This window comes from Drosophila innubila, assembly GCF_004354385.1.
Source record: "Drosophila innubila isolate TH190305 chromosome 3R unlocalized genomic scaffold, UK_Dinn_1.0 2_E_3R, whole genome shotgun sequence".
Taxonomy (NCBI): domain Eukaryota; kingdom Metazoa; phylum Arthropoda; class Insecta; order Diptera; family Drosophilidae; genus Drosophila; species Drosophila innubila.
Window position 1 is genome coordinate 29,047,418 of NW_022995380.1, and position 125,893 is coordinate 29,173,310.

The 125,893-nt window shown below is 34.0% G+C and overlaps 4 protein-coding genes across 4 annotated transcripts in view; 3 read left to right on the forward strand and 1 right to left on the reverse strand.

Annotated features, from left to right (window-relative positions):
• Positions 1-7,808, forward strand: part of LOC117791733 (calexcitin-2) — a 12,805-nt gene extending 4,997 nt beyond the window's left edge. Inside the window, exons 2-5 of the mRNA XM_034631601.1 lie at positions 125-259; positions 1,296-1,348; positions 2,676-2,795; positions 7,016-7,808. Of these exons, the coding sequence (XP_034487492.1) occupies positions 202-259; positions 1,296-1,348; positions 2,676-2,795; positions 7,016-7,339 (555 nt within the window). The 5' untranslated portion in view covers positions 125-201 and the 3' untranslated portion in view covers positions 7,340-7,808. The remainder of the gene's footprint in view (positions 1-124; positions 260-1,295; positions 1,349-2,675; positions 2,796-7,015) is intronic.
• Positions 7,809-9,425: 1,617 nt separating this feature from the next.
• Positions 9,426-115,074, reverse strand: LOC117790185 (collagen alpha chain CG42342). Its single transcript, XM_034629511.1, has 20 exons — positions 114,803-115,074; positions 100,008-100,833; positions 98,468-99,127; positions 44,874-44,953; positions 44,694-44,801; positions 43,765-43,833; positions 42,477-42,530; positions 42,122-42,292; positions 40,971-41,076; positions 34,375-34,472; positions 17,887-18,249; positions 17,758-17,826; positions 17,596-17,691; positions 16,360-16,404; positions 16,230-16,292; positions 12,214-12,240; positions 11,591-11,644; positions 11,040-11,237; positions 9,994-10,165; positions 9,426-9,481 (listed from the first exon to the last, which is right to left on the reverse strand). Exons 2-19 carry the CDS (start codon positions 100,168-100,170, stop codon positions 9,998-10,000), a joined length of 2,592 nt encoding a protein of 863 aa, XP_034485402.1. The 5' UTR covers positions 100,171-100,833; positions 114,803-115,074; the 3' UTR covers positions 9,426-9,481; positions 9,994-9,997.
• A 2,703-nt stretch (positions 115,075-117,777) lies between these two features.
• Positions 117,778-120,101, forward strand: LOC117791455 (caspase-3). Its single transcript, XM_034631216.1, has 4 exons — positions 117,778-118,168; positions 118,235-118,317; positions 118,765-119,011; positions 119,496-120,101. Exons 1-4 carry the CDS (start codon positions 117,838-117,840, stop codon positions 119,756-119,758), a joined length of 924 nt encoding a protein of 307 aa, XP_034487107.1. The 5' UTR covers positions 117,778-117,837; the 3' UTR covers positions 119,759-120,101.
• Positions 120,102-122,220: 2,119 nt separating this feature from the next.
• Positions 122,221-123,767, forward strand: LOC117789520 (putative gustatory receptor 89a). Its single transcript, XM_034628552.1, has 2 exons — positions 122,221-123,021; positions 123,603-123,767. Exons 1-2 carry the CDS (start codon positions 122,221-122,223, stop codon positions 123,765-123,767), a joined length of 966 nt encoding a protein of 321 aa, XP_034484443.1.
• The last annotated feature ends 2,126 nt before the right edge of the window (positions 123,768-125,893 follow it).

A 125,893-nucleotide genomic window follows, 5' to 3' on the forward strand; every position in this document is an offset into this window, starting at 1 on the left:
AAATTCGAAAGAATTTGCACATTCTATGCATTTCTTGGCCATTTTTATTTATTATTCCTCTGTCTTTCTCTTGTGTGTTTTATCTTATGCGAGTATCCAATTTTCTATTTTCCATATTCCGCAGCTGTCAACGAGAAAGCCAGCGAAATAAAAGTAAAACTAAAATAATACTAATAAAAATAAAGCCAACAATAATACAAAATGTCCATCTCCGATTTTCGCAAGAAGAAGCTGTTGTTTCTGTTCAATGTGTTCTTTGGTAAGTACAACTTGAGTTACCGTATATATATTAATATTTTTGAATCTCACCTGGAGAAGAACTGCTGATAGAGAAGCGGAAAGCATTGAGGAAATGAAAAAGAGAAAATATATTATTATATTTTGCATATAGAAGAAAATTTTCTTTCAGTATATAAAAAAAATTAATAATTTCCAATATATAAAATAGTAGAATGTATATTTAAAATGCAGTTAGCTATGCAATTGTACAATTATTTAATTCGTGAAGAGAACAACGAGATAATATTTTAAGTGCAACCTCAAAATGCAATTCAATTTGCCAACCTTCTTTGCATACGTTGCGTATACTTGATGTGTGCTGAGTTGCAAATATTTCCATATGCTCAGTTCAGTTCAGTTCAGTTTCGGCTTCCATTAGGAAAATGCTGTGTACTTTAAAACCATTTAGTTGTAAACTTTATGCCAATTGTGGCAAGTTAAACAAAACAGCAAATGCTGCAGTTGCCGCTGAAAAGTAGGCAACACTTTTTGCAACTCACTTCAGCAACGAAAGGTTAAGTGTAATACGATTATGACTAATTGAGGAGCACCATGGTAAACAGTAAATAAGCGCTAAGGTGACTTGGCTTCTGACTGTTGGCTATTGGCTGTTGGCCATTTGCCACACTTGGCAACAGCTGCTGCCGCTGTTGGGACCATAAAACGCAAGTGCCAAATACTTGACACTGAAATTTAAAGTGGTCATTTGCACACCGTTGTCGTTGTGTTTGTAGTCGTTAACACGCCCACTTTTAAATGGCCAGATGCCAAAGAATAGACGACAAATTCGAGTAGGCATCAAAATCAGCTGAATATGCAAAAAGGAAGTGGAATTTAGTGCCATCTGCACCATGAGTTCCGTTTTATCTTTCACTTCTATTAATGTGCATCCATCTATTATATTTTTTGTTCTCTTTCGGGCTTTTGTTGACAAATAACCAACTGACCAACAACTGGACACAACATGCAAACAACGCAATTCACGCTAAATGCGCATTGTCGAATTTGGCCAACAGATGTGAACCAAAGCGGCGAAATTGACGTTAAGGACTTCGAGCTGGCCATCGAGGTAAGTGCGAATAGCGCAAAAATATAAAACCCAAAAGCTGAAACAGAGCTGCAATAAAGTTGGTCAAGTAATTGCATTGACAAAATTAATATAGAAATCACATTTATTACTTTGCACAAAATAAAAAATATTTGATTGTTTTGTATTTCAACTTATAAATAATATTACCAATAATGAATAGTTTTAAAAATACATTTAAAATTTGGACATAACCAAAAAATACTGGAAAACTTAAACTTAGTTAAAATACAGTTAGCCAAATAACTGTTTTGACAACGAATACACATACTTTATTTTGAAAAAAAAAAAAAAATAGAATATGAAAAAATTTATTTCGTGCTTTGAATTTATGTTTTAAAATATAATTTCAAGTTTTTAAAATTATTAAAAATTAATAAGGTCAAAACACAAAAATACTGGAAATCTTAAACTTAGTTAAGATACATTTAGCAAAATAATTGTTTAAACAAAAAAATATAAAAACCACATTCTTTTAAAAAAAAAAAACATTAAAAAAAATTTATTTCTTTTTTTGAATTTATATTTTAAAATATATATCCAAGTCTTTAAAGTTATTACAAATTAATAAGGACGAACCAAATTATGCGGGAAGCTCCAAAAATAGTTAAAAAACAGCTAGTTAAGTATTTGTTTTAACAAAATAAATAGTTTACTTATTTTATTATTATTATTATTTGTTTAAAATATACATTAAATAAGAGTACATATATTACTATATCTCGGCTCCTTTAATAAACTTTAAGTTTCTAAACATTTTTTAACATACATAAAAACTTAAGCCTAGCTGTAGACATCAAAAACAATTTATATCGATTTATAGTTAAAATATCTAATTTCATATATTGAAACTTGTCTTTGTCTGGTATAGCCTGTCTATATCTGCACGTTGATTAAATTTATCATTTCTTACACATATGTGCATTTTTTCTACCTTGTCAAAACAATTACTTGCCTAACTGTATATGCCAAAACAATAGTGCAAAATTGTTGTTGCAATGAAATTCAGTAAATGCTGCCTGATAAATATGGAAAGCAACCAACAGCTGAGACAACAACAGCAACAACAACAGTAATAACAAAAACAGCCACAACAATAACAACAACGATTTGCAACATTTTGAATGGTGCAAAGTTGCAATGGCATTTTTTTTTGGCAGTCTGTTGATTTTGTATGGAATTCTCTCTGTTTATTGTCTGTTGTTTTCTGCATGACTGTTGCCAATTCGCATTTTGTTTATTCAACTCGTAACTGATAACTCAATTTATGTGACCATTTCGTGTTGTTGTTGCATCTGTGTTGTTGCAGCGCGTCTGCAAACTGCGCGGTTGGGAAAAGGACACGCCAAAGAACAAGGAGACTTACGATGTCATGATGGAAATTTGGACTGGACTGCGATCGAAGGCGGACAAGGATAACGATGGCCAGGTGAGCTGACATGCTATACCACGATTTATATGAGTGTGTTGTGTGTGTGTGTGTGTGTGTGTGTGTGTGTGTGTGTGTGTGTGTGTGTGTGTGTGTATGATACACAGTGTGTGTATGTGTGCCATATAAAACAAGTATGAGCGCTACAGTTGATCTGCTCGACTGTTAAATGCCCAGTATCTAAACAAATAGACTCCTATAAAATAATAAAAAAAATATCAGAAATTAACCTTTGATTTGTCAAAAGTCATCTATATTTTATGGCATTAATCATAATTAAAAAAAAAATTATGCTAAGCTAAAATGGGTTAATTTGTCCAATATATTTGGAATATGTTAGATAGAAAAATCAACGTATTTTTTTTTTTTTTTTTTTTAATAAATTGGATTTCTTTATATTTCAAAAATGTTATTTTAAATGCTTCGTAAATGTTAAAAACACTTTAAAGGGTAATTTTATTTTAAATTAATAATTATTTCCGATAATTAGACATTTTACTAACTAATATAGCGATTTAAAAAATGACGCGGATTTCTAAAACGAGGTTAATATTTTATTTTGAGTGCAATAAAGAAGTATTGATATTCAATGTGGTAACTCCAACTCATATAGTGTCCAAGATCTGTCACAAACACTTTTTAGGGTAATTTTTTTTTAAATTAATAATTATTTCAAATAAATAGACATTTAGCTAACTAATATAGCGATTTAAAAAAGGACGCGGATTTCTAAGACGAGGTTAATATTTTATTTTGAGTGCAATAAAGGGGTATTGATATTCAATTTGCTAACTCCAACTCTTGTAGTGACCAAGATCTGTCACAAACTTAACAGCCTGTGTAGCCTTTGGTTACTGGGCTAAAAAGGACAACTGCTTATCAAGTGCTTCGTTTTTGGGATTTTGCAGCTCTCAGTTTGAATGGCTTCATTGTCAGTGGCAACAGTGCTGAAATCTATGGACTGCACTCGATGCCATTGTGACAGCAGTTGACAAGTGTGTCTCACTAACACATGCACACAAAAGACACACACATAGAACAAATATATATATATATCTATACACAATGTGCATGTGTATGTGTTGTAACGACAAACATTACAAAGTCGGTCGCATACTGCACAAAAAATGCTCATAAATTTGCTTTTTTATTCGAGTGGAGTGTGTGTAGTTGTAGAGCAGGAGAAAGAGGCAGAGAAGAGTGAGAAGAGGAGGACAGGGAAGAGTAAGCAAATTCTACGGCACGACAACAATGGACGGAAATTGAATTGTGAATTATTTGAGCAATGCAGTTTCAGTTCCGGGCCACGACTTGAGTTAGTTTTCTAGGCCGTTGCTCATTACAAAAAAGACAAAGTTGATTCGGTTTTGCGTTTGTGCAACCGCTGGGATTATCTGTGGCATAATCAGTCTACACTCAGAGAAAAACCGATCCACATTTCACACTGTAAATCAGAAATGCAGCTTTGATTTGTCTCCAAGTAGAAAATAAATTCATAGAAAATGTGAATATTATTTTTCAAATGTAAATCATATTTCAAAAGATCGACACTTATTTTCTAAAAGCAAAATTGTAGGATACATATTTCTTAAGCCTAAAATTTTATTAAACAATTTTTAACAATAATAATATTCTAATATAAGAAGAGAACATGCAAATTTTTATTAAGAATAAGAAAATCATTTCAAATTTTTAAAGTTTCTTATTCAGCTGTTTTTCAGAAATGTAAACCAAACACTTCAAAATAAAAAATGTTCTTTTTAGAAGCTTAAATCAATTTTATGGTACTTGGCAAATCTATATATATATAAAGATTTTTGTCCTGACTCACTCACTGACTGATCATTCCACAGCCCAAACCATAAGACCTACTAGGTTGAAATTTTCACACAGTATAGCTGAGACAATAATTTACAAAATTTCAAAATTTTTATACACATAACTTAAAAGTTTCAAAATTAGCATAAGCAATTATAAATTTAATCTTTAAATATATTGCTTTTTTATGAAAAGGATATTTTGTTTCATACTTGAGTACAGTGTTATTTTTTTGAGTGTATATCAGCACAAATGAAATAATCTAGTTAAGAGCCAGTTGAGATGCTCACAAATTCACTGCGTAACATTCAGGTGTCTGTTCCTTCAATGTGGCACTTTCACTGTTGCATGTTGCAAGTTGCAAGTTGCAGTTTTCAGTAGTGGCCGCACTTTGATTGTGACACAGATAGCCGCAAAGTTTTTGGCTTTTAGCCAGCTACTTGACGAAGTTAGCTGCAAATAAGCTAAAGTCAACTGTTTGTGGCCTTTGTGCAGTTTTTGGCTTTGTGCTTGCCCGACTTGGATTTATTGTTGTTGCCTTTACTCACTTTATGGCACAATGCGGACAGCAACAATGCAACCCCAACCACAATTATAACAACAAACAAACATAAACAGGGCCAACAAAGACACGACACGGTCAAGGATATGCGGCCTATTTGGCATTTCAATTTGGCAACGCGTAGCATTTAGATGCAATAAATATAAAAAATATGCAGTTAGTTCGCATCGAGGGTGTTGCTGCTTATGTTTGTGCTTGTGTTGTGGTTGTGGTGGTGGTGTTGTTGTTGCCTCTCTAGTCATTGCGGTGCTTTCGATTGCCAATGCAATTGATGGCACTGGCCGCACATTGTTTAGTGCTTTTGCTTATTTATGGCCACATTCAAACGGAGCCAACTACCCCGCCACAAAGACATCTGGCTCACAGTCTTTGGCCCAAAATTAACGTGGAGTCAACTGCGAGGTTAAGTGAAGCGGCTGCTGGTCAGCGTTGCCAATTTAGCTAATTTATAGCCATCGCATTAAATTGAGAAGTAAAATATAACAATATTGCAAATAAAAAAATGAACATTCTAAAATTTCATAATATGATAGCACTTTTAATTAATGGAATATTGTACATATACCAAAACACTTCAATATTCATACTGCTTAAAGTTATTATGACAATTGCTGCAAAAAAAAATTGTCTTAAGTACGAGAGATTTTCTTCAGATTTACAAAAAAAAACAGGTGCAATAAATTTAATTCAGATTTCATGCAAATAAAACTTTTCTGCCTTAGAGTTCGGCTGCAAAATAATCAGTGAATAAATAAATCAGTCAGTCAGTCAGGACAACGAGTTTAACATATATATATTTGATAGATTATTAGCCTCATATAATCTCGTATTCAACTAGAAAAAGAATTTATTGTTTAATTCAAAACAGTTTAGAATTTTTTAAATTTCTCAGAAAATACTTTGACATTTAAAAGCAACCAAATTTGGATTAAGCATCAGCTAAAATTTGAATTGCGTTGCTTTTGGGAGATTTATTTTTAGAGATTTTTTGAATTTGCTTAAAAAAATTTATATATTTTCTTATTCAACTAGAAAAAGAATTTATTGTTTAATTCAAAACAATTTAGAATTTTTAAAATTTCTCAGCAAATATTTTGATATTTAAAAGCAACCAAATTTGGATTTAGCAACAGCTAAAATTTGCATTGCGTTGCTTTTGGGAGATTTATTTTTAGAGAATTTTGAATATGCCTAAAAAAATGAGCTTAAATAATATTTTATAGCCAGCATTTAGTATAATTCAATATAAGTCTAAATTTTATATAAGTCTAAATTTTATATCAGTCTAAATTTAAATATAAACAAAACAATATTGAAAAACAATTGAGTACAGTTTTAGAAACAGATTTGTAGCCGTTTTAAATTTTATTAGTTTATTAGCTATTTCTGGCTTTTTTTTTTAAGCTATTTTAGTCGCTGAAGAGTTGGCAACACTGCAGTTGGGTCAAGTGGCTTTGGCTTGTTCAATTTGGTCAAGGCGTCGATTGCTGATGTTGCGGTAATTGCCGTTGTTTTGGCCTGGCCAAAAGGAAAAAAAAATGCGCATAATGTGTTGGTCGCATAAATTACAACCAGCATTCACCTACTATCTTTTACCACCTCACACCAGTCTACACCACCTCACACCACCTCACACCAGCTCACACCACCTCATACCACCTACACTGCCATTATGATGTTTTATGAGCCATCTACGAATACTTTGCGGCTAGACGCTTTATGTGATTTCCAACGCATTTTGGGCGTAACGCATTAATCAGATGCTTTTTACCCGCTTTCTTCTGCTTTCTGCTTTTCCCTGTCTCTCTTAACTTTTCTTTGACTCAATTCGTATCTGCAGGTCAGCGTGGATGAGTGGTGCAACATGTGGGACGCCTATGCCAAGGATCCCAGCAGTGTGATGGATTGGCAGAATGCGTACATGAATTTCATGTTCGATTTGGAGGATGCTTCCCATGATGGCGGCATCGATGTGACGGAATTTACGCTCGTCTGCTCCAGCTATGGCGTTGACAAGAAGGAGTGCGAGGAGGCATTCACCAAAATGGCCCAAGGACAGAGCGATGTGACACGGGAACAGTTTGCCGCCTTGTGGAAGGAATACTTTGCTGCCGAGGATGCGAATGCGCCTGGCAACTTCATTTTTGGCAAGACCGCATTCTAACTGCTGTATCGAAATGATAATGATAATGATGATAATGATAATGCCTGACTTGGTTTGGTGGTTTAACTCTAGTATTTAAAATGTACATTCTAATTTACTCGCTAAATTCCAGACCAGTTAAAATATAAAGAAAGAGAGTCTTCAACTTTGTTGTTAATTAAATGTTGTCAATTGTAATTCAACCTTTTGCCCAATTCAATGTTCTAATTTCGTAGCCTAATTTGTTAAATGAATAATGAAAAATGAAAATGTCTCTATTTATCTTTTATATACTAAACACAAGTATAAGCTCTATTTAGATTTGTGTAATCGAATGCATATTGTTGATGCGTAAATAATTCAATTAAACCAATTAAAATGTCAAATTGTTTTGTGTGTGTAGTTCTAGTTTTATCGTCGCATCTCTGGCGTTCAAAAATATAAATGTAAAGTGTTCCAACAAATAAATGCTCAACATCTACAACAACAATCTGCTTTATTTGCATATTGTGGGGAAAGTCGTCTTTACTTGTTGCTGTTACAGAAGGGAGAGGGGGCGGGGCGTATCTAGTTATTTAAATCCTTGTGGCAACCGCAGTTTATGCAGCCCGATAAAATCAGCAATTGGCTGGCAATTTATGAAAATTATAATTCTGCTTGGGGCTACAAATAACCTTCGGTTCTACTACAGCTACTATATTGTCGAGCTTGGCTACACTTCGAACCAATAGGGCGGATACGTAATTTATGCAACTGCATATGGATGGAAGAATAGAACTCTCATGTTGCACGCTCATAAAATTGTGGCACTCGTTTAAAAAGCTTGCGGCTGTAAATACTACATATTTTCGATTACCTATGCGATACAAATATTACGCTTTCAATTGTAACGTATTTTCAAAAGCTCAAAAAGCTCTTTTGCCGTTTTATAGCAGCGAGCTTTAGTCTTGGTTTCTTTCCGTTGAGCTTGCCACATTTGAAGTAAACTTTTAGGGCCAAGTGGTAACACTGCATAGAGAGAGAGAGAGCGAGAGAGAGAGAGGGAGAGAGAGAGACAATAAAGAGAAAAAGAGAACTAGATAGAGAGAGAGAGAAATCAGTTCCTCTGGAAATTATGTTCGTCTCTCTGCGTGTCATATGCATTTTATTTACGCGCGCTTATTTAAATTTCAATTTTTCGAAAGCTTTCGTACATTTCAAAATTTAAAAGAAAAATAAAACTTCACAAAATCAAATTAATACTAATTATGAAATCAGGAATTTTTATATATTCTAATAATTTTGAGTTTAAAAATAGTTAAATATATAAACTCATTTAGTGAGAAAACCAAGATTCAAATTAAATTCCGTTAAAAAACTCTGTTCATTTTTAAAAAAATATAAAATAATTAAGAAGTAAAGGATATTTTTAAAATATGTAATAATATATCTATTTTTGCAGTCAAGACTGAGATAAAAAATTTCTTTATATTCCAAAAACCATTAATTCGATTCTAAACTGCTCTTTGCAATTTATGACATACACTTTCAATCCATAATAAAACACTTGATGTAATTTTATAAACTTTTTATTTTTATTAAAATATTTTAATTTCTTTAGATAGTTTGTTGGCTTAGAGTAAAAAGAGAAAACGTATAGGAAGTAGCAGTAGAGTAGATACAATTTTTATAATATAAATATTACAAATATATTTGTTGTTGTGTGTTCGGTATGTATGTATGTAAATTAAGACTACAAATATATGTAACTTTTTTGTAAATGCCTAGAATGGAGTGAGTTATTGAACTGAGTGAAACAATGGAGAAATTGTGGCAGTTCTCAAAGGTTTTGGCACATTTGTTTGTTTGTATAAGTTACGAGTACGAGTATGTGTGTGTGTGTGTGTGTGTGTGTGTGTGTGTGTGTGTGTGTTTATGGTAGATAGCATAGCTTTGATCGATTCGATATCTATATTAACAATAACAAATAGCTAAATGTAATAACCAAAGCACTAAGCTTCATCTGAATATTGCAGAGGCACGTCCACATTATGGTCCATAATTTTTGAGGGGGATTCTTAAATGGATGCAGGTTGAACGCATTTGCAGCTGAGGCAATTAGTTTTTTGTTTTCGTATGCTGCAGCGCGTTCAGCTCGTCCTTGAGCCACGTCTGCCAGTTCTCCTGCGTGGGTAGAAACATAATTCTATATAGCAAGAAAAAGGCAAAAGTTGATGGCAAAAAAAAACAAAAAACAAAGCGATTCCAACACCAAGCCAAATAACTACGAGTGTTTAAGTGTGAGTGTGTGTGAGTGTGTGTGAGTGTATGCTAATAGAATATACAGTAGTTAGACAGTTTTGGGTGCCACTTTGCATTGGTTAGCGCTAATTGCATGTGTCAACAGACAGGGACAGAAATGGAGACAGAAATCGAGACAGAGACAGAACCAGAGCCAAGTTCGCAACCGGAAACCGGAAATGCTTAACTACGAATTCCAACCATGTGCGTGTTTATCAATCTGTCTGCTCTGCGTGTATATATATGTTCGAGTGTGTGTGTGTATTTCTATATGTGTGTATGTAGGATATCTATTTGCTTTGGCTGTGTTTTTAGTGTCTGAGTTTCTTTGCTGTTTGCGTTTGCTTTGGTCGTTTTCGGTTTCATTTTCGGTTTCAGGTTTTTCAGCTCCATACGTTTTTAGTCGTTGTTATGCAAATTCTCGTGATATTCATCATATTCGTTTTCATTATCTTCCGGCTGCTCCTCCTCCTCGTCATCCTCCTGCTCATAATCGCTGGCATTGCTCTCCGGCTGTGTGACATCTGGTAAATAATCCTTGTGCATGGGCGTTGAGATAATGGTCTCCTTTATATCCATGTGTGTCATTTGCGTGTGTGTGTGTGTTTTATTTTTGTGTTAGTGTGCAAAAGCATAAGTTAGTTAGTTTATGACTACATAAACAACAATTATAAGAAATACGAGTACACAGAAATCTTTATAAGAATTAACAAAAATAATGCTAAAAATACCAAAATCGGGCGACAGAAAAATTTGAAATTTTGAAATTAGGTAAAAAAAAATTAGAATAGCAAAATAATAAAAGTTGGAACTCAAAAATAAATAAGAAAATCCGAAATGGAAAGTCAAAAAAAAAAACGACTCGGAATAAAATATTTGTTATTAAAAATAACACATGTTAGCAGTTTGATATACTAGTAATTAGGAAATTTAAATGAGTAAAACAAAATTAATTATTCACAAATTAATTAGGATATACAGAACTGAAATTGCAAAATTGTAGAAAATCGGAATTAAATAAATTGAATACAAATTTAGTGAGTTTAAATAAAATATTTTCGGTTTTTAATTTACCACTTATTATTTGCTATTACTTTTTAATATTTTGAGTAAGGAACTAACAAAAATATCATCTTGTCGAATATTCGTTTATTTAATTTATTTTTTCGAAAGATCTAACAGCTTGTTTATTTTTATTATAATTTTTCAATTCTGCATATTATTCTTAAAAAAATTTTCAAGCGTATGCTTCATATAATTTCAGTTCCTATTTTGGTATCTTTAAATTATATTCATCACTTTTTTTTTGGTCTTAGTAGTTGCAAATTCTTACAAAAATATTCCGTACTGTGTAAAGAGTTTAATTTGTGGCACATGCAAATTTCCACGTTTTGACCAAATTGAAAGTGAATTACGAGTACGAATATTTTCGCATGCTAACCTTTGGCGGCCGCCAACCGCAGCCCGGCAATGGCAGCCCGTCAACGCCCAGCGGACAGGGTGCGTCCAGACCGGGCACACCCTGTTCGCCCTTGTCGCCGCGATCTCCTTTCCGGCCTCGCTTACCCGGCGGACCAGCATCCCCTCGTGATCCCTGTTCGCCACGTGGACCTTCCTGGCCGGGAATGCCGTCGGTGCCCTTTTTTTTTGTTAAGTGTATGTGTATTTGTATGTACGTGTGTGTGTGTGTGTGTGTGTGTGTGTGTGAGTGTGGGTCAACAAAGTTGAGATACATGTAGGGTTTTTGCATAGTTGAAAATAACAGTGTACGACGCCAAAAGAGACAGAGGTGCATGCATATAAGAAGAGAAAAAAATAAACAATAAAAAGAAGAAACACAAATTATTCAAATTAGCAACCACATAAGGTAAATAACAACACATGGATGTGTGTGTGTGTGTGTGCTTGTGTAAGTGCGTATACATATACGAGTAAAGTTACTTGAATGTAAATATATCTAAAGTTAACCCAATTTATGCAAACTTTGCTTACCGGCAGTCCTGGATCACCGCGTTCCCCCTTGTGTCCCGTCTCGCCCTGAGCACCCTGTAACAAAAATAAATATTTGATAATTTAAATAAAGTGCTTAAGCAAACAATGTACAGTTGGTCAAGTAATTGTTTTGACATGTAATGCTATTAACGAGATCTATTGAGCTTAACTATATACAGAAATTAAAAGCAGATATGTGTTTTATTAAAAAAGATTTATTGAAATCTATTGAGTTAAATTTTAAAAACATTTAATAAACAAGTTTGTGATTTTAAAATTAAATAAAAAATTAGATAAAATGGATTTAACTATTTATAAAAAGTACAAAATCAATCATTTAATTAAGAAATATGTTTATCAATAGGAACATATGTATTTGTATATTTAAAAAAAAAAACACTAAATATGTTAATATTTGATACATTTAAAAAAATGAAAAAAATGTTATAAGATCTAATGCGTTTGTTTTTTATTAAATTCAAACAAGAGTATTTTAAAAAAACCTATAATGTGATCAGAGGGCTTAACTACTTTTAAAAATAAAAAAAAATTGAGTACTCTAATATTTTAGTCAAAACAATTACTTGACTCAGTGTAAATATTTCGTAAGCCTTTTAAAATACCTTCATGCCATCCAAACCTGGTGGACCCTGTAGCAATGGAGAATGAAAAGCATAAGCATCAGATTAGAGAGCGGCTAAAAAAAAGTGTGTCCTTATTTTGTCGCATAGTGTTGTGTGTTTTTGTTGTTAATTTTTTATAGGACATACACACAAGTTTGTTTTTTTGTTTGTTTTAGTAAAAAACCATCACTTTATTGGAAATGCATAATTAATATGAAAATGATATTGATTTCGTTAGCCGCTTATAATTTTATAATTTGCTTTCCTGTCAAGGCGTTGTCCTTGGATAAGCGTATTTCCCATACACATTCTGTTATCATTGTGGCAAATTGGCAAACATACACGTACATACACAATCTCTACATGTATAGACATAAATACACATAAATACATACATAAGTATAATTATATTATTTAATTGCAAAAACTTTGTTTAGTACGTAATTAACAAATGTACACTTACGATTAACGTTAGCTGCTTATAATGTCAATTCTCTTTTTGTTTTTTACTTTCATTATTTTTGTGTAGTTTATGTTTTAATTTAAGGTTAAGGTTAAAGTTAAGTGGAATGCGCATTTGCTGATCGAACAATTCATTATTCTAGCCTATGGAACTCGAATACAATGAATTTAGTTAGGCAAAAGTTGGAGAGATTTAGATAGATTGATAGAGTATGAAAAAATTGGAATTAGTTGGACGTTATTACACTGTCCATCATTGCAAAAGCTGAGTAGGTTTTATATCTTATTGTTAGTTGACATTTTATATACATCTCGAGTTTGGCTAATCCATTCGTAAAGAGTTGATTAAATGAAAATTGACATGCTAAAGTGTTATGAGATTAGAAGGTAGGTTTTTCATTTTGGGACTGACGTATCTAATTGAAAACAAATTGACATATTCTTTTTGATTGAGCGAAACATTCTGCGTAATCCTTTTAGGCTTATTTCCATAAAATGCATTTGGTATTTGTTTAATGCAAACATGCTAATAATGACCCACTTTTTATCATTTTATATATTCGTATATACTCGTTTAATTGAATTCGTTTGCATTTGCCATTCATTGTGTTTCATTTGACATTTTTTTCTTTTTAGCGCATATCATATTCTCGTTTTTAAATATAAATTAATATTTTATTACAATATGTCAATCGTTTTGTGAATTTGCGATTAGTTAGTTTGAAAGTTGCAAATTTGCACTATACTATAGTTAATTTATTTGAGATGTTCAATGAAACCAATAGGATACATGCTACATTTATGTTATTCGTGTATTATCAAGAACTCTTTAAGCTGTATAGAGCAGGGATCGTAATAATTATAGTTTTTTTTTAATATAAATTATAATATAAAAACTATTTGTGGATTTAGACAAAATTTAAAAATGTCTTTTAATTTCTGATCTTTATAAAAAAATTATACAATTATAAAAGGTTTTGCAATATATATATTTTATTTTAAGATTTATTTTAAAAAATAGTAATTTCATCATTTTTTATTTGAAAATAAACGTCAATTGTATTATGACTTTTAATTGAATATTAAAATATAAAGTTTACTCTAACATTTTTTTGTTAAGATAAAAAAATAATTGAAATAATTAATATAAACTTTATCCTGTTACCAGGAATTTTTTCTGTACTTATTTTTCCAACTCATATTTTTTATAAGCAATCCCTGGTATGACGGATGGCTGAAAAATCTTTAATATTTGTGGATAAGGGTATTCTGAGGCCGTTATATATTATTTTTGTTGTTGCTGTTGTTCACCGGCCCGCCGATGTCACATGTATTTGCAAATATTTTTTTGTGCTGTCATACAATACTAGACGGTATTTTATTTGATATACACAAATGTATATGTATAAATAGATTTATTTCAACTTTAGCCTAACTAATTTATGTGACTGCGCGCTTCGTAGTGAAGTTAAACATACATAACATTGAAAAATATGCACAATTGGAAGATAGCTCTTTGTTGTTATCGCATGGCATTACATTTATTTACGAGTATGCTGAGATTCGTTATCATTTATCATTTATTTGTATTTGTGTTTTGTATTTGTATTTGTATTTTCTTTGCTGTAGACATAAAAACACATCGAACTGGATAATTTAGTAATGCTAGTTTACAGTTTAAAGTGAATTACTGTGCCTCTGGCTAAATGTTTTGTTTCACTTACATGTATTTAAGTTAGATTTAGTTGAGGATTTATTTTTTTATTAAATCTATCTTTCTTTTCTTTTCATTTTTCGTTAGTCAAGCACTGAAGCACTTTGGCAATATCGTTTTGTATCCTACAAATTGATTACTCGACAAAGCCTCTGGACGGCACCTAAGACAATGCAACAACATAACAATGCAGCTATTGAATGGAGCAACAGGAGAAACTTGAAATTTATAATGATTGAGAGGCAATCAATAAAAGATACTGTTTTTTTTTTTAAATAACGCCCACATACTGATTTAAGTTTCACTTTTTCATGTGCCACGGTGCGTATGATTTATGCAACTGCTGCTCGGATATGCTCGGAAATTTCGCACAGAGTGAAGAGCGGCAAATGAAATGCAATTAAAATATTTGCATTGTATATTTGTTGTATGCATGTTTGTTTGTTTATTTGTTTGTTTGTTTGTTTGGCTCTTTGTGCTTATTTGTGTACTTAACTCATTCGCATTCTGTATATATATATGTATATGTTAAGGTATATGTATGTATTTGTATATGTATATGTATTGTGTATATGTATTTGACTGTCAAATGAACTGAATTTTGTGGCTTGACTCAATTGATAGATGTAAATATGTTCGATCTTTGTATAGAAATAATTACACTCACTTATTTCTGTTTCTGTTTCTGATTCTGTTTGTCTGTCTGTTTGTATATATAATATAAATACTCATTAAACTCTCTGCTCACCACACAATTCTCTTGGCTCTGTTTTATTTCAGTTGATATGAATTTATAATTTATATTTATTAAGAGTTCTTCGGTTAGTCGCATGCACTTTTATTTTAACTCATTTGGGTTCAGGGGTCTCCTTAATTAAATATATACAGTTAGTCAAGTAATTGTTTTGACTAAGAAGAATATGCACATATTTAAAGAAATATACTTTTTTTTGGTTTCTTGTTTGTTTTTACATTTTTTTCAGAGTTGCTTATGTTTCTTAAAATAGTTTGAATAAGTTTAAAATAAGTTGTATTGGTTTTTATTGTTTTTAAAAGTAAAAGAAATGTGTGTGCATATTTTTCTTTGACAAAACAATTACTAGCCTAACTGTGCGTGTACTTAGATACACATACATATATATTTATTTATATATCTTTATATCTATGGGGAGATTCATAGCTGACATGCTTGCTTGCTTTGAGTTTGGTATGTATGTATGTACATTGGGCGATTGTATGTACAACTTGATATACATACATATACACATAGATCTGTTTACGCTATATACGTTACAATATGCGACTATATAAATAGATATAGACGATAAAACTGAACGACGTTAATAATTCCTATGCATGTTTTTTTATGCATTTTTTTTTTATATTTTGTTTTTTTTTTCGTATTTCCTCGTTTGCTCGATTGCCTCGTCTGTATATGTGTGTGATGAGTGTCTGTGTGTGTGTGTGTGTGTGTGTAGAAATGAGTGTGAATTGCGTGTGTGTTTATGTTTGTTTATGTAGCTTTATGTCGCATTTCATTTCACTTTTAGCGCAATGTGCTTGTTATTAATTATTAAAGTTGTATTAGTAGTCGCCCCACACCTGTTCCAGGTACAAAGAGAGAGAGAGAGAGAGAGAGAGAGAGAGAGACACGAACACATATAAGCGGTTAGACAATGTTTAGTCACATTAAACAAATAATTAGAACAACTCAACAAATTACCAAAAAGCATAATGATCAACAACAATTTTGTAGCAACATAAAAAAGCCAAATAATTCATTTTTGATTAAGTCAATAAATTGCAAATGAAAATTAAATGCTAATCATTAGCGACTTACCGGAATTCCGGCTTTGCCCGCGGGACCAGAGGGACCAGATTCACCGCGCATTCCCATTGGACCCTGAAAGCAAAAGACAAGAATTAAAGCAACACAGTTTGGCAGAAATCAAAAATATATTTCAACTTACGGGCAAGCCCATGGGTCCTTGATCTCCCTTGTGTCCTTTTTCGCCCTGTGAGGAAAATAGAGTAATTACTTTTAGTCGCGGAACGAAATTAGGAGTTATGAAACCAAATCATTAGTAAATTAACTAATTGTTTTGAAATATATTCAGACTTTAAAATCAAGTACGTTGGTTCAGGATCCGAATCGTTTTTACCGGTACGGTTTCGGTAAATTTTTGCAAATAAATTGCTATTTTTAGTATGTTTATCAATTTTCCTTGTATTAAAAAATAGCCAAAAATATTGACTTATGAAGTTGCTGGGACAAACTTTAAGCTTCCACAACTTTCCAAAAAACTGAACCTCTTTTCAAAATGAATATCATTTTAATCATATTATGGCCTCTTAATTAAAATTCAGCATTTAAATTTAATTAATTTTGAGGAAAAGAACATTTACCCCTTTAGATTCTGGCTGCGATTTTATTGCTAAGGGTCCCCCCTTTGGAATTTTAAAAATTAAAAATTTTAAATCTCAAGCTTTTACTTCTAATCGACTGCTGATATCGTAATTCGTATAAAACAACACTTTAAATTTGTTTCTGAGACGTTTCATTTTTTTGTAAAAAATCATACTAAATTTAACAAAAATTTTAACTTGTAAAGTTGCTATGTCCAAGATTTGACTAACTTCACAGGTTCATAACTTTGTCAAAACTGAACAGATTTTCAAACGGAATGCCATTTTGATCTTGGTTTGGCCCTAAATTCATTCTGCATTCAAACTTTATCATATATAAAAAAATTTTATTTTCGGTCAAGATCTTGGTTTTGATTTTAAAGCATAGGGTCCCCCCTTTGGATTTTTGAAATTTGAAAATTTTAAATCTTAAGTGTTCACGTTTAATCAACTCCTTATATCGTAATTAGTATAAAACAACACTTTAAAATTGATTCTGAGACATTTCATTTTTCTGTAAAAAATCATGCTAAATTTGACAAAAATTTTGACTTGTAAAGTTGATATGTCCAAGGTTTGACTAACTTCAAAGATCCATAACTTTGTCAAAACTGAACCGATTTTCAAACGGAATGTCATTTTGATCATGGCTTAGCCTTCTGATTTATTTTGGATTTAAATTTAGTCAATTTCATAAAAATAATTTTTCATCTCTAGATCTTGATTTGAATGGAGTTTAAAAAAACAACCAAAACAACTATGTTTTTAGTGTTCATAAAATATATAAAAAATGCACTTACAGGATCACCTTTGCGTCCATCCAATCCGCGCTCGCCTTGACTGCCAGTGTGTCCTGGGGGACCCATAGGACCAGGTGGACCTGGAGGACCATATAGCTGTGGGGGATAAAATCAGAAGTAAATTCAGTAAAGGAAGAGCTGAAATTGGAAGAATTGACTTACGTATTCAATTGTGGGCATATGTGGAGCATCGGACATTCCATCGTCCTGCCGACGACGCATCTTGCGGTACTAAAATGGCATTGATGACAATTAATTATCGATAAGATTTATCGATTAGCTGCTACTCACCGAATCGCCACGATCGCCCTTGTCTCCCTTGACACCCGGATAGCCTGGAGGTCCGGGCAGACCAGGAGGTCCCATCAGACCAGGTGGACCAATATCGCCGCGATCTCCCTTCTCCCCAGGTGGTCCCTGGTAGCCTGGCAGTCCCGGAGGACCTTCAATGCCCGGCTCCCCAGGCAGACCATCCAGGCCACGTGGACCCAAGGATCCCGGCTCTCCAGGCTCACCTGGCTCACCCTTGCTGCCATCGCGTCCATCTCGTCCGTCCTTGCCGGATGTGCCCGGTGGTCCGGGTGGACCGCGCAGCAGTGTGACTGGCGGCTCATCGTAGTCATCCTCCAACTTTGTGCCACCAGGTCCAAATATCTGTTCACATTTGCAAATGCGTTTCAAGTTTGTGAAGGGGGAATGGAAAAGAGATACGAAGGCAAATTTAGTGAGAAGATTAATTTATGCCACGTGGCGCCGCCTGAGGCGTTGCACGCGCTCATTCCACACACGCACACACAGTCAAACACACACACACACACACCCCACACACACACACACACACACACACTCGCTTTGATGGCGCAACAAAAGCGGCGCATAATTCGTTGGCAGTACTCGGTCCACCCATTGCACTGTGGGGCAGCTTGTCAATATTTTGACATACATTTTTTTCTTGATTTATTTTGTATTCTTACAGATTTTTAATAAAAATTATGTACCAGTTTAGTTGTGAATTTAAAATTTTTCTGTCCTATTATGTTAAACATTTAATAAATTTTTTTTTAATACATTCGGACCAATTTTACCAATTCTCTCAATTGCAATGAGTGGGGAACTAAGCAACAGTATAATGCTCCCATCAAAACTTTTCTCTATAGAACTCATATTAACTACTCATGGATATTTATTTATTTTGCAAATTTATTACTCAAGATATTATTCTTTAAAAATTCTCAGAAAAACGATAAGTACGATAATCTAAACCAGTGTTGTATTATTATTTCATTTCAGAAACATTTTGCATATAAAATCTATTTGAGTTGCCGAATTTAAGTCTGATAAAGTGCAAAAATATAATTTTGAAGTACTTAGCATAAATGCAACTTGAGAAAATACATTTTATGAAATCCTATAAAAGTGGAAGTGAAAACCTGAACAGGCCTGTATAAAATACTTTTTCTAAACTCATGTGATATTTTTTCCTACTTTTGGAAAACACTGATCTACATAGTTTTTTATATTAAATCAATGACTTGTAAAGCATTTCATAACTGTAGGTTTGAATAGCAACTTAAGATATATTTTGACTTAAATATAAAAAAAACTTTATTTTTAATGCAAAAAAACCAAAACTAAAATACCATTTAAAATTGGTGTTTTTTTGCTTTTTAATATCAAATATATCTTTGATAAAATTTAAATTAATTACGAATATAAGGGCCTGTACTATATCTATTAGAAATAAAAAAAAAGTAAGAAAAAATAGATTGAAAAGAAAAAAAGAGGAATGTTAGAAATTCGACGCAGCTTTACCATAGTGCATTGGGCGTTGGGGAGTGTAGCGATTGGTGGAGGTGGTACAGTGACTGTGGTGGGTGTTTCTAAAAAGGGGGGGGTAGAGGGGTGGAGATTTTCGGTAGCCGCTGCGCCGCAGTGAAAGTCTTTTGTGTGCCGCGAAATTGTGTTAAGTGCAAGTTGAAGCTGAGTTCATACTCGCATCACATTCACAAACTTAGACAATGCTGGCATAGAAAAACCTTTAAAATTCACAGAGCGCAGAGAGTGGGCGACTAAGAAAGTGGTGGCTAAGAGAGTGGTGGCTAAGAGAGAGTGGTGGCGAGGGAGTGCGAGTCGAAAATAAAGTCAAGCAGCGACGTGCTTCAAGTGCGGTGCGCGAGTCTCATTTTAAGCGTATGGGTGTGTGTGTGTGTTTGAGTGTGTGTGAACGTGTATGTGTGTGTGAGTGTGAGTGTGCGTATGAGTGTGTGTGTGAGAGTTTGTGTATACACTGAAAAAAAAGACCAACTTCTAATATCAAGAGGCGGCGGCTCGAATCCCACTCATAACATATTAAAATAACATTTATTAAATTACTAAAACAGAAAAAAGTTTAAATAAATCAAAATTAAAAAAAAAAAAAATTATAAATATAAAAAATAATTTATATATTTTTTATTTTTTGATTTTAATTTTAAGAACATTTATTTTGAAATTAAGAACTTGGTCTTATTTAAAATGTTCTTACAATCAAGATGTGTTCTCTTAATTTAAGAATTTTATGTTCTCAACGCATTTTTTAGACCAAAAATCTTAGTTCTGAGACCAAAATCTTGATTTTAGAACATTTTTTTTTTATCAGTGTAGAAAATTTTATGTGTGTGCAACGTTCTTTGCCATTGTTCATATGTGTGTGTGTGTGTGTGTGCTTGTGCTTGGTGCCAAAATGAAAGATAATGAATTGGTTTTTGCTGCACTCGCTTCTCAAGTATTTTCGTTGCATATTTTCCAAGACCAACAAACGCATCGATGAAACCACAACATTCCATCTATCTATATCCCTTTCTTTTACTATTTTTCCTGCTTCGCTTCTATACACACATTTAGGCCACATTTGGGATTCAGAAATTGGCAAACGCACTTGGTTCGCATTGCAGACTTGGAAAACTAAAATGTGTTTAATGAAAACAAGAGCTTTTATAGAACGTATGCTAAGGCAAAAATTACAGCACCAAGAGCTAAATAAAAAAAAAAATAAAAGCCGCTTTCTAAAAAATTTAAAAACACTAAGAACTTAGAAAATAGAGTTACAAATAAATTTGTTTAAAGATGTTTCGACCAAGCCAGCTGAAATACGATTTTGATGCTAAGGGTCCCCCCTTTGATATTTCGAAAATCCAAAATTTTAAATCTCAAGTTTTTACTTTTAATCGACTCCTTATATCGTTATTAGTATAAAACAACACTTTAAATTAGATTCGGAGGCCTTTCATTTTCTTATAAAAAATCATGTCAAAATTAAGAAATATTTTGACTTATAAAGTTGCTAGGTCAAAGGCTTGAGCAACTTCAAACTGTCATAACTTTGGCAAAACTTAAACGATTTTCAAGCGGAATGTCATTTTGATCTTGGTTTGGCCTCTTAATTAAATCTGCATTCAAATTGTTTTCATTTAGAAAATTCAATATTTTTCGACTACGCCAGCCAGAATGCGATTTTACAGCATAGGGTCACCCCTTTGATATTTTGAAAATTTGAAATTTTAAATCTCAAGTTTTCACTTTCAATCAACTCCTTATATCGTAATTAGTATAAAACAACACTCTAAGCTTGATTTTGTGACCTTTCATTTTTCTGCAAAAAATCATGTGAAATTGAACAAAAATTTGGACTTGTAAAATTGCTAAGTCAAAAATTCCCCCAACTTCAAAGTTTCATAACTTTGTCCAAACTGATTCGATTTTCAAGTGGAATGTCATTTTGATCATGATTTGAGCTTAAAATTTATTCTGCGTTTAAATTTAATAAATTTCGTAAAAAAAATTTTTTTCTGTAGATTCTGTACAGATTTTCGGGTACCATAACTCCATTTGAGTAGTTTGAGATTTGAAGAAAATGTTTGCATAAAATTGTTTATTTGCATGATAATAATCACTTTAAAATTACCACTGTTGATAAGTTTGTAACTTTATATTAAATAGAATCAAATGCCACACACAATAATTTCATTCAACAAATTGTTCAGTTGTGTCTTATTCTTTACAAAATGGTATTCTTTTTAATCTTTTATCTGTTCTTGTTGCTCAGGCAGGAGAAACAATTGGGTTTTATTGCAGTTCTGACTGCCGTTTTGTTGTCTAAGGAAGTGCCGTACTTACAGATATTAAAACACAGCAACAACAACAGCCAAACAATGCAAAACGCTTAACACACAAAAACACACACTCACACACATATGTGAGTTGGGCATATGCCTAAGTGATCCTTCGAAATGGCGACCGTTCGTTCGTTTAAATGCACAAAAACAAAAGGAAAAGGTAGAAAGAATACAACAAAAATAGCAGCAACAACAAGGAGAAGGACTTGAATCTAACTAGGGTCTTTAAGGGGCTGAAAAGGGATCTGGCAGGGGGATTGGAGCAACGACCATGACGTCATGACGGCTTACCGCAAATGCACTTGCCACTTGCCACTGCCACAAGTAACTTTTGCTCCTTTATGCATACTCATATAATGCGCAGCTCATCTGCATCGTGTGTGTGTGTGTGTGTGTGTTTGTGTGTGTGTGTACCATCACACAACTTTTACACAATGTTGGCAAGTCTCTTGGGGGAAAGTGTTAAGTGTAGAGAAAAAGAGAAGGGCATGAAAAGTGGGTAGAAGGGAATTTTGCTTTTGACTCTCTGAATTTCCGCTTCCGCTTTGCGTGCGCCATTGTTGGTGGTAGCTGGGAAGAAAGAGGGGGGAAGGGATCCCGGTGATTAGTCGCCCATTTGTAGAGCAATTAAAGCGCATGAAATTAAAGCGCACGCTTAACATTTGCTCTGCGTGTGGCACTGCCGATAATTGAGGCACATTCTCTGGGATTAACAGCCCACATTTCTTGTCAGACTCTCAGTCAGTCAGTCAGTCAGTCAGTGCGTCTGTCAGTCGATAAACAAATGCTGGCGACAAATCAACGACTGTCGAAAGGAAAAAAACATACAAGTAAGAACACTTTATTCGAGTTTCCGACTATCAAATACCCATTACTCAATATAAATATATTTAATATTTGAATATATGATTTTTTAGCTTCACCTAAAACAGGCTTAACTATCGTTATATTTAACCGATATTGTAAATTTAAAATTATTGCATACTTTGACCTCGAATTTAACGCACTTGCAGGTCGAATTTTCCAAAACGCCGTCTTAAACGTCGATGATTTTTTTATATCTGTGTTGTGTTAACATTTCAAACTTGTAGCTTAAGCTGTTTGGCCTGTACAATGCTCAATGAATGAGGACAAAGAGATTTATAACTAAAATACCCTTATACTCTGCGATTAATGGGTATAAAAAGGACCAACTCAAGGTTTAAAGGCTTTAAGGCGATGCTAGCGGCAGTTGCGATAAATAACATAAATAAAAGATACAGAGCCAAAAGTGAATTGGGCAAATGTTTGTTAGCCATTCTCGATTCTTCATTTAGCATTCTCAATTCTCTATTCTCGGTTCTACTCTCTCCTCTCTCTTCTCCCTTCTCTATTTTGGCAAGGACGTTTGTTGGCGCAGCTGCCTAACTACGATAAAAACTTCTTGTCTGCCTTTTCGACCGTCTCATTTCAGTATGGGCCACTTTCTTTCCACATGTATTTGTATATGTGAATGAGTGTATGTGTGTGTGCGGGTGTTTGTGTGTGTGTATGAGTGTATGTGCCTGTGAGAAATCCATTAGAATGTATCAATATTTGTGCGAGCGCCTCGGGTTGATTTTAATTTTCAAAGTATCCAGGCACATTCACACACAAATACACACAAACAAAAGTACACACACACACACACACACATAATCACATATCTGTGAATGTTATATATGCTGTCAGCCATCTTCTCAATTATGCGTAAATATTGGAATTATTTGCACAAACGCCTTTCAATTTAAAGTTCGCCTCGCAGAATTCATTGCATACTTTCAGGCGCCTCGGTCAAGAAAATGTTTTTCGGAAGAAATTCGCTTTAATTGTAAATTAATTGCCTGAAAGCGTCAATGTCTCCAGCTGCTGCCACTGTCCCCCTTTTCGGTCCACAGTCAAGTGCAACGAGTTGTTCGCTGAGGCTCGAAGTACCCGCAATTTCCACGGAAAATGCACAGATCGAAAAAATCAAGTATTTTGTTTTAAAATCTTCACGTTTTAACTTTACTGTTTTATAAATACTTCAGTTATGAATTTAAATTGTTTGTAAAATAATTAAATTTATAATTTTACAATACCATTCTCAAAAGTTCGTTTTAAAATCTAAAATCAACGCAGTTACGTTATAATAAAAAAAAAAGCAATTTAAATCTCATTGAATTTGTTCTATTTCTACAGTTTAAATTTACGTTCAATAAATAAATAAATATATTTAAATACTCATTTCCTTTTTCTCGTTTTTATATTAAATAAGATTTCTTAGTATATTTTTTAAAGTCTGAAAATTTAAGTATTATGGTAATTTCTAAATAAAAAAATGTAATAACAATTTATATTTATATTATTTAAATATTATGTTTACTATTTTAAACAATAACTAAGCACATTTTAAACAATTTTTTATTAAATAGGAATTTAGAATTCGCAAATTTTTGATTTAAATTTATTTTAAATTAGCCTATTTTCTCTCTGTGTAGTTTTCACGGAAAATGCGGACTCAAAGGCAGACAAATGGCCGCACGTAAACGCGTTAAATTGAAAATCATTTTGATCTCAGCGACACGGCTGACACCAGCGGGGCAGTGGAGGGGTATGGCGAAATGTGGGCGTGAGGGCGTGGCCATCACGGGTCGTGCTCAAGTGCAGCATATGTCGCTTTCCCTGCCTATCTGTGTGTATCTGTGAGCGTTTGTGTTTGTGTTTGTGTGCGTGTGCGTGCGCGCATATTTTTCTCATTTTTTATATAAATTTCCTTTTGAAATTTCATATTTTCCGAGCGTCAACAAGAATAACAACAATGAAAAGAGCAGCTGAACACCGCCCGAGGTGAAAGTTTTGTAGCTCGTTTCCGACTTCCTCTATTCCTCTTCCCCTTCCCTTCAGAAGCCATCACCCTACCCCCTGCCACCAGCTGGTCCAGCTTTTCCTGCTTGCCACAAAAGTTTACAAGAATCACACAATGGATGCGAAGTTCTTGGCAGGAACGCGGCCACATTAAATGCGTAATATGTTCCGCATCGCATCGACATCGTGGACTATGGGCAGAAAACATATTTGAAATGATCAGAGCTCAGAGTTTATACAATCTATAAAATCTAAATAAATACGACTTTTGGTACAATATGTTGCTGAGCTACTGAAACATATTTATATTTGAGTTTATTGATTAGTTATTAATATATTTTCTTAATTATTTTCTTTTATTTATTTACTCAATAAGAAAAGTTTATTTAATTTTTTTGTTTTACTCGTCCTATCTCAGAACAGTTGGTATATGTTCTTATTTAAAAAAGTAATCATTAAAAATCATTTTTTAACTTATATTAAAAGTCAGATATTCAAAGTTATTTTTAATTTTTTCTAGTTAAGAATTTGGAGCAAATATATATATTCTTGAAAAATTAATACATATTATCCTTAACTTTGGTACTAATATTTAATTTATATCATTTTTTTTCATATTTAATTATTTTTAGACAAAAAAATATTTATTGATAAATTTTTTAACATTTTCTGGTTTAGAATTCATAAGAAGCTTTGAAGCAAAATATATAATCTTGAAAAATGAACACATATCCTTAACTTTGGTAATAATATTTTTTTCTCATATTTAATTATTTTGAGCCAAAAAAAAAATATTTATTGATAATTTGTTCCATTCACTTTTTGCTACAAAATATTTGTTATAAAATTTATTTTAAATAAATATATTTATTATTTGAGTATTTTACTCAGCATTATTACTATGAAAGTCACAGATTAACTAAGTAAGAACTTTTTATTTAAATTTAATATTTTAATTCCTTGGAAATTTTTTTTTAGCACAGATTTGCAGTTTTTGCCCATTGTTTAATGCAGCCCGGAACAAGGAGAAAGTCAAGTTGCGTTGTAAAAATTTCGCGTGATTTCATTTTGCCGCTAACATTGTTGCTGATGTTGGCGATAATGTTGATGTTGTTGTTGTTGCTGTTGTTGTTGTTACTGTTGTGATATTGTAATATGCCGGAAATTCGGAAGTATTTAGGGAAATCGTTGCCAAGGATTTCGCATTTCTCCCGCACAACCACAAAATGGCGCACCAACAATGCGAACTTCCTCATCCCCCTTCCACTCCACAACCATTCCTAACGGAGGGGAGGATTTGCAAAGTTACATACGTGAAATGTAGCCACTTTTGGAGCTGCCTCACCCTTCCCGTCCTCTTTTACCCCTCCCCTGCTCAGTGCCACACGCGTGCCTATAAATTTTCAGCGAGTTTAGGGCGGGTTTTTTTTTGTTGTGTGGGCGGGGTCATTTATTTGGTGTCGCTAACTTGAGATTTTTATTTGGCTGCATGCGTAACTACGTACGTTACATAGTACGTACATAGATATCCGTGTGCTCGTAGATTCCTATCCGGTATTTCTTTATTCAATCGGTTTTTGTTGCTCCCTCAGCGATCTCATCATCGGTTGCCATCAAATAAAAGTTACGCACACCCCAGGGGCAACATTACAAGTCACCCACACACACACACACACACACACACACACACACACACACACACACCCAATGAGGCATGCTGGAATCGTGGCATGCCTCACCGATTTCATATTCAATATACTCACAGGAAAACCATATGAAGACTGACCACAAATAATTGCCGTGGGGTAAAATGGAAAATTGCACAGAAGGAAAAAAAAAAAAAAAAAGAGAATGACGGAAATTTTCCGATTTGCATGCTGCGCAGTTTTCAATGAACAATGACGTCACACACATACACACATACACACACACAGATACATACATAAGCATATGTGTGTGTGATAAACAGTTGACACTGCATTGCAGGGGGCTTATCAAATCAAGCTGCGAGGGTGGCCTGATAAGTCAGTGGAACAATGAGAAAATAAACAAAATTTTCTATGCGTATTACAGATTAAAAATATTTGAAAGATAAGGTAAATCCAAATAGTGATAAATAATAAAAATCGATAAATCGCTGATTGTGAAAGCCATATATAACTACTTCACTTCGATGTTTCCTTAGACATTGAATTCAGTAATTTAAATCGATGGAATAAATCCATCCTAAAAAATCTTCTTCTTCGAAATTAGCTAGATTATTTTTCCTACATTTTGCTGCAGTATAAATTATTGTCAAAAAAAAAAAAAAACCCAAACAAGAAGCCAAGCTTTGAAAATGTAGTAGTGTTTTAACAAAAATCGTTTTAAAAGTTGAACATGAGTAGGAAAAATTTAATATAAATAATATCTAGACTTAAAACCCAAAAATTCTACTTTTTTCAATGAATAAAAATTTTTTTGAAAAACCGGTCAAATTTTCCCAATTAGTCGACAATTTTATGCTTATATTGATCAAGGGACTTTTAAATATTTCTAACTGTCAAGAATTTGAGCTAATTTCTTTAAAAATAAAAAAAAAACGAATTTTTGGAGCAACTTGACCTATCTTATAGATTGAAGAATATAAATAGGTTTGGGAACCACAAAATAAAGTGAATTGCTCTAAAAAATATTATTATTGTTGTAAGTAGATTTGTTTCAATTCAAAAGAATTTATTATCTTGCTTAAGCCAATAACTTTACAATCCAACCTCGCTAAAAGCCAACGCAACTGAACTCAAGTCGAGCAGAAGCAATGAAAATTCCGTCTGAGATTTTCCCTAGGCTCGTGGAAAGTGTTAAGCTTATTGCGTCATTTAGGCAGCAACCAAAACGAATTGACGTCGAAAGGACGAAACCTTTGAGCGTGTGGCAGACAGGACAGACAGGACACTATGCTAAAGCAGCTACAAAAGGGAGGAAAATGGCAAATGGGATGCGAAGTGTCGTTTAGATTACACGTAAGCAACTTTAAGACTTTGATTTGCAACCAAATGCGGCACAGACGACAAAATGTTGCCACCAAGATCCAAATCGTCCGTGGTGTGCCACATGCGAGTTTGGGACTCACATTACCGAGGAGTTGCCAACTGTCAAAAAAGGGGTGGCAACTTTGTGTGACGTGTAACGAATCTGCAAGTTAAGTTTCGTTTTTTTTTCCTCCCTTTTGTCTTGAGGCAATGGCAATTTTGATGTCTCTATTTAAGTGAAAGGCAACACACACGAGCAACTTAACTTGGCCAATGCTTGTGTTAAGAAATGCGAGCTGCGAGTGAAATTTTATGCAGATTTCGAGGCCCAAAAGACAACAGACTTCAAAATGTGAAGTGACATGAGCGACGATTGTAAAATAAATTAACATAAATTTGACATAAATGCTTCAAGAACACTTTCAGGCAGAGATTGCGCTAGGAAAATGCTGCAAAAAGATTTTCAGCATAACTGTGTCACAGTATGTGAGCGTGTGTGTGTGTGTGTGAAATATTGTTTTAAGCTTTATTAAAAAATGACAACGTAAATTTAAATCTTAAAAAAAAAAAACTAAAGCTATGTCAGTTCGCATAATAAAAAGCGAATTTTTCTACATTCGCTGTGGGTAAGTCATTGGATATTCATCATACGCCCCATTGCCAGTCGCAACTCTCGCAACAACAACAACAACCTCCGCCTCATCCTCTTCTTTCTCCTCATCAGCATCAACACTCGTAGCACAGTTTGAATTTAATTTAAATTTTTAATAAGTTGCCCGATCGTAAATATTATATTGTATATTGCTGTTCATGAAACAATATGATATATATTTCTATTCAAGTATATTTGTTTCGCGTAATAAATTTAATAAAATTGCGGGTATATTTTGAATTCAATTACACAAACATAAAGTCAATGGTTAAAATACTGAATTTCATATACGTTACTGAGAGATTCGAACGGTCGGTTATAAAATATTGAGAATCACAATAAAAATGGTATCAAAGGTAACGAGTCCAAAATTTAGAATTTGTTCTTTTTAAATTTAAAAAGTACCATTCTTAAATTTATGACGGGGTTTTAAAATGTAGAAGTATTTTGATTGTTCTTTTTTTTAAACTAATTTTTAATTTGTTATATTAAAAAAATTTAAAAAAAAATTTAATGACTGTAACTTGGCTGGTGAAACATATTTGTCTGAATTTTCTTTTAAAATGGCAGGCTGGGAATCGAACACAGTTTTTTTCAAACTAAAGTTCTAGATATATCACATATCGGCTCCTATAAGCAGAGAACCATGGAACTACGATCAGTAATTCTTTTCTTTCAAAATATTTAGGGCAAATTTTCTAAAATTATGAAATGTTTTTTTCTTTAAATTTATCAATAAGTTATTTTTTTTGACGCTCTGTCATAAATCATAAATATTGTAAGTTAAATATAGAAAACAAATTTTGTAGTTTAGTTTGTATTATCTATATTTGCCTAAGCATATCGATATATCAATTGAGGGTCTTAAGTTAATTTAACTGTGTCGTGTGACACTTTTGTCTCAACGCTTAGACTTGCACATCACATCATTCCATCACATCGCAGCTCGTTCCATTAACTCCCTCCAACCCCCTTTGCACTACCCCTCACATCTTTCCCCTGGCAAACAAATTCATTTCAGATGCTAACCCATCCCATTTCTCTCCCTCACTTCCCCCTCTTCCCCTCTTTAAAAATGACGCAATATTCTCGTCTGAGCATTTTATTCTGACGAGGCGACGAAAATAACATGTCAAATTTATAATGCCTACAATTGCGTTTTTTTATGGCCACAAAAAAAAAATATAAAATAAAACGAACTGGTCGAAATTGTTGCTGTTTCGGGTTAAAGTCGTTATCTTAGGCGTGGCAATGAAGGCGTCAATGTGTTTTTCAAAACAGCACACGATCAATTCAATATTTTTACGACTTGCTAAAATAACTACAAGAAATTTCGCAATTTTTTAAAGTTTCTTCTGAATTTGCTTAACTTTTTTGTTGGCTGAAGTAAATGTGTTGATTTAAAAATGTGACGCAGAGTGTAGCCATAATTTCTTAGGCATTTACATTCACAATTTTCATTTCCATTTCCATTTTCCATTCAATGTAATGACGCTGCCTGCGCTTGGAGGTTTTCCTCGGAAAATCAAAGCGGCTGATAGTCGAAATTCGAATTGAAAAATCGACGCCCCGTTGCTGCTGCCGGGAGCTGTCACGTTTCAGTTGCCTCCTGTTCCTGCCCCTCTTGCTCCCCTTCCTGCTCATCTCTCCCCTCTGACTTAGTCGAAGATGATGGCAATTGTTGCAAATAATTTTTTATGCTCTACATTGCCTCAGTGCCTTGACTTGGCCAAGGTTTGGGTTGGGTCGCGAACTTTTGTTTGTTGCCAAAAGTTTTGTTTGTTTTGTTTTGGTTTTTATACCTGTTACTTAAAAAATAAGTAAAAGGGTATATTGTGTTCGTTGTAATGTATGTAACAGGCAGAAGTAGGCATCTCCGACCCCTTAAAGTGTATATCAGCATCAACAGCCGAGCCGATATAGCCATCCGTCTGTCCGTCTGTCTGTCTGTCCGTCCGTGTGAGCGCCTAGATCTCAGAGTCTATAAGAGATACAGATACCAAATTCGGTACACAGATTTCTATAGACCCCACGCAGGTCAAATTTGTTTTAAATTTTTGACACGCCCACAACCGCCCCCGCAAATCGCGCAAAATCACCACAACCACAGTTTTTAAGATAATACAGTTATTATGGTAAATAGCGTTATCTATTAATATTATCTACAAGCTCACTTTACCGCAGCAAGATCGGACAAGTAGAACGGGAGTAATAGCTAACCAAAGTTATTAGTAAAGTTATTATTTCAATACAATCACCTAAAAGTATGCAGTAGACTTTATTAGGCAGTAAGTTCTTTAAGGTACTTTTATATTTATTGAAATAAGTAACGGGTATATTATGGTCGGGAACTCGTCTATAGGAGTGATTTGCTTCGTGAGGAAGCTGCTGGAGATTTGCAGCCTGCCGCTTCCTATGACTTTCATTTGTTTTGACATCACGTCGCTGCAGCGGCTGAATATCAGCGGGGGCAGAATTCCATAATCGCCACATTCGAACACCGAGGCACGAGTGCGCATAGCATTGAACCAAGTGAATAAGGAAGCAGGAGGCTGGAGGCAGGAGTCATGAGGTAGAGGAAGAGTAATGGGAAGAGGATAGAGGAAAGAGGAGGGATAGGAAAGTCATGCATTACCCACAGCTAAAAGCAGACAAGTGATTCGCCAGAAAAGTTCATGTGGATTTGTAGAAACAGTTGAAGGAATACGCTGCAGTTTAGAAACAGGCAAAAAAACTTTTATAAATCCTAAAACGTACCGTCAGGTTTTGAAGTTCCCCAGGAATTAAACACAACTAACTTTAAGGTTAACTTAAAAAAAATTTTAAATAAATAATATTTATTACTAAAACAAATGTGTGGACTAGTCTTGGTAATTCTTCTTCTTAATTTAATTTAATCTTCTTATTAAAAAATATTCCTCTCTTTAAAAAAAAATTTGCTAAAATTTTAATTTTATTCTTTAATTTTTAATCAATCTGATAAGGTTTTATTTTGTAAATATGCTTCCCAATATTTGCAATAAATTTTAAAAATTAAATTGAAACTTTGTAACTAAATAAAATGTTGAAAACAATTTTTTCTCAATAATAATATTAGTATTTGATTTTGAAATAATAAAAGAACAGATTTACTATGTAAATTTCGGTGCTGCTTTAATATTGAGGTTAATTAGAATAGATTTTCTCAGACTTTAATGTTTTATAAACTTTGCTTAGCAAACTCCTTGGTCCACCCTCTGCTAACTCAAAGAAAATCGACGCAGAAGTCATAAAGACGAAGCTGCACGTTACCCGTTGCCAGTTGCCACTTGCCACTTGGCACTTGATGCTGTTGTTGTTGTTGTTTGCTTCTGGTTGTATTGAAAGTCAGTTTCGTGTTGCCGCTGTTTTGTTATTACGCATTATTACAACAACAACAACAACAACAACAATAACAGCAACAGCAGTTGGCCAAAGGCTGTTATATGACTTTGCCTCACGTCTAGATGAAATTCTCGGTGTGTATGTGTGTGTGTGTGTGTTGGCCATACAATAATCAGGCTGTTTTTACGAAAATTGGCAAAACGCGCAAATATTTGTGGAGTGTGAAAAGGGGAGAGGGGGGCCAGAAGAAAGACTTCTTTCGCCATGCGGCCCAAAAATACAGCTCAAATTTAGCTTGCGGCGCTTATGCATTTTTCATAACGCTCACAAACACGTGCTAGATACAAATATACAAATGTATCTATGTATCTTCTAGCTTTCACCCAGTCCAGTCGCTGTATCTATATCTGCGAGGGTGGACTGAGAAGTTTGTTCAAATAAGCTAGATTTAAAATAATAAAAAAAAGCAAAAACATAAGTAGAAATAAAAAAATAAAAATTGACAAAAAAAAAAAGTATATCAGGCCTGTTCCGGTTTTCACTTTCGCCAAGATTTGTTGGAATTTAGCCTGTTCTTATTTTAATCTGAAAATATTTTGCGTACTGAATTCACTTTGAGTTGGTGAATTTAATTCCAATAAAGTGATAAAATATAATTTTAAAATGTTTAGCCCAAATGCAACGTGAAAACTTAAATTTTTTGAAATTAGTTCCATGATAATTTTACTCGAAATCAAAAAGTTTTGCGATACTGTTTAAATGTGGCCAAAATTAAACAGAATGAGTGTAAAAATTTAAGCAGCCTTCAGTTGATAAATTACTATGAATAGATGATTTAATAGATTTTGTTGTCCTAATTAAATCAATGATTTATCAGCCCACCCTCGCATATCTTTTAGTAGGATTGTTGTGCAAAATATGAAAATCCGTGACTTTTCTCATGCATCCATCAGCACGTCATGGGGCGGCAACAGCTGCCAGCTGCCTCGCTCATCTCTCCTCCTCCTCCTGACTCGCTCCTTTCCCCAACTGCCGACTCTTCAAGTGCCAATAAAAATGTTAAGTATCTGTGCACTGTTGACATTCCAGAGATGCGCACATAACGCACGGCAAATGCCTAGATAAATGCTCCTGATACTCGTTACCCACCAAAAAAAAAAAAAAAATAGAAATAAATATAAATAAAAAGAATACCAAGGGGGGAAATACATAAATTAAGCTCCAGATTAAAGCGCCAAAACATTTTTGACAATTTCGATGAGGCGCCAAAGTGCGTCGACATAGTTTCCTCCGCCTTCTCCTCCCACATGTCGCCCTTTTCCCCTGGGGCAACATTTTTGGGGAAGAGAATTTCTATTTAGCAGTGTTGCGTATCTGGCAGATACTTTTAGCTGTAATCAAAGGCATTACATCAAAGTTGCCACACAGTCGCTGCCACTGTGAAACTGCCTCAAGTCCTGTAACTGTAATGAGTTTAGTTGAATGTGGAACGTGAATTGTGGAACGTGGAACTCCTTGAGGCAGCTCCTGGAAACCAGGCGGTAGAATTTCAACATGCTCATTACACAGTCAAGGACGATGCGAGTACACAAACAACAAACGCCATCAGTCATAAATATATGTATATCTGTACATAAATATTTAACATGCAAGGTGGCCGAACGCCAGGTGGCGCTGCTGTGCTTCTTCTGTGCTGCCTGTCCATGCGAAAGGATGCGCCCTAAATATTTACAACTCTATTTACAGCTCAAAATATTTTACAGATTAAGTTTAGCTGGCAGCTAAATTAATGCAACGCTTCCACGCATTTTTACAAAGCAATTTACACTCCAATTTACATATTAATAAATTCTCTTCTTCATTATAATTTCTCGCATTTTCCCTTGTTTTTAATACTCTTGCAGAGGGTGTTATGAATTTGTCAAAAAATATGTAATACATTTGTGATTAGAAACATGAATTTTTAGGTTTAGAAAATCTTATATATATGTTCTTTTTTGACGACCTGATCCGTCTAACTACAGCTTTTAAGATAAAAAACTTTGTTTTTTGTTAAATATCTCAACCAATCTCACAGAATATGCATTTTTTATCGTTTCAAGCATACTGATCAAATTTAGTTTAAGTGGGACTACTATTTCATATAGCAATGATAATCTGAAATTTTTTTTTTTTTATGAAAAACATTCTTTTTTATAAAACATATCAATAAAACTTGAAAATTTGGTTTTTATGCTTATTGATATCCTGACGAAATTTGGATTAAATCGGTGCACTATATCATATAGCTGGCATTACGATTGTTTAAAAATTAATTAAATTAAGTAAGTCTGAAAAACTTTGCTGTTTTTTGAGATATCTCAAAAAGACTCGCAGATTTTGTATAATGTGTTATTTACTATATACTGACCAAATTTAGATCAAATCGGACTACAACTGCCATTGCAAATTAGGCAATACTATAATAGAAAATTAATCTGATGTTTGCTGAAATATCTCAATCAATCTTTCAAATTGTATCCATGGTATTTACTTAAACTTTTTGACTAAAAATGAAATTCCATCATATTAAATTCTGGACTCTGCAAGAGTATCAATTCTTCGGCGTGCCGTAGTTAAATTGGTTCGTTCTTGTTTTCTTTGCATTCGTTGTTGATGTTTTTTCAGTCTAATTAAAATTGACTGCAAACGAGTTTGCCGCACATTGCTTATTCAGTTTGTTGTTGCAACTCACCCGCTTGCCCCGCTTGCCACGCGGTCCTTTCTCGCCTGGCGGTCCGGCGGGTCCGATGGGTCCCACCTCACCGCGGTCACCCCGCTCTCCGGGCGGACCTGAAAAATGTTGAAATGTAGAAATGTTAATATTTGGCATTTATAGTGACAGATTTCAATAGAACAAACAATATACACACAGATACCTCGACTCACAGGTAAACCATGTAATGTAATAAGTGGGAAGAGTAGAGGGGAAAAAGGCGTAAAAGGGGGCGTGGCAGATTTGTAATTATCAGCGTTATTATCGCAGCTTCAGCTCCATTCATTTGTCAGTCAACAAGCATTTGTCGGCTTTCTGGTTAGGTTAACAATTTGTCCAACTGTTGATGATGCCAAAACAACGATAAGTGACTTTTAGTGTATGTATTTATTGTTGTTGTTGCTGTTGATGACTCTTGGGTCCTAGTTTCAAATGCAAATTGTTTATTTGCCTACAAATAAAATGCCCAAAAACCACACAGTGCACTGTGGTTGACAACCGCTCTTTGTCGTTGTCGTTGTATGCTAATGAAGCCTGTGGCTTTTCAACTTCAACTGACTTGACCCATTTGACCCAGGTGCTTTAGCAGATACACAACCACAAAATCGCACTTGGACTTGAATAGTTACTGTAGTTGCATTACTTATTTTCCGGCAGTGGAAATGTATCCTTATATATATATGAGTGTCTCCAAGCTGTCACTAAAATAAAACCTTGCTTAAAAATATGAGTGGTTTGATTCCCCGCTATGTGATTTTAAATGTGTTTTTAAGTTACTTAGTTTACAAATTTTTCTTATTGGAAAAAGAAAAATTAAACTAAAATTGTTAAAAAGGCTAAAAATTAAAAATTATTCAACCCACAAACTTCAAGCAAATATCTATCAAATATGTTGATTCCGAAAAAAAAAATATATGTATTAACATTATTATTTATTATATTATTATTTATTCCTTCTTTCAAATTTCAATTAAAATATTATAAAATAATTATTATTTTTTATAAATTATAATTTCTAAAACTGATTAACAAATAAATTTCGTTTCAAAATTATGGAATAACACTTTTTTGTGATTTTACAATAAAAATTTGAGAACAAGCGTTATTTCGCAATTATTAAATATCACTATAAATAACGAAATACATTTTAAGCTACAGGATAACAAAACTCTGACCATTTAAAAACATTTTGAGCTTCATGATTCACTTCATGATTCAAAAATTCGAATTATTTTTAAATTGAAACAATTGTGCTTAAATTGTTTGTCGTAATATATATTATATTAAAATTTACAAACTCTGTTTTTTAACACGTCTAGTTTGCATTTTAATAAATTCTGTCTGGCTTAGACTTGGTATACTTGGAACTCGTAAATCTGTCAACATAAAACAATAGTTTGCCCCACGGTGGCGCCACTAAACAGCATTGAAAGCGAGACAACAACAACATAAACAACAACAACCTGACGACCTGTTTAGTTGAAATAATGAGAAATTGTTTTTTGTATTTTCTTGTTGGTTATGGCTATTAAATGGGAACATTTATATAACACACACATACGCATAGACACACACATTCATTCACACACACACTTATACAATTATACTTTCACACACACTTACACACACACACATATACAGAGAGAGTATTTATATCATAGATAAATCCAATTGTGCAGCTTGTCAAAATGAGACTGGACTGTGTGTGTGTGTGTGTTTGAAAAGATATAGAAAATTTATTAAGTTGGAAAAATTATAGCTAGATTGAGAGGGAGAGCTCTGGTGATGAGGTCCTTCGTCCTTGTGCATAAATTTGCCAGTCCGTCCGGCTGTCTTGCCGTTTATTTATTAAGTATTTTGGCTATCCCTCTTTTGTTTTGTACCCGGACAAGGACTCGACATTGGACTGGGCGGTTTGCAAGTATTTATGGTGGCATAATTTAGCGTTAAGCATTTTAGGCGACAATTTCAGCCACAATAAAAACTATTCCAGCAGCCGACAACAGCTAACTTGACCAGAGGGACCAAAGAGACCAGACGGACCAGAGTTGGAGTGGATTTATAGAGGCAGGATATTGGATTGTTGTTGCCTCGCTTCAGTTTTCCCGTTTTCACTTCTCCTTTGGTCCTTTGCCTTTAGCAGAAACCAATGCAGATGAAGTGCAAATGATAAGTTTTAATTTCATACCCATAAGCAGCAGCAACAACAAAATTGAACAATACAAAAAGCGAACGAGAAATAAGGAAACTGAAAGCAGAAAACAGAAAACTGAAAGATCTGCCCGGATGAAATGCAATCAAAATACTTATAAACTCAAATGAAATTCAAATAAATCAGCAAATAAATTGACATTTTTTGGTTGGTATATTACAACTGGGACTTCTGTCTGTGTCAGCCGAAGCTGCTGTGCCAGCAGATTTTGAGACCCTGTACTTGAAAGATATAAAGGGTATGTTAAGTTTCAGAAAGAGAAGAAAGAATCAGAATCTTGAAGAAAAGGCTCGGTTCGATAAAAAAAAAACATATAATATCATAAAATTCGTATTTTTTAAAATCACGCAAATACTTCAGACTTTGAATATAAATTCTTAAAATAATCGGTTATATTTAATTAAATTTGAATATTTACAAAGTTTTCAATTTTTGTTATTACAAAATTTAAATGATTTTAAAATTCATGGGAAAATGAAAATAATAAAAATAGTTTTTTGGATAAGATTAAACGAAGGCACGAACCAAATTCTTAGATTCAGCGTGTACATTAAATGGTTCCTATACCGATCCAAAATCTGGCTCTATGACTCGATCCACAAAACCAAACTTTTTTGCTGGTATTTATTCTCAAAAATTCTGTATATATTAAGCTGATTCAGATCAAATCAAGTTTACAATTTTTTTTAAACAAAAAAAAAAATTTTAAGTGCAATTTTAGAGCTAGTTTTTAAGGCTTTAACGAACATGATAAATATCGTGGCATAAATATGTTTTGAAAATTGCATTACGTATAATAAAACAAGGAAATTTTGTAAGACATAGCTTTAAAGTAACATTATTTCGATCTACATAAACTTCATTTTTTACAGAGTCTTCCACAGTCTTGTGTGCTCGACTGTGTTCTGCTCAACCAGTTGACTGTATTCCAGAGACACAAAATACAAATGACACATTAAATTGCCGAAACATCGAAACATCCTCAGGTCCAGCTTTGGGCCTCTGATTCTCAGCTGGCTGAGCTTGTGCCTTGGGTCTTGTGCCCACACATAAAGCACAAGTCAGCTTAACTAATTACGACAACGATAAGATAAGCAGAGACGAGAAAGAATTCCAAATACAAATGACATTCAATTTATTCAAATCAAGCCCAAATGACTCAAGTCCATGTCCAGAAAACGTAAACAGAATTAGAATCAGAATCCGAGCCAGAATCAGAATCAGAATCAGACGCATTTCCCCTGAGCTGTCGACTCGAACACGACGCTGATTTGGGAAAATAAATTGCAATTTCATGTCCATCAACACACACACACACACACACACACACATTGACAATTGTGGCTATCTCAGCCTCAGATCTTACTCCAAACTAACTAAATACTTATCCAGAAACGCAACTGCAACTTACAATTTACAACTTACAACTATTAAAACAACAACAACGGCAACGCTTTCATGCTCCGATAAGACAAGTGAGGTGGGAGGCAACTAAATGCGGGTCTCAACATGCGCCTAATTGATAGCGCTGCTTTTTGGTCGCTCAAATGCATTAGGGGTACTCACAAGCACTTAAAGACAAATCTCTGTACAATATGTGGTCTATGCTGAATCACTTCAACTAAAGCTGACCTTAACTCGTGAGTCTAGAGAACACGAGGATTGTAACATTTACATATTTAATATTTGAATATAAATAATATTATTATTTGAAATTTAAAATAAATACATAGTGTTAAATCAAACTAATTGATGATTTTTATTAAAAAGATTTTAGGACTATTCTTTTTTATTTAAATATTCTATAATAATTACTTTAAAATTTTTATTTTAAGTCAAAAAAATATTTTATTATAAGCAAATTTTTTGTTATTTGTGTTAATATGTTTAGCATGTGTATTTTATTTTTATAAACGAAAAATATATTTTATTATTAAGCGAATTTTCTGTTATTTTTGCTTGTATGTCTGGCAAGTGTATTTTATTTAATTATTAAATTTTTATAGAATAATTTTTGTAAACGAAAATTGAAAAAATAGCTGTTAAATTATGATTTTTAATTCAAGTTAAATTTTAAGAATTATATCTTAATATTTTTTAATAAAAATAAAAATTAAAGTTTGTTCCATTTCAACAATGCCTACTTAATGAGTTTGATAACTATTTAATATATATTTTAACATAAAATTATAAAAAACTAAATTTAAATTTCTGAATATCTCTTTGATAAATGTGATCGAAATTTTAAAAAACATAATCTTAAATATATGTAAAAATTAACAATTTTATCCAGTCTACAGGATACCCATTAAAACAATGGGCCTAAAATTATATCGTTTATTTAGATATTTTTGTGGACTTGTCATAAATCTTATTTGCTTAAAATCTCATATAAAGCTCACTTTCTCTCTTTACCATTTTCCCTCTTTTCTATCTAACCCTCTCTTCCCGTTCTTTTATGTCCTGCTTCAATGCATTCACTAAACATTTATGACTTGTCTTTAAATCCTCTTTTAGTGTAATGTCTGTAGCATTGTTTGTTTAATGAAACACACTGAATACCCCTAATAAAACAATTGGACAGAGATCATCTCGCTTCATAGGTAAGTAACTACTTAAACTTCGACCTATGCCACATGCTGCATACACAAACAATACGTGCAGCATGTGGCAAGTGACGGAGTGGAAGGAGTAGCAATGCTAATGAGCCGCTAAAAGCAACATAAATGACATAAAGTTGCATTTTTACGACGACTGCGGTAAGTGTTTCAAGCCATCCGGGTCTACAAATTTTTATGACAAACGCCGGATTCGAATTCGGATCGGATTCCAGAGCGTTTCAACTATTCGAACTGTGTGCTTCGGGTTATTTTTCGTTTATTAAAATCGCATAAAGTGCAGAAATATGTTAGGCCAGATCGTAAAAGCAGCCGGCAAAATGGAAATGGAAATGGAAATCGTTGAAAATGTTGTGGGCGGGCAGCGAGGGAGGGGTAGTGGGGAATAGTGGGAAGCTGCTCCCTACGAGTATTTGTGGGGCATTTAATTGACGAGTCATGCGGCATGCGGCATGTGGCAGCACACAAAACACAAAGGTCGTAAATGTTATCGCCAAAATGCGGCAGGCAAAACAATTTCCAAATGTGGAAATAAACTAAAAAGAAAACTATACATAGAGCACATAGACGATTATATATTTTAGAACATTAAAGGGCCAGACTACAGTGAAGAGAATCCGACTGTGAAAGACCCTGTAGTTAAACTTTAATAAATAAGTTACACAGCCGAAGAAATACCTTGATATTTAAAAAACTGAAGATCGAGAACGGGAAAAATACAATTTCAAAAAGAAGTGTGAAAAATATGATATCCAATAAAATAATTAAAAAGTCACTAAGGTTTATTTTATTGGTTAATATTCCTAAGAATTGAATTATAAAAAATTGTATATACCAATTTTGTAATAAAAAAACTTATCGCAAGTGTTTTTTTCTTTTGCTATTCTCCTTATCATCTTTTTTTTAATATCTGAAGAGTTTATTACCCGATGCTAATGAAATTTTCTGAACAGATCCGGTTTTAGGTGATAGAAAATCATTTTAAAAAAAAATGAATTCGCATAAGACATACAGGAATATATATACCATGTTTGGTGTGTCTAGCTCTTATAGTTTTTTGAGATTTTTTTAAGTGTGCATACAGTTAAACAGGTAAACTGACAGGTCCATTTCGAATAGGTTTTTTAAGCAGATTAAGAATAAATATATGTATTTACTCCATGTGGTCCCTTTGGAAAAACTTAGTAGACCCGCTGTAATATTTAAGTACAGGGTCTTAATATATTTCAAAAATTTGTGTGTTCATAAAAAAGGCAGCGGAAATGCATTCAACGCATTTGATGGCATTCGGTATTTGGTATTTGGTATTTGGTATTTGATTTACATTTTAACGAGCTGCTTTTCACACCAAGAGACCAAATCAAAATCGAAAATGAACATCAAAATTCGAAAATGTGTTTTAATGGGACAGCGTTAGTCGATGGCTCAATTAGGCTAGCTCTAGAGTTGGGACTCTCTCTGGGGATAGGGGAAAAGGGAGGGGCAATAAATAAAACAACCCGCAGATGTGCAACCAAATTGGCCGCGTGGCAACACTTGAAAAACCCATCGATCGAGCGATTCCCAAACATCAATAAGCTGCGGTTTACTTAATTTACGACTATTTCCAATGTATCTGTATCTCGTTGCCACTTAAATGTATCTGTAGCTGTATCTGCATCTGCATCTGTATCTGTGTGTAAGCTAAGTGGCCTTTGAATAAACAAACAATGTGTGAGAGAGGCAGCTGCAGAGTCATCACTTACCAGGTGGTCCAGGAGGTCCCGGCGGACCCTCGATGATGCCCGTAGGGAACTCGTCACCCTTGATGGTTGTGGTGAGTCCACGATCACCGCGATCGCCCTTGTCACCCTGTAAACGAGAAGCAGAGAGTCCAATGAGTCACATGTCTCTATGAAAATTAAGTGGAAATGCCAAGGGCAAAGGCAACAAGGTGAAAGAGAAAGGGAGGGGCAATTGAGGGGCGCTTAATACATAAATAAACGATAAATAACGTGGAAAACCGAACAAAAACAGACAATGGGATAAGCGGAAAATCGGAAAAACAAAAGGAGACAGCTCACAGACACACGCCAGTGATGCCAACTGCTCGACACAAAAACAGGACAAATTGTCTAGCATACAAATAAAGCAAGGAATGAAAAAAATACAAGATTAAACGGACGAAATATAGGACAAATAGCTAATATCTCTAAAAGCATAAAATGTAGCAATTATGATTTTTAAAATTAAATGTTTTCTTTATGTTTATTAGTAGAATCGAATATACTCTTATTTTTTATTTTAAAACTGAAAATCTAATTTATTTTATTATGAGAGACCGAATAAGTCGTTGATTTTTATCATTAAAAACTAAATTAAAATCTTATTTTTAGATCGTAAAAATATAATGACATATAGATTAAACTTTACTATTTATTTTATAATTATATTTATTTAAAAATAAACTGCAAATTTATTTTATTGCTGTTATTTTTTATTTTTATTTAAAAAAAAACAAATTTTTTTAATATTTATTATAAAAAATTGCAAATAAAATATAGCTTTATGCGTTTTGAGTAATTTTAAAATTAATAAAAAATGATAGACTTCCAGTTGGAGAGTGTCTGATATTTTTTTCTGACTCAAGTAGTTATAATAAAAACAAGGACAGATCTATCTATCTATTTCGGCAACACTGACGCACACACACATGGGCACACACACACACACACATACACAGAGTCACTTAAAACGTCACAATGTTTATCCAACAGATACAAACAGTGCATTAATCCTTGTGACATCTCTGTTTTACTTATGAATCGCCTTCAATCCCCATCTGTCTCTCTTATTTTCGTTTATTTTATCTTCTCTGCTTTCGTTCTCTTTCACATTTCCGTCTTGATTCACTCACCTTTGTGCCAGGTGCGCCCGCCACTCCAGGCGGTCCTATGGGACCTGGTTGTCCGGCCTCTCCCTGCAAGCCTTGAGGTCCTGTTTCTCCGGGTGGTCCACGCTCGCCCGACACGCCCGGATTACCTGGTTCACCTGGTGGTCCTGGCGGTCCAGGCTCTCCTGGTTCGCCCTACATGATTGAAGTATATCATTATTAGCAGCATAGAATCTACACAGTTTTTCCAACTAAATCAAGAGGCACGTGCAACATACAGAGAAGACCACAACAGGGGCATGCATCTTGTGGCATTTTATATATATACACATTATACATTTTAAATAGGAATAGTTTATGCCAAAACCCGTAGACTTACCTTCAGCTGTATGACCGTGGAAGCGGATACGTTAACGCCCGCTTCTTGCAAGTCCTTACAACACAAACACACACAACAAAGGATTAAATGAAATTGCATAAAAATAAAAGTTAAATTGGTTAATAAAGAAATTAAATTAAACAAAATTAATTCAATTGTAAAATTACTTTTAGCTGCTGCAAAGCAATTAATTGTCAAATTAATATTTATAATTTATATAAATTATTATTAAAAATAGATTTAATTAAATAAATGAAAAGCCAACCACAAACCTAAAGAAAGAAATCTATTCAAAATTCTAAACAATTGAATAAAGTATTGTAAGTAGGTTTTACCAAATTGATAAGCCAACAACAAAATAATAGAAATAAATTCTTAAATGATACTATAAGAGACATACTCCTAATTTTCAGATAAAAATTTTGTATTGCTTTGCCAATATTTGATTAAAATTTTAAGTAAATGACAGTTTTAGATATTATATAAAGATATATAGTTTTTAAAATAAAATATTAAAGTCTTTATTTAACAATGGAATATTTTTTAAATCTAAAATATTTTTTGGCAGCAACAGTTTTTGTTCTTAAGTTAAAAGTAGAATTCAAAGTACAAATTTAAGCAAAATTAGCAATTATAATTAAAAATTATATGTGTATAAAAATGAATTTTTGTCAACTTTCAACAATAATCTTAAATTTTCATTAAAAATAATCACCCGCGATTATTGATAGTAGCACGTCTATATCTATTGACTTTCTATTTTGAACAGCAAATTGGAAACTACACAGCATTCCATTAAACCAATGATAAGATTTTCTACAGGAAATAACCAAATGACATTTAAAATTGAACAAGGATTAAAAGGAATGGGGAAAAGTGGAAGGGAGATGTCCTGGCATGTTTCTCAAATGGAACAGAGCAAAGTGACTAAGCAGAAAGTATGCAAAAAGTAGCAAGAAATTTATTGTGAAGCTTAAACCAAAGAGCTGAGCCAAGTTAAAAGCATTACGAACAACAATGACCAGGATAATAAACAACTACAAAATACAACTACAACAACAATTACTACTACAACAACAACTACAACCACAATTGTGACCAGAGCGTAGGACAAGTGCAGAAGAGAGAGAACACAACAAGTTGCAACAAATATTTGCAGCTCTCTGTCCGACTGCATTTTGCCTTGAGAAATGGCCATGAAGGAATGAGTGTAAAAAGAGAGCAGGAAGGCAACATTGTCTGTCATGTTGAGTGTACAACAGTTGAGACATATTTATGGCTCAAATACCTTAACAGCAACAATTTCCGCATATCCCAACGTGCCGCCATGCAGCGTTGTCACCGATCTCTTCAGGCCCTGCGAGTGGGAAATTGCGGCGGGAAAAGCAGAGCACAATTTTGTTAGGCAGATTTTCATATAAATTTGATATTTTTTTTTTATACAATTTTTAATAAATGTGTCTATTTTACAGATTTAATTTAATTTTTTTGTATAAAAAAATTATATTCTTATGATTTTCAGATTTCGTTAGGCAGAAGCTCAATTTTTTAAACAAAACTTTTAAATAAAAATTTCACTTAAATGTTAAAAGCTTTAAGATTTGGTTATGCAGGTTCTTATTTCAATTAAACTTTTGTTTTGAATAAAGTTTTTAATAAATGTATCTTGTTTTTAGATTTTGATAGGCAGACTTTCGTGTAAATATTATATACTTTTCCAAATAAAGCTATGAAATAAGTATAATTTTTATTTTAAGAATTTGTTAGGGAGATTTAAATAAATTTTTTATAAGCAAAACTTTAATTAAGTGTCTAGTTTTTATTTTAATGATTTGTTTTTTTGTTAGCAAAAGTATTTATTTTAAGATTCTGATAGGCAAACTTTCATGTAAATATTATATACTTTTCCAAATAAAGCTATGAAATAAGTTTTATTTTTATTTTAAGAATTTGTTAGGCAGATTTTAAGTTAATTTAGAATTTTTTTACAAACCAAACTTTAACTAAGTGTTTAGTTTTTTATTTAAATAAATTCGTTCGGCAAATTTTTAGTTGATTTAGCTTTTTTTTTGAAAAAAGTTCAATTTTATTTTTTAAATTGCTTAGCAAAATTTTGAATAAAAGTTTCAAGTTTACACTTTCCACTTTGCATTTGCAGTTTGGAGTGCAGATTTGCAGATTTGCAGCAGCTTATAAGCCCGACCTGCCTCGACTTACCTTGACTGTTTGGAAGACGTCCACGCCCGGATGGCCGGTGTCGCCCTTTTGGCCCTTATCGCCGGGCTTTCCGGCAGCGCCCTTTTCCCCGCTGATGCCATTGAGGCCCTGAGAATCATCAAGTCAAACATTGAAGTTGGACTTATCTGTATCGTTTTCCATTCCCCTTCAAGTACTTACCGCATCGCCCTTGTCACCGGGATCTCCCTTCTTGCCGCGCTTCCCTCGCTTTCCTGGTGGTCCGGGTGGACCGGGAGGACCTGCAATTGAAATGAAATTTTCTTGGTCAAAGTTTTGTAAAGTAATAAGGCAAAAAGACAAAGTCTGAATTGCGTTTAAAGGTCAACAGCTGCCGCCTCATTAGTTGCGCATTGAACTTTGCAGCTGACCGCAGCATGCGCCCGATGACACGGCGTATTTTCAACCCCAATCCCCATTCCATGAAAGTGCCCACATACAGTGGGTAAAATGAATAACCTATCTTAGATATTTTATATTTATTCCGGTGCTAAGGGTCCCCTTTTCGCTTTTAATCAACTTCTTATATAATAATTAGTATAAAACAACACTTTAAATTTGATTCTGAGACCTTTCATATTTCTGTAAAAAATCATGATAAATTTAACAAAAATTTTGACATGTAAACTTGCTATGTCCAAGGTTCGACTAACTTCAAAGATCCATAACTTTGTCAAAACTGAATAGATTTTCAAACGGAATGCCATTTTGATCATGGTTTGGCCTCTTAATTCATTCTGCATTTAAACTTTATTATATTTAAAAAAAAAAATTTTCGGTCTAGATCTTGGTTTTGATTTTAAAGCATAGGGTCCCCCCTTTGGGTTATTGAAATTTGAAAATTTTAAATCTCAAGTTTTCACTTTTAATCAACTTCTGATATCGTAATTAGTATATAACAACACTTAAAATTTGATTCTGAGACGTTTCATTTTTTTTTTAAATATCATGGAAAATCTGACAAAAATCTTGACTTTTAAAGTTGTTAGGTCAAAGGTTTGACCAACCCCAGATATTTATAACTTTATCAAAACTGGACCGATTTTCAAGCGGAATGTTATTTTGATCATGGTTTGATCCCTTAATTCATTCTGCATTGTGTTTTTCGAAAATTCAAGATTATTAATCTCAAGCTTCAACCTTTAATGGTCCTCTCTATAGTGGGCTCTCTCTGTATTTTTGGTTTTAATTTTATCAGCTAAAATGGCCTTTTTGCCCACTGTGCAACAGTAGCACTTTCAACTGTTTCCCAAGTTCGCTTTTTTGACCGTTTTTTGCGCACTTTTCCCGCAACTTTTGCAAATTCATTTAGCTGAAAAATGGCTTTCGCTGCATTTTGTCCTCGACAGGGTGAAGACTGGGGCCAAAGGGCAAGAGACAAAGGACAAGAACAAGGGACAAAGGACAACGGGCAGCAGAAGCTGTGCACAAAATATTTATAACCACTTTGGCTGCTATTATTCTAGCGCTGTGGAAAACTTTGTCTTTTCCGAGGAGAAGACGCAACAAGAAACAGGACAAAATTCGAGTCGACTCTCGATGCTTTTCAATTATTTCGCATGCAATTTTACGGGGCATAAAATTGCAAACATCGTGCTTTATAGTTAGTCCTGGCAATTATTCTTATTAGAGCCGACATTCAGTATGCATGTTGTTGGCCTTTGTTGTAGACAGGAAATTAACACCTACATAAAAGAAAATGCCAAAGCAACAACCAAAAGACGACGAACTGTTTTTCCTGCCAAGCTCAAATGAAGTAGGTGTGAAAATATTTAATTAAAATAACAGCCAACAACGAGAATGATAACAACAAAAAAACAGAGAGCACAAAACACAAAACACAAAAAACTCAACAACATTTACCTTGTACCTATGCACACTTAAGAACAACAACAACAAAAGCAACAGGAAACACGCGCCAGTTTTTACCATACTTTTCTCTAATTTCGTTTTTCTTTATTTTCCTTTTTCTTTGGTCTTTTTTTGCTGCAGACCTTTCGGCTGCTGTTTAATAATTGTTGTAATTAAGTAATTCCGTTTCTAGCTGCTCTCGAAAAAAGGTGCAAGAGAATTAGAATCGGAATGGGAATGAGAAATGTAATGTAAAGATGGAAAAGCAGAAATAGAAGTAGAAGAAGAAGAAGAAGGGCCAGCGGCAAAGGAAGCTGCCTTTAATGCAGGAAACGACGCAACTCTCTCCAAACAATTTAAATTCATTTCGCGCCAAAATGGCGCCACAAACTACCAAAGTGAAAAAAAAGGGCGGCACGCGTCAACCACTTCCCCCCTCTGCCTACGTCTAGTTGGTGGGTGTGGCAATTTGTGTAGGTGCGATGTGAGCAGCCACAGGCAGTCGAGTCGACTCCATCGGCCAGCCAGCATGACTCCAACGATTCCATAGACGCCCCTCTAATGCTGGCTGCTCATTTAATTAAATAAAGATTTTCTTGCCTCGTCGCTTGGGAGCTGGAGGAAAACTCGATGGCAACAAAGGTGCCACTTTGGCTTGGAAATTTTCTCACTTCTCAACGGAAATCATAGGTACATTTGTTATAAAAAAAAATAGTGATTAAATACCAAATTAGAATTGGATCTGATAATTAACTTCAAGTTCATTTAAAATAAGAAAAAAATTTAAAATTAATTTCAAAATCATACTGAAATATTATTTCAAATTTGTTTCAACTGCAATTAGCCTATTAAAAACATTGCTTAAAGTAATCAATGCACTTTTTCAAAAAAATAGTTTTCAACTATAAAATATAATATTTTTTTATTTATTATTTTTTTGTGTTGGATTTAAACAAAGTTTAAAATTATAATAAAAATGTTTTTTTTTTAAATCTAATTTGTTGGCTGAGTTGCTGAATAAAATATATAAATAAAAAAAAAAAATAGATGAAAAATTAATCTCTGCATATAATTTTTCTGGTTCAGCATAGAAAACTTAATTGCACTCTCAAAATAGTTGCTCAAATTTAAGGCAAATTGACATAAATTTAAGTGTTATTAAAAAATACAATTATAATTTATTTAGATTACTTATAATTATGCAATTTACCTGATTGTCTAATTTTGCAGGTCATTTTTGGTATGTAAAAAATAAATTGAAATTAATTTTAAATCAACTAAAAATTTTGGTAGCTAAATTGATGCTGCCTATTAGCAGAAAATAAATATGAAATAATTATTTTCAAATGAATAGAAATAACAATTTATCAAATGACTTTTTAAATTATATTATATTGGAAAACAAGTTTTAAAATTTCATATAAATTTCTGATAGCTATAGAAAATAGACATAATATTTAATTTTAAATATAAGCAAATATTTTATATTTATCTAACAGCTGTCTTCAGTTTCATAAATTTATGTGTAAAATTATACAGTATGTAAAAGATACAGCATCTTTGACCACTGTGCCATGCTAGCTTATGCGCCCACTGTGCCTCACTTGGCCAAGTAATAAAAGCTAACCAATTAAGCGTGGCTAAGACGCAGTCTAACTTAAAACAATGGACGTTTGCCTCGTTGCTTTGTTGTCTCATTGTCGCTTTGGGCCTATTCCCGGATAACTTGGCAAGTTGGTAACTTGGTAACTTGGTAACTTGGCCAACTGACGGAGGCGTCAAGTGTTGTAAGCCAAAGCCAAACGGAAGTGTCGAGCTACCAAAAGCGTTGTGCTAACAATGGCAAATGGGGCAAAAAAGCGCAGAGTGAAAAGAAAATGCTGAAAAGAAGTGAAAATTGCGCTTAATCTAATAACAACAACATAATAATCATAATCATAATATCGTTTTGCCTCCTACACCAGTTTTTCCATCCCCACATTTTCCAGCTTTGTTGCCATTATTGCCGCATTTTCCGTATTATTTTCGCGTTGATGGCGTCGATGTTGTTGCCTTCTAATGGTATTTGTTGTTCTTATTTGTTGTTGTTGTTGTTGTTATTGCTGCGCTAATGCGCTAAGAAATCCCATTGTATGTCACACACACACACATTCACACACACACATTCACTCACACACACACACATAGTTATGTGGAAAACTAAGTACGCGCTTTGCTCTGATAAAGTTGTTAAGTCAGAACTTATTAGACCCTGCACTTTAAAAACACAAAGAGTCTACTTAATTTATTTAATCCAAAATGCGCATAATAGACAGAAGAAGGCAGACTCATAAAGTATATATAGACTTGATCAATATCAACAGAATAATAAGATAAGAATATACATAGAAAGATCATAATGACTTAAAGAGCTAGACACACCAAGTTTGGTAAGTAAAGTCAATTTTTTTTGTTTTGAAATTTAAAAGTTTTAAGCTGAAGTAAAATCTAAAATGCCTATAAATGAGAAAGTTTTTTGAATATTGGAAATAAATCTAAGCAAAAATAGAAAGTATAGTAAGGATAATTTTTTTAATACGTAAAGATTTTTTAGAGCTCAGGACAACTAAATTTGTTCAGCTACTTAGAAGCGTAATCACTTTAAAAATCAAACTCAGATTGAATTTTTTTAAAGCGATTTTAGCGTGATATTTTAAGAGTTCAGATTATCGAAATCCTCTTTTTTATAAATAATATTTGTATTTATTTTCTATATATATATGTTTTAGTTTTTAATGTTCTCTGTTACGAGGACTCTGACAGTCGAATTTGCTCGGCTTAAGCCTGTTTCTACTTATTTTATTTTTATTTTGCGACACACTCGTTGTTGTTAATGATGATAATACGTAACTCTGTTGATAATAATGATGATGATGGCAATTGAAGGAGCTGAATGAGTGCGTGATGCAACTCGCACACATGCTACCCATAAATCCATATCGATGTCAAACTCCATTTCCTCCACTTGCCTCCTTAAGGTCTCTTAGTTGTAGAAAAAAAGACTGTGGATGCCTCTGTCAACATTAGTTCAACTGCTGCAGTAGCTCATCCCCTCAACTTGTAGGTTAGGGTATTAAGGAGTGGGGTGGAGAGAGCAGGAGGAGGAGGAGGAGGAGCTTGTCTTGTCTTCGACTCGAGCCTTGACTCAACTGGCGGAGCGGAAAACGGAATTATGTCAAGTTGTACGCGTAATAAATACTCGGAATCGTTTACGTGCGTACAACACCACAACGACACGTACAACAAACAAGAGGCAAACAAGTTGACAAACAGATAAGCTCACAGACACAGAAAGAGAAAGGAACAGCAAGAGCGAGAGAGAGCTGGGAAGAGTACAGCAGCCAATTGACTCAGTTAAAAGAGGACAAATTCTAGTCGGAGTGCTAGTTACCATTATCCAACTTTGTCGACACACTTGGGATTGCATAGAACTCTCCATGGAGACCTGACTAATTTAAAAACTTGCTCAAATACATGCACTCTACTCAACTATTTGAAACTAAAAACAACTAAGCTTAATCAAAGAAAAGCATTAGCTTAATAAATGCATAGGAATCCCTAGAGTTGCTTTTAATTAGCTGCAAATAAACCCCACTTATATGTGTGTAGATGTTGGCATAACCTAGGTTAATTATGCGAGTTCAGAATATTGTTTTAATTATAGAAAAACACAAATTCCAAAAAGTTGAAGAAAATTAAAAAAAAAAAACCAAATATCATTAGCAACAATTAGAAAATTTAATTTAAAACGAATATTTAGAGCACAAAATCTGGAAAAAGTTGTTTTTGAAGAATAATTCTAAATACATAGTAAGAAAAAATGTTATGATTTTATTGTAGAGTACTTTCTTCATTATAGTGTCCTAAATTTAATTTTCTTATTAAAAACTGCTTAGTTTTGTGTTTCTAATATATTTGTTTTTCAAAAGTGTAGAGTAAGTCTGGCTAGTGTTTTCAATAAAGCAACATGTTTATCTCATACTTTAATTCCTTGTATCATTAGTCAAAAATGCCCATAGGGAATCAATTTTATAGCTGTAGATACATGTATTTCGACCAGATTCATCCAATAGGATATGTTTGTCTCGTCGATTGAGTTTCAACTGAGCAACGCAGTCAAGCGGCAAATCAGGACATTAAGCTAAGGATCTTATTTGGGCTGAGTTGTCGTTTTTGCCTTTTTAAATTGCCAAGCATATTGTTTGCACTTTGCCCAACTGATTGCTGTAGTTCGATTTCTCCCACTCTATAAAAATGTAAGTGTGTGTGTGTGTGTGTGTGTGTGTGTGTGGGGTTATATGTGCGTAAATAACGCTGATCTTTGACTTATGTACAAAGTTTTTAGTCAGTGAAGCAAAAGTTTGTTTAAGTAGGCATCTCTCTAATGAATTTCAAGCCTCGAGATGCTTCCGAATTTTCATTAGCCGCGCCCAAAAAGTATCTTAAACTCAACATGCTTGTATCTGTGTATGTGTGTGTGTGTGTGTGAGAGTATCTACTTTACTGACAGCTGCAGCAACGACATCCTGTCAAGGCCATTTCGGTGGAAAGTGGCTGTGAAAGCTGCTGTGAAAACTGGCAGCGAAAGGAAAACTCCAAAATGCGAACATTGATGGCAAACTTCTAGCTCACTCGTCTTTTTGTTGTTGTCTGTTTTTGCCTACTTTGACTAAAACGCACTGCCAGGCAAAATGCTAAATGGCAAATGGAAAATGGCACATGCAAAATGGGAAAACTCTGCTTAAAACAAAATGACGAGCAGTTTCTTTCATCGTGACATAAGAGTGAAAACTTTCTTGTTCTTCATTTCCCAAAAAGTTGTTCAAAGCAAGGACATTTGTTTAGTCGTTGTTGTTGTCAGCTGTTGCTTTTTTGTCGTCTGCCAATGTGAATCTTCAATAACTGCATCCTGCTATGTCAAGGATATGCGACAACAACAACAACAACAACAAAAGCTGCAAGGACAACAATGTGTATTATAAAGCATTGCAACTGTTGGAGAATGAAACTCGATAACTTGTCCCTGACTTGAAATGGCTAAAACTCTTTCAGTTTGCATCTTTGTCCTTGTCCTTGCCCTTGTAGCTGCTCCTTTCGTTGTTCTCCTGATACACGATACTTTAAGCACGAGGGTGGCTGGATAAGTCATTGACCTATGTTAATCAAATTGACATTTAAAATTGCAAATTTTCTAAATTTACAAAGTGAAATTTTAGCATGAAAATCGAGAATAAAAGAATTGTTTTTTACCAAATTAAATAAAATTTGAATGCAGAAAGAATTTAGAGAAATATTCATGATCAAAATGACATTGCGATTGAAAATCGGTTCCTTTTTGACAAAGTTATGCAGGTTTGTATTTGGTCAGACTTTGAATCTAGCAACTTTACAAGTCAACTTTTTGTTCATTTTGGCTTAATTTTTTTTAAAAGAAAATAGAGTGTCTAAGTATCAAGTTTAAAGTATTGTTTTATACTAATTACGATATAAGCAGTTGGTTAAAAATGGAAACTTGAGATTGAACATTTTTAATTTTTATAACTTCGAACTGTTATAACTTTGGCAAAACTTTAACGATTTTCAATCTGAACGTCATTTTGATCATGGTTTGGCCTCTTAATTCATTCTGCATTTAAACTTTTTTATATTTTTATAAAATGTTATTTTCGGTCTAGACCTTGGTTTTGATTTTACGGCATAGGGTCCCCCCTTTGGATTTTTTAAATTTGAAAATTTTAACTCTCAAGTTTTTACTTTTAATCAACTCCTTACATCGTAATTAGTAGAAAACCACACTTTAAATTTGATTCTGAGGCATTTCATTTTTCTGTAAAAAATCATGCTAAATTTAACAAAAATTTTGACTTGTAAAGTTGCTATGTCCAAGGTTTGACTAACTTCAAAGTTCCATAACTTTGACAAAACTGAACCAATTTTTAATCGGAATGCCATTTTGATCATGGTTTGGCCTCTAAATTCATTCTGCATTCAAACTTTATTATATTTTTATAAAAAATTATTTTCGGTCTAGATCTTGGATTTGATTTAAAAGCATAGGGTCCCCCCTTTGGATTTTTGAAAATTGAAAATTTTAAATCTCAAATTTTCACTTTTTATCAACTCCTTATATCGTAATTAGTATTAAACAATACTTTAAATTTGATTCTGAGACGTTTCATTTTTCTGTAAAAAATCATGCTAAATTTAACAAAAATTTTGACTTGTAAAGTTGCTATGTCCAAGGTTTGACTAACTTCAAAGATCCATAACTTTGTCAAAACTGAATCGATTTTTAAACGGATTGCCATTTTGTTCATGGTTTGGCATCTTAATTTACGCTGCCTTCAAATTTTATTAAATTCGTTCAAAAAATGCTATTCCTCTGGATCTAGATATCTAGAAATGTTTCAAAATTGATTTAGTTTACCGTTACGTACCGGTATTGAAACCGAAGCCGAAAGAAGAAAACTCAAATAGAAACTTTTACCGAATTAGATGCTTCAGAATGTTCCGGATCCGAAAATGTAATCTTTATTAGTTTCGACTTGATTCTTTGATTTCTTTACAGAATGAGTTAAGAGAAAAAATCATGATCAAAATGACATTATGCTCGAAAATCGGTTTAGTTTTGATCAAGATATGACAGTTTGAAGTTGGTCACGTATCAGCCCACCCTCGTACGATATATATGTATATGTATATGTATTCTTGTCGTTACCAAAGTCTGTATCCCATTTCACTAACGGTACGTGTCCTTCGTCTCAAGTTGTTGCTACTGTTTCACTCGCAGTTGCTGCACACTTGTCGGCACACACACCCAAACACACCCAAACACACACACATACACTGAGATACACACACGCACACTTGTAAGTACTCCACTGCGTATACGTAATGTAAATGCAGAGCAACTGCTGTTACTTCAAGAATATCTATGTTTATGCATATGTTGTCATTTGCCAGTTGCCTCTCGGCTGCTACAGTGAAACCTGCGACATCTGGTCAAACAGGTTAAGGTCCATTCCTCACTGATTTAGGAGAGCTCATTAAGCGAACTTGTTGAGGACTATGACAATGCTGCCTCGACAATTATTGAGTATAAATCATAGGAAACTAACAAGCAATCTTTAATCCTAAGCAGCTCAATCTAAAAGATAAGTTTATTATATTTTTAAATAGACACAGTACATTAAAGATTTTAATTTTTAATTAATAATTATATGTTTTTTATTTAAATAGATTTTTTAGTATGATTTTTCTAATAACTTGTCTTAGTGTGTTTTTCAATCGTTGCATAATTGTGTCTTTTAATATAAATTGTAAAATCTTATTTTATGTTGTTACATATTATAAGTTTTTGAATATTTTAAATAAATAAATGTGCTTCATTCTCAGTCAGCTTGCAGTTGAACTAGTTGACATTAAGTTATTAATGTTATAAGCCAGATTCTCAATGCGTCTGCAAATTCACAATCCTTGTACACTTGGTTAATTAATGCACTTGAATGGCCACAATACCAGATCCTAATTGAGTTTGGGTCACCGAGACAAGTTCAATCTTAATGAGCATGTAATTATTTAGTGACTCTATCTATCTATGCATCAATTACAATATTGTTTGTTGTTATTGTGGGCCAAATTGGTTGCCTTCAGGCTGTTCTGTACTGATTATCTTGAGACCGAATTATGGCATACTTTTAATAACTATATCTTGCCAATACAATTACAATTCACTCACACACACACAGACCGAGAGACGGACAGACAGATAGACGGACAGACAGACAGACAGACAGACAGACAAACATGCACATATGTTAAGTGTGCGTTGAATTTGCTTTGGTTTATCTTTAGTTTTGATGTCATGTTAAATTTGCACAAGACAAACTCTGGCAATCCACACACACGCAAATGTATTATGTATATGTTTGTGTGTGAGTGTGTGTGTGTGTGTGTGGGTTGTGTGTGCCACTTACGACTGGGTTTATCCTTCGTCTCTGTCTCTGTCTCTGTCTATGTCTCTGTCTCTTACTCTGTCGTGACCTGGCAACAAATGCCTGACAAATCTGTTGAATTAGTGAATCCGTTTATTGCATGCAACACATCGATTTGTTGGCTTGTGATCAGCTTTAGCTTTGGCTTTTGCCTAATTAAATGACAGCCATAAATTCAGTTAACTAATCAGCTGGGACGGCTATCCCCCTCCCTACCATAATCAGCACTTTCCTCTCTTCTCTCTACTCACTACCAACTTCAATTTGCCTGTTGTCAACATTGTTTCATTGGTTGTGCGATTTATCTGCATTGCGTGTGTGTCAATCTGTATGTGTGTGTGTGTGTGTGTGTGTGTGTGTGTGTGTGTTGACAGTTTGATCTCGTGATGAATTTTTCTAATAATGCATTGATGCATTGGCGGCGTATCATTAGCGTATTTGTCGAGTGCACAGCATCAACAGGTAAAAACGCCCCGTTGCACAGTGGGGAAAAAAGCTTTATTAGCTTATATAAATTTTTAATGTCCAATCTTGTAAATGGTTTATTTTTAAAAGATATAAAGTTTTCAACGCTTTGATATTTCTGTATAATTACGAAATTTATGTGTTTGCGATCTGCTTCTGAATTCGAATAAAAATCGTACACAAAAATAATTACCTGTTAATTCATTAAAAAATGAAAAGATATTATTTTAAATTTTTTGTAGATTACAGAATTAAATTAAAAAATGCTGACAAATTTCTGTGATTTGCATAATATTTTCGAAGCTATTAATAAATATAAACTATGGTTGGCAACTGTTATAAGTAATAAAATAAAAATTCCAATTTAACAACCATTTTCTAATTTTTATTTTAGTGTTACGAAATAGCACGTTTTTTTCATCTTCGATTTAGAAATTAAAAATAATTGTAAAATTTTAATTCTCATTTAAAAGTAACGAAGTAATACGTTGTATTTTTAAATTTTTACTTAAAAAAGACAAAACTATAATTTCATATCAATTTTCATCTTAAATTTACGTAATAAAATTTATTTTGAACTAAAATAAAGAAAGCTTAAGCTGAAAAATTTTGGCTTTTTTGCCACTGTGCTTTGAGGCCTGTTGCACTGCCATTAATTAACAGTTATATTGTCACGCCTTCAACGCCTTCGCTGACAATAACACATGTTAACATGCAACACACGACAAATGTGTGCGGTTTTGAGCCATAAATATTACAGGTAATTGCCCTGCCATTTAAAGAATACACGAGTTAATTGCGAATTTCGAATTGCGTTGCAATCACAGAATTCGATTCCATTTCAAATTGATTGACTGTCCCGCTCTCCCCTCCCCACCCCCGTCTTGATCCTTGACCCCATGACGTCTGTTTGTCATGTGGACAAACAACAAACTGACAAATTAGCTTCACATTTATTTGACATTTCATTTCTGTGCGAATATTTATCATGTGGTGAATTTATTTGCTTTCCTTTACTATTTTATTTTTTGTTTGTTATTAATTTTATGATTTTCAATTCAAATTACGCAATTTATTACAATTTACGCTTTGATTTATTCAAGTCCCAACCGCATGCATAATAATTCTGTTTTTATTGTTTATACATATTATTTTTATTTCCATTTTCATTTGAATAATTTAAATGGCATTTTACAGTGCGTAATATGACAATTTAATAGTCCGCTGGGAAAACGAAAAAATCAGCAACGTTTAAGCTGATAATAAAATATGCCAGACATTTTTGGTATATCTTTTTCAGGCAAAGGCATTTCATAAAAGCCACAAATGTCAAAAGTCATTTGGCTACAGACAATTAGGCCATTTCTCAACCACTTTGGGTTAATTCCTCTGACTGACAGGCGACTTATTTGAAATATGGAATTGTTTTTTTTCGGCTAATAACTCAGCTAAATGCATATTTTTTCAGCGGTAATTCCACAGTGCATTCAGTACTGTCAAGCAGAGTTTTTGCACTTTTTAAAAATCAAGTAGAACTGTCAGGTAAACAACAAACTTCAGAAAAAACACTTGTAGTAATTTGAAAAAATGTAAACAACTTTGCGCACTCGAAACTAAGCTTAATCTTTATGTTAGCACCCGTTCACAAAAAAAGTAAATAAATAGAAAAGAAAAGAAACAAAATAAAATAAAAATAAATCCCAAACGATCAACTGAAGAGGAGCTCACTTTAATAAAGCGGACATCCCTTAGCTGGGATGACTATAAAAAAAGATAAAGAAAAGGGCAAAGGGATGTGGAAAACTGGCAGCCGGAAAAAAACACTTGTAAATCCCCAAGCGTTGCTTATGTTTAAGTAATTGGCAAAAGGCTTAAGCTGCTGACAACACGACAACCCAAAAAGTGAAAAGTTTTCAGCTCAAAAGAGTGTGAGCAACCTTTAGGATACTTTATTTTTAAATCTAAACTTTAAGCACTTTAACAGTGTAAAAGAAATCATACTTTAGCTAGTTGTATCTCTCTATAATCCTATTTATATCTTTTAAGTCATATAGCCCTTTTGTTGCGTGTGTTTTCTTAACAAATAGTAAACAAATATTCGAAATTGATGCCCTGTGGATAATCCAAAAGAAATTAAAGAAAAACAAGAAGAGCAATAGAAATAAAAGCAAATGTGTCGGATTAACAACTGAAAAAACAAAAAGTGGCCAACAAAGGAAGAATTTAAAACAATTTCATCAACAATATGACAGAGCAAAGATAATAATAATCACATGAAAAAAAAACACTACACATGAGTGGGGGAAAAGCGAAGAATGAGTAGCGTAAAGTTTCAGATTGAAGGCCCTTCACAATAGAAAGTCTTTGACAAGAATTTAATACGCTTTTAGTGATGTGAATTTTGAGGGGCGGCTTCTGTTCTCCAAAACCAACTGACATTAGCATATTTCCAACTGGATTTGACGATTGAAAACGTAATGGAAGCGTGATGAAGAGAGGAGAGAAAGAAGAGATGGGGGGAAGACAGAAAAAAAAGGCGACTCACTTACTTTCAATACGTTTCCACGCAATTGCATCGCAGCTGAGAAAAAGAGAGAATATAAAGCGAAAAGCCGCAGATAAATTGAGCTCTAAAAGAGGGGAGGACTGACGAGAGAGAGAGAGAGAGAAGAGGTAGTGAGTAGGAAACTGTTGCCAGTGACAACGGCAAAGAACAAAAGCATCCTCCGCACCTACTGTGTGGCAGCTTGATGTGGCATGTAGAGAATATCTCGCACCAAGGGTAAATCAAGAAATTAATCCCTTCAACAGCTGCGACAGCATCAAACAAATAATGGAAAAACTGTATATAAATACATATACATATACATTTACATATATATAGTAGATACTGGTGTATGTGTAATATTTGTGCGCCTTGTGAATACAACAATGAATGGGAATCAAGCTGATGAAGAATGATACAATAATAATAATAATAATAACAACGGCAGTGGCAACAGCAGAGGAATCTGGATGCGGATGCGCCATAAAAAATCACAGCAGCAACAACAATAACCGCAATAACAACAACAACAACAACAGCAGCAAAGGGCAATGATAATAAAAAAGTGACAAGTGATACAAAGTAAATTCATACGAATATGAAACAAGTTGAGGGCGAGCAATGCAGCAATGAATGAAAATAATATGTATCTACAAGATATACGTATACTTGTACAGCCAAGGAAAAATCTATAGACAAAAAAAATGTATCTACACAATGAAAAAAAGGACAACTTCTAAAATCAAGAACATTAATCTTAAATATTTTGTTCTTAAAATAAGATTATTTTAAGACCAATTTACGAAAACTAAGATTATTTAATTTTTAAAACATTTATTCTTAAAATAAGAACTTGGTGTGATTTAAAATGTTCTTACAATCAAGATGTGTTCTTTTAATTTAAGAATTTTATGTTCTCGATTTATTTTTAAGCCAAAAATCTTTGTTCTGAGACCAAAGCCTGAATTGTAAAACTTTTTTTTATCAGTGGAAGAAATTCCTATGCTAAAACACTTAAGAAAAATCTTTCCTTAAAAAAAAACTACATTTTTAAACTAAAATTTAGAAAGTTTCACTCCAGATCAAACTGTTTTTAAGAAATTTGTTTCTAAAAATTAAGAAATTATTTTATTAAATAAAGCAACAAGTTTATCAAAATTATAATGGCTTTCTTTAATCCAAAAGCAAATCAACCTAAATATACTAATACACTCAAAAAAAAAATCTCCCTTAAAAAAAAAATTAAATTTTTAACAGAAATTTTAAAAAGTTGCGTTTAGAATCCAAATCCAAAAGTTTTAGAAATTTTATTTTAAAAATGAAGAAAGTATTTTTTATTATTAAAAGACTTGTTTCCCATATTTGAAATTGCCCTTCTTAAGGAATATAAATATACGAATATTTTTCTAAAAATTTTGAAACATATTTCTTAATCAAACCCATGATTGATGTCGATTTTATAAAATATCTATATACACATATTAAAAATATAAAATAAATTTGCAGAGTGTATGTAAATATATGCATGTATCTGTTGCTGTAACTGTATCTATATCTGTATCATTGTGTATCTGTATCTGTATCTGTTTGTGCATCTTCTTGGCTAGGCAACCAGCCTGACAGACTGTGTATATGGCAATAAGCCTTTCCCAGTACCAAATAAGCTGATTCTTCCCCTCCTTCCCATCTTCACTCCTTCATTCCTCTTTCTTCTCCTCCTTCCCACGCTCATTGTTATGGGCCTTTTTAATGCTGACGAGTCGCTGCCTGTAAACTCGCGTGTGTGGCATTTTTGCGTGTATTTTGTAAGCCTTTTTTTATGGTCGAAATAAGTGAGGAGCGTAATAGGATGTAACCAATGGGAAAAGTGCACAAAAGAACGTTGCGTATTGACGACGAGTTATGGTTTAATTTGGCTTTTATTTAACTTAAAATTGGCTTAAGCTTAAATGCCTTTAAATTGTATCTTTTATTGAAATGTTTATTCATATTTATTTATTTGCCAGTGCTAAATATGAAAATATAATGCTAATTGTAATTCACCAAATTGTCAATTTATTATTTATTATAATACTTCTATTTATTTATGTATATTTAATGCATTTATTAAGTTTTTTTTTCTAAAAATAAATTATTTAATTGCCATTATTTATATTTATTATTCTGAATAAGTTTAAAAGCGAGAAATTTTAAATGGATAAGTCTGCATCTCAACCTCAGGTATAGTATCTTTATTTATTTTATTATTATTTTTATTTATTTTCACTGTCTTCTTGTACATTTCTGCTATGCTCAACTATTATTTATTTAATTTGCTATCACTTGTATTTGTTTTGGTTTAATTATTTTATCTATTTATAAATATCTTAGCTTAAAATAAAGCATTCTTTACATAGTTTACTCTGCATGTCAATCTCATGTATATTTATCTGTATCTTTTTATCTATTTCCACTTTCCTGTTGCATTTCCCTGCAATATGCAATAGCATAACTAAGCAGCCATCCGCCTGTCAGTCACCAGAGATCAGAAATACACAGGCATCGAGTAAAAACCAGTTCACACTTCACGGTCTTTCGACCGGCAATAACTTGAATGACAGCGCGTAATACGCGCCATGGCATACACGGCGTATGTGCAATATTTCTGAGGGAGTCAAGGGAGACTGCGGCAGCCTGTTGGATGAGATGAAGTGACACTTACACAATGACAATGATGTCGATATGCGCGATATTCCGAGCCATCACTCATCTTCTCCTCCTTCTTCTGCCCCAACGCCTCTCTTTCTCCCCTCTCCCCCCTCTCTCTTCACTTGTTGTCTCCCCTTGCTGGCTATGAATGTATTATGTGGGTAGATGGATAGCTGGATAGCTGGGCAGCTGAATATGCAATGGAGAATCTCTGGAGTGAAGGGAGGGAGGGAGGTAGGAGAATGGAGGCTGCCTGTGTCGACATGCGTTAAACTTGCGGCAATTTTGTAACATGGCAGACGAGCGAACAACAACAAAAACAACACACACAAAAAATAGCGACAACATTGCGAACAATCCGCCAGACGGCAACCTGCAGCTGTTGCTGTTGTTGCTGCTCATGTTGCTGATGTGCATGTTGCTGTTGCTGTTGCTGTTGCTGTTACTGATGTTGCTGGTGGCATATGCGTGGCAAACGCTTTTGTGGCATTGTTCATGTGGTATAATTTAAATAATTGAAAGTTTTACGCTTGCGCGCATAATGCGATGGCACAACAACAACATGCACAACAACAGCAACAACAACAACAGACAGTTTATATCCTGTTGCAAGCTCCCAAAAGCCGTCAGCTGCCGCTGCAACTTAATGAGCATATTTCAACCGCAGTCTGCCACATATACAAATAATGCGTGCACTTGCAACATGTAAATTAAATTAACCAATTTTATATATCAGGCACGCCACCTGTGCCACAAAAACAACAACAACAATAGCAGCAGCAACAACAACTCGCACAAAAATTCAAATTCAAATGAGTTGCGACTAGAACACAAAAAGGGCTTTGTTCTTGGATAACCTCGGGCAATGCCGGACACGAATTACAATTAAATGATCAGCGACTAGACAAATGCGCTGTTGCCACAGGCAGAGCACACAAAAACAATGCACAGCTTTTTTTTGCCCGGCTCCAATTGCGACTACTCCACATCTGCTCCACTCCACTCCACTCCCCAATTGCAGAGCCCAACACTGCACAGTGGCTAATTTCATCATTTTCGTGCGGATAAATTGTTAACTTTATCAAAAAAATTCATATTTGAGCTTAGAAAACAAAGTTGTGCATTAAATATGTAAGCACACATATTTTTTTTTTATTTTAAAACATGTTTTTAATTTAATCTCTATATATTTCCTATACACTTGTTGTGGGTATAACATTTTTTACAGTATATTTCTATTCCACAAAAAAAACCTCTACACGAGGTAAAAGTCTAGTGACGAAAGCAATTTCTAGCCCCAAAATTTCTGATATCCAATTTTGTGACGAACAAAATTCAGTTTAATCTAAAAATTTTAAATAAAAATATAAATTAATAAAAAAAAGGCGAAAATTGTGCACTGTGAGCAAAAAGGGTGAGCTTCTTTGTACATAAAAATTACGTTTTGCGCAGTGCCGAATGCCAATTATTAATTATTATTTAACAGGAATCGTTAGAGCCGTTTTGTCAGAAATCGCCAAAATGTAAAATGTAAAATGTAAAATGTTACCTGAGTGCTTTAGAAAAAAAGTTTAAAGGTAAGCATAAAAGCCCTCAATCACACCATTCCAATGATATATAGAACATATATACAATATAATTTTTTTGTCTACCGATAATTATGATCGGACCATTTTGTTACAAAATATTGGAACAATCGATGAATAATCAAACTTTGCTGTTTCTGGAGCTTTCAGAACTGTAAAAATATTTTTTTGAACAGATCTCTTCTTATTATAGATGCGGTTCCTGACATTGCAGATAAAACCAAAACCATAACAATAAAGCAAGCAAAGTCATTAAAAACTTACAGCAAATTTGAACTTTATCGAATGAAAATTAAATAAATAAAATGTTTAAAGTTTTTTACATTTCGAAATTTAGACCAAGCTGTGCTAAAATGTGCAAACTGACCACTGTGCGATGGTTTCGAACCCTTTGTCTGGCACGAATGCGAGTACGTGAGTGCAAACTGCTTACGCTCATATCATACAAATCATGTATCTGCCATAAATTCCAAATTGCCAGACATTTTAACACACACACTCGGGAAGAGAGAGAGAGAGAGAGAGAGAGGGGAGGGGGACAGAGATAGATTGCAGCGGACAGTGGGACATTTGCTGATGCTAAAGTGTCGGTAGATGGCGTTGGACTTGAATGGGAACTGGGAACTGGGAATGGGAATGGGAATCATTGCCAGCGGTCGCAGGTTGACTGATAAAGACAATGTGGTTGTTGTTGCTGTGGTTGGTGTTGCTGCTGGAGGGGATCGCAGCTAGAGTTAGTTTAACCGGAGACAGCACCAACAATAACAACAACAACAATAACAGCAACAACAACAACAACTGCTCGAGGGTTGTCTAAATTGTGGGCGAACTATAATGAAACTTGACATGTTATTTGTTCATTGAGTAAATGTGAGATTGAGTGTGTTTGTGTGTGTTTGTGTGTTTGTGTGTGTGTGTGTGTGTGTGTGATAGTGCTTTGTAATTCTTGTCTGTAGTTGTCCGGCAAGTCTGTGAGCATAAATATTACACGAGAATAGCAACAACATCGATTGCACAGCAGCTGCAGCAAGTGCAAAAAACTTGCAACACGTCGACATCGTTACTGACACGGCCAAAAGAAGTTAGCCATCAAATAGGGAATATGTGTAAATGGAAATCAGGCTACCCTTTAAATAAAGCAGCAGAAAGAATAGTTAAAAACAAAGCAAAAAGATGTCTAATAAAATATATATATTTTTTATTAATTTTTTTTTATAAAAATCTAAATTCAATCTAATAATTATTTCACTCTTATCATTAATATTTTTTATATAAAAGTGGACAAAGGATTTTTTAACGAGGAGCGATCATTAATTACGCAAATATCTTTTTTTTCCTTAAAGGTAATAAAGAAAATATATCGATAATTAAGCATTAATCAAAATTAAATCCAATAGATATAATATTTTATTTAACTCTTCTCAAAGTATTTTTTTTAATTTTAGTAAAAATATAAATATTATTTTTGTTAGTTTTTGTAAAACTGTTAGGGAAAATTTAATACAAATTGTTTTTATGTGTTTTTTTATTTAAAGGCTTAAATTTTTTTTTTTGGAAGATAGATCAACAAGTTAGCATTAATCAAAGATTTAGTATTTTTAATTATAATATTGGCATATCCAATGCATGAAAGATAGGCAAATAATTTAGTTTTAATATGAATTGAATAGATTTATTATTAAACTCATATGAAAAATATTTTATAATTTTTTATAAGTGTAAAAAATAATTATATCATTGATAGGACTTTAATTGAGCATTTATGTTAATCGAATCTACAAAATATTTGACTTCTTTTAAGCCCGTTCTGTATTCGAGGGTATCTTTGAGTCGTATGAACTGAATGTGAATAATTTAGTTCGATTTTGTTGCACTGTGGGGATATTGGGGCAGCTCTGTGGAGCAGTGAGTGAACGTTTCGTTTTGTAAATAAATTGAGTGCCAGTGCCATAATAAATACATAAACTACACACTCACACACACATGTGCTGACACACACACACACACTCGCACACTCTCGTATGCAAAGTCTATTTATTTAAGGGCCAAAATATATGCAGCAGACGCAGCAGCTTTCTATTGTTTTAACTTCTTTTTACTCGTATTTCCCCAGTCGCGTTTCCCTTTTTTATGGCACACTCTTTATGTTTTTTTTTGGTCTTATGTCTCATTTTTTGTTATTGTTGCACTCGAGCTTCATTATTTTTATTGGATTCCTGCAAAACAGACAACGAGTCAGCGAGACAAGCAGCTTCAGTTTCATATACAGCTGAGGTTTCTAACTGTTGTATTTAACTCTACACTTAGAGAAAAAATGCAAATGCCATTGTAAGCAAGCTAGAACCGATTAAGAATATTAAATTATATATGTAAAATATTTAAATTAAATATTTTTAGTAAATACTTAAAGTAACTCAATGTTTTAAGCTTAATAAAATAATTAATAAATATTAAATGAATTAAATTTAATTTAAATAAGCTTTAAGCCTTTGGGAAATATTTAGTTATATATGATTTAACTTTAAGCTGAACATTTTCTATTTTAATATATTTTTTTAATATAATTCCCCAGACCAGCTACCTACATAATGCTTTAAATTAACTATTGTTATCTATAAAAAGAAAAAAAATGTTTAATTTTTATTATGTTTTTCTTTCTCTGGGTGTATGCTAGTTTTCTCTGTGCTTTGTCCTGTAAGATATGATAATGTTCTTGCTTGGGGTTCAATAGAACCGTTTGCTAGTCAAGTTGAGTGTCCCTAATCCCCTTGAATACCCCTGCCCATACTCATATTCATTTCAGCACCCACACTCAAACTGCAACCACAGAGACAACAGAGAGAGAGAGAGAGAGTGAGAGGGAGAGGGGTAAAGAGATAGGGGGATAGAGATAGACAAGCCACAGTTTGTCATGTTTGCTTGGAATGCTTATAATGGCATATTACACATACGCCCCGTGGCGCTCTGTCTAATAAATACAAATTTGGACAGCATGAATTGGCATCGCCAAGTGCAAGTACTCGTACTCCATTCGCCAATCGCCATTCAACGTGCCCCGGGGCCTGGGGCAATCAAAAGGGTTCTGCGATGCCAACGCCAATCCGAACATGAAATCTAATATTTATTGGCATCCAGAGCGTGGGTCAAAATCCAACAACAACTACAACTACAACTGCAAGCCGAATCGCGAAACTCATAACTGGAAATTGGAAATGTGGAAATGTGAATGTACGGAGAACTGCGGATGCCTGCATGACGTGTCTAACAGGCTCATTAGGCACAAGTGGCAATGCGCTAATTATGAGTGGCCATCACACAAGGGTCAACTTGTCTCCTCTGCTCTGCTCTGCTCTGCTCTGCCACACGATGCTGCCTGCTGCATAAATCTGCTGCCACATTGCCAATTATGCACTTTGTGTGCCCGCCAGACAAAAGCCGTGAACAGCTCACATAAATCTAAATGTCCATGCCGACCCTAAGCTCAAGTCGCATTATGACGTTGCCAGCAAACGTTGCATACTTAAAAGTATGAGTCTAAAAATTATGGCATGGCTAAAAAGAACAGCAAAGTTTTAGCCGCTATTCACAGCTGTTGACCTGCTTGTGCACTGCTTCAAACAGCTTTAGTTTCAGTCACTAATTAAATTTAATTAATTCATCGATCGTTTTATCAACTTTTATGCATCTTAAAACTTATTATAAATTCCACAATTATGAATAATTATAAGAAGTTATCGAATAAGTTCTTAAATTCATAAGCAGATTTTAATAATATTCATTATTATATTTTTTTTTCTATTTTTTCTAGTTTAAAAAAAAAAATAGTTAAAAATACCGCACAAAAATTATATATATATTTTCTTTCTTATTATAGTTTTTCTTTATTTTGTTTATTTTTTTTATATTAAACTAGTTTATTGCTTTGATATCAAAAAGTTGCTTATGATTTAAGTTTAGAATCGAGTTTAAAAAAAATGAATTATAAAAATTTCAAGAAATAAAAAAAAACATTTTTTTCAGTTTAATAACAGCTGGAAAAAAGAATTTATTTTATTAATATTAATCTACAAAATTTGAATATAATTTATTGCTTTGAAATTAAAAAGTTGCTTATGATTTAAATTTAGAATCGAGCATAAAATAATTGATTTATAATAAACTTTCAAGAAACAAAAGAAAAACATTTTTTTCAGCTTAATAACAGTTGGAATAAAGAATTTATTTTATTCAGTTTATTTTTTCGTATTTTGTAGATATATCTATTTATTTTATTTTTGCAATAGGCTTGTCACTAATTTGTAGAATTGCAAATACTTCTTGTTTACTGCATACTAACTACATTTCAACCAATTTTTAAATACTTTCCTTTTCTATAATTTATTTCTTTAGAATTATTATGTTGGGCCTCAAGTTAAATTCTAATTCTAATATTGCTGAAAATTCAATGTGCCGCATCAACACGTTGTAAAAATTGTTTCTGGCCAACGTTGAGTGGCCAAATTTCAAATTAAAATTAACATTAAGCTAATTTTGTCTATTTGCCGCCGTTTCGGGATCTTCGTCGTCGTCGTCGTCATCGGCGTCATCGTTGTTCGTCGTCGTCGCGGGTCGTTGGTTGCCAAACAATCAGCCCACCCACGAACATGGCCTTAACTTTGCCTTGTGCTTGGGGGCAGTGGCAACTTGGGGACTGTCACCTACTTGCCCCCTGGATGTATCGCAGTAAGGGTAGTCCTGTGTTGGCAAACTTTTTATGCAAATTAAATGTCTGCGCTTGACGCGCGTGCGTTTTGTTTGCTTTAAGGCAGTCAGTTATTTTCTTTCTCTGCAATGAGCCTGCCACATGCCGCGTGCCACTTGCCACTTGTCCCTAGGACTGAGATGGCAATGTCGATGCCATGGCAAGCGCGTTTTGAGCGCTGTTTTAGCCGCTAGGGCAACGCGAACAATGAATTCGTGGAAATTGTTAACCTGACTATGAAATTCTTGTTTTTTTATTTTAAAAAATATCTCTTTTTTTAATTTAGCAAAAAAAAATGTTTTAAATGCATTTATATTGACAAAAAGAAAACTATGACAATAATGTAAATTTTTTAAAAAATGCCCATATTTTTTCTAATTTATTTGAAGCTATTTTTCGATCCCTAATCGACTTAAGTTATATTTAAAAAGTATTTTCAAACAAGTTTTTTTTTTATGTAACTTTAAAGTGCATTGATATTGACAAATAGAAAACTATAACAATAATGTAAATATTTTCAAAATTCAGATTTTTTTTTTTTTAAGTTATTTTTTGATCCTCAATCGACTTAAGTAATATTTGAAAACAAGATTTTTTATGTAACTTTAAAATTCCTTGATATTGACAATTCAAAAAAATATTAAATGCTTATTTAATTTTCTTTAAAACTGTTCAAAATTGTTTGTAGACTTAATCGCCTTAAGTCATATAAATAAAGAGAACTAATACATAGTATGGAAATTATTTAACTTATAAAAAAAACTCAACGAATTTGCATTATAAAAATCTTTCATGGGATTTTTCCTAAATTTTATTTAGTTGATTTTATTTCTTATACATTCACATAATTAGATTTAAATAACAACATTTCCTGGTATTTTTTTAATTTTTGTAGTTGATTAATGTTCTTAGAAAAACAAAATATAATATATAAATATTTAATTTTTGTATTTTAATTCTATTTACATTTTTTTTTGTACACACATTTTTTTGTTTGTCGAAAGCTTAATTAATTTTATTATATTATATTATATTTAATACTTTAAATCGTCGTCTTGCATACTCGTCTAGATTAAAGGTTTCAGGTATTAAAAAACTTTGTTTTTATGAATTTTTTAGCCGCAACGTTGAGCATTTTGTGTGTTTGCTTAATTAAAGTGTGTGTGTGTGTGTGTGTGTGTGTGAGTGTATATATATCAGAATTGCTGCTGTTTCTGCTGCTGTTGCTGCAGCTGCTGCTACTGTTTATTTGCCTTTCAACACGCTGCGCTTCATCATCATTAACAAAATAGGAGCAGGCCGACAGAATGGATAGAGACAAAGAATCAAAACAGAGAGAGAGCCAAAAAAGGAAAAAAAAAAACTGTGTAAAAAGTAACAAAATCAAAACAAATACGCAACGTAGCAACAACAACGAAAAAAAGTGCATGACAACAAAGCGAGGGGCATGTAGGAAGGGGGATAACTGTTAGATGACGACTCTGCGCTACACTGTGCTACATGGTGCATGCGGCATGTGGCATGTGGCAGGCAGTCTGTGCGCCTCTCAAAGGTTGCCAGGAGCAGCACAAATGCCACTTTTGGCGTTTCAACAGCAACAAATTATAATTTTCAACCCACTTTTTTCATTTTTATTCCGTTTTTGCTGTATTAAGTGTAGTTCTGGTTTGTTTGTTGTTGTTAGAGTGTTTGCTGTTGTTGTTGTTGTTGTTGGCAGTCTGATAAATTTATGCGCCCTGCTTTTAAGTCTTGTTGTTATTATATTCCTGCTTCCGCTGTGCCTAGCAACAACAACTATCGTTGCAACAACAAAGTTGCGCCACGCTGTGGCAGAGACAAGCAACAGGCTGGGCCACAGGCAAGTTCAATGTGGGCGTGTTTTTTTTGTGAATGCACTGCGCGAAAAAGTCTAGTATTTCGTAGCCAAATGCTTACATTTCAAACTTAATTTCCTCTCAAATTTAAGTGTTCAATTTTAGTGCCACATTGATTTATTAAATGTGAAAATTACCAAAGTATTTTTGTAAATCACTAATATAAAAATATATGAAATTGAGGTAAGAGTCTTGTGACAAAAGTAGTTTCCAACCCAAGAATATCTGATCTTCTCTAAAATTTTTTTCTAAAATGAAAATGATCGAGTTTATTTCAAGATCAATCAATCGAAAAATCATTATTATTTATTAGTAATTATTTTTATATGTTTTGAATAAAAACAAACCTCTTTTAAGGCATAAAAAACCTTGTTCTAGCAGTATTCGCTGTAACAACGAACACTTGACTTTCAGTCTTCAAACTATAAAGCATTTATGCACTCGTTTCTAGTTTTTTTTTTGAGTTAAGTTGTATTATGAATAATTTTCTCTTTAAGAAATAATATTTCTACTGGGTTAATGAGTATTTAGTTAATTTATTGAATAAAGATTTTAATAATCGCGCATTTAATTTAAATTTAATGTATGTATGCCCTTATTTTCTCACTGTGTACTGCTGCTGTGAGTTATTTGGCCTGGCTAGCGCCAGTTGCTTTGAGCCGCGTCGAGTCCGCCAATTTCCAAAGTTCTCTGATTGTTGTAGCTGCCCTGAAGTGCACTAGGCTGCAGTTGCTTGCCACTCGGATGCAGTTGCCTCAAACTTTGTTGTTGTTGTTGTTGCTGCAACTAGTGAAGGCACTTGGCCAGTTTCCTCATCGCTGCCTTCACTTTTGTTTGTGTTGCATTTAATTTGATTGCTTTGGATTTATCTTTCATAGAGTGTTCGAAGTTCGAGTAGATGATACTCGTACACTGAAAGAGAGGCGCCTCTTTCGGTTGTGCCTCAAATTAATTCCACTTGATACACAATTTTTATGGGCTCGGCGTGCAACATTTGGTTGCATGTGGTTTGTGTTTGGACCAACTTGATTAAGCGCCAATTTATTAGTCATTCATGGACGGACCGTTGCTTTCAACGCCATCCAGAAATATTTCTCATTTCTACTGCAAACAACGAGCAAGCAACATCGAACAACAGCAACATTTGGCACATACATGAATCTCTTGGCGAGTTGTGAGTTGTGAGCAACTTTAATAGCCATATTTCTCGGCTTCTTGAAGCCATTTGCAATGGCGTGGAAAGTTATTAGCTCGTTCTACATGCCTCATATATGAAATAGAAGCTCTACTTTTTTCCACTTGATTTACCATTTCTACTCGAACATGGCCAAAATAGGCGCCAGCACATCGTTTATTGGCTTAAACAAACGCCGCAGTATATTTTATGAGCTCTAAGACAAACCGAAAAAATTAAATTCTTTTTGCTGCTGCGCCATAAATTGAGTTTACTAACAAGTTGGGAATTTTAATTAATCAAATCGAAACATAAACAAGTTTTTGTTATTTGCTACTATTCACTGTAGTCGTATTTTATTTCATTCAGCCACAAATCATTATAGACTAAATACATACTTCAATGGTACGTGCTGAATTTTGTATCTGTCAGATTCATTTCTCATTGCGTACTTGGATAATATTCCCCTTTGACTATCGCTCTAGTATTTTTATAAATCAAACATTTTTAATTTTTTAGCATTAGAATCTTCATTCCATGCTCGACCTTTGCTGACTTCTGCTAACAGTTTTTCATCTCTTTCTAAAGTCCATTTCCAAAATCGGAGCAGAGCAGTTAAATAGTTCATGTCAAAGCAGAGCAAAAAACAGTCGACTGCAGTTAATCACATGACAATCAGAAATAACTAAGAAACAGCAAAAAGTACAAGAAAAATAGTTTATTATCGGCATGCCAAAGCTTTAATACTCTTATTATAATAAACGGAGATCCATTGAACCCCATAGTACTGACTGATTTTTCCTTTGAAAGCTATAACATGTAATAGTCCGATATAAACAAAAAAAATTATAATAATATTATAATGAATACCTTAAAAGTTTCTTATATTTAACGATATATCAGAAAATAAAAGATCTTGTCTCTGAACTCTTTGTCCTAACCCAAACAGAAAGACCTACAATGCTGAAATTTTTACACAACATAGCTGAGACAAATTTATTGTGAAATAAAAGGGCGTTTAAGGAAATTATAAATGCAATTATAAATGCAAGTTACATAGAAATGACAACCTGGTGATGAGTCAGTCAGTGCGAACAAAGAGTTTTAGACGCATATATAATAGGGTTTGCCACAACTCTTTTAATGCGTTACACATTTCGTGACAAACTTATAATAACCACTGCAAGGGTATTTAAAAAAAATCGAGAAATTAACTCTGGTCAGTTCTTGGTCCTTGGAAATTGCAGGACTTATATTTCCGAGTAACTTTGCACAATCTCACTCTCTCTCTCTCTCTGTCGCTGTCTCATTCTGCAAATGCAACAGCGTCACGCACATCAGACAGCAGACTAATTGCAGCTGTCGTGGATCGGATCAGGGAAGAGGATTGCGAAGAGTGGCAAGGAGGGGCGGTATGGTATGGGGCAGGCTACGACCGGCGTCAAAATCAATTAAACGGGCAACAGGCGAACGGTAATTGCAGCTAAAAATCGACAGAGACCCCGCACTCATAAAGAGTGTGGCATGAAGCACTTTCCGCTAATTGCACGCAGTTTCAATGAGCAGCCAGATACTGGGAGTGGGAGTGAGAGGGACAGAGAGAGAGAGAGAGAGAGGGAGAGGGAGCTGAAGAGGTGGAGACTTGAGTGGCAAGCCAAGGCAAATGGCAAATAAAAACAGAAATTAAACAAAGTAAATAGAAATTCATCAACGTCATTGGCAGCCTCAATAAAATCCACAAACAATCGTCGTCGTTGACGTTGTTGTTGTTGTTTTTGTTGTTGTGCTTGCTGTTGTTGGTTTGTTGTTCTTGCGCTACAAAATTCCACTGACAACTCCTCGCCTTAGTCGCTGCCACAGTCGCTGCCTCTTCAGCTGCCACAATCTCCGCACAGTGGCAGATATGGTCATTCTAGCGGACATAAATATCTTTTTTCGCTATATCGTAAATATTTCATTCAAATATTAAATTTACTCTGTATTCAAATATTATCATTTTCCTTCTAACTATTTATTTTCTGTACTTCTGGATTTCGACCAACTTCAAACTGTCATAACTTTGTCAAAACTAAACCGATTTTCAAGCGGAATGTCATTTTAATCATGGTTTGGCCTCTCAATTTATTCTGCATTTAAATTTTATTGAATTCTTAAAAAAAGATATTTTTTTCTAAAATTCGATTTTGATGGTAAGGGTCCCCCCTTTGAAATTTTGAAAATTGAAAATTTTAAATCTCAAGTTTTCACTTTTAATCAACTCCTTATATCATAATTAGTATAAAACAACACTTAAAACTTGATTCTGAGACGTTTCATATTTCTGTAAAAAATCAACGCAAATTGGACAAAAATTTTGTCTTTAAAGTTGCTTGGTCAAAGGTCTAACCAACTTCAAACATTCATAACTTTGTCAAAACTGATACGATTTTCAAATGGAATGTCATTTTGATTATGATTAATGCTCTTAATTTATTCTGCATTTAAATATTATTAAATTCGTTAAAAAAATCAAGATCTTAGTTTCGATATTAAAGTAAATTTGTGTTTTTCAAACATTTCTGCATCCGATAATTGTAAAGGTTTAATTCACTGGATTAAATACATAAAAGGAATACATAAAAATTCGTAATTCCTCATTAAAATGAGACATGATTTTTAAGCTATTATGTTCATTGTTGCCCACTGTGCTCCGTCCCTTTCCTTGACGTTCTTCTGCTTTGCGGTTCAGACACTAAAGTAAACAAAACAATTGCAACCAGAGGCGGATGGACGTCGTTTAGCCAGGTCAGCTATATAGCTATATAACATAGCTGGACCCATATATGCACCTCGGTCAGATCCCAATTGCATTGGTGCAGGGGCAAACAGCGCGGTTGTGGCTAATTTTTAGTGTGCAATAAAAAGCGATCAACCGACTTTGTCTTCGTCTCGTTTTCAGTCTCTGTCTGTGTCTGTGTCTGCGGCTTATTCAATTGATTGGAAATTAAACTGGCAATCTCTTTTGGGGTCAGCACCTCGAATCATACGCATTTTGTTGGACTTTTCCACCACATGGCGGCATCATTATAATGGTGCACCTCGGTATTCCCGAATTGACTTTGATGTGGGAGGGAGTGGAAGGCATTCAGCCTCATTTTCCATTCCATTTTCTTTGTCGTTTCTCAATCATTTGCAACCATTAATCAATTTATATTTTCTTGCAGTGTTTCGATATATCTATCTATTCTTTTTTCTCTGACCCACCTTTCATTACTTGAAGTATCTTAAATGGAACTCGAGTAAGTTTTTTTCTTTTAAAAATTTTTCTTTTTAGTTCAATCCATCGCCATTGGCGAAGTGCTCAATGCAACTTGCTTATCTCGTGCCACACAGCCACCACTTTGCCCCTCCCCTTTGCCACCCCTCTGCTCTCTTCTCTTTTTCTTGGCTATTAGCTGCTGCCCTGTATCATCAAACCCAATTATTTGTTGTTACACTGAATTCCCCTGAGGTACAGAACGGACCCTTTTGTCTGCTGACCTCCTATGCACTGAGCGAAACATTTGTCGGTAGTTCGTTCGCTCGTTTGGACAGTTTACTGCGGCTGCAAGTTTAGCATAGTTCATTGTCTTGTTGTTCATCAACTTTTTCTATACAGATGCCGCTGGGGACGCAGCAACCTGCCCCTTATCCAACTCTCCCCTGACCTCCACTCCCTTTTCTTTCACTTCTCTCCCTGCCTCCCTCACTGCCTCCCTTGTTTCCGTTGGCCAGATAACAATGGCCTATTCGGCAACTCGTATTTGTTGCTTCCTATTCGGCATGTATCAAAATAATTTGAACGTGTTTTCTGTTGTGGTGCGGAATACCCTACACCCAGTTAGCAAGGGCATTTTGACACACAACTTTTAAATATTTCTACAGTTTTTAATATGCTAAAGTTGCTCTAATTAAACTGAGAAAGCATTTATAAATAGTTTTAATATTAGTCTGAATGTCAAAAGTTTCAAATTACTTGCACATTTCTTAAATTTTCTAGAGAATTTTACTAATATTATTATCTCAAAGTTTGTAATTTGTTTGAGACTCTTTTATTTAAACAGACTAACTAATTATGAGTAATAAATATGTTTATAATCTGATTGTTTTGGATCCGTCTGATTATTAAATGTTTGAATAACTTCTAACTGTCATAAGTTTCACAAATCTTTACCGATTTTCTTGCGTAATGTTAATTATTTCATTATTTAGATTTTTTTTAAAAGCTTCAAACTGTCATAACTTTGTAAAATTTCAACCTTTTTGCTTGCGGAATACACATTTTTTCATTATATGGCCTCTAATTTGACTGTGCATTAATTTTTCTCCAACACTGTCCATTTTTTCCATGCTTTTCCCTTAACGCTCTTTCGAAAACTTCAAATTGCCATAACTTTGCTAAATTTTTACAGATTTCGTTGCGGAATGTCAATTTCATAATTATTGTACCTCTAATTTAATTCTGCATCAAAATTTAAAAATTGAATTTTTCTCCAACACTGTGTAAAAAAGTGATTTTCAGCACACTTAATAGTCGCATATTTCTCATTCACAAAATTACAATTTGTTTTCTTTTTGGAATTCCACGACCGTAATTCGCTGCGTTGTATCTATTTAAATGTATACAGAAACACACACAAACAAACACACATACAAACTCACACACTGATTACAGTGAGTGGTAATTAAAGTTTCGAGCTCCCCACGGTTCTGCCATTGACGTGTCATCCGCAATAGGCCGAGTTTCTGGCCGAGTCTCAGTCCGTGTTTCAGGTTAAGGTTCATCAAGGCCGTCCTGCTACCAACGGCGCATAATCAGATAAGCGGCTGGGAAAGCACAACAACAGCAACAAAAATGGGATACGCCTCTCAATGAGATTCATGACAGGCATAGACAAAGTTGAGGATGATTTCAACAGTGGCCAAAGGGCAAAAAGGAGGCCACTTAATTGTATAAGAAATAAGCTAAAGTTCAAAGCGGCAAGAAGAGGCAGAGGGTATAGAAAAACTAGGGCTGAAACTCACAGGGCGTTAATTACATTTTTATTATTTTCATTTCATGCAAACCACAGAAAGTAGAAGAAGAAGAAGCAGCCAAGTAACCAAAGCCGCTTTCAATTCGAATTCCGAGATTTTTGGAGCAAACTAAATTAATGATGCCATTGAACGCAAAAGTCAATTGACTGGATTCGTGATTGGGCCAGGCTAAAACGGGAAACAGTTAGCCAAATGAAGTCGCTGCATTGCTGGCTTCATTTTTCATGCCACAAGACGTTGCTTGGGTTGCAGGTCACGTGATGCTGTTAATTGCATGTCCATGGTCGCAACTTGACGCTCGTCTTAGCCGTTTCAGTTCCTCCTCCTCTTGGCCAAACTAACTAACTCTCACCTGACTACCTTTTTTGCCATTGCTAATTGAAAAATGTTTGTTGTCTTTCTCTCTCTGTCTAACTGACTGTCCGTCCGTCTGTCTGTCTGTCTGTTTGTCTGTCTGTCCGTCTGTCTGTCCGTCTGTCTGTCTGTCTATTCGAGTCTCAGTCAAAGTCCCAGTCGCATTTGCAACTAATTGAGTTTCCTCAGCACTTCAGGTAGAGAGACGCTCTAAAAATGGTCCCTCATTGTGAAACTGAATACACAATTGAAATTGAAAACTTTTACACATCCAGGCGCCTCTCAAATTCATCTTCATCATCATCTTCATCTCCATCTCCATCTTCATCAGCATTCATCGAGCAGCCATCATTCAAAGTAGCCTATCATGCATCTTAACGGGTTCTTTTGTAAACTGACTGCTTGACACTTGAGACCCTGTAACGGACCAATGAAAACTCGACTCTGTCTTCGTCTCATGATTATTATTATTACTGCTTTTATTGTTGTTCTTGTTGCTCAGACCCTCGAAATAAAAAAATAGAAAGCCATTAGCAATTCATCTTCGAGACAGATTTTATTGTCGTTGTACAGTGGAATAAAATGCTCATTTAGCTTTTATTTATTGAAATTTCAATATCTAACATTATATTATTTTTGTCTGATCTATTTAGCGATCATATTAATAAGAGAAATTATATTTTTGAATCCTTAACACATTTTTAAATACAAAAATATTTTAAATTTTTGTATCAATTATTTAAAAACGAAAAATAAACTAGAAAAATTACATATACTACAAATTCTATGATTTACACATAGAAAAAATCGGAAAGTCAATATCTTTGTACGTTTTAAAGATATTATTTTTTATTGTAATAAATAATAAATAAATAAAAAAATAAAATTAATTTAAAGAAAACAGAAATAATATTGAGATTATTTATATTTTTATAAGCTTAGTTGACCTTTTTATTCCACTGTACTTTTCCTGCAATTAGAGACCTACACTCTCGTATACATTTATACTCACGTCTATAGTTTATTACTGCAGCCCTGGCCAGGGGCAGGGCTACCGAAGAGGGCAAAGCAAGTCAACTTCCTTAACACTTTGACAGCAATTTGCGAAATATGTTGCCGGCAATCAGCAAGGAAGTGAGAAAAGAGCAACAACAACAAGACAAGCAACAACAGCAACAACTACAACAACAGCAGCTGCTGCGACTACAACAACAATGGCCAACGAGTCAACTTACAACAAGTCGCATAAACAGCAAATGTGCACAAAAGTATGCTACAAACTGCCAGACCAAATATATATATATACATATATATGTTTACATGTGTGTGTGTGTATGTGTGTGTGTTTGTGAGACTCTTTTGTGCACAATCTTACTGACTTCCTTCCGGTTTGCCGGCACCAACAACGTAGGCCGGCCACAAGTGTTTGGCCTGTACCGTTTTTTGGCCAGCTTCGCTTTTTGGCAATTAATTAAAAACAGAAAAAAAAGATGTATGTGTATATGTGTGTGTGTGTGTGTGTGTGTGTGTGGTAGCATTTTCAACAATTTGTGTTACATTGTTGCCCATGTTGTTGCTGTTTTCTTTATGTTTGTCTAGCTGTGATAGCTGTCCAATTTCTCTGTCTGCAGAAAGTTTTTGGTTGGGTACCAAATAAAACCTGCAGGCGCAGCAGTTTGCTGTCTTCTCCCCTAACCTTCCCTTTCCTTTCCTTCCCCTTCCTTCACCTTCCCTTTCTTCACACTCCTTGTTACTGTTATTCTCTTCTTTTAAAGCCTAGTTGCCATTTTACAGCTTCCAGACTTTGGCTTACGATTTCTTAACAAAACAGAAAGTACTATATCAGATATCAATCCTATGCAAAATCAGATTGAAAAATTAGATAAAGCATTCTATTACTATTCTTAATATTATTATTTTTAATATTAATTTTTTTTTTAAGAGTATATTTAAAACTTTTGAAATACCAATACCTTTAATATAACTTAATTTTTAATTTCACATTTTTTCACATTTTTCTTTTATAACTGCGTTTAAAGTGAAATTTATTATTTTTGTCTCTAGAAGACTATTTAAATAAAATTAAATTTAAATAATTACATATGTAAAATTTTTGCCTCGTAAGTATTACGTTTACATTTTAAAAGTTGACGTTGAATAAAGAGTTAAATAAATAAGTAGTTATTTCGATATCTCTAAGATATCCTTTTGCATTTCTATGTATTTATATTTATATTCGTAGGGTATCTTATTGTCGTTTAAGTCCTTTTTTTATATATTGTATTTATTTTCATTTTAGTTGATTTTTCTATTGTTGTGAGCTACAATTGTCGTTATTTATGGCTACGTTCTATTTCTATTGTTGTTGCCTGCGCCTGGCTGCCATTTCTGGGTTACACTTGCAACAACAATGGCAACAACAATAGGTACAACCCCTGACAACAAGCTACAAGCAAATTGAACAGCAAATCAATAAACAACATAAATAAAGGAAAAAACTGGAGTTCTACTTTCAACTTCTACGTTTTACTTCTACTTTAGGTTACCGCGAATATTTAACTAGTTTTCAATTTTTAGCTGCCAAGCGGTTACCTCTTGTTGTTGTTGTTTTTGTTGTTGTGCAGTTAAGCAAATATTTCTGTTGGCTGCCTTTTTTTCGTATTTATTTTTGTTTCGTTTTTTTTTTTTTGCAGCCGCCAACAAATTTAAACCGCGCACAATTTTTGCAAAGCAGTCAACAAATTTGTTGTTTGCCTTTTTTTTTTGGCAGAAACTTTTTTGTGTATTTGGTGGCTTTCAGTTTTTTGCCGCTTACTCTTTTAACGGTATTGCTATTATGGCCCTGTTGTATAAGAGATTAAATAAAATTGCACACGCCCAGACAAATATACAAAAAAAAAAGAAAGTATTTACCACGAACCAAGAATTTAATAAATTCTTGGAAATCATGACCCTTTGTTGAGCCTATCAATCAATTTTAAAATGCAGGTTCCACTTTTGGCTATAATCTTTTATATGCAAACGCAGGTCAACAGTTTAAGCTTCTACTTTAAAGTTTAAGCCAACAAAAAAAATGACAGAAAATATTTATCGTAATATTTATACAAATTTCCCGAAAAAAATTGTTAAATTTTGATGATGTTAAAACAAAGTTTTTGCTGTTGCAACGGAAATTCACACGTTGCACACACGCACACACACACACACACACACACACATGCTGCCTGCCCCAGGGCGTAACCAGGTGGGCGGTTAAAATTTGTTTGTTTGTTTGTTTCGTTTGTTGCGTGGTACCTTTTAATTAGAGAGTCGGTCATTTGTGCCCGTGGCTCTCTCGCTAATCAACAAACAATGCTCAACTTTTTAGCAGTTTGCAAAACTTGCTAATTAACCGGACTAAACAAGTCAGAGTTGCCACAAGTTGCTCCCTTCAACTGCAACAGAAAGCTGCAAGCAGAAAACTGTTGCATGTTTGATGAAACATCTGTTTGGGGAAATGTGAGACACGTACTTAGGTAACTCATGGGAATCCTCAATTATTTTTATATGAACTACTTTATTAAAAATTAATAGAAATATTAAGAAAGCAGACACAAAGAAAGCAAACTAAATTTAAAAAAAAAAACATTCAAAGTATTTAAATTTAAAAAAAATCTAGTTTGTTAATTAAAGATAAAAGTATTTTCATTTTCTAAAAGCTGTTTAATTTTATTTTTAAATAATAATATATTAATATAACTATAAAGCTGTTTGACCTGACTGACTGACTGACAGACTGATTTAATACGAAGTTTATAAATTAAGAAATTTCATCATGCGAATGCCTTTTTATTACATATAAACTCATTATTACATATTTTCTCAATATTATTTCATAGTTTTTCATTTCACATTTATTTAATTTTTCTAATTCTGATTTTATATATTTTTTATTTTTCCATTAAAAGTTCCCCTGTTGAGTGTGTCTAATTTTCTGTCTCTCCTTTAGTATTTAATTTAACACTTTTAGTGAAACACATATGGTACTTCTATCTGTATCTATATAGACATGGCTCATCTTAATCGCTTAAAAAGGACGGATACACGCTTAATTACTCTTCATGATTTTTATGTCAGACGAGTGCAAATGAACCAAAACCTGTGAAAACGTGAAGAGAACTGCATTTGACTTGCCTGACTGACTGGCTGACTGACTGACTGTCTGGCAATCAGACACCTCTTCCATACTCAGATACTGAAACGCTTAAGAGGCACTCGATGTTCGCCTGAACGCGCTAATGGACAATCAACATCGGGAAATGCAAATGGCAAATTACCGACCAAATGCAACGGCTGCCTGCATTCCGTTAAGCAAATGGCCAACACAAACAAGTATCTAACAGATACACTACACTGACAAAAAAAATTATATCGGTTCTCAATGCAATTTTTGGACGAAAATTCTAAGTTTTGTGAGAAATATATTAATTTAACGACCTATAGCTTAAAAAAGTTGTTGAGAACCTAAAAAGCGTTAAATAAAAAAAATTTGAATAGTAATATTATTGGTAAAAAACGACTTATAAAAAATTAATACGACCTACATTTTTCAGAAACATAATAAATATATATTAATAAATAGAATTAAGAGAAAAATAAACAAGACTTTATGTGGATATCATTATTTTTAAAAATTCAAAGTTCTTGTAACTGAATGTAGTGACTAGTGTTATAAATGATTAGTATTTTGTATACTTGTAGCACTTGGACACAAAGGAATAAATATAAATCTTTATTGACTTTATTTTGTCCTATTTTCTCAAAACTGTCTTATTTTAAAAATTAAAAATGTAATACAAATATTCTTTATGTTGAAATTTGTTCTATTTTTATGTGTGTAGTTTTCTTTAATATTAAGTCAAGCTGACCAGCTGAACGACCGCATTGATATACCCATTGGCATTAGAAATTAAAGGGTAAGTAAGGTAAACGTTTGTAAACGAGAGGCGGGCGGCTTTTGGCTCACAACAATGCGGCTTAAAAATACAATAAAAGCAATCAGAATAACAATAAAACATGCTACATTTGCCACAAATGGCAGACGGCGCTGCTGTGGCAATAACAACTACACGACGTTGACTGCGGCGTCGACTGCAACTGCAACTGTTGATGGTGCTGTGGAAAAGGCAAGCAAAAGAAAAGGGAAGGTAAGGAAAGGGAGGGGAATGAGCTGAGCTAAGCTGAACTCAACTGAGCTGTTTAAACAAAAACGGCAAAGAGGCACACACAAAGGTTGTGTGTGTGTGTGTGTTGTGTGTGAGTACAGAAATTATGACAATATGCAAACGAGTTTTGCAAAGCTGAAGGCGATGAAGATACTCAAAATCGCACACAAAGGAGAACAACGAGGCGGCGAGACAGACAGACCGACAGACGGACAGACAGACGGACAAACAGACAGACGGACAGGCGATGCGGTAGGCAGATGGAGAGAAAACAAGGAGGGAATAAGCGGTATGGGACAGGAAGTGATGGTCTAGGCAGTTGCATAGGCAATTGCGGAGGCTGCTGTGATACTGGCGGTGATTCTGGCTGTGGTTGTGGCTGCAGAGGCGTCTCTCGGCTTAAGCTCGTTGACATGCACATGCAAAGAGCGTCAACAAAGGCCTCGAAAAAGGAAACGAGAAAAATGGCTGAAAGGTAAAGCCCAAATCTCAAATCCCAGAGCCCAATGCCAAAGAATTTGCTGAGATGAGGATGATGAGTGTGTGTGTGTGCGTTTGGTGGGTTAACAGGAATGTAAACAGAGTTATTCTAGCACAAAAGCCACTGCCACAAAGAGATCGAACGCACTGTAATAACAGTCAATGCACAGTGGTCGTTTTCGTCTCCAAAACTATCAAAATTTGATTTCGATCAAATTTTTTCATTATTTATTGGACAGTCTCAATTACTAAATCTGGTATTCATATAGCTCTTCAATTTTTTGTATACTAAAAATTTTCCTGAAGTGTGAAATTAACTTTTTCCAGTTCGAATTTCGCAAAAAACCGTCATATTGCACGTTGAATTTGTCTCAGTTATGCTGTGTCAAAATTTCAGCCTTCTTGGTCTTACCGTTTGGGCTGCACAGATATCAGTCAGTCAGGACAAACAGTTTAAAATAAATAGCGAGATTACTCAGTTATATTACCAAATATATTTTTAAGTTAGATTTCCAAATAATCAAAATAGGAATTTTTCAAGCTAAACTGAACAAAAAGACCACAGTGCAGCGAAAAGGAAATTGAGAAGGGGTGAGAAATAAGGTAAACTGTTAAAGGGCATGCTTTAAGCCTTGCAAGTTGCAACAAACGGCAATTAACGAAGGGTGACACAATGTCACAAAGGGGCACAGAGAGTGCAACAATGTTTACACGTGAGATTATTATTAATGAGCCTTAAGGGTGAATATTGAAGGCAAGTTGCATGCTGTCAGGCAGAACTTAATTTTTGGCAGTCACTGTGCTGTCAACTGGTTAATTAACTCCATTCAATCAAAGCAAATATTTGATTAATTTAATTTGTATTATTTATTACAATGTTATGTTTTCTTGCTGGTTCCCAATTAAGAGTTTTACAACAATTTAAGCAAAATATTAAAGAGTAGTAGAAAGAAATGTAAAAGCTGAAATTAAAAATATTTTATTAAACTTCCAGCTATTTTTTCTGACTTCAAAATTTTGCCTTTGCTATTTTTTCGATTCAAATTTAATTAACTATAAGCAGTTATTATTTTTCCTAATCTTAAATTTCTATTAATGTGGTTTTTTTGTTTTTATTTCAAATTACTTGTTTCTTATTGTTGCATACTTAATATAATTTGTGGAATATCTTTTAGAAATTCTTACTTAAATCACAATTAGCTCACGTATGAACGAAATAGAATTCATAATTGACTCAGTTGCAACTTCTAGACGTTCTCCGAAAGAAAATGAACATATTATCTGAATTTTGAGTGGGCTTGATGGCAATAAGAGTAGAAGAGTCTCAGCAGATACTTCTTCAGCTGCAGACTGCAACCAAATGTATCTATGCCGACGAGTCACAAAGGTGTGAGTTTTATGTGGAAACCGTTTTGTTAACAGCTGCCTGTCACAAATAAAAACCTAGGCCCAAAGTGAATAGCAGCTACGAAATGACAATAAATTATATAAAGTGTTAAATGTGAGACTGAAGCTGAGACTGTGAAGAGAGCAGCGCACTTACAGATACAATAGCATAGATACAGATACAAAAGGCGTTGCCAGGCGTTGAACTCGATGAGAATCGGACTCTTTAACATAATACGAATAACTTACACGCATTTTGTGAAACAAAACGCTGAAAAGAGATTTCATTTGGTGGCACACATGGTGCGACCCTTTCTTGGTCTAGTTACAAATGTATCTCAAGCTATGACCCTGAAGATTTATGGCGCTTAATCAAGCAGCGAGCCCAAAGTCTAAAACCCAAGCTGAAACCCATTTCCAGCATAACCAATTTGTAGTGACAACTTTAAGCTGCATCCCACAGCCATAAAGAACCAAAGATACATATTTGTATCTTCATCTGTATTTGTATATGTATATATGTATCTGTATCTTGAACTCAGCATAGACTGCAAGTTGAAGGTGTCAGAACGTTGACGCCATTTGGATTTGTTAAACATAATAAATGTGATTCTCTGCTATTTGTATTTTTTTTCTCAGGTTCTTTGCGATGCGGGCAACTTTGTTGTTGTTATTCGGGTTGTTCTTGTTGTTGTTGTTGTTGATTTTGATAAGACGACGACCCTAGTTATGTCTATAATTGTCGTGTTGTTGTTGTTGTTGTTGGAGTGTTGACTTTAATTGACAATGCTTTGGCATTGGTCCAGCTTATAAACGTTGCCCTTACATCGATGGATGTCACAGTGCACAGTGGGCCATAATGAATAAAACTTTGAATGGAATGATCCCCAAAAACATTGGAAAAACTAGATAAATTGAAATATGATTTTAATTGATCCAAACTACATAAAAAAGTAGTTAACATATTAAAATTAGAATACCAAATAATATTATATTTTAATTCTCAGCTAACTAATTTTTTATTTTTGTAAGGTTTTAAAATAACAAAAAAATTGGAATAAAGAAATTTATTTATGACCTATATTCTTAAATAAAATCAATAATAAACTTCGATACTAATTAAAATAAAAATGAATTTAAAAAATTGGAGATGAAAATTCAACTAAAGTCTGAAAAAGTAAGCCTAAGTATTCTTTATATAAATAAATATGAAATTTTTCGATGTCATTTTTATTTTTTGTAAGTATGTTTCTCTTTTTAAATTTTTAAGTCTTTGCTTCCATATTTTTTTATACCGATTTTGGTTTCCTTAAATTATATTTATAATTTTTATAATTCCTATAAAAATTTTAGGAGCTCGCATGAGATTCTTTTGGGGCTACCTCTTTGCCTATTACTTAGCTGATGTTTGTTATTGCTGTTGTTGTTATTGTTTACTTAAGCATTTCACTCGCCCTCTAAGTGCAACTTGGAAATGCATTTCAGATGCTTAATATGTTTAACTATGTAAATGTTGCCCTGTTTATGCAATGAGATGCGTTGCGATGTTTGTGGAGTGTAAGACACTTGGAAGATGCTAAAAGGCCAAATATAAATAAATATGAAGACAACAATAAGAAGCGCCACACATGAGTGCCTACGAGAAGAGGTGTTAAGTGAAAGGGGAAGCAGCAAGAGGTGGAGAAATGTACGAGTATATATTCCGTACAGCGCACTTTACAGACTCGTAATATGATTTTGCCTCACTGTGCAGAGAGCTGCTCCAGAATGCAACGATGTCTTGCATACGAAATGTGAACTACTCGCAACTGGAATCAAAAGAGCTGCGAAGTTATGAATGGAAAATGGAAGGGGAAAGGGAAAGGGAAGAGAATACAAGTGGAGCGTAGAGAAGTCAACAGCAAAAAGTAGAGGAAAGAGGCAAGAGGAAAGAAAAGTAACTGACGTTGTCGCTTTAAGATGATTAAATTTGTAAGCTGCGCTTGCAACAACTTGACAAACTGGTCACTATCATGTGATGGGGCACAAACGAATGGGTGCCACATAAAGAGGGGCAGGAACAGGGTAACAACTTGGCCAACAGCGCATGCGTTCCGTCTGCTGTGTCTGCTGCTCTTGCCAAAATGCAATTCCAATGGAATTGACGTGACAAACGGCAACGAAGATGAGTGTGACAAAAGCCACAGACTGGCAGAGTGTCAGCCTGGTCGTAACAAAGCAACCGCAAAAGCCTCAGCTCGGTCCAAATCGAGTCACAGTCAGACTGAGAGACAGACAGAACCCAAGACAGACGTAGACGTAGACATGGCAGCCTTTCAACGATGGCTCTGAAAACCAGAAACAGTGATTGTATTTCTCAAGCCGATCACTTTAATACACTATTTTATTTTTATTTAGATAACTTTCATCAAAATAAACAACTGTGTCACTTTTTTTATAAAACAAAACCTTTAAAATGAACAAAATAAAAATTTATTTATGCTGAAGAATAACTTGAAATCTATCAAATGTGAAACACAATTTCTTTCAAATCATATCAATCAAGCAAATGTTATGTTATAAATGTTAAGCGTTCAGTTATTATATTTTTAGAATTATTATTATATAATTATAATCATTAAATTAATATTAATTTTATTTAACTATCAATCTTTGGTGTATATATATAATTTAGTAAGCACAAAATTTAAAATATTTATAATTTTTTCATTGTAATAATAAATCAATTCTATATATTTATTTTATGGATTGCATAAAATATATTTAAAATATTTATTATTTTTTCATTGTAATAATAAATCAATTCTATATATATATTTTATGGATTGCAGCTATATTTTTTATCAATATAATTTGTCTGCTTAAAATATATTAATTTTAATTTTAATGCTGACTATCACAATAAAAAATAAATCCCAGTGATATATTTGAAGATATGTAGGAAAATATGAATTAAATTTGGAGCTGCATCGTTTACGAGCTCTCAAACAACTCCAGTGATTAATTATACCCTCATCTTCTAGGGAATAATGAGGGACAGACAAAACTGGCCACGTGAAAAACGGCAGCAAGACGGTGGGGAAAAACGAACATTTCAAAAGGTGTTGCATGCCATTGAAAAGCACTTGAAAAACTTGTCGCCTGTTGTTGCTGGTAATTTGAATGGCGACTGATCAGCCTACGGTCTGTGAACGAACACGAATGCCTCATGCCTCATGCCTCATCGAGCCATGGCAGAGTGTGAATGAAAGCAACAGCAACAAACATGGCTAAAACGGTTGGTAAAGAGGCGACAACTACAACGACTACTACAACAAGTTGAACAACAAAACGCGACATCAACGACGACACATTCGCATTTTGATTAGATTTAAGCAACGCTTTGACGCTCTAAATGTACCCAGAAATAGGCGAACGCACTGTGGGCAAAATTGCTATATTTCTGACAGCAAGCAATTTTTCACATACGTAAATGAAAACAAATTTTGTATAGATTGTGAAAAGCGAAATAATAGAATCATTGTAAATGGTAAATTATATTAAAATAAGAAAAAAACATAGTTATTTATTATTATTTAAATGATTGAATAAATGCCGGGGGTTGGCGAGCGAAGCGAGCAGGGGGCCAGGGCCCCTAATTGATTATAGAAATGATGACAGAATAATTATTTTATTATCTTAACAAAATTTATTTTCATTAAACATATTATTTAATTGATTTAAATAAATAAATATTTTTTTAATCATTAACAATTTCAATATTTTCTTAATCTATATCATGAATTATATAGAATTCTACTTAGTTTGATTGATATTAATTATAGAAAATTCCCCATAGTGTCCATGCATCAAAAGGGAGATAGACATAGACAGAGAAAGGGGGATAGAGATATAAAGAGAGAGAGGGGCTCAGACGCGGTGGCCAGCACATATGTATGTAGTATATAGTCGAGTCGTGGTCGTCGTTGTCATCTAACGATGTTGCATGTCTGACAATGCGTTTCGCCGAATGCAAATGAAAATGCCTTAGGTGGAGGCAGAGGCAGAGGCAGTGGCAGTGGCAGAGGCAGAAGCAGAGGCAACAAGGCGTGCCGCACAAAAAAGAAATAAAAAGGAGGAAAAACCCACAAAGCAAAGCGCAACTTAATTGCACGCCAGGGGCGCGTCTAGGCAGAGGGAGGATTGAGGAGTTTGTAGAGCGACGCTGTCAACTGTTAGACTGGGCCGTCATTGACAAACGGCGACAATTTTGATTGAGTTTTAGCACGAAAAGCGAAGGATGGCCAGGAGTAGAAACGAGTACTCAAACTCAAACTCCAACTCAACCCGATGAATCAGACAGCCACAACAAAGAAAGGTAATTTCAGGCAACACTACGATTTTTTTCAGACCCTGCACTTTCAGAGTACACTGGGTCTATTAAGTTTGTCAATTAAAACATGTTTGTGTAGTATTTATATTCTTGATCACTATTGATATTTAACTTTCAGAGCCTGTAAGAGCTAGATACACTAAACTTGGTATATTGGATGGAAATAATAGATATTATTATAATATTTCTGTATATGCTTTAGAATTTTCTATATAATATTTGTGTCGTTTAAAAATATTTAATATTTGTTATTTGTGTTTTTTTATATGTCGTTCAGACCCTGCACTTTCAGAGTACACTGGGTGTATTAAATTTGTCAATTAAAAGATGTTCGTGTAGTATTTTTATTGTATCAGTATTGATTTTTAGCCTTCAGAGACTGTAAGAGCTAGATACACTAAACTTGGTATATTGGATGGAAATAATAGATATTATTATAATATTACTGTATATGTTTTAGAATTTTCTATATAATATTTGTGTCATTTATAATAATTTAATATATGTTAATTGTGTGTTTTTATTTGTTGTACAATTATTTTTAATTATTTATATTTTATATATTCCCAATTTAATTTTGTTAATTTTGTATTTTAATTTATTTAAAAATTTTATTATTTTAAATTTGTTTTATTGACTTTTTCAATTAATATTAACAGCATTATTACAGAGTCCCTAACAGTCGAGTTTACTACACTTTCTCACTATTTTTTCTACCTGATGGTTCTTGTGGTTGACAACCTTTTGAAAGTGCGTCATATGAGACATGAAAAGTTGATGGGAAAACTGTTTTTCATGTCAACAAAGCATGCGAGACATTTGCTATGACTAAACGACGAAAACTATAGGAAAATCACTAGGTGTTGAGTACTTTCACCCCCTCTCTAACAGCTGAAATCATGACTAAGACTCTGCTCGAATTCCCATGCCAAATCAATGGATAGCCTTCAATATTTTGTTAACTTCAAAAGCCATCTAACCGTGCAATTTTTTGTTGAACTAAGAAATGTAATCTTATCGCTTCTTTCGAGAAGACAAAGGAATATAAATATATACATATAAATCTGTATGTATATTTATGCCATAATTGTAGATTCCCCGACATGCGAGTCGCCTTGGATCTCATATTACAGACCAGGCATAATATATCAACATTAAAACCAGTTCGTTTCTTTTCCCCGTCCCTTTATCTCGTTTACATGCTCGATTATTGGTGCATTGCACCACGAACAGTGGCAGCTGAAATGAGAAACGGGCTAACTTCCCTTTTTTTTCAGGGTCGACACGCTGCTCAGCACACAATTATTTTTTTATTGAATTTTCTGGGAAAAAGATGTAAAAACCGAAAATTTAATTATGAGACCCAATTGATGCTCGTATTTCTCCATCGATTTTCTGATTTTAACTGATTATTTCTATGCGTGTTATTTCTTTAACGATTATTATGTATTTTGGTACGACAATGATCGATGGTGATTTATAAGAATGCTGAATGCTGTCGGAACAAGTTTGTCTAAGAAATGCATGAAATTGATATGGGAAACGTTGAAGATTGATTCGAATTGGAATTTCGATGTTGACTTTCGCTCTGCCGCAAAAAGGAGGCAAAAAAAAAAGAGTCTGAGTTTGAAAGTTGGCAGTGTTCTTTTTGACTGTTTTATTATAGACAGATTGTGTTACCAGATTGTAAAACACTTGAAATGACCAAAGCGAGATGAAGTCAAGTTAAACGTCTGACATTGATGGCAGGTTTTGATTTTCATTTTCCATTTTTCATTTGATTGAAACATTAAAAACATAACACAGACAAGTCGTGACGCTGTAGAAATCTCTAAATTTTAGGCCTAATGAGCCGTACCGTGCTGTGTCGAGCTGGGTTGGGTTCGCTTCTCGCAACGGGGCGTATGTGTGTTATTTTTGCGCTTTTATGGATTGCGCGCATATACGAGTATAAAAAAAATTGATGACATTTTCAACTTTTATGCATATTTACACATAATTTGCATAAATAGTCGAAAATTGAAAATGAATATTTGAGGCCTGTGCTATCAGATCTCTGTCCGAGCGTGTCTGTGAAAATTATGCAGCCTAAAAGGCTGAAAACATTTTTGTTGTTATTATTATTATTATTTTGCCATAAAAGCCACAGTTTTAAAATGGGGAGCGGCCTGGCCATTGAAACAATGTCTATAATTTGGCTTTGGATTTTGGGTGGCATATTCAAATTTCGAATTTCAGATTTCAAATTTCAAATGATGCAATAAAATTCACGTTAGTCGAGACTGCTTCTCTTCCCTCCTTACTTCTCTCATTCCATCAATTGAAACGCCGTTTAGCGTTTGGCATTTTTTTGCACTGAACTTTCTGGCGATTTAATGCACAGATTGTTGTGAACCAAAAGCCCGATGATAAATTGCATGTATTTCTATTTATAAACGTAATTGCTAATCCTACCTGAAAACATAATCCACCCACTTGGCGACGTGGCCTGACGCCTCGGTAATACATCATCTTTATCTGGTGACCAGGAAGACCCCCAAAGAACAATGGCAATAAGGGAAGCCGAATCTTTTTCCCTGTGATGTGGAACAGGGCATAAACAATGGAACAGAGACTAGACATGGCAGCAGGAAGAAACAAATGAAAACAAAACCCGACTATTTGTCAACGCGAATGAAGCCATTTATTATCCATCATAAAACTTGTATTTATCGCTAAATGTAGACAGACGGACAGACGGATGGACGGACAGACGGATGGGCGAGTGTGTCTGCCACGCGTTGCACAAATCCCACGAGGAGCAGCAAAAACAACAACAACAGAAACAACAGCAGCATAATACGGACAATTCCTAGCAGACAACGAGTAGTTTTTGTGTGTGTCAGTCAAACAAACAATGCGATGCTGACATCAAGTAACAACACTAAAGTTGAGTGTGCTCAACTTTAAGATACCTGTTGCTACAATTAAGTATCTACACATTAATTGTATATATTCTGAATATATATAACTTCTGGTACTACATACGAATTCCGATATTCCTTTAAGGAAATACAAAAAAAAAGACTTAAATAAAGGAATAAAATGTCAGGATCCAAATTAAGAAAGAAAAATATAGGAATCATAAAATAGGAAATTTAGCTAAGAAAAATATTCAGAGTACAAGAAATAATGTAATGTTCTAGACTTTTTTCTATAATTATAAGCTGGAAAAGAGGCTTAAAAAATATGAAAACAAATTTTATCGGATTATTTTTGTTCAGACCTAGAAAATACTTTCTTACCAAATAGTACTTTTGTAGTGGTAATATTAATTCATTTTCTTTTAATTCTATTAACAAATCTTAAATAAAAAGTAATTAAATACATAAATATTAAATGTCTCCTTCTGCCTGTTTTACACACTGCAAAAAATACAATATACCCTTGTCATCTACGAGTAACGGGTATAATAAACGACACCTCGTCCAACAGCCAATGGTTTTCAAAGGGGAATAAAAGTATGGAACGGAGGAAAAGTCAAAGGGAAAGGCATAGAGGGGAAGGTACTGAGAGCACGCAGTGTCAAGGCAATAAATCATAAAGCAGCCGTTGCCGTAGTCGTTGCCACTGCCACTGCCACTGCGGATGCGACGCCATGGAGTTGCCATTGGATGCCGTGTACGTGAGGCATGCCACGAAATTGGAGCATGTGCGTCGCTCAACAGCGATGTCGCCTCTACTCGCTGAATTGTCGCTGAAAATCACGTAAATGTATAAAAATGAAATCTGTTTACAGGCATTGCACGCCCAGTTCTCCTCTCCTTCCTTCCCTCTGCCAAGTCCGCCCCTTCCAATTGGAACTGTATCGTTAGCCGAGTTGGCAACTTGGCTGACTTGTCAAATGTCGAGCCGCAAGTCGAATAAATTTCTGTTTGGCGCTGAAATATTTACGCAGCAGCCAACGCGCCTCAATTTCCAGGAACAGGCAATAAGACGATAACCACGAATTCAAAGCCAAAAACCAAAACCAAAACCAAAGCCAAGCCCAGGCAAAAGCGTAACCAAAAACCGAAAATGAAAAAAAGAAATGCGCGCATATGCGGCTAATAAACTAACCAAACATCGCAGACAGTTGCAGATCCGGTCGCAGCTGCAGATGGATTTAGAGATACATAAAACGCATAGATACAGATACAAGATACAAGATACACACATGCCAGTTACAAGAAAGAAACGATTCTATTTCTCAGTTGAACTTGAACTGCGATTCACAATTGACACAAATGTTGGCAACTCATTGTGACTAAAATAAATTTATTAGGCCTTCAACATACACATTAATAAGAGTTTAAAAAAAATACTAAATGTGAAAAAAATCTTCTGAATGAAAAAAAACACGACTTAAAATATCATTAAATATTTTTAAAATCATTTTTTTTTTCCTGAATAGAAGCATTATCAAATAACAACTATGTTCAAATTATTTTTTTAAAATAATATTATAACACTAATTTATAATTTTTGTTAAGGGTATTTTTACAATTACTTTTATGACTTTCATAAAAATATTATTTTTTCATTAATAACAAAAATACCAATGCTTAAATTTCATTTTAAAATTTTATGTGACATATAGTTATTATGTTTGGTATAAGAAACATTCGCTTTCAATTGTAAATTAGATAAAAATTATTCTTATTTACATAAAAAATAATACTTCTTTAATAATATAATTTCATAATTATTTTTCTTTTAATATTTTTACCAGTTACGTTCTCAATTTATGCTGGCAATTAAAACGAAAAATGCTCGACGAGAACTGTTTGTTATTTAAATTTTAATGAACTTCTCACCTGACTGACTTACTGACTGTCCCGCTTACTCGCTGACGGACAACTGAAATTGGCTCTTGTGTAAAAGAATGTGCTAAAAATAAATTGAGGGGCAGACGCAACAAAAAGACAGATGCGTATCGCAATGAGAATTAAATAAATTTTATAAAAATTTTTGCTGGTAATTCATTTATTTTATGCTGCCAATGAATTCATTTCATTTTCTTTCAGAGCATGCCGCTATTTGCTGCATCAGTCTGCTATCTCTCTCCATCCCTCTTTCGCTCTGTCTCTCTCTTGGGTTATTTTTAATGGCATTTTTTATCCATGGTGGAATTCTGACGCAGAACAGTCGCCACAGGCGTTGAGCAGCTGGAACCGCAAATAAAACAAAATACACGGCCAAACAGATGGGGCTAAGAGGGGCTGAAAGGGGGCGGGGCTGAAGGGAGGCTGCATGCCGCATGGCAAATAAATAAATTTGTCAACAAATGTGGCATCCAATGTTGCGTCGCGTCGTGTGTGGGAGACGCACAATCTTGTAGCAGGAAAAAAAAAACAAACACACACAAATAATGCCGACAGTTGCGCATTAATTTTGTTTCACTAATTAATAATTTTGCTGCTGCTTTTGGTTGTTGTTTCTTTTCTTATTACTTGTGTTGTTGTTGTCGTTGTTGTCGTCTGTCGTCTGTCGACTGGTTTATTGGCCTATTAGCGACGTATTTAAATGGTAATCAAGGCGTGTTTGGACATTCAGGTAAGCCAGAAGTCACGCAAAGTCACAACTGATGGCCCAAACAACAAACAGGACCAGGAGCATTCAATGGGCCAACAGTAATGGCCAGAGAACACAACAAACAACTTCCATAAACAAGCTGCCCAGCAGGAGCAAAAGGAGCAAGAGGAGCAAGAGGAGCAAGAGGAGCAAGAGTTGGCAAGGGGGAGAAAAGCATGCCAAATTGAAAACGAAAAGGAAATCAATTGATGTGTAGCGACAATCGATATGGGCAAGTCGAGGTGTGGCCCAGTCTGCTGGCAAACAATTTGGTTTCGGCTTCCACTTCAGGCCAAAAAAACACAAGCGTCTGTGCCACAATCATTGCGGGGAGTGGAAGAAGGAAACGCAGCAGTAACAGCAGCAGCAAAAGGAGCAGAAGAACTGGAAGTAAAAGTAGCAGGAAGAGTTTGTCCTTCTTCTGCTTTGACACGCCCTTAAACCGCACAAGAAAAGAGGCTGCAGGGTCGAATATGATGATGTTTAGAGGGTGGAGACTGGGGGATGGTGAACATGGTACCTGATGGTCATAGTCACATACGAGGCTGGACTGATGAGTCTTTGGTCTAAAAATCAAATTACAATTTATTTTTGAAAGGTTTAATTTATCAACTGCTGGCTGGTTAAGTTTCAAGAAGTAAAAAACAGGGTAAAAGAGTGTTGTGACAACATTTTATAAATTATATATTAGAAATTAATTAATTAATTATATTAATGCATATTTAATTTAAGAAAATATCATAAAGGATTTTCACTCAAATACATAAATTATCTGTAAAAATTTAATATTTTTAAAATTCAAAAAGCATAAAGAAGTTGAGCCCAATTAGCTTTTAGGACATTACAAATTTAAATACTAAAATACTGGAAAGCACAATTGGTATTTGGTTTTACTGTATTTGCGGCATAAAATATATTTTCATTCAACCAAAAACGAGAGTTATTCGTATTACTATAACTCTGATATATATTATATTAACAGAATATAAAAGTTATATTATTATTTATTCTTAAATAGGTTTTGAAATTTAAGAATTATTTTAAAAAAAAAATAACATAATTTTTAAATCATAATATTTATTTTAGAAAATAAAAGTGATATTATTATTGTTTCTTAAATAAGTTTTGAAATTTAAGAATTATTTGGCTATTCATTTATTTAGTTAAAAAACAGACAGAATTTTTTATTAATTGATAAAAAAAAAAAACAAACATAATTTTAAAATTATAATATTTATTTTAGGAAAAAAAAGTGATATTATTATTGTTTCTTAAGTATTGAAATTTAAGAGTTATTTGGCAATTAATTTATTTAGTTAAAAAAACAGACAGAATTTTGTATTTATTGATAAAAAAAAACAAACATAATTTTGAAATCATTATATTTATTTTAAGAAATTCGCCGACAAGTTAAATCATTAAAGTGAATTATTTGAAAAGTGGAATATGCTGAACAATAAATTTATATGCATTCAAAAAAAAGATGGCATGCCTTCTTACCAGTCCACCCTCGCATGCAAAGAGTGAGAGAGGAGAGTGAGATGGAGAACAGTTGCCGGGAGACATATGAGTCTATCCACTCGGTGTTATCCTGACAACGTGATTGAAATTTATGACTGGCAAAAATAGTAAACGCAGTCAAAGCCAAATCCAAATCCAAAGCAACAGCAGCTGTGCAAAAAAAAACGAGACACATCTCGAGAGGAGAAAGGTGGAGAGAGAGGAGAGAGGAAGGCAAGCACGTGAGCTGAATGTGTTTACGTTGAGTATTCTCAGTTGGTTGCGACTTCGTTGTCTCAGTGCTCTGTGAGAAATAGCACTGAATAAAAAGCACTTGTACGCATTAAAATCTAATTGGGAATTTCCATAGTTCATATGCCATTTTCTCTAACGGTTCGCAAACTCCATGTGTCCAAGTGTGTGTGTGTCTGTGTGTGTGTGTGAGTGTCTGTTTCTCTCTCTCTCTCTGTGGCATGTTCTACATATTTTGGCTTGCAAAATGTCACACGCAGCCAACGATGCCCGTTGAGTTCGTCAAACGTTGTCCAGTGGTTGTTGTCATTGTCATTGTTGTTGTTGTTGGTAAAGTGGATTTTGCGCTTGGCTATGATAAATTGAGGGACACTGTCCACAGGCAGAGTGAGAGAGAGAGAGAGGGGAGTCGAGAGTATGGTCAGCATTAGAGAGGCAAAGTCATCGCTTGGAAAACCTTCATGCACATCGACCCATAGCCATCGAGGTTTACAACCAGAGACAGGAGCTGCACCAACAGATGAGCAGATGGAGAGATGGAGCGATGAGTGTGGATGAGAGGGTAGCTGTCGAGGGAGGGATGGGCGGCGGTGCGGCTGAATAGCACAGAATGAATGAGAAGTGGCCAAATGTCATTTGCAGTTTGACAGCACTCGGCATAGGGGTGCACAGTGGCACTAAACAGACTAAACTCCCTAAAAACTCCCTTATCAGCATGATAACACTCAACAATTTGCTGCGATTTTCTGCTTTCTCTGCACCTACGATTACAACTTCTATTTATATGTTACACCTTCTTCACACAGTTAAATATTTGTCTTTTATTACACAATTAAATATTTTTCTTTTAATATATTATTATCTTAATATTTTATATATAATATTTTCTTTTAATATATTATTTTAAATATTTTCTGTTCTTGAGTATACTCAGTAACATGCTTCTAAATTTTATTTTATTTTAAATTCAATACGCAAAATATTTACAAAATTAAATAAGAACAGGTTAAAGATTTTCACTTACTATAACTTAAAAAAAAAATAAACGATTCTATTAAACAAGATACCATTTGGTTATTTGCTGTTTTTGGCCATAGATTATTACTTATATTACTACATTTTATAAATTTTTAAATGATTTTTCTTTATTTTATAATATTGTTAAATGCTCTTTTCTCATCATAATAATATTAATTTGTTGATGATTTTGCACACATATTATTAATACTTTTATTTTCCTAATTTTTTTTTAAATATGCAAATGATTATTGTTCGGTTCAAAACATTTTTAAGTGCTGCTTTCTCGTCATGATAATATTCAATGTAATTTATTTGTTTTATGTAAAACTAGCCTATTTATTTACATATATTGTAGATGTATAAATGTATCTCTTTTAATTAAAAATAACTTTTTCTCAGCGTAATAATATTCAGTTAATTGCTGTTCTTGCCCACTGTGCCAGCTATTATCTTTCCTTGGTTCATCTACTCGTATTGCATTGCCGTAGATGAACTTTGTCATATTACGAGTAATTTTATCAATTGCAAACTCAAAAGCAAGGGAAATAATCGACTTAACTGTTAACTGTACCTTGGCCAAAGTCAAAGCATCCTTTTGACTTTATTGCAATGTCCTTGGCACGAACTTTATATGCAGACTCAACATCGGATCGAAGAGCGGAGACTGTAAAGTCTTTTGCCGCAGACAGAGAGTCTCTCTCTCCCTCTCTCTCTCTCTCTTACACACTATCTCTTTCTTCCTATTTTTGAGATAAGCACAGCTTTCTCGTTGCTCGCTCCTTTGGCTTTGATTTATTGTGTGTGGCTCAGAGTTGTGAAAACGCTGTCCTGGCAGTTCCATCTCCCTGCTCGCCTGGCACGCGTTTATCAAAGCCGTCGGGAGTCGAGGAGGACTACAACATTTATTTATTTGCAATGACTTTGAAAAGAAACTTGGACTTGGAGCTGGAGCTGGAACTGAAACTTTCGACCTGCGTGCGCATCGATTAGAAAACTTTTCTGTCGTATCTTGTCCCTAAGAGAACAGCAAAGTGGGGAGGAACTAAGGGAGCTAAGGGACAAAAGGCCAAGCGGATCACAGCGAATTGGCCAAGTTGTTAAATAATTGCGCTGAGCATTTAGCTCTGACCCACGCTGCGTATGCTTCATATGCCAAGGTCTAGGGATGGTTACCGATATGGTAATATTGTATCAATATAGAGCAACGAAATTTAAGTATGAAACTATATAGTACGACGCATCAATTTTTATTTCTATAAATTGTTAAAAATTCTCAACTTTCAAGGCCCTTTTTCTTTTTAGAGAGCAATCTATTTATATGCGATATTTATGTTTATTTATTTATCAAATTATTAATTTATTTTTTTATTTACTTATTTATTAATTTATTGATGAATTGATTTATTTAACTATTAATTTATTTAGTTATCTATAAATAAATAAATTTATTTATTTACTTATTTAATTATTTTTTGTACTTTTATTATGCTTTCTGATACTATTTTCTTTTATTTCAACAACCATCCCAAGTTTTAATCGTTTGCTGGTCCACGCTGCGTATGCGTCATATAGCAAGGAATTTCCCAGCTGCAGCTGGAAGCAGAAGAGATTGTGGAGGGGGTTGCTGCTGCTGTTGATGGTCCATACGTGGCCAGGATTAGCTGCAAAGTTTGCCAGCAGCTTTGGCGGCACTCGAGTGGATGAGTTAATTGTGCGAATGTCAAGACAAATTGCGTTAATGCGCCAAGCGCACAAAGGACACTCAACGACAAGGAGCAAGTTGTGCATGTCCTTAAAAAATCCCATAAGCAAGAGGTCAGGCATGAGGCTGATTGCAATGGCGCATGGAACACATCCTGTTAGCGATACGTATGTGTGTGTGTGTGTGTTTGTGTGTGTGAGTCGCAAAAGTTTTTAAAAAGTATTTTAAGCGAAATTTATGCAAACCGCAAGGCAAAATGGCAGCCTTGGCAGCCCTGGTACTCGGCATTCTGTACAGTCTGCACTCAAAGGACATGCCTAATCCCCGAGTAATCAAAGTTTGGCAATGCCAAAGGAGACAAGCAGCGAAATAAGCTGCAAACTGAAAGCGGAAAGTTAAAAGCGGAAAGCTAAACACACAGGACCAAAGAAGCACAGACAAATTGCACAATGAGCGGGAAAGGGAAGCATGTACATATCTCCATCGCTGTCGTATGTTATGTAAAGGGGAGGCAGAGAAAAAAAAAACACTTTTCCAATTAATGAAATCTCTAAACTGCCATAAATTTGCCCAGAAGCAAATAATTAAATTGCGTTGGCTTCACGCCTGCACATGACTTGTTGACTTATATACACATGTGTGTGTGTGTGTGTGTGTGTGAGTGTGTGTGTGCGACTGACGTGTCTGACCAATTCCGCAACAAACCATGGCCAGGCCGCAAAGACCACAAATGAAGGCGGTTGTCGGTCAATGCGTAATTCATTAAATCGACAAGCATTGCCAATAAACGCCACCCAATGTCGAGAGTTGCCACAGAAGTTGTAATAAGAGCGGAGTCTTTATCTGTTTATGCAGCACATGTTAATAGTTAACGACCTGTAGTTTATTTAATTTTTATGCAAAATAAAATAATAGTTAGACCTGTCACAGTTTTGGAATCAAAATTTCGTTTTAAAAAATAAGTGTGTTCGATTTCCATACTGCCATAATAAATTCATTGATATACCTGCCTTGTTTAAAACTCTGCCATAAATGGTATACAAAATAATGACCACAACCAATTTAAATAAAAGTCAAGTTTCATAAACTGCAAATTATTTTTGATCAATTACACAAATTATATTTATACACTCAGAAGCTATTGCAATCGTTTCTCAGAAACTTCATGAAAATATTATAAAACAAATTTCCCCTTTGGTTAACATTTTGTTGAAAAATATTAAAGAAATGTAGTGACATACCGAAGGTGTGTTTTTGGTGTGTTATTAGACTCTATTCTTAGACTCCACACCTAGGAAAAAATTCAGTTAAAGACCTGAATCCAGCAGGCCCAGAAATAAAAATTCCTTTGAACTTCATATAAAAAAACTGCAGGAATTTTTTCCGTTTTTTTTATATGAAGTTTGACAGAAATTTTTATTACGGGCCTGCTGGAGTCAGACCTTAAAAAAAAATATTTAATGCTGAATGCCTAATCATGACCATTCAGGTTAAATAAAGCTCACACAGGAGGTGAAGTTTTGTCTAACTTGCTAATCTAGTAATAATTATTTTAACTTATAAAAAATTTGTTCATGTGTCAATTTTAATAATTTTTCCATAGCAATTTAATATAGTTTTGTTTTCTTATAGTAAATAGTAAACAAGTAAAAAAAAGAAATAGATTTTTACAAAAAATATTTCTAATAATTGCTCGAACAACCCTCGCAGTTTTATTTCATAGCATATTTGAATAGTAATATACTTGAACTAAATTTCATTTTAATTTCATATGTTAATAATGACATTGCATATCGCGTAATTTGCCAAGTAACCCTCGCACTACAGATTCATCACATATAATATTTTTGGCTGTTCAATTAATATTGATGCTGGGACTCACCTGGTTGACACTGACACTCCCCATTCGCATTGACAATTGGGCTGCCTCCTTGTGCTTGTCCCGCTGCCACAGCAGCCGCTGCCGCTGCCTCTGCCGCCTGGCGACGCTGCTGACGTCGCGTCAGTTGCAAGTGGGAAACATCGCGACGCAGGCGATGAAGTTCGCGACGCACGTGCAACGCCAAGTGATCAGAGGAGGAATTCTCACTGATGAACATGGGATTGGGACTGGGACTGGCAATGATCTGAGCCTGCTCGGCGGGCCAATGGATGAGTTGTTGCTGCTCCAGGCGCAGTTCGAGTTCGACAATGCGTGCGTCAAGTTGTTGCAAGCGCTGCAGTCGCTGCTCGAGCCGCGTCTGCCTCACATTCGCATAGAGAGCAAAGCTAAAGGCGCACAGACACAACGCATAGCTGGCGATCTGCAGCAAGGACATTAACTGCACTCTAAATCGCGGTCGATCCTTGCAACTTGCAGCTGCGGCAGGTCGCTGCTGACAGCTGACCGATGACAAAGGCGCTGCAAGGCGACTAGTTGCATGTGTTGCATCTCCTGTTGCATCTGATGTTGCAGTTGCAGTTGCAGTCGCTGTTGCTGGGACATGACCAAGCAACATGCGTTGTTGCTCCATTTCAACTGTGGATGACGTTGTGGGATTTCCTGTAAATAATACGAAAAATAACCGATCAGAATAACAAAATTTTCAAAAGGAATGTTATTTTGTTTAAGTTTTTCCCTCTAAGTTCATTCTGTATATAAATTTAATTAGTTTCTTTAAATATACTTTTTCACTCTAAAAGTAATGCCAGTAATACCCCCTTTGGAATTTTATAAATCAACTTCTAATACCGTAATAACATAGTACAAAACAACACTTTAATTTAATTTTTAATTTAAATTTCATTCTGGGACGTTTGATTTTTCAGTAAAAAATCCTGGTAAATTGAACAAAAATTTTTACTTGTAAAGTTGCTAGAATCGACCAACTTCAAACTTCCATAACTTTGTCAAATCCGAACTAATTTTAAAGCGGAATATCATTTTGATCATGATTTGGCTCCCAAATTGATTCTGCATTCAAATTTTAGTCATAATGAAAATTTTTTTTTTTTTGACTACTCCAGCCAGAATGCGATTTTAAGGCATAGGGTCCCCCCTTTGATATTTTAAAAATTCTAAATTTTAAATCTCAAGCTTTCACTTTTAATCAACTCCTTATATCGTAATAAGTATAAAACAACACCTAAAACTTGATTCTGGGGCATTTCATTTTTTGGTAAAAAATCATGGGAAATTGAACAAAAATTTTGACTTGTAAAGTTGTTAGGTCGCAAAGTGTCACCAACTTCGAACAGACATAACTTTGTCAAAAATAGACATATTTTTAAACGGAATGTCATTTTGTTCATGGTTTGGGCTCTTAATTATAACTGCATTCAAATTTAATTAATTTCGTTAAAAAAAATTTTTCCTGTATTCTTAGATTTTAATTTTTTTTTTTTGTGCATCTACAGAAGCTTTCGGAATTTGTTTAATATACCTGTTGTGGATGTTGTTGTTCTCTGGTTTGTCCTGCTCGCTGCTGTTGTGTTTGTTGTCTCGTTGTTGCCCTGTTGTCCTCTTATTGGTGTTGTTGTTGTGGTTGTTGGCGTTGTCCTTGGACTGTTGGTGTCGCCGCTGTGCGGCACTTTGTGTTTTCGCATGCTGCAATTGAAGACTGTCTTCTGTCTTCTGCTCTAGGCAAATGCTGTGTAGATTCCTGCTGATTTTGCTGCTGCTTTTGCTGTACTTAAGTGCGTCCTTGTGGCATCACAGCAACACATCTGCTGCTCCTTTTATTTTAAATGTATATATATTTTTCTTTATTTTGGCCTTGTCGATGCTCTATTTCGTTGCGGTATTTGGCCAGCACATTGTTCTGCTTGTTGATGATTTTCTCTTGGCTTATTCAGCTTGTGCTTCTTGTTCTTCTGGCCACGGCATGTGAGCCGCATACAAAAGCTACGCGACCATGGACTGCAAACTGCAGGAGATTTTAGGGGAGTCGCAAAAGGGGAAGAAGAAGGAGGTTTTGGGTTGAAAAAGTAGCTGCGTGCTTTTCGGTTGCCACTTGTGCCACTTGTCAAACTCTTGCCACTTGCCGCTGTGGCTTTGTCTTTGTTTCTACTCTTGTTTTTGTCTTGTCAATCGTCACAGCAGCTGCTTCTGCTTCTTCTTCTGCTTCTGGGCTGCCTTCTGGGCTCCTTGACAAGTTTTCCCTGCACTTTTTACTTGTTACTTTTCACTGTATTTTTTTTTGCACGATTTTCACTTGTTTTAGGGCCGCTCTTCACATTGCAACTTATTTAGTTCTCGAGCGCTTTTCGCTGCAACAAAATAGAAAAGGAAAGAGTAAAGTGAAAAAGTGAACAAGTTAAAAAGTGAAAGAAAAAAAACAAATAAGAATGATAGTGGAGCTGCTCGACAGTTAGATGCCCAGTAACCGTATCTCTGCAGCTATTCGATTTTATTACCATTAACAAAATACAAAATTAAAAAATATTAAAATAAAAGCAAAAAGTAATTAAATTTAAAATACATTGCTTTTATTTATTTTTATTATTTTTGATTGTTTTAAGGCAAGTAGAAAAACAAATTTATTAAATAGATTTTACTTAAAATACATTTTTAATTAACTTTATTTGTATATATAATTTAAATGTACTTTATAGCTTATAGCCTGTCAACAAATAAATATATAAATAACTTGCAACAATATTGAATACAAGAAAAAGTGTTCAAAACTTTGAGAACAGACATTGTCACAAACCCATAAGCCCCTGTAAAATTTGTAAGCTGGGCTAAAAAGTTTAGATGGGTAAAAGTTTGTCGGTTTTTCACAGAAATCGGTGCAGGCGTTTGCCGCATTGGCCATGCTTGAATTATGGCAACTGGACCCTGTCGACACATTTTCAATAATGAAGCAGGTTACAAGTACGAATAGTTGACATCCTTGCACTGACTGGTGACTAGTGCCTAGTGACTGGTGACTGGGTCTACTGGGCGCTAACTTCGGTTTAAGTTCAGCCAGCCGTGTTTAGAGTCTCACAACAACAACAACAACAACATAACAACAACAACAACTCCTACCTCAAGTTGTTCACAAAACTTTTTTTTTAGCTACTTCAGCAACAACTGAGAAAACAACGATGAAAAGCAGATGCTATTGAGAGGCACTGAAAGTATTTGACCGACAGAGTTGACGTGTCAAAAACATTTGCAGACTTCAGTTCAATTGGGTGAAACATTGTAGCGAATGTTTTTTTGGACCCAAACAGACAATATTAAAGCCAGAAAGTGTAAATATTCTCGAGCGAAACTGAAGAAAGAAATTACCAAAGTAATATGCACTTTAAGAACCATTCTAATAATAAAATAAATAAAAATAAATATGACGAATTACTTATTAAATAATAATAATAATAAATTAAAATATTTAAAATTTTGTTCTTTAACTAGACACTAATAACTATCATATCAGTAATTATATTTAGAGTACAGCCTATACTGTAAGAGCTAGAAGCCTTAAATTTTTACAGTAGATTCTGAAGGTCGCATGGCTTAATACGTAGAAATTTTTCTAAAAAAAAGCAGACCTGCAAGTGAATAAATATCGACAATTTTAGTACAGCCCAAAACGGTAAGAGCTAGAAAGCTACAATTTGGATAGAAATATTTATAAAATTGATATATTTTATTTCAAATAATTACATGAGAGCAAAGCCGCGGGTCTTACAAAATAATTTCTGGAAAAGTTCATAGGTCATAGCTTTAACAATGGCCTCTGCTCTCAGCCAGAGCAGTAAAGAAAAAGAACTATTAAATATCTTAATTCAAAAGGCCATTATTAAGAGTACATCATTGTGGATTATACACTGTGTGTATGTGTGTGTGTGTGTGTGTGAGTGTTGCGCAATCATGCGGCAACAATAAGACAGAAATTCGCTCATAAAACTCGAAAACAATCGTATGAAAAGCGAACCACACTCTGCACCACCGCAACCACAATACAGAAAATTGAGCATAAAAGTCAAAAGGCCAATTTTATAAAAAGACAAGCGAGCAACAACAACAGCAACAACAATGAGTAGTCGTATTAGCTTGGGGCATGGATCGGGTGCAAGTCAATGGAATGTTTGGTACACCCTAATAAAACTAATTGAAAGTCTTGTGCGCTGTGAAGCCAATAATGCCAATAACGATGGACAACAACTGGAAGGCAATGAAGCTTTTAATTTAACAAATAAGAGCGAGTCAAGCCAACAGACAGACAGCCAGACAGACGGACAGACAGACGGACAGACTGATAGACAGTCAGTTTCATTTAGCTAGTGAAAAGTCTGAATGAGTTTTTGCTTTGGCTTTGGCTTTTGCTGACACTGCACTGGGAAAGTACGGTCGGAGGAAGCAAAAGGTTAATGCTTTTTGATGCTAACTCAATATAAATAAATTGATTTCGAAATTTCAACAGCTTGGCGCGCAGCTTTTGTCAATTACATGCGATCCGTTTCCACAGCAGACGCTAAAAAGTATGCTATGAATTTTTGTGCGCACAAATTCAATTATGCTGTCGGTCATGATATAGAGAGAGAGAGAGAGAGGGCGAGAGAGGGCGAGAGAGGGCGAGAGAAAGCACATGTGTGTGTGTGTGTGAGTACACATGTGTATATGTGTCCAGCTGGCAATTGAAAAATTTGATTTCCAATTGAAATGCAAATCAAGGCAAAATAGAAATGGCATTAGCCCAGACGAGGTCCACTGGGCCAATTGAATGCCACCTAAGAGTCAGGCTCTTCAAACTGAGCACAATGTTGAGTTAAGTGCTGCACGTACACACATACACACACTCCCTATATGTGTGTACTAGCCCAGTATTTAAAAGTCACATGGATTTATGGGCTTAAGAAAATGTCAAACATCTCAAAGACTAAACAAATTGGGAAAACCAAATTTTGTGTTAATACTCCATAAAGCTTAAATTTTTATGTTTTTTGCAAATTCTACAACTTTTTAGTTTATTTGCTCATTTATAATTTCTTGCTTCTTCAATTTTTTTTCTTTTCTTTTTTTACGTTTTTTTTTTTTTTTTTTTGTTTGTTTACTGATTTAAAATAAGAATATTTTTATTATAAAAATGTAAATTATTCTAGTATATACTCGTATTTTATTTATTATATTACATTTTTATTTAAAGAAAAGAAAAGCAAACAAATGTTACAATAAGAAACTTAACAAATTTAAGTTAATTTTTAAGTATTCGTTTGATTTTAAACTGAAAAGAGTTTAGCCCGAATTCAAACCAAAGGTAAACAGCCATTTTTTATAATTTTTTTAAAGTATATTTTTGATAATAATTTATTGCTACCTATTTTTATTTATTTTTTTTTTTGATAGTATTTTTTTGATAAATATTTTTTGGGGAGGCTATACAAGTACTGTGCTCTTAACAGTCGGGCAGCTTGACCAGCGCTTTGTTTGTGTTTGAAAAGCAGAAAGCAAAGCAAACCCAACTAAAGGGCAACCAATGGCTGTAAAAAGCTCAATTGCAATGCATTCAAAAGGATTATTGTCCTTATTTATTTTGCTAAATTTATTCGTTACGCACAAATGCGCAAAGCAATATACACACACCCAAAACACACCCAATACACACACACACACACACACACTAGATGATGGTCAGCCGGTGGAAGAAAAATAAAAACATGAAAGAAACAGAAACAGCACACATTGAACATAACACGAGGCCAAAATCAAAGCAAATAAACAATAAAAATAATCGGGCCGTTAGCAACACATGCGCATTCTTCATCATCATCATCATCCTCAGCAGCAACAACAACCACCGGTCATATCACATCTACAGCCCAACAACAACAACAACAATGATGAAAAGACGCTCAACATCTTCGGGCTACAAAGTCGACAATCCCTGAAAGGCCTTAGGGGCAAGAATTTGGACCGGGGGTAGGTAATAAATAGTTGTCGCGTCATATGAAAAATGCAAGCAGTGTTTAAGTTTTCTTCTTTTTTTTTTGCCTGCCAGTCTTGGAAGTACGACTATTACCTCGCACCACCCACAAATCGACCCAGTCCATCCAATCCACCCAACACAGAGTGCTGCTGCCAATTCTCGCCCAGAATTTCTTGCTGCTTCATCGCCAAAATTGAAAAAGCGATGGGCAAAAATGGTAAAAATAAGGTTTATGTTTACTGCAGCCAAACTTATGCTCAATATCATTTACAATTTAGATTTTTTTTTCTTAGAACATTTCTTCTAGTTTTCTCTTAAAAAAAGGTTTGCACATAGCTAAAGTAAGTCAAGAAATCTTCAAGAAATTTGCCTGACAAGATATATACATAGGAAAATCATAAATCTGTCTTTTTAAATCATAAAGTGCTGACTTTTTTAATCTAATTTTTTAATCTAAGACGACAACGTTTTCTCTTAAAAAAAGTTTTCACGTTGCTAAAATATGTCAAAAAATCTTCAAGGAATTTGTCTGACAAGTTATATACAAAGAAAAATTATAAATCTGTCTTTTTGAATCCTAAAGTGCTGATTACTAAATGATCAAGAAACTCAACTAAATCATCCCAATAATAAAATCTACCTAATCTAAATTTTAAACATAATTTACTCATTATTTGCTCATACTCTTTTCTTATACTTCACTCTCCATCTCTTCGAACTTTTTCTGTAAAGAATCCCTTAGAATTTTATTTCATAATTCACATTCATATGTCTTTTAAATCTTTTTACAATTTATCCACTCTCTGTATATTTTGATTTTCTTTTTTAAGTAGCTATAGATAAAGTACATAACTCAAGTAAATTATCCTCAGAAACAAATCTACAACTGCTATAAGCAACAGTTTGTTAATATGAGGGAATTACTCATTTTTTTTTTTACTTTTTTCATTGTCTACTCTTTTTAATTTCTAACATCCTCCTTTAAATTCTAAGCAAAAGTTTAGAAATAAATAGAGTTTCTCAACTGGATTATGCTCAAGGAATTAATCTACAAATGCATCATCCAAGCATAGTAAAATAATTATAGTCTTTTTTTGTCTTTCTTCATCTCTTTAGTTAAAAGATCTATAACATTTTTGTGACCTCGTTGGTTTATGGGTAAATGATGTTGCTCACTTGAACTCGTCCAATCTTGAGTTTCTTTTTGCCATGTCTAACAAACTGTGGCTCCAGTTGTTGCTGTTGCTGTTGTTGTTGTTGTTGTTGTTTATGTTCTTGCCATTTCCTTATAATTTTTACAGCTTGTTTGGCTGTGGCTGCTCGAAAAGATGTTGTGGATGCGGTGGTTGCCTGTGGTTGCGATGTTGCTGCCACTTTCTAGGGGTTTTTATGAGCCAACTTCATACATACTATTAGTGCTATTCATTCTTGTCGTTGTTGTTGTTGTTGTTCGTGTTGTTGTTGTTCTTGTTGTTACTCTCGTCGTCATTGTAGTTTTATGTGCGTTGTTTTACAACACTGTCACCACGCCCACGCTCTAGAACTTGCCCTTGGGGAAAATTACTTAATTTCGGAATTTCAATTTAGCACTTAAGACTCGAGCAGAAGAACGGAAGGAGAGTGGGTGGGAGTGGAGAGGGTCTTCAGCATCTTGCGCACCTACTTGCAACAATAGACTCCATGTGTGTGTGTAAAATCCCGCTTACACATGTTGTGACTTTTAAAAATTTCCGGAATTTTTGGCATGCAATGTTTGCTTTTGTTTACCAACTGTTAGAGTCGCCATCTCAAGGCCCCCTCTTCTTCTTCTTTTCCCCCGCCCATTGACTGCTCAGAACAAGCAAACACAACATTGTATGTGTGTGTGTTTTCCTTATTGCTGATGCAAAAAATTGCAACAGCAGCAGCAGCAACAGCATCGTCAGCAACTGCTTATACATAATGTACATATATATGTTTAAGTATCAGTTTTTTCCCTTACATTTCGTTTCTAGTTCGGGTAAAAAACTTTGCCATTAGCACAACCAAGAAGAAAACATAAGTATGTAAATATAATACTTACATTAAGGAAAGCATATCGTATACATACATATTTACTCTTAATCAAAATAAATGCACAGCATCACTTGACTTTAAAATGACTTATTTAGTATAATACAAATAGAATCTCACAAAAAAACCTACACACGAGGTAAAAGTCTAGTTACAAAAGCAATTTCTGGCCCCAAAATTTCTAATATCTAATTTTGTGACGAATAAAATTGAGTTTAATATAAAAATTTTAAATAAAAATATAAATAATAAAAAAAAAACGAAAATTGGCACTGTGCACTGTGCTCAAAAAGGGTGAGCTTCTTTGAACATACAAGTTACTAGTTAATTTCGTCACTAGCACGATGTGCAGTCCGCAGTGATAAAGACCATTAACTTTTATTTCAATTACCTTAGCAAAATTAATACATACATAAGTCTAGCATATACACATGGTCCTTGAAATTTGAAAAGTCATAGTCCCAACACGAGTTTTAATACCAATCTTGTCAGTTTCAGATTAAAATCACTAAATGCTATAAGCTAATAATAATATGAAGATAATTTCAAATAAAATACATTTTTTAAGTCAAAAAGAGGTTTTAGAACTTTGATTTCTTGGTAAAAAGATCGTTTAATTGAACGTAGATTACGAACTTGGACTTCATTTTTTTTTTGGGCCAAATCATTTAATTTAAAAAAAAAAACCTATTTATGTCCCTGAGATAGTTAAACCAATCGCAATTATAATTATAATATTCTTGAATTATTTTTGTTAGTTGAGGCAGATTTAAGTTAAAATTCACCACTGAATATAGTTTATGCGTATTTTGTTTGGATATTCCTCATATAGGAATTTTAAAACTATATTTAAAGGCACATATTTTGGAAAACTTCTATTTTAGAACGTTAATAAATCTTAAATAAAAGAAGAAAAATATTTTTTAAACTGTGTATTTGGTACAAGGTCTTGTTATGTTTTTAACGGATCTGCAGCTAAGTAAATGGAAATTAACCTTGGATTTGTCAGCAACAATTTACCACTTTCACACACACCCACACACACACACACGTGTGTGAAGCTTAACGAAGTTTGCGGAAGCCAGTTAAACAGTTATAAAAGCAGTCAAGACAGACAGAGAGCGAGAGAGAGAGAGAGAGAGCGAAAGTGTGGGAGAAAGAGAGGGAGATGGAGTGGTTACATAGTTTCAGCATTATCCTTGCTGTTTGTTCGACTCGCTCTACTCATATTTGCACCTGCAACACAGGAGGCAGAGTGCAACACTTAGTCAAAGGTGGCCACAGCCACGCCCCTAACCACCACCGCCCTCCCCGTGGTGCGGTAAGCGAGTTTGTTAAACAGTGTAAAGTTACACGCAACTAAGCACTTAACTGCACAAAAGCTCAGAGGGAGACAAAGAGAGAGGAAGAGAGAGGGAGACCCGGGAAAAAGAGCAACTTCATAAAACTTGTAACCGCAAGCGTCGACGGCGACGTCAACGTCAACGTCAGCAGCAGCAGCAGCGTCGGCGTCGGCGGTGAGACATGCAACCTTGCAACCTTGCACTTGGAGTGGACACCAGACACAGGCTCAAGTTGAATTGCGTGCCTTTTTATGAATGAATCCAGTCGAGCCGAGTCGAGTCCGGCCAACAAATGTTAATCCGCGACCTCCCGCTGAAAGGTCGTCCCCAGGGTAGAACTGACCACTGACCAAAGGGCTGCAACACCGCAGCAGTGTTGTCATTTCAGCCAATTTATAGCTAGACTTAGCTAAAGCTTATAAAAGATAGAAATCTGGCTATTTCAAAAAGTTATTCAACTAATTTTTAAGATTGTCAGATAAGAATCTTAAAAAACCAATAGATTCACTGTTCTAAACATGTTACGAGAATCCAAAAAAACTTTAATTAAGGTATTAGCATATAATAATGAAGGAAATTATTTTTTTTTTTAAATTTTGTTACTGCAAAATATTGAACAGCGTTTTTAAAACGCAAAAATGCCTAAACATAAATCCATTCGCCTTCTCAACGCAATTTACCTTAAGAATAAGGAGTCTGTCTAGGTCAAATTCAGGGGTTAAATGTGTATTCAGCCGAGTGAACAAATTCAAGGACGAAAAAACGAAAAAAAAAAAAAAACATATTTCTTGACATTAAAAGCTATTTTGTGAATAATTTTAGCTTCCTAGCTCCTAACGCTTGGACTCCACAATCATTATTCAGTAAGTCAGTCAGGACAAAGAGTTTTATATGCATAGATATAATTTTTAAAATTTTTAAAATTCAACATTTCTCAGAAATTTTAATAAACACAGTGGAATGTGTGGCTTCAAAAACACATTAACAAGGATTTTATAATTCAACAAATATAAAGATTCTGTCAGTTAAATCTTTGATATCGACGAAAAATCGTTGTTGCTTACAATAAATAAGATCAAAAAAAGATTTCTATTAAACAACTTAAATTTTCTTTAACTTAAATTTTCTTTCAAATTTTTAGCAATTTTCTTGGCAGTTTTATAATTTTTTTTAGATATTTCCAGCTGTTATTTTTTATTATATTACGTATTTTTTCTGTTGCAATGCTGGCAACACTGTGCACCAGCAAGTAAGCGGCAATTCCTTTCACTCGACTCTCCTTTGTGCTTTGCCAGAGGCTTAGGCGCAAATTGAAGCACAGCCACAACTTGCACAGGACTCGTCTGACATATGTGTGTGTGTGTGTGAGTGCCACAAACTGTGGCAAGCTGCAAAAGGGCAAGCAATGTAAACAGCAGCAACTGAGCATTGACAGGAGAGCAAGGACACATGGGAAAGTGGCCTGAATGCGACTGTGGTTAAGCGGTCTGTTTGCTTTAAAGTCTCTAAAGCAGCTCATCAATTTGTGTTTCCTCATTTTAAGCTCAAACAGCAGATAAAAATAACAGAAAATATGGAAAGCAGAAAAGAAACTGCTTTCATATCAAATTAAAATATCTATGATTTTTAAATATGTTTCACAAATGTTATGAAATTTTGATGAGCGTCATTGCTTCTGCTATATTCGGATTGAATTTTCTAACATATTTTTAGACTCAACACAAAAACCAAAAATTTTATTAAAACCTATTATTATTGTCATATTTTATGCCAGCAGTAAATTTATTTCAAATTTTTTATATCAGGAATGCCACACAAATCCAAATCCACCAAAAATCTCCAAAGACTTCGTACATTTTTGGGAAACTTTCGGCTGCTTTCAATTTCCACAATTTAGAGATTGCTTTAATTGAATTTTCCAAATATTTCTAAACATATTTTCATATTAGAAATATAGCACTACATTTAATTGAGAGACTAATTACTTTTTAATCGAATATTTAGAAAATTTCTTTAGTTTTTGACAAACTCAAAAAATATATGTAAATTTACTCATATTTTTTCCGAAACAAAATGAAGTATCAAGCTGTATTATTTAAATCTTTGCTCTGTTTAATATAAATAAGCTTGGAGAAGATTAAAATTCAAACTCAATTATATTCGACTCTCATCCTAAGCTTGTTGTCCATGTAAATATTAAACGACTGATCGGAATTCAGTTGAATTTCTACACAAATTCACTCAATAATACAGGCATCTAATTTGTAGAACATGTGTGTTTGTTTGTTCTTCATTTAAGGTCATAATCTAGGCTTAGTCAAAGCAGGTAGACAGTGAGAAATGGACTGACAAATGTCTGGGATTTACTGTGATATTTAAAACCGCTTTATTCAGTATTTTGGCCTGGCCTTTAAGTAATTTACAGCCTGCAACATGTCGCAACTGTAGCTGTTTCTGTTCCTGTCCCTGTTCCTCCCTGACCACAGTACAAGTGCAATTTTTCAGCGGTTGACAAGATGTCGTCTCTTGTCTCTTCTCTCCTCTCTTCACTCTTCTCCTCTCTTCTCTCGTCTCGTCTCTGTGGTGCTGCATAATTGCTTTGTGGTTTGAGGATTACATATACTTGGTTTTTACTGCTTTGCTAGCTCCTAACTGGCTGTCTGTCTGTCCGTCTGTCCGTCTGTCTTTCAGTCTGGTTGACTGCCTCGTCTGACGGCTGACTCACTTAAGACAGCGTCTCTGCCGCCGTGTGGCAAGCTAAGCCGTGATTTGCGGCAACCGCCAGTGGCGGCTCTTAAGCCTTAAATGCATTCAGCTCATTTAATTTGCAATGCGCAGCAGAAAAATCTCCTTCTCTCTCTCCTTCTCCTTCTCTCTCTCTCTCCCTCTCCTATCTCTATGTCTGTCTTTTATTAATGTCCTATGCCTTTTTCACTCTTTTCTTACTCTGTCTAGCACACTATTTTTAGCTCACTCTTTCCTTCAGCTGCATGTGGCAAATTATATAATTAAGTTAAAGTGAGCGGCGGCTGGCAATTTGTGAGCATCTAGCTCCCAGCTCTCCCAACTGTCCCCCATTTTGCACGCTAATTTCTTAATTTTCACCTTCCGCTTTTTGCGGTGGCAAGTAACTATTAAGCGGCAGATTGTGATCCCTAAGCCCGTTGCAAGTTCTATTCCACAGCCGTGTGAAGCTCAACCCTCTTTATTTTTTTTTATTAAGCTACTCTCTCTCTCTTTCTCTTTCTCTCTCTCTCTCTCTCTGGCTGCCCAAAAAATCATTTCCGTATTTCTCTGACTATTATTATTATGACTTTTATTGTTATGTTCAACTGTTTGCCAGCGGCTGTTGTTCTTGTTGTTCCTGTGGTTGTTGCTGTTGTTCCTGTGGTTGTTGTTGTCGTTGTTGTTGTTGTTGCTTTTATCAACACCCGCAACAATGGCTCGTTGCTTCCCCAAGCCAACTTCAGGCTGAGAAAGCAACTGCCCAGTTCCAACCCCCTTTTGATTACTGATGTTGTTGTTGTTCCTGTTGTTGTTGTTCTTATTGCTGTGGTTGTTGTTGTTGTTGATTCATTCGCGCGTTAAATGTGCGCTCTGAGGAGGGGGTTGTAACCCCCTTTTCTATGCGTTGCACAGTGGCGAAAAATGACTAGATATGCTTACTTAAAAAAAAAATTCGTTGAGGTAAAAGTCTAGTATTGAAAGTCTTTTCATGCCCAAAAATCCAATTTTGTGACGTACGATATTAAATTGTTTATTCGTGCTATATAATATTTTAGGATATTTAAACACCTGTTACTCCATTTAAAATGTTTTTTGTTTTATTTTATATGTTTTTTATTTTAAGAAATTAAATAAAAATTGCTTTAAAAAAGATTTAATAATTTGCAAAATAATAACGGATAAATCAGACAGACGATATCTTTATTACTTTGAAAAATATTAAATTTAAGTAGTAAATATGGCATTTGTTTCCACTGTACTTTAGTTCATGGATTCGATGCTGCTCTTTGGCTCGATGGTCGTTTCGTGTTCAATTTAGCGTCATAATTTCGTTCATTGCATGGACTCTGCTCACTTTCGGGCACTTCCCCAACTTTCCACTTGCCGCACTCCTCCCCCTTCCACTCTTTCCCCTCCCCCCTTGCGCCCTGTCAGCGTTGCTGTCAAGTGTTTTGTTAAGTTCATCAAAATTGTCGCTGATGTTGCCGATGTTGCTGCTGCTGCTGCTGCCACTTAACGCAATTTTCAGTTGCTTCTACTTGACTGTCATTCATACTCGCACTCGCACACTCATTTGAAGCTGACTGAGTACTCGGATTCATTCATTCATTCATTCAAGCATTTCACGCCATTTACAGTCACAATTAATGCTTGTTTGCCTGCCACCCGCATCTGTTTTTCAGTTTGGTGGCAAAACAACATCAAAGCAGATCCCACCCCCTTCTCCTGCCCTTCCCTTTTCTTCTTATCAGTCGGTTATCAAGGCAGCAAAAAGCTTGCATATTTAATAATAATAATAATAAAAAAAAAGTAAAGTTCATAAAAAAGTCGAAAAGCAAATCCGGCTGTCGGGCCAATTGCCCCCGGGGAGAATGAAAGGGTCGACGGCGACGACGTCGTGGCAAAAAGCACAACCTTTGGGCCAACAAGCAACATTCAGCATTCCACACTCCACATTCCCCATTCAACATACAACATAAATAAAATACACGCAGAGAAAAATGCTGCACAATTAAAATATTTACACACTTCATTTACAAAGTTTACTAATTACGAAACAATTAAATTAAACCATGAACTTTGTTATTCATAAATATGTTCTAGTTTATTTAAAAGATATCAATATTAAATTTTAGAGGCATAATTAAAAAAAAAGTAAATATTAAAATTTTTAGTCAAGCTAGAAGCGTTTGAGAAATTAAATTTGAATATCAAAAATATTTCATTTAAATACATTTACCAAATTATTAAGGCAACAAAAAAATGCTTTGATTTTCAGTTGAATATGAAAACTTAATATAATATGAAGCCTATTTTATTTGTATACATTTTGCGAATACTTTAAATGGTAAACTAGATATGACAAGTTTAATTTGAAGTGTTTGGTGTCAATTTGGCATTACTGTCTGTATATAAAACTCTTTGTCCTCACTCACTGACTGATCATATTTCTACAAATATTGACATTTAAGTACTGTTTCACTTAAATCCAAGTTTCGTTTATATAAACATAATTTTTGTCCTTTAATGTAATATGATTATATATATTTTTACCATGAGTCATTTCTCTGGGTGTACAGTATACAACGTTCAACATAAATAAATATTTTTGCCAGGCAACTGACAGACTTTACACCTAACTTGTCCGCCTCTGGGACCAGCCTCGTCCCGCCCATGCAGCCTTTTCCCGCCCACCTGTCTAGCTGGGAAATTCTGGGATACTTCTGGGATACTTCTGGGATGCTTCTGGTCAACTGGGACTTGTCATAAAGTATGTTAAATATTTGTTGAGCGAGGTGCGTTCAGTAATTGAAGGGGCACTGTGTTGGAGTTCATTAGATTTGCGCTATCAACTCAATTTACAGGTAACCAGATGGCATAGAAAAAGACAGAAATGATGAGAAGAAGAGGAGAATACAAGTGGAAGCATAAGCAACATATCAAATAAAAAACAGCTGATGCTTAAGAACTTTGATAAATAATGCAAAGGACTGCTTTTTCATATTGCAGTTGAATTATACCTGTGAAATATTTGTAAATTTAACATTAATATTTATACATTTAAAATATGTGTTCTGTAGTTAGACATTAATAAGAAACTGCATACAATTGAGAGAGAAAAATTAAGAACATCCAACTAGGATACTCGTAATTAGAAATTAAGGTCAGGAAAACCAAATTAGGAAGTTGTAATAAGAGAAAATTTGAATGGAAAGGCAAAAATTAAGACCACTTAAAAAATTATTTAAATAGAAATCGTGAAATTTATAAAGTATTGTGGACCTTTCAACTACTATTGAATAACTTGGTTAATATTTTAGCAAAATATTTTTTTGAACCATATTTTGTGAGTCTTCTAAAATCAATTGAGACAGTTTTGTATTGTAAATTTTGGAAAATAAAACAATAGATTTTTACTTCACACCATGAAATATACAAATTTAAACAAATATCAAAGAAAATTCAACCGCAGTCAAAATTATATCAAAGCTAGTTAATCCTAATTTTTTTAATTTAAATATTTTTTAATTGTTACGAATATTTTTCTGATTTGAATTGTGTATACATTGCTTCCTTATTTTCTTTTTGGTTTCGTTAAATTGTGTTCTAAACTTTTCATGCATTTTATTTTAAAGTTTTTAGGAAAATTGTTTAAAATCGCTTGAGATGCATTTAAAAATTATTATTTTGATTATAATCCTAATATTTCATGTCCCTGGATTTTTTTTTTGGAATTCGTACAAAAATATTTGGAATTTTCATGAAATACCGGTCGCAGTGACTTAACTTTAAACGGCAATGTCCTTGCACTTGTTGTTGTTTTTGTTGTTCTTTTAACTTGGCTTAAAACTCAAACTGTGACTGTGACTGTGACGTTGGCAGAATTTCAATGCCAGAATTTCATCTACCATTTGATTCACTTTTTTTTTTGGGCTTCGGATATTCGCCTAAAAGTGAGCTATGAATTTTTGTTGTTGTTTTGTTTTTTGTTTGTGTTTTTCAACTTTTTGTTGGTTGGCGCTGCTTTTGATTTGAATTTCGTTGCTTTTGTCATTTGCTCAACCCACCACCCAAAATTTGTTGTTGTTGTTGTTGTAGCTCACGTTTTGCATACAAAGCACACACTCACACACACACTCCACATGCATTCCACATGGACAAGGGTAAAACATCTCATTATATGTACAAACATGTACTTACATATATATGCATGTTTCTGTGTTGTTGCTGTTGTTGTTGCTATTGTTATTCTGTTGTTGTTGTTTGCAGCTTCAACTGCCAACTTCTTTTTTTTATTTTCTCTCTTTCTCTCTTTGCACCTTAACGTTTCACTTCACTTTTCTGGTTGTTGTTGTCGATAGTGTTGTTGCTCTTGCATCTCACAATTTATGCACTTAACATAATTTAATTTCCAAAATGCCGCTAGTAATAACAGCAACAATTTTTACACTTTGACACTTCTTCTTCTGCTTCTTCTTCTGCTTGTTACAGCTTTGTTTTTGTTTTGCTTTGCTTTTGCTTGTATTCTTTGCTTACTTTCTTTACCTTTTTAATCAAAAAGCAACAACAAACAATAAATGGAAATAAACTCCCAAAATACTTGGCGAATTATTCGCGTTACACGTACACTTCTTACACACACTTACTCACGCACACACACTCAAATAATTCGACGTTCGTTGAGTTGATTTTGTGTCTCGCTTCGCAGCCGTCCCGTTTTCACACGTCCGCTCGCAATGCAAGTCGTCGCGCAACTGAAAACTGGAAATGAAACCAAGTTGTTGCTGCTGTTGCGCTGCTGCTGCCGCTGCCGGCGTTGCACAGTGGCTTGCATGCTAGCATTTGAGTGGTGAAAAACACTACTTTTAAGAATATGCAGGGATTAAGTTAAGCAATTTATAATTTGAAATTTTCTTTTTAATATTTAAAATATTCTATACTAAAATGTTGTATTTTCTTACAAATTCAGACATATTAGATTTAATTTAATTGAATTTAATTTCTTAGTCCAATTATAATATCTTATTGAAGCATTTTATTTAAGAAATTTATAATTTAGAGTATTCTTTTCATTTGTTAAGAAAAACTCTTTAGTAAAATTTACTTATTTCTTTGCGTATCCAGATATTTTGTATTTATTATTTATTATTATTTATTTCCAGTTGTCTATTTAAAAAAGGCTTAACTAAACTTATAAAACAATATATATGAAATAATTAAAATAAAAATGTTACCACTTTCAACAATCTTTCTCCACTGTGCGTTGTGGCTGCTGTTGCTGCTGTGTTTATGTTCTCTTCTTGCCTGAAGCTGACGCTGACGCTGACGTTGACGCTGAAACTGATGCTGCTGATTTGGAGTGTTCTCTGCATTGCAATCGTAATCGCAATCGACTGACATTTGATTTTTGTCTGCGGTCGCAGAAAAAGAAAGCACATAATTAAGAGTTTAAAATTCTGAAAATCATTCAATGTCCAACAATTAATTCATTAATTGTATCTGGTTAAAATAACTTTAATTATCCTTTCATACACACATAAAATAAACAAATTCCATGGTGAGCATGCAACAATAATTACCGCTATATCATTCTCAAATATTTAAAATAGAATTAATTAAAGCTAATCAAAACATTCCATTACATATCCAAGTTTATTTATTAGCCGGAATAGTTGTTCTCTGGTTTCATGCTTGCAACAATGTTTCAATTGCCACACGTTCCGCATACCGCCAGCGCTCTCTTACCGGTCTATGCTCTCTTTGGCGCCCACGCAATTTCGTGCTCTTCCAACTGTGCGCTCAGTTCACCCATTGCTTGACTGGGTACACTTGTGAAATGAGTACACTTGTGAAATGGGTACACTTTGAAATACCATTGTGTGATGTTCGGACTGGGTACACTTGTGAAATAGGTACGCTGAAAGACGTACACTTAGTATAGAACTCCCATTGGTTGCCATACTCAGTGGGTACACTTGTGATAAGGGTACACCTCTGAAATGGGTACACTTGGCAACTGTGTGCCGTCAGGCGAGACACTTTGGTACTTCCATTGGGTGCCATACTCATTTCCGGTTTCCGTTGCTTTGTGTGCGTGCCAAATTTGAATTGCGTTGCAAAGTTAAACGCGTTTTGACTTTTGCTTACACTTTTTTTATGCGTATTGCATATTATAGAAAACGCATTAATAGCCAAGGAGGACGACGGTGGCGTGACGACGACAACCCTGGCGGATGTTTGCAATTTCCATGGCGCAGACATCAGACAGAGGACAGGAGCGGGGAGTGGGTACAGGAGGGGGAGGGGAGGGAAGGGTAAGGAATGCTGTATTTTGAAGGCGTCAAAATCAAATTGTCTTGTGAAACAGAAAACTCATTTTATTAGCTTCCAATTGCCGGCAATAAATTTAACTTCCCTTGCAACTGGCTAATCAAGGCACTGTGGGCAATTTTTTCATTTTTGTGCTCATCATTCTTTGACTATTAAATTTATATATGATTATTTGGGACTCAATTTATTTATTATTGCTCTTAGTTTTATATCTTTCAGTAAATGACTATGTAAATAACTTTGCTTTAACTGTTGGCAATTTTTGCATATTTCTAAGCATTTTTATGGATTCAGTGTACTAATTACTACTCTCATTTTAATATCTTCAAATAACTGCAAATAAATATATATATTTAGTCAATTCTCTAATATTTCTGACATTGAATTTGTAATTTTTAATTTTTTTTATTATTGTTCACAATTTATTATCTTTCAATACCCGACAATAAATATAACTCTCCTTGCAATTGTCTTATCAATGCACTGTGGGAAATGTTTTCCATTTTTCTTACATTCAAAAATGCACATGAAAGTTGTACATAATTACAGCTGAATTTAAAGCCGCTATAATAAAGTTTTTGGCATTTAATAAAAAAGTTTTCGGTTTTCATTAACGTTGTCATCCACAATTTGTTGATTTGCTTTCTTGTGAAAAATGGAAAAGTGTCAGAAAAATGTTATAATTATCCCACAGTGCAATGACATGGATTGCGCAAGGCGAAGAGTTGTAGAAAACGAGAGAGAGAGAGAAAAAACTAACCGAAAACTGATAAGAAAAACGCACTGCATTGATAAGATAAGAGCAGCTGGTAGTAGCTGCAATTCTACCTGAAAGCTTTGGCCATTAGAAAAAAAGAAATGAGCGCGATTAGTCACAATTTGGTTTCATAGATCGATAGTCAGACATGGACGACACGGACTTCTCGTTGTTTGGCACCAAGAATAAGCACAAAAAAGACAAGGCCGATGCAACGCAAATTGCCAAGACTCCCACCTCCGAGGCAGATCTCAAGAGGATCATTATCTCCCGTCCCACCAACGAGGATAGCTATGAGAACTGCCCTCGCACCGGAGTCGCCATAATTCTCAATCACAAGGAGGTGAAGGGCCAAAAACAACGTGTGGGCACCGAAAGGGATCGGGATGATATACAACAGTCCCTACTCGGTTTCGGATTCGATGTGCGTCCCTATAACGACCTGACCTTTGCCGAAATCAACGATTTGCTCAAAGAGGGTGAGTCAGACCCGAAACTTCTTCCATCTATAAATGATATAAGAGTATTCTATTTCCGTGTTGCAGTGGCTCGAGAGGATCACAGTCAGAACGATTGCTTTGCGCTGGTCGTCATGTCACATGGATCCGAGGGCAAGGTCTATGCCAAGGTAAATACACTCAACAAAAATTTTGACTGTAAATTTGAAAATATGAATTAAAAATTCTGATAAAATTTTAAAAAAATTTACTGAATAAATTAAAAAAAATTTTTTCCTGAAATAAGCAAAAAAAATTCTTAAGCTCTATAAAGATTAACCTAAGTAAAAAAATTTGATATTCATAAATTTAGTTCTAATTTTTTTAAATATATAAAAAAAAAATTTTTTAAGCAACGTGAATTTTCTTAAATTGTGTCATTTTATAAAAATTTTACATGTCTAAACTATAATCCTATATATTTCTGAATATTAGAGCATTTTCTTTGATTTAAAAGCAATTTAAATTTTATAGCGATTATCCTTAAACTTTTGTAGAAAATCCAAATTCTGAATTTATTCATATCATGCTTATGAACGATATATATTTCAATAATTTTCACCTTCAAATCTCTTCAGGACATGTCGTATCCCGTGGATCGTCTTTGGAATCCCTTTCTGGGAGAGAGCTGCAAAACGCTGGTGAACAAACCAAAGCTCTTCTTCGTACAAGCTTGTCGCGGTGCAAATTTGGAGAAAGCTGTGGAATTCACTAGTTTCTCGGTGATGACCAGGGATCTGGGTCCAGCAGCTCCAGAGCCACAGCCGGTGACTTATGCCATTCCCAGCACAGCGGACATGCTGGTCTTCTACTCCACCTTTGACAGTAAGTCTACAATACATTTATTTTATTCGTGAAGAGTGAAATATGTGTAACAGGCAGAAAAATTCATTTGCGATCCCATATTGTAGAATCTAGATATTGAAATAGAGTTAATATAACTATGTCTGTCTGTCCGTAATAAAAAAAATATCTTAGAGATGGTAAGAACTGGCAGCACCATATTTGGTATGTAGATGATACGATCCCTTACCCTACAAATCGAATTAGAAATAATTGATTTTTTTAATATAATCATCTTTAGTTTTAACATCGTAATTAGTTTCGTAGATACCAAGGTGTCTTGAAAATTTAAACACGATCCGATAATAAGCCTAAAAGTTATACAAGAAACAATATTACAAAGGTCTGGGTAAAGGAAGAAGAAGAGAACACGGAAATTATAAAGTAAAAATCAGTACAGAATAAGATATTAAGATTTTCACCACTATAATATTAATTCATTCATTTTAATTTCCTCTTTTTGTAGAATTCTTCTCGTTCCGCAATGTGGATGATGGTTCTTGGTTTATTCAGAGTCTCTGCAGAGTCCTTGATCTGGCTGCCAATAACGAGGCTAGGCAACCTGAGGGGGCGGAGTTACTTCGGCTGCTGACCGCTGTCAATCGGAAGGTCGCCTACGAGTATCAGTCAAATACGAAGAACGAGGCTCTCAACCAGATGAAGGAAATGCCCAACTTCATGTCCACTTTGACGAAGACTTTCCAGCTGCGTGTCAAGCCAAAAACCTAAGATACTACACTGAAGAAAAAACAACAACGCATTTTTTTGACAAGAAAAATATTACAATTTCATTAAAATTATTTAAAAAATGCGTTGAGAGTCAGAAAATTTGTAATATTAGAAAACACATCACGATTGTGAAATTCTTCTTTATTTTAGAAACCGCTCATTTTTTATCAGTGTAAGACCTAAGGCAACCTCTGAGTCAGTTCCCCAAAGAGTACATTCATATACCATATAAAAAAACGATTTGTGTTAATAATAACGTTTGTCTTTTGTATCTGTATCTGTATCTTTATCTGTGTATGTAGCAACGAGTACAATATACATTTGTATCTGTATCTGTAAACTATGTATCTGTGTATCTATCGATCGTGCTTTGGCACACTTATCTGCAATTGCCTTAAAGCCTTTGGGAAGCGATAGCGAGTCGCGTTAGCTGCGACCATACGAGGGCAGTCTGAGCAGTTACTGACAAAATAAATGAAAAAAATACAAAGAATAAAATTTAACGAGACCAAAATAAAAGTGAAAAAATAACACAAAGAGTTGGGCGATTCGAAAAAATAAAGTTTTAAAAAATGTTAAAATCCTTAAATTATAAAAAAAAAATTTGGTCCTACTTTTCTGACTCCGTTTGAAACGCTCGTACCGGTACGTTTGTGATAAAGTTGCAAGGTCAAAGAGTTGACCAACTTCCAGCTGACATAACTTGAACAAAACGGACCCGATTTTCAAGTGGAATATCATTTTGATCATGGTTTGTTCTCATTTTAATTCATTCTGCATTAAAATTTTTGTCATCTAAAAAATTTGATATTTTTTCGACCCGAAGCCTTCTATCATCCAACTTTCCATACTTACCCCTTTACATTTTTTCAAAAACTTTGACCTTGCATAACTTCATCAAAAATAAACCGATTTTCAAGCGGAAAGTCATTTTGATCATAATTTGGTATTTTAATTCGTTCCGCATTTAAATTTTCGTCATCTAAAAAATGTTATATTTTTCGACCCGAAGCCTCCTATCATCCAACTTTCCATACTTACCCCTTTACATTATTTCAAAAACTTTGACCTTTCATAACTTCATCAAAAATAAACCGATTTTCAAGCGGAAAGTCGCTTTGATCATAATTTGGTATCTTAATTCATTCTCATTTAAATTTTCGTCATCTAAAAAATTTGATATTTTTTCGACTCGAAGCCTTCTATCATCCAACTTTCCATACTTACCCCTTTACATTTTTTCAAAAACTTTGACCTTGCATAACTTCATCAAAAATCAACCGATTTTCAAGCGGAAAGTCATTTTGATCATTATTTGGTATCTTAATTCGTTCCGCATTTAAATTTTCGTCATCTAAAAAATTTGATATTTTTTCGACTCAAAGCCTTCTATCATCCAACTTTCCATACTTACCCCTTTACATTTTTTCAAAAACTTTGACCTTTCATAACTTCATCAGAAATAAGCCGATTTTCAAGCGGAAAGTCATTTTGATCATAATTTGGTATTTTAATTCGTTCCGCATTTAAATTTTCGTCATATACAGTAAAACTGGCTTTTAAATCTTATTTAAAAAATTCTGAATTGTAGTTGAATACAATTATTATTTAAAATGCACAACTTTAAGTAGGTACATTTACTACCACTTTTTCCAATACATTAATATTAACTATTTTACCTTAAAAAAAAATTGCTTTTTTATTTAAAAAAAAAGAAAAGAAAATTTTTTTCAAACCAATATCATAAGTTAAAAGAGTTTAAAGCTTTTATAATAAATATTGCAACTTAGTAATTACCTAACAATATTTATTTTATTTCTTAAAAAAAATGTTTTAAATTTTTCAATAATTTAAGCAACATTTTTATTTTTAAAAGTTTAACAATAGGAGCTATTACATAACTAATCATTTTTAAATTGCAAATTAAACTCTAAGAAATTTGATATTTTTTCGACCCGAAGCCTTCTATTATCCAACTTTCCATACTTACCCCTTTACATTTGTTTTTTAAAACTTTGACCTCACATAACTTCATCAAAATATTGTAAAAGAATTAGAATTGACTTAATTCTGATTCTGATTCAAATAAATATAAATTAATAAATAAACATGCTTTCTAAATATTTTTATATAAATTAAATAAACGAATAATTATAATAATAATCTTTTTTAGCCATACAACTTCTCTTTACTTCTACACGAGTTCAGTTACTTTTTGATCACCCCTCGTAAACATAACTAGATTTTGAGATTGTGGCAGATAGCGACGCGTGTTGTTTAACTTGTGGCAAGCACTGTGTTGGTCAGTTCAATTGGCCATGCCACGCTTACCGCACTTGCCACATTTTGGGGCACTTTGCCTGCTGCTGCTGCTGCGCCTGTGGCAGCTGCTGTCGCTGGCGCCGCTCAGCTATATTTGTGGGCGTGGCGCACGCCTACGCCCACTGCTGACCACGTTCGCCATGTTGCACTGGCTTGTGCTGCTCTCGCTCTCGCCGCTGCTGTTGCAACAAAGTGTGGCACTGTACGAGGCAACGAATGTGAAGAAGTCGCCGCTGTTTAGACGGATTGCATTGGCCACCATGACGGGGGACTTGGCCATCTCGTTGGCCATGTTGGGAGCACACATTTGGCAGCGACAGCGACTGATGAAGTTGCTCAATGGCTTGACGAGACTAGAGCGGAAAATCCAATTGAGTTGGCGTCTCTCGTTGCTGCTTTGGGCCAAGTTAATGCTCTCACTCTACGAGCTGCTCTGCAATGCGCCTTTTCTGCTGCAAAATGCCGCTCAGCTGCCAGGGCTGCAACTTGTGGCCTATGGGTTGCAACTCTACGTGCAACATGTGAGCAGCGTCTTTGGCAACGGCATCTTTGCTGGCCTGCTCTTGATTCTGGCCAACATTGAGCAACTGGAGCTAAAGTGGCAACAACTTTATCAGCAACAATCAAAACTCGCTAAGCTGCTGATTTTGGAGCAACGTTTGCTGCGAGTCTGTGATGATTTCATTGCCGTTTTCCAGCTGGGTATTTTTCTGCTGGTGATTGGCAACTTTATCAACATCCTGGCCAACATGTATGCCTACATGTTCTACTTTGTCGAGCAGCACGGCATTCCCTTGACCATCTCCAACTATTGCCTCATTGTGGCCATTCAACTCTATGTCGTCATCCTTGCCACACATCTCTGCCAGCTGCGGCATCAGCGACTTCGCAGTCGCTGCCTGGAACTCTGCTATTCACCTCCAGAAATGAGCCTGGAACAGGTAAAAGTCACTATTCCAATAGATACTTTAACAATATTCGAATTTAATTTGTATTTTATATTTTAAAATAATTAATTTAATTTAGCAACAAATACTTACTTTTATTTTCGTAAAAGAAGAACTTTATAATCTTTATTTAATTTCAATCATTAGTGTTTTAAATTTTACTTTTTCATTGACTTCAGTTTTTATTTCCAAGTATGTAACACTTTTATAATACTTTAGGTAAATATTTGGACTTATTAATTATTATACTAAAAATTAAAAATAATTTTTTTTAAATTTAATTTTAACTAATATTGTAAGTTAAAAGAGTTTAAGGTTTTTATAATAAATATAACTTAGTAATTACTTTACAATTTTTATTTTATTTCTTATTGAAAAATTTTATTTTACATTTTTAAATAATTTAAGCAACATTTTTATTTTTAAAAGTTTAACTATTGGAGCTATTTCATAACTAATCATTTTTAAATCGCAAATTAAACTCTGAAATTAATCTCAAATATTATTTTTAAGTTAAAATTTGGCTCCTATTTTTCTCGGACCTTTCTGATAATCCATCTCTTTCTCTCCTTTAGGCAGTGCTACCAACTCCATTGATTTTGTGGCCTTTAGATAAACTTAAGTTCTCCGTTTTGGGAATGTTTAATTTGGACAACGCGTTTTGGCTATTTCTCGTTTCTTATGCTGCCAACTTTATTGTCATTATTCTGCAGTTCACTTTGGAGCACATCAAACGTTGAAAAGCTTAGCGCAGAGCTTTCGTATGGTTTCTGTTTACGCTTAGTGCAGACACACACCGCAGCTTGCTGGCGCCATCTAGCGCTTATTGCTTGTCAGCCGCTTGCACTTTAATTATATGAATTTAAATTTTAGGTAATGCAATTTGTCACATTTTTGCAATAAATAAATAATTTTATAAAAATTTAAAATTCGAAATTAAATAAAATAAAGCTGAATTTTGTATTAAAATTTTGAAGTTCGTCGCCCAATGGGGAGAGAAGTTACAAATTTAGTTCTAACAAAAAAATTCTTAAAAAGCTTCTGTGAAAATATTCAAAATTCTAGATTCAAAATATAGAAATTGTTAAAAAAAAAGGTAAAAAAAAAATTTCAAGTTACAAATTTTGATATTGTACCCAAAATGCTGCCAGATCGGAAAATTTTGCAGGATGGCAACCTTTTGAACAAAACAGTTTTCCACACTAGTGCTGTCAACATTTTAGAGAAAAATTATCTGTAACCAGTCGGTCAACATCTACATTAGATTTTTTGAGAATTTGGCACAATTTTTGGAATTATATTATATGCAAAAGAAAGCTGAAAATATATATTAAAACAGCCAAATTTTCAACGATAGCTATTTCCAATTTTATTAGCAAACGAACTTTGAGAATTACCAAAACTAGCTATAAAAAAGCTAAGTTGGCAACAGTGGTTATGTGAAATAAACTGGATAAGAAAGTTGCCGAAAATCAAATAAAAAACGAGTTTAATTTAATCCATTGTGAGTAACTGTCGATAATAATCCGAGTCAATCAATTAGTTGAAAATATGTCTATGTTTCATAATCAGCCACAAATCCTGAACCAAAAGCCGCTTTTAAGGCAACAAACCATGTCAAATTGGCTCAAATAAAGTGAGGCAATAATAAGTTGGCAATAAGTTGCTTTAGGGGATTTCGACAATCCATAGACATGCTAGTAATTTGATATTGCACTGGAGTCAAAGAGAAATTTGCATACGTAAATTAAATGCAGTCTTCTTCCTGCTTTACCTAACGACTGTAAACTACTCTTGCAGCCCTCGCTTTTTGGCTGTACCATTTGGGAACGAAAATACAAGTCACTTGAATTTTGAGTGGCAAGGAAATATGCAACAATACCATGAATTGCATCAAAATTCATAATTTAGTCATAAGTCAGTTTTAATAAATATTTTATTACATTTAAATTTGAAATAAACTATTGCGTTCGACTTCGTGAGTTCGAGTCCCGCTTCTAAAGTTTGCGTATGTTAATTTTTCTTTATTATATATTTATCAATATATTTTTATTCTTATAAATGCATTTATTTTTCAATTTGTTTTTTTTTTTCAAAATATTAAGCTAAGACTCTTAATCTACTAGTTTGAATAATAATTGAAATTAAGTGTTACATATTGACTTGTCAATGAAAATTAAATTTTATTTAAAAGTCTGCTATTTTTAAATAATTATTAAAAACATTAAAGTATTGAAATTTTTTGGTAAAATAATAATGTAAAAATATTTATTTCATATCCAATTTTAAATTTCTTTTTAATGAAGAGTAGTAATAGTATTAATAGTGGTAATTATAAATAAAATTTTTAATAAGTGTTACATAATAATAAACTTTAAAATGAAATTTTTTCATAATTTTTGCGCATAAATTTAGATAAATATTGAAAACACTTTTTTAATAAAAATTTAAATATAATTATTATTTTAAAATTTATAATAAATATTACATAATAACCTTTAATATAAAATCGAATCTTTTCATTATTTTTTGCAGCGCTAAGATAAATATTGGAAACACTTTCTTTAATAAAAATTGAAATCTAATTATTATTTTAAAATTTATAATTAGTGTTACATCATAACCTTTAATATAAAAACGAATCTTTTCATTATTTTTTGCAACTCTAATATAAATATTGGAAACACTTTCTTAATAAAAATTGAAATATAATTATTAGTTTAATATTTATAGTAAGTGTTACAAAGTAACTTTTAATATAAAACCGAATTTTTCCCATTATTGTTTGCAACTCTTAGATAAATATTAAAAACTATTTCTTAATAAAAATTGTAATATAATTATTATTTTAAAATTTATAATAAGT

Excerpts from the sequence above, each read along its gene's own strand:
- LOC117790185 (XM_034629511.1), bottom strand. The coding sequence starts at position 100,170 with ATGCGAAAACACAAAGTGCCGCACAGCGGCGACACCAACAGTCCAAGG. Across the intron at positions 42,293-42,476 it reads CCACGGTCATACAGCTGAAG|GGCGAACCAGGAGAGCCTGG; the intron begins GTAAGTCTACGG and ends TCAATCATGTAG. Across the intron at positions 11,645-12,213 it reads CAGGTTTGGATGGCATGAAG|GGTGCTCAGGGCGAGACGGG; the intron begins GTATTTTAAAAG and ends TTTTTGTTACAG.
- LOC117791455 (XM_034631216.1), top strand. The coding sequence starts at position 117,838 with ATGGACGACACGGACTTCTCGTTGTTTGGCACCAAGAATAAGCACAAA. Across the intron at positions 118,169-118,234 it reads CAACGATTTGCTCAAAGAGG|TGGCTCGAGAGGATCACAGT; the intron begins GTGAGTCAGACC and ends TCCGTGTTGCAG. Across the intron at positions 118,318-118,764 it reads AGGGCAAGGTCTATGCCAAG|GACATGTCGTATCCCGTGGA; the intron begins GTAAATACACTC and ends AAATCTCTTCAG.
- LOC117789520 (XM_034628552.1), top strand. The coding sequence starts at position 122,221 with ATGTTGCACTGGCTTGTGCTGCTCTCGCTCTCGCCGCTGCTGTTGCAA. Across the intron at positions 123,022-123,602 it reads CAGAAATGAGCCTGGAACAG|GCAGTGCTACCAACTCCATT; the intron begins GTAAAAGTCACT and ends TCTCTCCTTTAG.